General features: G+C 38.6%; 5 protein-coding genes and 1 long non-coding RNA gene across 6 annotated transcripts; all 6 read right to left on the reverse strand.

Annotated features, from left to right (window-relative positions):
* Positions 1–17,291: 17,291 nt before the first annotated feature.
* Positions 17,292–20,645, reverse strand: LOC310723780. Its single transcript, XR_014532761.1, has 2 exons — positions 20,492–20,645; positions 17,292–20,226 (listed from the first exon to the last, which is right to left on the reverse strand). It is a non-coding gene; the product is annotated as an uncharacterized lncRNA (long non-coding RNA).
* Positions 20,646–20,734: 89 nt separating this feature from the next.
* On the reverse strand, positions 20,735–25,805 carry LOC310723582 (MORC family CW-type zinc finger protein 3-like; the record flags this gene model as incomplete). Its single annotated transcript, XM_083536845.1, has 4 exons — positions 25,607–25,805; positions 24,574–24,646; positions 21,114–21,246; positions 20,735–21,002 (listed from the first exon to the last, which is right to left on the reverse strand). Exons 1-4 carry the CDS (start codon positions 25,643–25,645, stop codon positions 20,735–20,737), a joined length of 513 nt encoding a protein of 170 aa, XP_083392971.1. The 5' UTR covers positions 25,646–25,805.
* A 9,765-nt stretch (positions 25,806–35,570) lies between these two features.
* LOC310723734 (endonuclease domain-containing 1 protein-like) lies at positions 35,571–51,512 on the reverse strand. The gene is made up of 2 exons (XM_083537155.1): positions 51,179–51,512; positions 35,571–36,851 (listed from the first exon to the last, which is right to left on the reverse strand). The coding sequence occupies exons 1-2, from the start codon at positions 51,509–51,511 to the stop codon at positions 36,225–36,227; spliced, it is 960 nt and encodes a 319-aa protein (XP_083393281.1). The 5' UTR covers position 51,512; the 3' UTR covers positions 35,571–36,224.
* A 6,940-nt stretch (positions 51,513–58,452) lies between these two features.
* On the reverse strand, positions 58,453–75,743 carry LOC310723583 (MORC family CW-type zinc finger protein 3-like). Its single transcript, XM_083536846.1, has 25 exons — positions 75,626–75,743; positions 74,704–74,776; positions 72,269–72,401; positions 71,809–72,057; positions 71,242–71,406; positions 70,364–70,511; positions 69,861–69,989; positions 69,620–69,745; positions 67,073–67,167; positions 66,507–66,611; positions 66,007–66,135; positions 65,796–65,870; positions 65,583–65,619; positions 64,532–64,611; positions 64,095–64,444; positions 63,726–63,946; positions 62,772–62,950; positions 61,823–61,887; positions 61,603–61,661; positions 61,295–61,512; positions 60,795–61,046; positions 60,578–60,688; positions 60,351–60,495; positions 60,024–60,062; positions 58,453–58,882 (listed from the first exon to the last, which is right to left on the reverse strand). The coding sequence occupies exons 1-16, from the start codon at positions 75,665–75,667 to the stop codon at positions 63,912–63,914; spliced, it is 1,971 nt and encodes a 656-aa protein (XP_083392972.1). The 5' UTR covers positions 75,668–75,743; the 3' UTR covers positions 58,453–58,882; positions 60,024–60,062; positions 60,351–60,495; positions 60,578–60,688; positions 60,795–61,046; positions 61,295–61,512; positions 61,603–61,661; positions 61,823–61,887; positions 62,772–62,950; positions 63,726–63,911.
* Positions 75,744–76,464: 721 nt separating this feature from the next.
* LOC310723634 (uncharacterized protein) lies at positions 76,465–108,369 on the reverse strand. Its single transcript, XM_083536965.1, has 22 exons — positions 107,447–108,369; positions 105,475–105,547; positions 94,314–94,446; positions 93,866–94,089; positions 93,551–93,704; positions 91,368–91,515; positions 90,923–91,051; positions 89,425–89,544; positions 83,813–83,910; positions 83,439–83,543; positions 83,043–83,171; positions 82,885–82,959; positions 82,760–82,799; positions 80,952–81,049; positions 80,552–80,882; positions 79,290–79,390; positions 78,845–79,062; positions 78,370–78,617; positions 78,062–78,172; positions 77,843–77,987; positions 77,591–77,629; positions 76,465–77,240 (listed from the first exon to the last, which is right to left on the reverse strand). The coding sequence occupies exons 1-22, from the start codon at positions 107,486–107,488 to the stop codon at positions 76,978–76,980; spliced, it is 3,024 nt and encodes a 1,007-aa protein (XP_083393091.1). The 5' UTR covers positions 107,489–108,369; the 3' UTR covers positions 76,465–76,977.
* A 1,727-nt stretch (positions 108,370–110,096) lies between these two features.
* Positions 110,097–121,549, reverse strand: LOC310724145 (MORC family CW-type zinc finger protein 3-like). The gene is made up of 17 exons (XM_083537877.1): positions 121,419–121,549; positions 119,652–119,724; positions 119,005–119,137; positions 117,363–117,644; positions 116,952–117,110; positions 116,197–116,350; positions 115,678–115,815; positions 115,481–115,600; positions 114,906–115,003; positions 114,582–114,677; positions 114,174–114,302; positions 113,959–114,033; positions 112,222–112,942; positions 112,071–112,131; positions 111,724–111,889; positions 111,247–111,536; positions 110,097–111,103 (listed from the first exon to the last, which is right to left on the reverse strand). The coding sequence occupies exons 1-13, from the start codon at positions 121,455–121,457 to the stop codon at positions 112,879–112,881; spliced, it is 1,560 nt and encodes a 519-aa protein (XP_083394003.1). The 5' UTR covers positions 121,458–121,549; the 3' UTR covers positions 110,097–111,103; positions 111,247–111,536; positions 111,724–111,889; positions 112,071–112,131; positions 112,222–112,878.
* Positions 121,550–122,385: the final 836 nt, after the last annotated feature.

A 122,385-nucleotide genomic window follows, 5' to 3' on the forward strand; every position in this document is an offset into this window, starting at 1 on the left:
AGAGGGTGCAGCTCCACCTTTCTTCCTCTGAGGAGAGGGGAGGGGATAGATGCCGGCGAGCCGCTGGATACAACCCCTCAGCCAGCTTTTTTCAAGAAGCTATTGGAGGTAGTGACCCGTGCTATTGCCTAGCTAGATATAGATTGGCTGGCTGATCAGCGGAAAGCATTACGACACTCCGCCTGCTGGGGATCCTGTGCGATGCTCAAGCCCGAAGCTCTGTGGGCTGATGGGTCTAAGGACCATTATTCTCAATAGAGGAGCTTTGGCCAAAAAGTCAGGATACAGGACTATCTGGGTACTCCCCCAGGAAGGGGCGCTGTGCATGGTGCCCGCCCCACCCTGGTTCCTTCAGAGAGCTGATTTTTTAACGCTGACGCTTTCAGTGCTCCATCGCATGGCCAGCTCCAATGAATGCCCTCCTTGGTTCTTCCTGGTACCGTAAGTTTACCCGGTAAGTTTCGCAGGCTTGTGAAATCCTGCCAAACTCAGTGCTTCAGGGCACGGCCAGCTCCAGCAAATGCCCTCCCCATTTCCGCCTGGTTCTGCTGCAGAAATCTTTTAGAATTACACCTTTACATCAGTTTACATAAACGCTTCTTGGAAGTCAAGTGGCAGACACATTTCAACATTCCATGATTAAGGGAGATTGTGTGAGTCAGGCATTCATAGATAAATTGTGGCAAATAAACCATTACTTCAGAAGAACATCAAAAAGAGATGTGTTTGGTACAAGCAACACTATGAATGGACATTAAATCAGTTGAAAAATGTTCCATCCCATCTGGCTTGCACTTAGTAGGACCATTGTTTGTTTTTTAACAGGACAAAGGCCCATAACATACCTCCAGGTTATGTAAGAGCTATATGTCCAAGAGAGAGAGTGTGATAGAGTGCTGCATCAGATGACCTGGTCTCCACAATCACCCAATCTAAATCCAATTAAGATTGTTTAGGATGAGTTGGCAACAAGATTGTTGGAAAACCATTTAATGTGCTACCTCATGATGTGCTCTGAGAGAATGCCAAGAGTGTACAAAGCTGTCATCAAAGCAAAAGGTGACCACTTTCAAAACTCTAAAATATAAAACATATTCTGGGTTATTTAACACATTTTTGTTTACTACATAATTACACATTTGTTCTTCAGTATTAATATACACTGTTACCAAAAATACATTTTTAGGAAATAACACTGAATAATAAGGCCTGTCCAAACTTTAGACTGGTAGTGTACTAGCCAGCTATCTACACTGTAAGCACAGATGCGTTGATGTAAGTGCTGCTGAAGTAAACTGCTGGAGGTTAAACATTTAGATAAAAACAAAAGTGGATCAGGATTTCAAAGGTTAGATACACATTTTTTTTTTCAGGCTGTTAGTGACATAAATGTTCAAATAATTTCAGTATAACTCTCAGTTGCATTCGCTGAACTATGGTCAGAGCTAAATAGTGTGATAATATAAAGTATGTGCTTTAGATACTTTGCCCATAACATTTCTTTTTTCAAGGTGCACGTGGACAGAAAAAAAAGTACATATTTGGCATTAAGGCAGAGTTGGACAGAGTTTGTTGAAAAAGTTTACCAAGACAAGGTTACAATCTGTCTCACTGGATATGCATTCCATTTGTGCTTAATTGAATCCGGTCTGTATTTTTTTTGTTTTATATTTGGTGTCTAAAATAATTATGCCATCCTGGCACCAGAAGATGGGATGCCTACTACAGGTCATGAAGTATATTATATTAGTAATATTTCTTCTGCAATTATTTGTTTATTTTACTTGCACATTTATAATGCAAATTCTATTCGGCTTTAATGGAACTACAGCACACACCTCTGCATTACTGAACAGTATTTTACAGCTGACATAAATCATGTAATCATGCTAAAACAATATGATGTCACCTGTTTTCTGGTCTTTTCATCCTGCAGCATCTGCTTGCTCTCACTGTTTTAAAATACAATAAATAAAAAATTTAATTGCAATGTATTGTATTTAACATACATTGTATTTTCCCTGATATTATTTGTAAGCTTAAACGACACCAACAAATGCATATATCAAACCAAGTTCTGAAAAAAGAAGAAAAAATTACTTTTAATGTCATGTAAAAAGTGATAGATGGCATTACCTTGTAGGAATATTAAAAGAGAAGTCTGAAGTGTTATCTGAAAGACTGGGGCCTAAACAGATAAAAACCAAACCAAATATGTAAACAAAACCTAATTTCTAACCAATAAATACATATATATATATATATATATATATATATATATATATATATATATATATATATATATATATATATATATATATATATATATATATATATATATATATATATATATATATATATGACTTTGGAAACTCTATCATTTTCTTCAGCCTGAATCCTATGGAGCTGGTTTTCACAAAAAAAACAAATATTCTCTAATAGTAAACTTTCTTTCAGCTTCTCTCATTAGGGGTCGCTACAGCGGATCCTCCGCATGTTTCATTTGGCACATGTTTTTACATTGGATGCCCTTCCTAACGCAACCCTTCCCATTTATCTGGGCTTGGGACCGGCACTAGGAGTGGCTGGGGTTGGTTCCCTGACCGGGGATCGAACCCGGGCCACAGCGGAGAGAGCGCCGCATCCTAACCACTAGACCACCAGGCGACCTTCTCTAAATATCTAATAGTATGAAAGTTAAAAGAAGTATAGTTTCTCTGGTATCACCTCATTAACCATTTGTGTGAAAACATAGCAAAAGTTCCATTTGGTATCCTAATGTTCTCTTTCAGGAACTCGAGCTGCATCAAAAACGCTTTGGGAATCATGGGTAAAATTCGGCCAATAGGCTGTTGTGGCGTCATTGGTGGGTGACACCACGTAAACCAGGAAGCTACAAAATAGGAGCGCGATAGTAACGACATTAGCTGCTGTTGTTCAGGTAAGCGCTTTTTGTGTGTTAATCTGTGCAGCAATAGCTAAGAGGCAAACAAACTTTCGCATGGGCTTTGTGTTGTTTGCCTGGGAGTAAAGCATGCTCAATCAGCTCTTGAGACGATTGTCTGTGCTGTAGCCGCATGGCTATGCGCACTCTCTGCTCCCGGACTCTCTTCGAGGAGAGTGATTTTCTTCACGGCTCAGGTCCCGCTCTCCCTGAGGGCGAAGCAGTGTTGAAGGTGATGGAGCTCACAGGCCGACCTAGCAGAAGGCGTGGAGACCGACGGGTCCTCTCTGGCCTCTCTTGCCGGGCCAAGCTCCCGTTCCAAGGTGAAAGCACTCCCATCAGCGGTCCCTTCTTATGGCGTGCGTAACGTGGAGCTCTGTATTTCTTCCTCCGAGGAGAGAGAATTTTCGGATGCTAGCAAACCCATGGGCTCCTCACAGCCTGTGCTGTTCGAGTAGCTCCTGGAGGTAGAGATGCGGGCCGTCGCTGCAGTCTAGCTCACGCTGGTGTCTCCTTCCATTTCCGCCCAAAAGTTCCTGGCACTGCTTTCTCCAGTGCAGAGAACCACCTTCTTGGGCGTAGTGTGAGACTCGACAGTGTTGCTGGCACGATAGTCTCCTGCCCGGATCGAAGTCATCCTCACTGCAGTCACGAGAGTAAAAGCAGGCCAGTCACTTACTGTGAAGCAGATCCAGAGGCTGCTTGGTCTCATGGCGGCAGCATCCAGTGTGATCCCACTTGGCCTCCTCCATTTGAGACCCCTCCAGTGTGGCTCAGAGACAGAGGGTTCCCCCGAATGGGCATTCCATTCCATACTATCAAGGTCTCACGGCGAGCCCTTCGAGCCTTAAAAGTATGAAGAGAACCTGCTTTCCTGTCTAAAAGCCCCGTCCTGGGAGCTCTGTCATCGCGTAATGCTAACAATCGACGCATCCCTCACGGGGTGGGGAGCGGTCATGAGTGGGCGGTGGGACAAGTCACATCATTCATGGCACATAAACTACCTGGAGAGAATGGCCATGTTCTTGGCACTGGAACACTTCCACAGAGACCTGAGAGGTCGCCACCATATGGACAACACGTCAGTGTTCTCGTACATCAACCACCAGGGGGGCCTACTTTGGTCCCAGGGAAAACTTCTCTCATTGAGAGCAGTTTACATCCTGGGCCGGTTGAACTGGAAAGCAGACGCCCTTTTGAGGCAAAGGCCAAAGCCTGGGGAATGGAGGCTCCACCCTGAGGTGGTGGAGCAGATATGGCAGAGGTATTAAAGAGCCCAGGTGGATCTGTTTGCGAATCGGTAGACTTTGCACTGTCCCCCCTGGTTCTCTCTCTATCGCCCAGGCTGGACACCATGGTACAGACATGGCTGAAGCTACATCTGTACGCCTTTACCCCTATTGCGCTGCTCCCAGGAGTTCAGGAGAGAATCCGCCAGGAAGGAGCTCGTCTCTGAAGGTCGCTGGGGAAACACCCCTCGTGAGACGTTTCCTACATGGCACCCGGAGGCTGAGGCCCAGGACACGACCCAGAGTTTCTGTGTGGGACTTGGCCATTGTGCTGGCGGCTCTATCTAAACCCCCCTTCGAGCCCTTGGCTGAGGTATCTGGCGGGTAAAACCGCCTTTCTTCTGGCAATTTTCTTCCTTAAAAGGGTGTGGGACCTACAGGCTCTTTCTGTGGCCCCGTCTCTCCTGGAGTTTGCCCCTGGCATGGCCTAGTGCTATCCTTTACCCTAAACCGGGGTATGTGGCTAAAGTGCCTGTCATTTTGCAGGCATTCTGCCCCTTCTCCTTTCCTAACCCCTGACTAGGTAAAGCAAAATGCGAGCACTGGACACATATCTCCACAGGACGAGTCCCTGGAGGATGTCGGAGCAGCTGTTTGTCTGATTTGGCCCTCATAGGAAAGGTTTCCCGGCTAATAAGCAGACGCTCAGTAGATGGATTGTGGATGCCATTTGTCTGTGTTATGAGTCCTCTGGTCGTCCCACTACTTTCGGAGTCAAGGCTCATTCCACCCAGGGTATGGTGGCCTCTATGGCCTGGTCCGCTGGAGTTTTGCTCCAGGACAGGCTGGTCCACCCAGCTGACTTTTGTCAGGTTTTGTGACCTCGACATCAGCACCACTTCCGGCTCCTCTGTCCTGCATGCAGGTTGTGCTCAGACACACTAGACAGGGACTGCTCAGTATGGCGTGATCGTATGTAACCTTAGTTCCTTGAGGGAACGAGAGCTGCATAAACGGGCCATAATACCTGCATCCCTGCAGCACTTACCTTCTCCTTTTTCAGAAGCTAATGTCACTACCATCTCGTTCCCATTTTGTACTTCCTGGTTTACGCAACATCGCCTGGCGATGACGTCATGACTGCAGATTTCACACATGATTCAGATCGTGAACAACACCAGGCGTTCCCAAAGTGTTTTTGACGCAGCTCTCGTTCTCTCTGGGAACTAGGGTTACAAACGTAACCTAGTGACGATTTACATCATTTAAATCACCATCATTACTTGGAAACTTTAACAAGAATATTTTGTGCTCTAAATTGAGTATGGTTTCACTAATAATAAACATACATTTCCATAAAACATCCATATTTGTCTATGGCCCTTTTGATTAGAGTATAATAACTTAAAAAGTATTACTTTAAGGTACATTCAGAACAGATAAAAATGCACAATTAAGTTGTGATTAATCACAAGTTAACACATGACAATCATACGATTCATTTATAATCAAAATTTGAATATCAATTGACAGCCCTAATATATATATATATATATATATATATATATATATATATATATATATATATATATATATATATATATATATATATATATAGCTGTACACACACATACACACAAACAAATTAAGCCTGCACCTGCAGCTGCCGAAAAGGGGGAATTATCAGCAAAGCTGGGTGAGATGCATGGCCTTGGTCTACTAGAGCTCTGCAGCAAGAAGAAAATAATATGGAAGAAAGATACAGATTGATTAATTAACTAGTTAACTAGATATATATATATATATATATATATATATATATATATATATATATATATATATATATATATATATATATATACAGTGAGGAAAATAAGTATTTGAACACCCTGCTATTCAGCAAGTTCTTCCACTTAGAAATCATGGAGGGGTCTGAAATTGTCATCGTAGGTGCATGTCCACTGTGAGAGACATAATCTAAAAAATAAAATACAGAAATCACAATGTATGATTTTTTAACTATTTATTTGTATGATACAGCTGCAAATAAGTATTTGAACACCTGAGAAAGTCAATGTTAATATTTGGTACAGTAGCCTTTGTTTGTAATTACAGAGGTCAAATGTTTCCTGTAGTTTTTCACCAGGTTTGCACACACTGCAGGAGGGATTTTGGCCCACTCCTCCACACAGATCTTCTCTAGATCAGTCAGGTTTCTGGCCTGTCGCTGAGAAACACGGAGTTTGAGCTCCCTCCAAAGATTCTCTACTGGGTTTAGGTCTGGAGACTGGCTAGGCCACGCCAGAACCTTGATATGCTTCTTACAGAGCCACTCCTTGGTTATCCTGGCTGTGTGCTTCGGGTCATTGTCATGTTGGAAGACCCAGCCTCGACACATTTTCAATGCTCTAACTGGGGGGAGGAGGTTGTTCCCCAAAATCTCGCAATACATGGCCCCGGTCATCCTCTCCTTAATACAGTGCAGTTGCCCTGTCCCATGTGCAAAAAAACACCCCCAAAGCATGATGCTACCACCCCCATGCTTCACAGTAGGGATGGTGTTCTTGGGATGGTACTCATCATTCTTCTTCCTCCAAACACGTTTAGTGGAATTATGACCCAAAAGTTCCATTTTGGTCTCATCTGACCACATGACTTTCTCCCATGACTCCTCTGGATCATCCAAATGGTCACTGGCAAACTTAAGACGTGCCTGGACATGTGCTGGTTTAAGCAGGGAAACCTTCCGTGCCATGCATGATTTCAAACCATGACGTCTTAGTGTATTACCAACAGTAACCTTGGAAACGGTGGTCCCAGCTCTTTTCAGGTCATTGACCAGCTCCTCCCGTGTAGTTCTGGGCTGATTTCTCACCTTCCTTAGGATCATTGAGACCCCACGAGTTGAGATCTTGCATGGAGCCCCAGTCCGAGGGAGATTGACAGTCATGTTTAGCTTCTTCCATTTTCTAATGATTGCTCCAACAGTAGACCTTTTTTCACCAAGCTGCTTGGCAATTTCCCAGTAGCCCTTTCCAGCCTTGTGGAGGTTTACAATTTTGTCTCTAGTGTCTTTGGACAGCTCTTTGGTCTTGGCCATGTTAGTAGTTGGATTCTTACTGATTGTATGGGGTGGACAGGTGTCTTTATGCAGCTAACGACCTCAAACAGGTGCATCTAATTTAGGATAATAAATGTAGTGGAGGTGGACATTTTAAAGGCAGACTAACAGGTCTTCGAGGGTCAGAATTCCAGCTGATAGACAGGTGTTCAAATACTTATTTGCAGCTGTATCATACAAATAAATAGTTTAAAAATCATATATTGTGATTTCTGGATTTTTTTTTTAGATTATGTCTCTCACAGTGGACATGCACCTACGATGACAATTTCAGACCCCTCCATGATTTCTAAGTGGGAGAACTTGCAAAATAGCAGGGTGTTCAAATACTTATTTTCCTCACTGTATATATATATATATATATATATATATATATATATATATATATATATATATATATATATATATATATATATATATATGCACATTTCCATTTCCCTTTCTCACTTGCCAAATAAAAACTACACCTTGGCAGCCATTTTACAATAATTAATTGTGCTGTATTTACTTCATAGGACGTAGAAATGAGAAATTATGTAATAGCCGGATATAATTAAACAAATCTGCCTAAAGTCAAATACTCTTCCCTGACATCAAGAAAACTTATTTTAAATTATAAGCACTATCACCCACATAAGAGGCACATCTCTAATTTAAATAGAGTGGGAAATGCATTTTCAGAAGCAATATTAAATCATCTGCATGTTCTTCTTGATGACAATGAATCTTATTCATTCATTTGTTCATTCATTCATTCATTATTCGTTCATGTATAAATTAATAAAATCCAATGCTATTAATTTATACAACGACTTTAGTACTATACTAATAATTTATGCTTTATAACATTATATATAACATTTATCTATTATAAAGGAAATATAAGAAACAGGATTAGTTTGTAATCATGTTTTTCTTGTCTATGACTGATAGATACACTACCAGTCAAAAGTTTCAAAATGTTATATTATTGCCAACATTGTACATTAATACTGAAGACATTCAAAGGATAAAAGAACACAAATTAGTCACCTGGAATGGTTTATAATTCACAGGCATGCCATGTCAAGAGTTAATTTGTGATATTTATTGCCTTCTAATGTGCTTTAGACCATCAGTTGTCTTGTGCAGAGAAAGGTGAGTTCAGAGTAAATAGCCCTAATAGTGCTACTGTACAAATCCATATTACAACAAAAAACACTTAGATAAGTAAAGAGAAAAGACAGTCTATTATTACTTTAAGAATTGAAGGTTAGTCAATCCAAACAAATCAATCCGAACAAATTAAAGAGATTTAAATGTATCCTCAATTGCAGTGACCAAAATCATCCAATGCTATGATAAAACAGGCTCTCATAAGGACTATCACAGGGAAGGCCAAGGGTTACCTCTGCTACAGAATATACATTTATTACAATTACCAGCCTCAAAAACTATTATTTTACATTAATACTTCTTGGAGTTCAAGTGCCATACATATATCTACACCCACTGTTCAGTGGAGACTGCGAGAGTCAGGCCTTCATGGTCAAACTGTGGCAAAGAAAACATTAATTCAGAATAACATCAAGCAGAAGAAAGTTGCTTGATCCAAGCAACACAGAATGGACATTAGATCAGTGACCAAAATTTGACAATCATTTGTTTTTCAACAGGTCAAAGACCCCAAACATACGTCTAGATTATGTAAGAGCTATTTATCCAAAATGGAGAGTGATGAAGTATTGCATTAGATGACCTGGCCTCCACAATCACCTGATCCAGTCCAGTCGAAATGGTTTGGGATAGGTTTGACCAGAGAGTAAAGATGGCTCTAACACCTAGGAACACCTTCAAGATTGTTGAAAAATAATTCCATGTGACTACCTAGGCTGACTGAGACAATGCCAAAACTGTCATCCAAGCAAAAGGTGACTTTTTTAAGATTCTAAAATAGAAAACATATTCTGGGTTACTTAACACATTTTTGTTTACTACATAATTACATGTTCTGTTATCATTTCAGTGTCTTCAGTATTTATATACAGTGTTAAAAACAATAAAAATAAAGAAAAACAAATTAATAGGAAGGTGTGTCTAAACGTTTGACTGGTAGTGTACTAGCAAGATAGATACACTGTATGCATAGATGCACTGACATGAGAGCTGCTGAAGTAGACTGCTGGAGGTTAACTTCATTAAGAAAACAAAAGGGTATCAGGTTTTTAAATGTAAGATACACATTTTTTTCCCCTGTTACTGACAATATCGCTGTACTATGGTCAGAGCAAGATACTGTACTGATATAGAGTATATGCTCTAGATACTTTGCTTTTTTTATTTAATTTTTTCAGTTGCATGTGGCCAAAAGGAAACAAAGCAAAGAGCCATATTCCTGAAGGCAGAGTTTGACATGTGAATGTATTAATACTTTTTTTAAAAAATTTTGTTGAAACATTTTTCATAAATGAATCCAGTCTGTTATTGTTTTTTTTTTTATTTGTTGCCAAATAAGTATGACACTTTTTAAACCAGTAAACGAAATGCCTACTGTGAGTCTTTTTTTTTCTTTTGCTTGTTTATTTTTTTTTATATATTGCAGATTCTACTTGGCTCAGATGCAACAGCCTAACTAAAAAACACACCTCTACATTAATGAGCAGTATTTTACAGTAGCCATGTTAATGTTAATGTTTAATCATGTTAAAAAACAATGGTGTCACCTGTTGCCTGGTGTTCTTCTCCTGCAATGTTTGCTTTCTTTCACTGTTTTAAAATATAGTAATTGAAAAATAGTGATGCAATGGAACATTACCACTAAGCACAGCTTTTGAGCAACAAACCAAAAACAGATCATTTCAAAATATAAAAATAATACAAATACTGCAAGAAACAAAATATATTCAGACACTTAAGATTAATCAAATATTAATTCAAATATACTTGATTTTAAATATATTTAAAATAGTTCCTATGCACCGACTGGTTGGACAAAAAAAATAAAACGCAGATGAAAGTGCTAATTAGAGGTCCATAATGACAGTAAAGTACATGAGAGCAGAATTGTGAGGCAAACAAAATAAGGTGTACGACAGACAAAAAAGAACAAAGTTTAGCAATCCAGACACCAGTAAACAGAGCAAAGCAGGGCAGGCAGAATCAAAAACCAAAACCTAAGTCCAACAGTCCAGGTACCAGCAAACAGGGCAATACAAGGCAGGCAGAAAAATAATCTGAAAACAAAGTCAAATAACCCAATACTGGCAAAACCGAGCAGTACAGGGCAAACAGGAAACAGACACGGTCAGTGACATAATAGCAGTACAAGATGGAAGGCTGGATAAGGCTCTTGAATGTAAGGTTGCACCAAGGAGCAAGCTTGGATGGGCTTGAGACAAGAGACGTGGAAAGGTCAGGTGAATATCAAAGACTCTAGGGTGCTTGAGGCGGACCGCTACGGGATTGAGGGCCTTGAACATAGACCTGACAAAGCATGGGCAAGCTTTCTGCAGTCTACCTTCAGCAGGAGGTCTCTAGTGGACAACCAGACTCTCTGGCCGATGTGATAGGGAGGCATGGGCGTAGCAACCGAAGAGAGGCGATAAGTGCCTATTTGCCTGGTGCTTCTGCAGGGTTCATGGTTGTCCAGATGGTGCTGTCAGGCACCAACTGATTGGACCCAAATGCAGAAGCAGTAGCGGAAGGCAAAACAGAACAAGGTATAGGGCAGACAAAAACAGCACCAGAAAGAACAAAGCAATCCAGACACTAGTAAACAATGTTTTCTAATTAATTTATAAACTTGTAAATGTGGCTTTAATGCCAAACCAAATATGTGAATGGCAATCACACACACACACACACACACACACACACACACACACACACACACACACACACACACACAATTTTGGACAGGTGAGACAATGATCACACTGAATCCAGTTTTGCTCTGTTTGGGAAACCATGTAAATTAAAAAGTAGCAAAAAAACTATTTACAATAGAACATAGAAAACATTTAACTTAGTAAATGTACCATTTCGAGGAACATTAAGATAATTTTGAATTTAATGGCTGCAACATGTCTAATTAGAAAACTATTTAGGTTAATTGACAACAGGTCAGTAAGATGAGTGGGTATATATAGTGTATATTACAGTGACAGAGTGTCTCAGAAGTAAAGATGGGCAGAGCTTCACCAATTTTTAAAAGACTGTCTACAAAATGTGGAACAATCTCATAAAATTGTTCCTCAACATTAAATTGCCAAGAAAACAGTTGAATATCTCATAATTTACAGTGCATAATATCATCAAAAGTGTCAAAGAATTTGAAGAAAAATCTGTGCACGAGGGACAAGGGTTGAAATCAATATTGGTTGCCCTTGATCTTCGGGCCCTCAGGCGGCACTGCATTTAAAACAGTCATGATTCTGTAATGGAACTCACTGCATAAGCTCATTAAGACCTCCAGAAATCATTGTCTGTAAACACAGTTTGTCATGTCATCCACAAATGCAGGTTAAATCTCTATTATGCAAAGAAGAAGACTTGGTGAACATTATCCAGGCATGCTGTCATCTTCTCTGGGCTAAAGCTCTTTTAAAATGTACTGAGGCAAATATTTGAGCAAGACAATGCTAACTGCATACTGCATCTATTACAATAGCATGACTTCATAATAGAAGAGTCTGGGTGCTGATCTGGCTTGCCTGCTCTCTAGACCTTTCACAATTTGAAAACATGATTCAGTGCATCATGAAATAAAAAATATAACAATTCATCCAGAATTGCTAAGCAGCTAGAATCCTGTATCAGACACATATGGGACAACATTTCTCTCCCAAAACTTCCAAAACTTAAAGCATCTGGTGACATCACATCTTCTGCCTGTATTCATCTCAGTTCCCAGATAAATACAGGCAGAAGATGTGATGCTACACAGTGATAAACGTGACCCTGTCCCAACTTTTTTGAGATTTGTTGCAGCCATTAAATAATTTTTTTTTTCTTAAAATGGTACATATTCTCAGTTTAAACATTTAACATGTTTTTTTGTTTGTTTGTTTGTTTTATTGTAAATAAATATTATATTTACTTCTTAATTCACTGGGCCACATGCAAATAATGACTGCAAATAACTCTTGCTCCAACTATTTTGTGTGTGTGTGTGTGTGTGTGTGTGTGTGTGTGTGTGTGTGTGTGTGTGTGTGTGTGTGTGTGTGTGTGTGTGTGTGTGTGTGTGTGTGCCTGTTTATATGTATTGAACTTACAAAATATCTTCAGAAGGATTCCTGCAGGCCAGGTCATTCTTAAGTCTATTGACTTCCTTTGAATATTCCTTAAGCTTCCAGCCTACATTCAGCATTGTTTTCCTACACAAACACAAAAGAGCATTTTTTTTAAATACACTGTGTAAATAGGGGTCCATTTATACTATTAAAAAATATTATTACATTTTTTCTTCAAATTCATCTATAAATGTTACTCAAACACACCTGTAGACTTCAGTATTTTCAAAGTCCTGCTTGTTGAGAGTTGGTGTGAGGTAGTTACACGTAATCACTCCAATAACGCCTTCTGCAGTGCTGTTGACCTGGTAATAAAATATAATAAATAATAGTATTAATAATAAATTATAAAAAGTACTTTACAAAATAACTCTACAAATTGATCTGACTCTATTTACATATACATATTTACATATGTATTTTTGCATGATAAAAATTAAAAATATAAGCAGTCTGTACAAACATGATGCAACGCAGTGCATGATTTGTTAAAAATTGTTAGTGGCTAGTGAAAATGTTGTAGAAGTGATCATTTGAAAATGTAAATACTTGCAGAGATTTATAGAAAGTTTTGCATATTGATATTTATCTGTTTCCTACCTTGTTAAATCATTGTTGACAATTATTGTGAGAAATCATTAACATGATCAATGTCTTCACATAGATGAATATTATTAATTATTAATAATAACATATAATTAAAGGTAAATTGAGCTAATTTGTTATTTCAGAAGTGTGTAACAAACTGGTAGCCCTTCACATTAATCGGTACCCAAGAAGTAGCTCTCAGTTTCTAAAAGGTTGGTGACACCTGGCCTAAACATATACGCAAAGCGAGTGGTAGGATTTACAGTAGATCTATCATGGCAATGAGTAGATCCGACAGTGAGTGAGATGGAATCAGGACCTTATAAAGGGGAAAGGTAATGGGGAACAGGTGTAGGTGATTAGAGCAGGGAGAGGCTAAATGAGATTTAGAGTCTTGGAGAGAGGCGTGGCTGGTGGTTCCCTGACATGTAGTATGTCCAGAACTGGCTGTGAAGCACACAAAACTGCAGCTCAGTGCACAATTATGGTTGTTATGGATGTAGCTGCATTATTTTGTATAACCAGGTAAACCCTCTAGTGCAGGGGTGGCCAACCCGCGGCTCTCGAGCCGCATGTGGCTCTTTGCCTGGTTTCATGCGGCTCTTACGTTCATATCGAAGTTTGTGTTTGTTTGTTTTTTTGATGTGCGTGTTCGCTTCGCTTTAGTTCAATATGGTATTTTTAAGACTTAAATGAACTTGCCCTTACTGGGAAACTTTGCGGTATTTTCATCTCACGCACATGCGCACTTGGCGAAAATGCCGTAGTGAACTCAGGCGAAGCGAACACGCATATTGAGGAAAACACAAACACAAATTGGGATATGCAAATTGTTTACTTAAATTTTATGTGTCAAGTTCGCTCTCAAAATGGCAGGAAAACTGGTTGGTCACTTTGAAAAGTCAGGCAGAAAAGCAGATACAGTTTTAACTGGTTTGGAACATTACACAAGATAAAAAGCCATACAATAAAGGGGACTTCATTAAAAAAATGCCTCAGTGACGTTGTTGAAATCTTGTATGAGAGGAAGTGATAGGTGATGTTCATGTGTGCCCATGTGTATGATGTGGCTCTTTGCGGTAACACAGTAAAAAATGTGCCTCTTGGTCACTTGACTGGTTGGCCACCCCTGCTCTAGTGCATGTGTGCACACTGTGCCAAGACCGACAATCTATTAATTATTTTAGAGATACTGTATGTGTTGTCGTTTACTGTATATATTCTTGCTTGTTTCTATTTATCTACTCCTGTATGCAACAAATGGAAAAAATAAAGCTTATATGAACTGGATGAGCCTTACTTTGCGCTGACAGGCGACACGCTCATAGGCTTTGATGAGACGGTTATTGTGGTACATCATCAGTCCGTAATGCTCTTTGCTCTTTGTGTTGTAGCCAAATGTGATTGGTACTGGGTTCTGATGTCACAAACAACTTAAGGATCACAGAATTTAAAATATTGTACAATAAATGAATAGCTATATTTGTATACACTAATTTGGTCTAATATTTGGCAAAAGGATACAAGTGAAAGAGGAAAGGCAGGTTTGTATGAGTTTTTATTAACATTTGTTAGTTTTACTAATATATTGAGTTGCCACTTTTTGTCCTTGAATGATGATCTGCATTCTTGGTTGAAGGTACAGGATACTGCAGTATGCCTGAATTAAGAGTAAAATAAATGTGACTATATACAGTGAGTACGGAAAGTATTCAGACCCCCTTCAATTTTCAATCTTTGTTATATTGCAGCCATTTGCTAAAATAATTTAAGTTCATTTCTTCTTCTCATTAATGTACACGTAGCACCCCATATTGACAAAAAAACACAGAATTGTTGACATTTTTGCAGATTAATTAAAAAAGAAAAACTAAAATATCGCATGGTCCATATTCAGAACCTTTGCTGTGACACTCATATATTTAACTCAGGTGCTATCCAGTTCTTCTGATCATCCTTGAGATGGTTCTACACCTTCATTTGAGTCCAGCTGTGTTTGATTATACTGATTGGACTTGATTAGGAAAGCCACACACCTGTCTATATAAGACCTTACAGATCACAATGCATGTCAGAGCAAATGAGAATCATTTATGCCTCAAATGGAAGACTTTTGGGACAACCAGAACCCTTCCTAGCGAGCTGACCGTCCGGCTAAACTGAGCTATCGGGGGAGAAGAGCCTTGGTAGGGTTAGGGTTAACCCTGTCCAATACAGTCCCAACAGTGAATCATGGTGGTGGCAGCATCATGCTGTGGGGGTGTTTTTCAGCTGCAGGGACAGGACGACTGGTTGCAATCAAGGGAAAGATGAATGTGGCCAAGTACAGGAATATCCTGGACGAAAACCTTCTCCAGAGTGCTCAGGACCTCAGACTGGGCCAAAGGTTTACCTTCCAACAAGACAATGACCCCAAGCCCTGACTTAAACCCAATTGAGCATCTCAGGAGAGACCTAAAAATGGCTATCCACCAACGTTTACCATCCAACCTGCAGAACTGGAGAAGATCTGCAAGGAGGAATGGCAGAGGATCCCCGAATCCAGGTGTGAAAAACTTTTTGCATCTTCCCAAAAAGACTCATGGCTGTATTAGATCAAAAGGGTGCTTCTATTAAATACTGAGCAAAGGGTCTGAATACTTAGGACCATGTGATATTTCAGTTTTTCTTTGTTTATAAATCTGCAACAATGTCAACAATTCTTTGTTTTTCTTTCAATATGAGGTGCCATGTGTACATTAATGAGGAAGAAAAATTTACTTAAATGATTTTAGCAAATGGCTGCAATATAACAAAGAGTGAAGAATTTAAGGGGGTCTGAATACTTTCCGTACCCACTGTGTATATATATATATATATATATATATATATATATATATATATATATATATATATATATATATATATATATATATATATATATATATATATATATATATATAAACGGGGTATAACAGTAAACAAAATTCAAGGTTTGGTTAGTACCTCGGAAAGAAATGCAAAACATAAAAAATTTTATTTTTATTTTTATTTTTTTTATTAACATTTGTAAACATCAACCATTAACAATTTTAAATAAAATGCTTGCTTGGTTAAATAAAATAAAAAAATTATATTTAATGATATTTTATAAAAAATAAAATATACGAAACTATATTAGAATTAATGCAATACATGTTTTTATTATATTTATTAAATTGAGTAATCAATTAAATGAGCACAAATAAAATTCAAATGAAAGGTAACATTTATTTAAATATATTACTTTGCTAGACCCTATTTGGGTAAGGCAGATTTAATTTTCTAAAGATATGATCTATTTAATGATCTACTTAACTGACATTAACTCACGTTGTGCACACTCTAAATCACGTGTAAAATCTGGCCAATAGGCAGTCGATGTCAACGTCAAGCAAACCAGGAAGCTACAAAATGGGAGGGCGATAGGAGCGACATCAGCTTCTGAAAAAGGAGAAGGTAAGCGCTGCAGGGATGAAGGGAGTATGCCCCGTTGACACAGCTCTTGTTCCCTCAGGGAACTAGGGTTACATACGTAACCTAGTGGCGTTCCCTTTCAGAAACTTGAGCCGCGTCGAAAACGCTTTGGGAACAAGTGTCCAATCATGCCATACTGACCAGTCTCTGCCAAGTGTTTCTGAGCACAACCTGCATGCAGGACAGAGAAGCCAGGAGCATGGGCGTAAATTCTCTTTAATGTAGCTGATGCAGACTCATTCATAAATTAGTTGCGGCAAAAATGCTGATTACCGATGTAATTTTCCATGAATCTGCTTATATTAGCGATTAAAATATGACCTATCTAGCTAACATTAGCTTGTTTACAATAAATTGTAGCATAGTGAACTGCAACTAACACTGCAACTAATGTACTAGTGCACTGACACTAACACGCCAAAGCCGTTTCCCATGCAGTGTTTTATTTGGGACGACTTGGTATAATGTTAATTTAACATTTACGGCCACAATTAGCATATTGTTTATCTGTGCATTTACTAAATGAGCACTGTGCTACGTCCGGACTGACCCCACTGTATTTTTTTGTATAATCAATTTCTATTCTGTTCTTAAGTGTCTTAATTAATTTTAAATAAATTTTTTAACATTTTTTCGATTCCTTGTTTTTATTGTTGTGATTATTTTTTTAAGATAGTTTTACTTTCTCTATGTAAAGAACTTTGAATTACCATTGTGTATGAAATGTGCTACAGTATAAAAAAAACTTGCCTTGCATAGACTAGATAAAATGACAGAGAAAAGGAAAATGGACATAAGATAATTTTTTAGTGCACCTAAACCATATCTTTATAAGTACAATTTGACTGTATTATTTGTGTCCCCTTCAAAAATTGCTCATGAGAAATTTTTACATTTATTGTCCCCCCCTACTGTTAAATGAAATTTACGCCCATGGCCGGGAGTGGCTCTGATGTCAAGGTTGTAGAACCTGACAAAGATCAGTGGGGTGGACCAGTCCGCAGCCTTACAAATGTCCTGAAGTGACAGTCCAGCAGACCAGGCCGTAGATGCCGCCATACCCCGGGTGGAATGAGCCTTACATTTACATTACATTTCCATTTGCGGCATTTAGCAGACGCCCTTATCCAGAGCGACATACAAAAGTGCTTTGAGTCTCTAGTAATGAATAAATCTACACTGGTACACAAGATCACAAACTTAATATAAATATAACTCTTGAGTTCAACAAACTTGGAAAGCTTTACTCCGAAAGAAGTGGGAGGACCAGAAGACTCATAACACAGACAAATGGCATCCACAATCCATTTACTAAGCATCTGCTTATTAGCCAGGTAACTTTTCCTGTGAGGGCCATAGCAGACAAACAGCCGCTCTGACTTCCTCCACTGACTCGTCCTGTGGAGTTATGTGTCCAGTGTTCGCTTTTTTACATTTTAGGGGCTAGGAAAGGAACGGGGCTGAATGCCTGCAAAATGACAGGTCATGAGGGAGCTGCTGCACCTTAGGCACATACCACGGTTTGGGGTAAAGAATAGCACTGGCCATGCCAGGGGCAAACTCAAGAAGAGGCGGGGCCATGGACAAAGCCTGTAGGTCCCCGACCCTATTAAGGGAGGAGATTGCCAGGAGAAAAGAGTTCGTAACCGACAAAGTCCTAAGGGCCACCTCGGCCAAGGGCTCGAAGGGGGGCTCAGATAGAGCCACCAGCACAACAGCCAAGTCCCACACAAGCACTCTGGGCCCGGAATGTAAACTGCTCTTAATGAGAGGAGTTTTCCCTGGGACCATAGGAGGATCTGCCATGCCAACCTGTACAGTGGGCGAGACCGGAGATCGCCCTGGCGGTTGATGTATAAAACCACCGACATGTTGTACGTATGGACCAACACGTCATGACCTTTTTTGATCTCGGTGGATGTGTTCCAGTGCCAAAAACACAGCCATCAATTCCTTTGTGGCTTTAAGGGCTAGGTCGGCAGCGCGACGTACGACCTCCTTGTGGCGGAAGCCCTGGAATGGAGGATGGTCTCCACTACCTCAGTAGAGAGACCAGCTGCTAAAAACTGTGCCACATCCATAGCCTCCATAACTCTTGGCGGGGGTGAACCATGGTCCCCCCACCTGAGAGAGGTGATCCCTCCTGGGAGGAATTTCCCAAGGAGGGCCCTCAAGTAGGGACACCAGGTCTGCGAACCATGGTCTGCCCAGCCAACAAGGTGCTACCAGGAGTCTCCAGAACTCAGGAGAGCAGCGCAATCGGGGGAAAGGCGTACAGATGTAGCCTCGGCCACATCTGCACCATGGCGTCCAGCCACAATGGGGCTGGGTGAAATAGAGAGAACCAGAGGGGACAGTGCGAGGTCTCAAACAGATCGCAAACAGATCCACCTGGGCTCTGTAAAATCTCTGCCATATCTGCTCCACTACCTCGGGGTGGACCCTTCATTCCCCAGGCCTCGGCCTTTGCCTCAAAAGGGCAAGATTGGAGACCCCCCCTGGTGGTTGATATACGAGACCACCACTGTGTTGTCCATATGGACCAACACATGGTGGCCTCTCAGGTCTAGGAAGAAGTGTTTCAGACCCAGAAACACAGCCATCATCTCCAGGCAGTTTATGTGCCATGAGAGGTGCGGCTCACTCCACCGACCTTGGGCGAAGCGGCCACTCATGACCCCAGAAAGTATCTTAAGGCTCTTGAGGCTGGCCTCCTCCCAGAGCGGCTGGAGCATTGCTCTGCAGCTGTTGAAGCTTCCTGAGAGGCGGTGGGTAGGAAGCACCGGGGCCTTGAGAGACGATGCTATGCTAGGGGAGAGATAGCTGGCTAGTGTCTCTTCAACACACGGCATCACCCAGTAGCTGCAATCCTTAGCCCCAACTACATTTGCGTACAGCGAGGTTCGGGAGCGAAGCGCATAGCCATGCATCTACAGTGTAAACAACCGACTCCCTCAAGAGCTGATTAAGCATGCTCCACTCCCAAACAAACAACGCACCGATCATGCGTATCCTTGCTCGTAATGATAGACATACAACCGGTATTTTTGCTTCCTAGTCATGCTTGCACAGAATCTCACACACAAAGCGCTTACCTGAACAAGCAGAAGCTAATGTCGCCACCACCGCGCAGCTATTTTGTAGCTCCTAGTTTTCGTGATGTCGCCCGCCGATTGCATATTGGGCAGATTTCACACGTGGTTCATTATACACTTGGGTCATGTGGAGGCATTCCCAAAGTGTTGCTTGAGTTCCCGAATGTGGAACTATAATTCCTGCTTTTATGAACATTGTTTTCCTTGTTTAATATTTCTGAATTGTAACCGAAATATAATGAATCCGAGGCTCTGGTGAATTCTCAAATTATGCTTTGTAAAAGCCCAAAGGTATGTAAAATAAACAGTGAATGGTACCAAAATTTCAAAAATCAGTTGTAGTTGAATTCTCACCCGTAGTGAATATTCACTCTTGGGAACCAACAGCATCTTTTCTTCCCCGTAGCTCTCGCACACATCAGTAGTGATCTGGAAGTCATAGCGGTCCTTCATGAAGTCAAATTCTAACTTACCTGAAGATGTTCTGCAACAAATAGTTTTATTCAAATCATTAATCATACCTAGGATAAATAAACACCTTTATGCAATTTGTCTTTAAAAAACTTTGTTTATTTTTTTGTGAATTTTAGTTTTATTTTTGCAAAATGCATTAAAGACTATAATGAAATTGAGCACATCACATAAAGCACATGATGCTGTTGCCAAAGGAGAAATGCCAGTAATGTGGGAGGTTCTGAGTATGTTTTTGCAATAAAGTTATATTTGCATACACAAACACACACACATACCTGCGTAGGTTCCAAATGATGATACGCGTTCCACTTAAATTGTCACATGACAATTTAATGACATTGAACTCTGTCAGCAGTTCTTCTTTGGTGTTAAACAGAGAATATTTCAGAATGTCCTGAAGAGACTCTGCATGTTCGGGTGTAGCACTGAGTGATCAACAAGGTTAAAGACCAAATTGCACAGAGAAACCTTTAACACTCTGAGAAGGCTTTTATTTAACTTTCTGTCACTAACAGGCTTTAAAGTTTGAAAACATTGCTCTCTGTTTCTATGTAAAGGATATCAATATCTCCAGTTTTGGTGAACATAACAATAGGCACTTTGACATTCTGTGCTCTTGTTTCTTTGAGGTAAGTCTGTGACAGGAGACCCACACACATCTTGCTGGATTTGTTAGAGAACACAATGGCATCCTTCCCCAAACGCATAGAGCCGGACTTAAATCCATTACCATAAAGACCCACTGGAGCATGACCTCTTATTGTCTTCTTATTACTGAAGCCAAAACTGAGAGAGAGAGAGAGAGAGAGAGAGAGAGAGAGAGAGATAGAGGGAGAGAATTTGGATTATCTGATTCTCATATAAAACATATTGCAGACTTTATGAACACACTCCTACCTGAGCATTTGGTGCATCGTGTCATAGTCCATGCCTTTTCCATTATCCATGAAGATCAGGCAGTCCTGGTCTTTGATCAATGTTTTATCAATCCAAAATTTTTTTGCTTTGACATCTGGGTCATAAGCATTGTCTGAAATAGGAAAATAATCTTGTACTATCAAAAATCCAATGTTACTACATGACAAATCGCATGCTTCTCTTTCACACTGAGAAGCATTTTCATTCTTAGACATATTTAACGCAAGTAAACCTTGACATTCATTAATTTATTGTCAGTACTGCTTTCTTTTCTTCAGAGCAAAACAAGTCAAGGCACCATTTTTTTGCCAGAATGTTTAAACAATTGAAAGCATAAACTTTATTCTTTTAATATGATGAGGTGGATTACAATGGTGGACTAAGAGGATCTATTTTCATCATTTTTTTATTTTGTACAATAGACACATACATCTCAGGTGAAGAAAGCTAGACAAAGAGTGTATTATTTTCATCAGCTAAAGGAAATTCAGGATTTCACCAGTAAGCCCGAAAACCTTCTATACTGAGGCTATAGAAAGCATTCTGACTCAGTTTGGTACAGCAATTGCTCCAACCCTTTAGAGAGTAGTGTGCATAGCAAAGAGAATATCAGGGTCTGCTCTTCCTTCTCTGTAGGATATATAAAGCAGTCAATGCAGAAAAACGGCTGTTATGATCATCAAGGACCTAATCATCCCAGTAACTACCGTATTTTCCGGACTATAAGCCACTATATTTTTCCCACGCTTTAAACAACGCGGCTTAAACAATGAAGCGGCCAATTTATGGATTATTTACGGAGTTTTTCCCGGTTTAACAAGCTTCAAGCCAAAAAACTGAGCCCCATAACATTAGACCAATGGAAGTGCCGAACGGGTTAAGGTGAACCAATGAAACTATTTATATTAAATCATTATATTATATTATTACATTAAATCGGACCACACCACATCATAAATATGGATGAGATTCCTCTGACGTTTGACCTGCCGCTCACTCAGACTGTCAACAGGAAATGCGAATCATTCGTCATGCTGAAAACAACCGGGAATGAAAAAACGCACTTCACACAACTGAAATGAAGCAAGATGGTTCCTTTACTGTATAAATTATAAAAAAAAATTATCAGGATGAATGAATGTACAACAGTCAATTCATTCTGACTAAAACATTTCCAGTGTTAATCCTTTACATTGACTGTATGCTTTAATTCCTTTTGTGTTGATTGTTATGCTGTTTTACTGTTTGAGTTCCTTGATAGTCTTCTTCTTCTTTTTTCGGCTGCTCACATTAGGGGCTGCCACAGAGCATCATCCATCTACATACTACTCTGTCCTCTACAGCTGCCTCTATTTTCAACCTGTCCATTACCACTGCAAACAGCAAACGTCTTAGAGCCGATCCGTGATGTAATCCAACCTCCACCTTAAACAAGTCTGTCGTTCATACTGCACACTTCACTGCTGTCACACTGTCCTCATACATGTCCTGCACCACCCTCACATACTTCTCTGACACACCTGACTTCCTCATAAAGGTCCACAACTCCTCTCTCGGCACCCTACCATACGCAAAATCCACAAACACACGATGCAACTCCTTCTGACTTTCTCTATACTTCTCTATTTAATTCAATTTAATTCAATTCAATTTTATTTGTATAGCACTTTTAAGAATGAACATTGTCTCCATCTCTCCTAAACATCTCCATACTTCTGCTGGCATGTCATTTGGTCCAACCAACTTTCCACTCTTCATCCTCTTAATCGCTGCTCTCACTTCCTCCTTACTAATCCTATCCACTTCCTGCTTCACCATCTCTACATCATCCATCCTTCTCTCTCTAATTTTCCTCATTCATTATCTGCTCAAAATTCTCCCTCCATCTTCTCAACACACTCTCCTCACTAGACAACACATTTCCATCTCCATCCTTTATTGCTTTAACTTGCAGCACATCCTTCTCAGCTCAGTCCCTCTGCCTGGCCAATGAGTATAAATCCTTTTCTCCTTTCTTAGTGTCATATGCCTTTTATGCTTTCGCCACATCTCTCTTCACCTGCTGCCACATCAACATATACTCCTGCCTACTTTTCTCAACTCTCTGCCGATCCCAATTCTATTTTGCCAACATGTTTCTAATTATGATTTCCTGCATTTCCTCATCCTCATTCCGTCTCTTTGTCTTCCTTTCTATTTCCAGATGGACCAGATCACACCAAGTATCTTTCTAGCTGTCTTCCTTATCACGTCTGCATTAGTTGCCCAATCTACCCGCACTTCTTCACCACCACCGAGCCCCTGTCTGACCTCTTCCCTGAATCTCACACTACAGTCCTCCTTCAGTTTCCACCATCTAATTCTTCTTTCAGTCCTCACTCTCCTCCTCTTCTTTACCTCCAAAGCCATTCTACAGACCACCATCAGATGCTGTTTAGCTACACTGCCAACAGTCTCCAATCTCCTTTAGGTTGCATCTCCTACATAGAACATAGTCCACCTGTGTGCACCTTCCTCCACTCTTATACGTCACCCTATAATCCTCCTTCTTCTTAAAATAAGTGTTCACCACTGCCATTTCCATCCTTTTAGCAAAATCTACCACAATACCTACCCATCACCTCCTCATCATCTCTGTTCCCTTCACCTACATTGCCATTGAAATCTGCCCCAATTACCAATCTTTCATTCCTAGCTACACCTTTTACCACTTCATCTAACTTACTCCAGAAGTCCCTTGATAGTGAAGCTTGGTAATCTTTTGCTATGTCATGGCTATGTCATGTCTTTTCATGGGTTTTCCCAAAGCAAAAAACACTACATAAATAATATGGCTGAGTGATAATTTCTCTGTCACCAAAAAGGAGGTAACATGTATTGTTCTTTAATGTATTGGTTCCAGCTTTCAGGATTTTAAAACCTGGCTGGAATAAACTCTGTGTGAATAGACACCTGGAAGTGAGGGAAGACATTTAACAATTTTATTTTTAAAACTATACAAATATAAACACACCTGCACATATCATCATTTTATGTTGTTCTATCTATGTGATTATTCAATTCGTCTACCAAAATATAGTGTCTCATTATACATTTTTATATATAAATAAACTGTGGTCACGATACATTTTAAGAGACACAAACAATAAATAGACATGGATTGTACAAGATGCAACAGGAGAAAGAGAATCAAAACCAAATTTCAAAATTATGAATTACAAAAGCTTGGTAATGACCCACCAAACAGTTCACTGAGGCAAAATTAAACATGCGAATTGTGGCACAGGAAACCTTAGGAGCGTTTTTGTTTAATTTGTGATCATTTTCAAAACAATCATTTGTTAGTAAAACCAATTAGATCTCAATATTTTTCCATTTTGATTTAATTTACAAAAATGTTTAAATGAAAAAACGAAATAAATAAACAGCTTCTGCTCACCAATCAGCTGTGCTACAGCACTGAAAGGCCCAGGATGGCTAGTGGAGATTGTGTGCAGGTACTGTGGACTGATCTTTGAGAGGAAAACATAAAATAATAATGTGACTTAACACATAAGGTAATTAAAACAAACAAACAAACAACAAAAAACCCTGCATTCTTCTTCTGGTTTTTTTTTTTCCCTCATGTTCCCTGTCTTTCTTTGTCTGATATAGATTTCAACTGCTTATAATAATTAGTCACTTTGACCATTTGACATCTCAATTTCTAAAGGCTCATTCATATAAAAACACAAATCACACATGTTCATTGACAGGCTGCACAGTTTACCAGAAAGATTTTTGAAGAAGTTATTGCTAATGTGGGACTAAAAAATATGCCCCAAGCATAAACAATAAACAGTAACACCTGAAATTACTTAGTATGACATTTTAAAAAAATGATATATTTTTGCTTATACATTGAACCTCTATATATGTAAAACATGTAAAGATTATTAAGCGTAATTTATTATATATTGCACATTCATATATGTAAAACTTGTAAAGCTTAATAAGCGTAATTTATAATATATTAAACATTCATAGATGTAAAACATGTAAAGCTTAGTAAGTATAATTTGGTTTGAGTCATTTCACTTTTTAATGACACTCCCACTTCATGGAGATTTCTCCTGAAATGAAACTGAAATCTATCACTCCAGTAGTCAGTCCACTTCCTGAGACATTAAACCACGTCCACATGAAATGATTTAGTTGTTGTGTTCAGTTGCGTAACTCAGTGTTACTTCATATATATTTTTTATTGATTCATATAGTTCTTACCTCTCAAATATAATCATGTGAATTGGGAGCAGAGTAAGCTTATTAATGGTATAGCAGAAGGGTTCAAATCCTTGTGACACGTTAATCACAAAATGTATGCAAGCGCTAGTAGAGGTTATACATAATTTACTTTCATCATTTTTTGTTAAAGTAGACTTAAAGATATATTATAATGGTTTCATGTAGTTACATTGTCTAAAAGTACTTACCGAGCTTAAAGGTATTCCTTTAATTGTTAATGAAGCCATTTCTTTTATTAAAACCTGCTGTCTTTACATCCAAATGTTGGTTTGTATGTTTTCTTTATTTTTGTACATTTACTGCAAGAACTTGGGGGAGGGAACTACTTTTATACTGATTTCAAAAGCACCTCCCTCTGTGGCTTACAACTGAATACTAATAACACATTCAGGGTTTGGTTACTTTTCACATTATCAGTGTGGTTTTCCGCACACTAGATAGCAGCCTTGGCAATCAGATCTCTGCATTTCTGCACCACACTTCTTCAATATGTTCAGCAATATGTTCATTTTAATAAGAAAAAAAGGTTATATTCTTGCAAATGTATACACCAACTGTCACTTGATTTATTTACATATTTAGAATTGTTACACTCAGTTTGTTTTCCTGAAAGTGTCAAACTAAAATGAATGATTGAAAGTAAGTTGGAAATGCTTTGACCTTTGCATGGCACTTCTGTAAGAAGAAAAAAAAAATGTGTAAGTTAACATTAAAATGTATGCAAGAGTGACAATCATCCGGATCATCCAAGATGTGGACACGAATTTCCATTTTTTTTTCGTGTCATTCAGCACGACTTTCCATCTAATGTATTTGAATGTGATGCACCACAGATGCTGTATTGTTTTTTTTCCCTTATTTGTTATTCATATTTTAAATATTCTTCAAGCACTATTACTCAACATTTAATTAGGGCATTTTATTCTTGTTCTAATGTGTTTTATTCTGTAAGCTATTCGGAATTCTAAAGCATCATCAGCGGTTGCTTCGAGTCAAAATATAGCAAATATATTCTCCCTGTTAATTAATGTAAAACTTTTTGGGTGTAATTGGGCTACTGTTGGCCGTAGGAGGAGAAGGAGAGGGGGAAGACGTCTACAGAGACGCCAGGGAAAGGAGCAGTGCAGGAGAGTGGAGGTTCGGGTTGGTACTTTAAATGTTGGTACTATGACGGGTAAAGGGAGAGAGATGGAGAGCTGATATGATGGAGAGGAGAAAGGTAGATATGCTGTGTGTTCAGGAGACCAAGTGGAAAGGGAGTAAGGCCAGGAGCATTGGAGGTGGGTTTAAACTGTTTTATCATGGTGTGGATGGGAAGAGAAATGGTGTAAGGGTGATTCTGAAGGAAGAGTACAGTAAGAGTGTAGTGGAGGTGAAGAGAGTTTCTGATAGGGTGATGATCGTGAAGGTGGAAGTTGAAGAGATGATGATAAATGTCATCAGTGCCTATGCTCCACAAGTTGGCTGTGAGATGGAGGAGAAGGAAAGATTCTGGAGTAAATTAGATGAAGTGGTAGATGGTGTACCTAGGAAAGAACGATTGGTGATTAGGGCAGACTTTAATGGACAATCAGGTGAAGGGAACAGAGGTGATGAGGAGGTGATGGGTAGGTATGGTTTTGAGGAGAGGAATGTGGAAGGGCAGATGGTGGTAGATTTTGCTAAAAGGATGGAAATGGCAGTGGTGAACACGTATTTTAAGAAGAATGAGGATCATAGGGTGATGTATAAGAGTGGAGGAAGGTGCACACAGGTGGACTATGTGCTATGCAGGAGATGCAACCTGAAGGAGATTGGAGACTGTAAGGTGTTGGCAGGGGACAGTGTAGCTAGACAGCATCGGATGGTGGTCTGTAGGATGGTTTTGAAGGTAAAGAAGAAGAGGATGAGAGTGAGGACTGAAAGAAGAAAAGGTTGGTGGAAACTGAAGAAGGAAGAGTGTAGTGTGAGGTTTAGGGAAGAGGTCAGACATGGAAAGGATGTGCTGCAAGTTAGAGCAATAAAGGATGGAGAGGGAAATGTGTTGAATAGTGAGGAGAGTGTTTCGAGAAGGTGGAGGGAGTATTTTGAGCAGCTGATGAATGAGGAAAATCAGAGAGAAAGAAGGTTGGATGATGTGGAGTTGGTGAAGCAGGATGTAGATAGGATTAGTAAGGAGGAAGTGAGAGCAACGATTAAGAGGATGAAGAATGGAAAGTCAGTTGGACCAGATGACATACCGGTAGAAGCGTGGAGATGTTTAGGAGAGATGGCAGTGGAGTCTTTAACCAGATTGTTTAACAGGATTTTGGAAGGTGAGAAGATGCCTGAGGAATGGAGAAGGAGTTTGCTGGTACCGATCTTTAAGCATAATGAAGATGTGCAGTCTTGCAGTAACTACAGGGGAATTAAGTTGATCAGTCACACCATGAAGTTATGGGAAAGAGTAGTGGAAGCCAGGCTGAGAAAAGAGGTGACCATCTGTGAGCAACAGTATGGTTTCATGCCGAGGAAGAGCACCACAGACGCATTATTTGCTTTGAGGATGTTGATGGAGAAGTATAGAGAAGGACAGAAGGAATTGCATTGTGTATTTGTGGATTTAGAGAAAGCATACGACAGAGTGCCAAGAGAGGAGTTGTGGTATTGTATGAGGAAGTCAGGTGTGTCAGAGAAGTATTTGAGGGTGGTGCATGACATGTATGAGGACAGTGTGACAGCAGTGAAGTGTGCAGTAGGAAAGACAGACTGGTTCAGGGTGAAGTTTGGACTGCATCAAGGATCGGCCCTGAGCCCTTTCCTGTTTGCAGTGGTGATGGACAGGTTGACGGACGAGGTCAGACAGGAGTCTCCCTGGACTATGATGTTTGCAGATGATATTGTTATTTGTGGTGAGAGTAGGGAGCAGGTTGAGAAGAGCCTGGAGAGGTGGAGATATGCGCTGGAGAGAAGGGGAATGAAAGTCAGTAGGAGTAAGACAGAGTACATGTGTGTGAATGAGAGGGAGGGCAGTGAAGTGATGCGGTTGCAGGGAGAAGAGCTGGAGAAGGTGGAGGAATTCAGGTACCTAGGGTCAACAGTGCAAAGTAATGGAGAGTGTGTTAGAGAAGTGAAGAAAAGAGTGCAGGCAGGGTGGAGTGGGTGGAGAAGAGTGACAGGAGTGATTTGTGATAGTAGGGTATCTGCAAAAATGAAAGGGAAAGTTTATAGGACTGTGGTGAGACCTGCGATGTTGTATGGATTAGAGACAGTGGCATTGAGTAAAAGACAGGAGGTGGAGCTGGAGGTAGCAGAGCTGAAGATGTTGAGGTTTTCGTTGGGAGTGACGAGGATGGATAAGATTAGAAATGAGTTTATTAGAGGGACAGCGCATGTAGGATGTTTTGGTGACAAGGTGAGGGAGGCGAGATTAAGATGGTTTGGACATGTGCAGAGGAGGGACATGAATTATATTGGTAGGAGAATGCTGAGGATGGAGCCACCAGGTAGGAGGAAAATAGGAAGGCCAAGGAGGAGGTTCATGGATGTGGTGAGGGAAGACATGCAGGTAGTTGGTGTAAAAGAGGCAGATGTAGAGGACAGGGCGGTATGGAGACGGATGATCCGCTGTGGCGACCCCTAATGGGAGCAGCCGAAAGAAGAAGAAGATTATTAATAATTAATAATATGCATCTATGTAAAGACACTGATCATGTTAATGCTTTCTCATAATAATTATCAACAATGATTTATCAAAGTAGGAAACAGCTATTTTTAGAAAAGGCCTGTGGGCTACTCGTGTGGTCCTTGGGGGCTACCTGCTGCCCGTGGGAACCATGTTGGTGACCCCTGCTTAACATCCTGACCAAGGCCGTCAGTTTGAGGCGGATATTGTTCATAGACTTTGTCAAATGCTTAGGATTCGAAAGACACCGACTACTCCCTATCATCCGGAGTCAGATGGGATGGTTGAACGTTTTAACAGGACTTTGACCCATCAATTAGCAAAAACACTGTTGACGTATGGTGTAGAATGGGACAGCTTTGTGAAACATGTAACGTTTGCCTACAACACCTCGCCCCACTCAAGCACTAAATTCTCACCATATTTCTTTACTCATGGACGGGAAGCAAGGGTCCCTGTCGACGTTTTTGGTATCTGTCTGTGCATTTGATTCACAATCATCTTCGTCACATGCTGATTTTGTGTCTCATTGTTGTCTAGACCAGTGGTCCCCATCCTTTTTTGAGCCAGGGACCGGATTAATGCCTCACAATATTTTCACCTACCGGTTTAATGTCAGACAATATTTTCATGGACCGGCTTTTAGAGTGTGGCAGATAAATACAACAAAATAAAATGATATGATCGGCATAAAAACTGGTATTTTCTAAATATAATAATAAACGTGAATCCACTGTGTTGTTTTTTGTTCATTTTGCTAGCTTGGGTGGTTTGAATTTAGCGGTAATGTATTATGTGTTAGTGGCTGGAGCAGCACCTTTAAGAAGGTAGCGGATGGAGGTAAGACATGTGACCGAGGCATCTTTACATGCATCAAGAGTGAGTCATAGACAGATGTGGAGGAGAGAATCCGGTAATTTCATTCAGAATCAGATAAATAAAATGGAAATAATTTAAGTTATGTATTCTTTCTGTGCAGTCCTGTACCAATTGACTCATGGACCGGTGCCGGTATGCGGCCCGGAGGTTGGGGACCACTGCACTAGACTGTGCTCTGCCTTTAATAGAGCACACATGCACAGTGAGGAAGCACATGTACGGCAAAAACTCTACCATGATGAAAGTGTTCGTCATCAGCCCTATAGTGGGTGCTATGGTGTGGCTCGATAATCCTGTTAAGAGTCATATGAAGCTGGCGCCGCATTGGAAGGGACCTTTCAAAGTTGTGGAGGTAATGGACTCTTGCGGCGAACAAGGACTGATATATCAGATTATTAAATTCATGGACAGTGATGACAGAGGGAAGGTGGTCCTACAGTACCTACCATTAACCTTATCGACCGTTGGTGAAGACACCAGCTGAAACTCCTTGCGGACACGCCGCCGAGTCTCTTTTAATGATATCGTCATCTCTTCTCAACACAAACACGAAATTGTTCTTTGTATTTCAACAATACAAAGTTATGATGGTCATAACTTCGTATTTCAGTTTTAATTGTTTCTGTTTTAAGTGTGAGGAAATTTGTATTTTTTTTGTGGGATCAGTTGTGGATTAATAATTGCAAAGATATCAAGATGAAAGAATTTTTAACTATAAAATTAAATTCTTTACTTTTTTTGTAATTATAATAAACAATATCACACAGAGAAAATTATGCGGAGGATAATTTACAGGATTTAACAGGATCTGCAGGTATTGTTAGCCAACAGGGAAGTGTGATAATGAGAAAGATAATGTTGCATTAATAATCGACCTCTTTAGTGAAGTCTCTCCAGATATCGCAGCCCAGCTTCCCTTATCGGTGGATATCGCTCACAGACCTGGTCTGCGGTTGGATAAGGAAAAATGATCATGCCGCATTATCATGCAGTTTATCTCTCAGTCACACTTGGATAAAGTCTCGAGGGATGCCAGAGCATCAGCTGCACTCAAGCAGAGGAAGGTACAGATCTTGGAGGATCTGACTCTTAGCGCTAAAGGATGTGAGAAACAAGCTATGGCCACTGGTTGAGCAAGCAAGAAAAGAAGGAAAGAAAGCTGGCTTTTGAGGAGCATTATTAATAGCAAACAGACATCAGACAGGGATGCCCAATATCTTCCTATTTATTTTTTATTGCAGTCCAGTCTCTTGCCACTTATATCACACAGAGTTTTTTTAATGGTATTGGAATTGCAGGAAAACATATTATTATCAGTCAGCTGGCCGATGACACAACTTTTTTCCTGCGAAATGCCTCTCAGATCTCTGTTGCCATAAAATGAATAAATTCTTTTTCTAAAGCTTCTGGCCTCCATCTTAATTTAAAAAATGTGAACTCATGTTCGTTAAAGAATTTGCCGCTACTGTCATTTGTGGTATCCCAGTTAAAAGTCGAATTCCTTATCTAGGAATGATTATAACTAAATATCCCAAAACTACTGTAAGAGATCCAACAAATTTTTCTACTGTTGCAGATAAAACTTAAATAAAATAAAACTCATGGCTTCAAAGAGATTTATCTTTAAAAGGTAGAATCCTTCTTGCACAGACTGAAGGTATGTCCAGGATAATTGTACCCTAAAGAGTTGATAAAATGCTTTCAGACTTTAAATGGAAAAGAAAGGTTTACAATATTAAAAAAAAAAACATTTGTATTAATTAATTTCGATAAAAGATATTTTAGTTCTTCTACAAAATAGTATTTTCCCAAACATAGTATTTTCTTTTAAGCATGTTGTTTTTGGTTTTTATAAAGAAAATAATAGATATTATGTCATGAATCTGATTTTTATTTTAGCAAAATTTTATATTCATAAATGTCAATATGCTAATAATATACTATTTTTTACCTTTTTCATTAGTGAAATATATATATATAAAAAAAAAAAACTCTGTCTATAAGACATTTAACCTGTTCAAAAATATATATGATTATATTAATGATTGGTGATTTTGTTTATTTATTTATTTATTTATTTGTAATTTTTTTAAGCCCCTATGTTCAGTTCTGTTCTGTATAAAAAGTGGTTCAAGAGTTTCCAGTAAAGCAGGTAAACACAATTCAAATCCAGAGACTTTATTTACAAGAGATGACATCCTCAGCTGCAGGCGTTTCTTACCACACGTTCTGTCCGGCTCCGCCCTCCACTCGCTCACCGCTGGCACATATCCCCAACGCCCAACTCAGGCCAGGGCACCATCCAGCATGTATTGCACACACACGTTTCTTTGTAGTAATTTATGAGTTTAACACACACACACACACACACACACACACACACACACACACCTCAGTGTGGGGAATATGCTCCATGCATTGGTGTAGTACAAATCGAAAGATTGTGACATTGTATGTACTGATTTATGATTCTGGCCTGTGCTGATTACTTCAGAATGTTATCACCCTGGGGGAGGAGGCTGATCCAGACATAAGGATTATAAGGATTTATAAGTCAGTAAGCAATTATAATGATATGGTGAAAATCTTGGGATGGAGCTCTAATGTTCATTTGTTCTACATTAAAAATAGATACACATAACAATAAGTTTAAACCCACCACCAGGTGAAGAGAATAACAGTGATTATATTTTTAAAGTGGCACCTTGAACAGAGGTGGATATATTAAGCAGCATGTGAACAATTAGATCTAAAAGTTGATGGAAAATGGGTGAGCAGAAAAATCTGAGTGACTTTGACATGGAAACGAACTGTGATGTCTAGATGACTGGGTCAGAGCATCTATAAAACAGAATGTCTTGTGTGGTGTTCCTGGTTTGCAGTGGATAGTACCTATCAAAAGTGCTCCAAGGAAGAACAACAATCCTCTGAACTAGTGACAGTGTTCGCTTTCCCATCAATACCACCACTCCCACCCAAAAAAAAGAGCGACAGAGACACACAGAGAGAAAGAGAGGGAGAGAGCTCTTCTACCTGTCTCAATTATTCTCTCTATTTGCAGAGCGCACAGACAGAGAAAGAGGAGAAGCGACCATGGACTGCTATCTACTCTTTCTTACTCTTCCTTCCTTCCTACTCTTCTTCTCCTCCTGAGAAATTTTCACTTTGATGAATTCGGTTTGTTTTGGATTTAAAAATGCGAGATTAGAGATTAGCAGACATACTGTGTATATACTTTTCTTTTCAGAACCTTCTGACAAGTTCCTGAAATCAGAGAACATTTTAAACTGACAGATTTGAGCTATTTCAAAGAGTTCAGTAGGTGCATCTCTTTCTCTCTCTCTCTCTCTCTCTCTCTCTCTCTCTCTCTCTCTCTCTCTCTCTCTCTCTCTCAGGGTTTTTCTGACAAACGCATATGTTGTAGCTCAGTGGTTGAGGCACTGGAGGCATTGACGGCACCTAAGTAAAAGGCTGTAAGGCGAAGGTGGGACTCTGGATGGGAAGGTCATAGATTCAAATCCCAGCACCATCAAGCTGCTACTGCTGGGCCTTTGAGCAAGGCCCTTAATCCTCAACTGCTCAGTTGTAAGTCACTCTGTTTAAGGGCGTCTGCTGAATGCCATAAATGTAAATGTAAATGCAGCTGAATGGGGTAGTTTTTAATTACTTTTCACATCTTTGGGGTGTGTTATAATACGAAATATGAAATATAAAATAAAAAATAAAAAAATTCATAACACATTGATTAGGTAAAAAATTCATTGATAAACACTTAAGTAAGTCAGTCAGTATATTTAATCATTTTTTATCAGTCGTCAAGTAGGTTTTATTGTCATTTCAGATACACAGTGATATGAGACAATGTTCCTCCAGAACCCTAAAGCTAAATTAAAAACATAGAGTGACATCACACAACATAGAGCTTAATACAAAATACAGAGTTAAATTCTAAAGTAAGTTATCCTAGCCACATAAAGGGCATAGTGTGCAACCTGGTGCAAACAGTTCAAACACTGTGCTGTGTTTCCTATCACAGCACAGTGGGCTCCATGCATTGTGATCTTCAGGTGCTGAAAATACCCACAGAGCTGAAGTCCAAAGTCAAAACTCGACATAATTTGGGATTCAAATGGCGTTGGTATGTCTCTAGATGGTTCGGGATGTTAATAACTTTCATGAGGTGAGACACAATGGGGGCTCAACTGGATGCCTCGTGATGGGTAGAGAAAGAGAAGCAGTGAAGAGGAACTAGCATAGCTGCAGATCATTATATTAACAAGCACAAAGTTATGATTTATGATATGTGAAATGTGCTATGTGTAGGCTTATCTAAAAAGATACGACTTTAATCTGCACTTGAACTAGGAGAGTGTGTCTCAACCCCGAACACTGTCAGAAAGGCTATTCTAAGGTTTAGGAGCTAAATGTGAGAATGTTCTATCACCTTTAGTGGAATTTTCAGTTCTAGGAACTACTAGAAGTCCAGGGTTTTCATAAAATTAAATGACTTTAAAATTAAAAGTCTGTAAAAAGGACATTACTCCGAATCGTACCCTCCAGTGCTCATGTTACTTCTCAATCCCCAGTATTCTGTATTGTTTTAAATACTTATAATCACACTCTTGATATCACCCAAATAAGGATGGGTTCCCCTTTTGAGTCTGGTTCCTCTCAAGGTTTCTTCCTCATAACATATAAGGGAGTTTTTCTTTGCCACAGTCGCCATGGCTGCTCATTAGGGATAAATGCACACCATTCACCTTGACTGTTGATTTCTGTAAAGCTGCTTTTAAAAAATGTCTGTTGTTAAAAGCGCTATAGAAATAAATTTGACTTGACTTGACTTAAACTACATAGCCAGTGTAGGGATGATAATATTGGAGTTATATGGTCATATTTTCTTGACCTTGTAAGAACTCTGGCTGCTGCATTCTGGACTAACTGTAGCTTGTTTATTAATAAAGCAGGACAACCAGCAAATAATGCTGAAGGGGGGTTTCCCCTACTTCACCCTATTTATCTATGGAGTTGTGTTCTAACATACAGTTTATTTAGAGGCCACACTGAAAGTCACTTAAAATGTCATCTTAACAGTTATCATGTATTTGTTCTATTGTGCTTTAATAAAAATAATTTCATTCTGTAGAATGAGAAATTTGATAAATAGTGTTTCTCTTTTGATTCCCTTTAAAAAAAATATATATTTTTTTTTTTAAACCAAAATTGTTTGTTTTTTTATGTATGAAATAATCATAAACAAGTCATTTTAATCTGCTTTTATTTTCATAAGGATATGTATGTCTTAATGGTTTTTGGTTAGTATCTCTTACAGGTACAGTCAAAATGAAACTTGAAATAAATCTGCATACACTTCATTCTAGGTTAGTAATAAATAGAAAACGTAAAACATTGTGAACCGACTAATGTACACAGTTTTTGCAACAGTAATTCCAACTGTCATCAGTAGTATAGCACCACAAGTAATTATAGCCATGGTAACCACATGGATGATCAGATTTGCAGATTTTCCCATTCACAGCAGAGAAACAGTCATCAGAAATGCAACAAGGTTTTTCGTCATTGTCATATTCAGTGTAGCAATATGGCTCAGTTTTATCATATTTGGCACAGGCGTGGTTGTTGCGGCAATAATTCCCATCTGTAGCCTTACTTTGCCACAGAGGAGGGCTGCAGTAGTCCCAAGACCCAGAGGCTTTCCAACACCAGTAGTAGTCATAACCGTATGTGGCGCAGGGTTTATTAGCTTCGCACATCTCGCCCTTATATGTGATGAGTGAGTATTGCGGTGAGCACTGTATCAGTCTCGGACCTGAGTAACACAAGTAGCTCTTTTGTTCTTTCCTATACAGGCACGGAGAAGAGCAGCATGATTTGGTGTCACTTTCTGTTGTGCACACACAACCAAAACCAGTGTCTGAGACCTTCTGGCAAAGTGAGCCATCAGCTGCAGTCTGCCATCCAGCAACAGATTTCTCTGGGACAAGCTGGCATTCAACAGATTCAGACTGCTCAAACACATCTCTTTTTCTGAGTTCACTCTTTTCAGAAGTAAAAATACTCTTTTTAGCAGTAGTTATAAGACAAGCACTTCCCATATTCTTCAGTTCTTCTGCCAAAGTGGAATAAATGTATAAACTATTACTTCTAATTATTGTGCTCATCCCAGTCACCATATATTTTGCAGGAGGGCCGTCAATGTTGCTGTCACTTATTCTTTTGACTGCATTATATGTATTCAGCACATCTGAGGTCATCCGGAGTCTTTAATACTCTGGGAGTTTAGATACAAACATCTTTAAAGCTTTCTCAGATTTAACATTACCAGCGAAACAATCGTCAACAAAAATCTGTATTGACACTTGACTTGATGATGAATAAAGTTCACTCAACCTAGTATTTAAGTTTAAAACATTCATTGGGATTATGCTGCTTTCTGGCTGGTTTTTTCCTATATAGCCAAAGGAAAAAGACTCGTCATCATCAGAATTGTGTTTATAACAGACAGCTGTCCAGATGTGCGAGGGCACCGTGACCCTCAGAGAATCCACAGAGTTCTCCCTTTGTGGTATTCTTGAATTTGGATTGGGTACAGTACCTGTGACAAGGTAGACATCTGCTCTATTTTCATCCTTCCGAAGCTGATCAATTAAAAGTCTCCGCAGACTACTCTCACTATTCTTCCATTGTATGCGGTTAAAGCACGCATCCATAGGTGCCGCATTGGTCAGTGTAAATGTTGCCTTACGATCGCATTGAAAACTATTAGGGTTCAGGTGTCCACGATCATATCCTGTTTCACTGTAGTCATTGCTGATGGCTTGCTTTCTCTTTAGAATATTTTTGTCAAATGCACTCTCCAGGGCCATGCAGAGTTGATTGATATCAGAAATCTATAGAAGAAATATTATGTTAAGAGTTTATTTCATTTTTACATAATGTTCTATCTTTGGTTTAATAAATGCATCAGTATGTGCTCAAACTTTAAACTGTAAAGTGACTAATTAGAGACAGCTTAATATTTTATTTAACCTTCTTGCATTATATTATGAGGAGCATGAAAAAGCTAATTAATACTTTATAAAAAAAAAATATTAGTAAAAGATTTTGTTAGGCAGCAAAACACATTACCTGTGGCTCTATGTGCCATGGAAAGGTTGATCTTTGTTGATCCGTAGACGAGCAGTCAGGGTCAAGAGTATATGCACTGTACAACGGAATTTTGTGATGAACCGAGTAAAGTGTAGCATAATAATGACCTTCATTTTCCAACATCTGGCAGATTTTCTTGGCATTCTGATCCATCCCACTTGGTTCTGTGCGTTGGTAAAAATACTCACTACACTTAGAAGAAACATGGTCTGCAGTTGGGTCTCATATTACAGAGCAGAGCTACCAGCAGGATGTCTGCTATAAATACATAAAATATCATGTATTTTGTGGGTGTGATGACAAACAGAGAAATGAGGAACATAATGTGGACAAATCAATTGTCAGATCTAATGAAGGACAGAAAAACTTTTGCGCAATGTGTTTTTTTGTTAAACTCCTCAAAAAAACACATTGCGCAAAGTTTTTCTGTCCTTCATTAGAACCGACAATTGATTTCACAATTGATGAATGTACAAGCAGGATGTGTTGAATTGTATTGTTTAATGTTTATAGTTATATAAACATTAAACAATAAAATTCAACACATCCTGCTTGTACATTCATTAATCCCTGAACATGCTATCATTAAAAAAAATACAGAGATTGCAAAGCTTGTCACAGGTGAGGTTGGTCTATGGTGCAGCAAGTGGTGCAGCAGCAGCTCTTGAGTGTGTGTGATGGCCTTCTATGCCTAATTTTTGATGGGAGATTTGAGAGCCTGGAATGTAGGACGACATCACTTTGCACATGACCTAGACACATTTTATTTTACACATGCAAAGACTCTGAAGACTCAATCCTGAAGACATGGGTGGCTTTATCGAAACATCTCAAAATATAACTCTGTTAAGATGATGGTGCCTCTCTCTCACCTTTTTTACTCACTCTCTCTCTCTCTCTCTCTCTCTCTCTCTCTCTTATACTGTACACATATACACACACATAAAAATACACACGCTCATGCACAAGTGCACAACTTCTTGGTTTTTCGTGTTCAGCGTGAGGTTTTGGCAAGCGTCTAATTTAGGCTCCTACAATCAATATGCTGCCAACTTATTTAACTTATTTAAAGAGCAAAGACTGGAAAGAGCAGGACCTCATGGCTTACAGTGCAAATAAATAAACATCTAATCATCTGCATTAGAGGAACACATTCTAACAGAGCACAGAGGAAGATAATTTTACTGTAGGGTTTCTAGTGATTTGATAACCATTCATGTTTTCTGTTGCCATTGCATTTAACCAGGGGTTACATTTTAGGGAAGATTTCAGGAAATGTTTGGAGCAGATATTTGATTTGTGTCAATTAAATGTGAAATTTCTGTATTTAAATTTGATGCATAGCATGAGAGGTATCTGTCAGGGAGCACCCTGCTATGTCTCCCGTGCGCGCCCGGCCCGAAAAAAGGAGCTCCTTGCCGTCGTACTAACCACACACACCTGACTCTCATCTACACACTCATTACACCGCCTATATGAACACTCACTTTACACACACTCCCGGTCCTTTATTGTATGTACATGTTTGCTCCTGTCGGTGTGTGCAGGTTATGTCGGACGGTGTTGTCATGTGTGCTTTTCCCCGCTACTAACCATTCGTCTCGGACTCTTTGCTTTCCCGATTGTTAGATTTTTATCATGCCCAAACAAAACTTGGAGAGATTTTCCATACGACCTGTGATGCTCCGTAGTGCCTTTCTGATATCAGGGAAGAAGAAATACACAGCACACAGAATGTAGCAATGTTTCCTCTCCTCAGTTTATTGCAGGTGGCAGACACGTATTTATACACAGGATGATACAGTCCACGCACACACACACGAACACGCGCACACACACACGAACACGCACACACATATTGGGGAGAAAGCTGACCTAAAGTCGTTTTCCTGTTTAGACTAGAGGATATACCAGTCCGAGATTTGTGAGCCCAGATAAGACTCTCTGTTTACCTTACAGACTAACATCGTAAAAATCCTATAGACACTGAACGGACAAAGGAATGTGTGTGAGATAGTGTGAAAACAGTTTTAACACTAACAATGGCCACTTTAAATCATTTATGATTTAGCATCACACACCAAAACATAGGCTGTTCATCCTTGGAACAGAAACTGCGAATTGAAAGATAAAGACAAACAAAAACATACAGATTCCATTTCATTCTTTCCCTACATGCAAATAATCCTTCATCATCACCACTCAAATCGAGGCCTTTATGGCCTGTCTTACCATCGTCATCAACATACATAGTACAATTCCAAAAACATACAAGAATAATTCCTAAAACAAAATAGTGTTCAACACTCGTAAACAAATTCTTAATCTTTTCCAAAAACTTTGTTCAGCAGTTGTTTCACGTTCTCCAAGACATCATGAGACCATTGTTTCTCATTGTTTGTATAGTATGTCTATAATCAGTGATATAAGGTATACATAACAGTTTCTTCTCTGAATAATGTATTCAAAGAGAATAAAAAAGTTTGGAGTCTAGTTACATCTATGCACATATAGTTATAGAATTTAGACCTAGAGCGGGTATCAGGGTACGCTAAACTAACCAGTCAAGTGAGTTTGATCTTCACCCCGGAGGTGGCCTCCTTTCTACTAAAAAGAAAAGATCTTTCTGTGGGCTCTCAACTGTTTCAGCCCTGAACACTCACTTAGGCTGGCTTCTTAGGCCAACAAACCAATTAATGCATAGATTAAATAGGTGCTGTTTTGATCCTGCTTGCGTGTATCAACTGTGGCTGATAATCAGTCAGAACTCCAGTTCTGGTTACAGCTAGAACAGTCGCTGGACCCAGATACTTCGGTTCACTGACCTTGATGGGCTTCAGACGTCTTATCAGGACCTGCTGATTAGGCACAAAAGGGTGTGTTGGCTTATCTGTGGGCAGAGGAAGAGTTAGTGAAACGTCAACACTGATAGAATTCAATTTCTCAACCAGGGCAGAAACGTAGTCGTCCACCAACACTTCCAGGTTACCTAAGAAAGAAATGCCAGTGCGTCCCCTGACCCATGGGTTCATGAAAGGTTAGAACATAAAACTTTCAAAGGATTAGTTTTGTTAGAGATAGGGTTAGTTTTGTTAAAGATAGGGTTATTTTCATTTCTGTGAGTACTACCGGGAGAACAACAGTCAATTTTGGCCTGTTTTAATGCAGGCTTTAGTAATACGCTTAATGGTTCTGTTTGTTCTCTCTACCACTCCAGCTGACTGTGGGTGATAGGGAATATTAAAATAACAATCAATTGCTAAACTTATAGCCAAAAGTTGTCTTACCTTCGAAGCAAAAGGTGTGCCATTATCACTTTCAATCACACTAGGAATACCAAACCTAGATATGATCTCTTTTGTTAATATTTTGACAACAGTTTTAGCATTCTCTGTCGTACATGCAAATGCTTCTGGCCACTTACTGAATCTGTCAACTATAACCAACAGGTATCTCAAATTTCCTACAGGTGGCATATGTGTAAAATCTATGGCCACTTTGGCAGGGAGTTGAACAGCTTTTAATAAGTTGCCTATGAGATTAAAATGTGCTATGGGCTTTCCATCAGCTGTTTTAAAATCTCTTTGCTTCCATGTTTCATCAAAATCATGCACAACACCATAAGCATACTTAGAATCAGTGTATAAAGTCACTAAGTGTGACCAATTCTGCAGCTTGTGCCAATGTGTATGGTAACGATTTAGCTTCATCTATTACATCAGGTAATCTTACAACCGCATATCCACATAAATACACACTAGAAGGTTCTGAACATGAACATCTACATATAAGCAATCCCCCTCTTCCAGGGCCGTATCTAAAAGATCGGGCCTACAAGAGGTCTCACGTTCAATTTGTCTAAGGCAATCATGCGCATCATCAAAACCATCTACGTCAATATCGTCTAGCAGATCACGCAGAGCTACTACAGCTGAACGCGTAATAGTTAAGTTTTCCGTTACCAAGAGCGTAGTTTCATAACCAGATCTACGTTGTGCTGTCATATGTTGCTTGTTGAGGTTGTGTAAAATAGCTGTTACCTGATTCGAGGTGTACAGTATCAAAGGATGTGACATCACCGTTTTCTCAGCATCTCGGACCATCAGAGAAGCAGCAGCCACTGCACGCAAGCACGAAGGCAACCCCTGTGCTATGTTGTCTAAAGATTTGAAAAGATACGCAACAGGGCGATATCTGTCACCGTGTTCCTGGGCTAGGATCCCCGCAGCCGTACCACTACGTGTATATCAGCCAAAGTTCAGTGCACTACAGCGGAGAATACGGCTGGCGAGTCAACAAAGCCTTGAGGAAGACGTGTCCAGGTGAATTGACGTCTCCTATAGGTAAAAGCGAAAAGCGTCTGCGTCTCTGAAGCCAAAGGGACACTGAAAAAAGCAGAACAAAGATAAAAAATTCGTGAGTCGCTGGTATAGAGTTAACAATGGTAGCTACATCGGGCACCAAAGGAGCTAACAGAACAACTAATTTATTAATCTCACGTAAATCTTGTGTTGGCCTCCAGCATTTTTTATCTGCCTTCAAGACGGGATTAATCGGTGTGTTATACGGTGAATGTGTCTCGATCAAATTACCTTGTGACAATAATTTGTCAATAACTGGAGCAATGCCAACATTCTTCTCTTTCGACAATAGATATTGTTTAACAAAAATTGGATGGTGTGTTTTCATGAGTGGATGATACGGTTTTACCTGGATTAAACCTGCCTCATCTTTGTGAGAGGCCCATAATTTAGGGTTAACTTCACCTAAACTTGGTTCATCAGGCAGGACCTCTGTGGCTCGGTTGAGAGCATGAGGACAGAAGGAGAAACAGTGAGACATTGGTTTCAAAAAACAGAATTTCCATTCCCATTTTGTGCATCATATCTCTTCCTTAAAGGTTTAAAGGCGACTTTTGAATTATTGTAAGCTATGATATAAATTTGTACCAGTCGGCATCACCACAGGCAAAAGGTGAGTTACAGGACATGAAATTGGAACTCTATCTATTCCCTAATAGATGAACTTCCCCTTTTTCCTAGGACCTCCTCCTTGAGTTTAGTGCTGGAATGCACCACTTCCTGTTGCAGTGCAGAGCATAAAGGGTTAACTTAACCTGAAGCAGAAACCTCTAGCAGCATGTAAATCTCTATGGAAAAGTATCTAGATGTGACACAATTTCACTCCATAATGCCAAATGATCTAAATGAGGATTAGTCCAAAAACCAGCACAATTAAAATCTTTGGGATTTTCTTCCGGCAGTAAGCGAGAAATGTTATGACCCATCATCTTTACACAGAACAAAGAACAGACACACAACACTTAATACACAGACAATACACAAAACACATAACACTCAGACAATACACACAACACATAACACTCAGACAATACACACAACACATAACACTCAGACAATACAGCTGCGCAGGCACCAGGGAGATCACAGTCTTCCAACAAAAAGGTAATCCAGTCTCTTCAATTGGATCACAAATTTTGTAAGTTAGGAGAAAAAAATAGACTTTAAAGCCAAAACAAGATTGAAGTGTTTTGAAAAATGTTAGTCTTTTCAAAATGTCCGTTTTTCTTTAGTTTCTTTTCTCTATTCTCTGACTTTATTTTTTTTATTTATTATTATTTTTTAATTTTTTTCGGGCATATAAAAATTATCGTGGATTCTTTTGGATACTTTAGACAATATCGCCTATATTAGACAGACCGTAAAAAACGTCTTCTAATCTTGCATCTTACATCTAAGGTGAGGAAAACCATGTCGCGACGAAATCATCCCACCAAAGGAAATTATCATTAATTAAACAATTAATGCATAACCAAGACACGAACACACATGCAGCCCTATTAGCTGGCAAACGGGACAATCACCGTAAACAAGGGAATACATAAAATTCTACCTTGATGCGTGATCTCCCTCTGGATATTGTCGGAAAGTATCCCACTTCTGACACCAAAACTGTTAGATTTTTATCATGCCCAAACGAAACTTGGAGAGATTTTCCATACGACCTGTGATGCTCCGTAGTGCCTTTCTGATATCAGGGAAGAAGAAATACACAGCACACAGAATGTAGCAATGTTTTCTCTCTTCAGTTTATTGCAGGTGGCAGACACGTATTTATACACAGGATGATACAGTCCACGCACACACACACACGAACACGCACACACATATTGGGGAGAAAGCTGACCTAAAGTCGTTTTCCTGTTTAGACTAGAGGATATACCAGTCCGAGATTTGTGAGCCCAGATAAGACTCTCTGTTTACCTTACAGACTAACATCGTAAAAATCCTATAGACAATGAACGGACAAAGGAATGTGTGTGAGATAGTGTGAAAACAGTTTTAACACTAACACCGATCCTCCCGGTATCGCTTCTGGTGTTATGGACTTTATTTACGGACTGCCTCTCGTCAGTTCAGGACATTGTGGGCCGCGCTTTTAAAGCGCACCACCAGGTTAATCCTTTTTTTGCAGCAGGTATTTGTGTTGGCCCCGCCTAGTTTCTGTTTGAATAAAACTTTATTTGCTGCTACTTCGGCTTCCGCCTCCATATCCGCATGACAGTATCATATTACAGAGCAGGGGTACCAGTAGCATTTGTACTTTAAATACATAAAATATCATGATGTACACAGCAACGAAATGCTGTTTAGCATCTACCAGAAATGCAAATAGTAGCAATTGTGCAAATTGATAAGTGCAGATAAAAATGTAAGTATAAGTACAGCATGTAATATATACAGTTTTGTTCAAAATAATAGCAGTACAATGTGACAAACCAGATTAATCCAGGTTTTTAGTATATTTTTTATTGCTACGTGACAAACAAGTTACCAGTAGGTGCAGTAGATTCTCAGAAAACAAACAAGACCCATCATTCATGATATGCACGCTCGTAAGGCTGTGCAATTGGGCAATTAGTTGAAAGGGGTGTGTTCAAAAAAATAGCAGTGTATGCCGTTGACTGTACAAACTCAAAACTATTTTGTACAAACATTTTTATTTCTAGGATTTAGCAATCTTGTGAATCACTAAACTAATATTTAGTTGTATGACCACAGTTTTTTAAAACTGCTTCACATCTGTGTGGCATGGAGTCAACCAACTTGTGGCACCTCTCAGCTGTTATTCCACTCCATGATTCTTTAACAACATTCCACAATTCATTTACATTTCTTGGTTTTGCTTCAGAAACAGCATTTTTGATATCACCCTACAAGTTCTCGATTGGATTAAGGTCTGGGGATTGGGCTGGCCACTCCATAACATTAATTTTGTTGGTTTGGAACCAAGACTTTGCTCGTTTACTAGTGTGTTGGGGGTCATTGTCTTGTTGAAACAACCATTTCAAGGGCATGTCCTCTTCAGCATAAGGCAACATGACCTCTTCAAGTATTTTGACATATGCAAACTGATCCATGATCCCTGGTATGCAATAAATAGGCCCAACACCATAGTAGGAGAAACATGCCCATATCATGATGCTTGCACCACCATGCTTCACTGTCTTCACTGTGTAGTGTGGCTTGAAATTTAGAGTTTGGGGGTCGTCTCACAAACTGTCTGTGGCCCTTGGACCCAAAAAGAACAATTTTACTGTCATCAGTCCACAAAATGTTCCTCCATTTCTCTTTAGGCCAGTTGATGTGTTCTTTGGCAAATTGTAACCTCTTCTGCACATGCCTTTTTTTTAACAGAGGGACTTTGCTATTATTTTGAACATAACTGTATATATATATATATATATATATATACTGTATATACACACACACACACACACACACACACACACACACACACACACACACACACACACACACACATATATATATATATATATATATATATATATATATTGTATGTAAAACTGTACAGAAGTTATATACAGTGTTTATACAGCGATCTAATGAGTTCAGTAGGGTGATGTTGATAGAAAAAAGCTGTTGGTTCTGTGTATGTTCTGTATCTCCTTCTTGATGGAAGGTAGTTAAATAGTGTGACTGGGATGTGAGGAGTCCTTGATGATTATGTGAGCTCTGCGCAGACATCTGCTGTGGTAAAGGTGCTCAATGGTAGGCAGTTGCGTACCAGTGTTGTGCTGAGTGGTTTTGACTACCATTCGCAGGGCTTTTCGATCACACACAGTGGAGCCTTCATAACATAGAGTGATGGAGTTGGTCAGGATGCTCTCGATTATGTAGCGGTAAAATCTCAGAAAACCAGGGGTCAGATGAGCTTTCTTAAAACTTCTCAAGAAGTACAGGTGTTGGTGTGCCTTCCTAACCAGAGCTGAAGTTCCATTGATGTAGACTGTGAAGTGTCTCCTGCTGTTAGATTTCCAAAAGTCCACAATGAGTTTTTTAGTCTTCATGGCGTTGAGGGTCAGGTTGTTGGTGGCACACCACGCTGTCACGCTGTAAGGTGATTTGTCATCGTTGCTGATAATGAGGCAAAAGACAAAAGAGGCAAAAGACAAAAGCTTTTGTGAAACTACCCACATAGTATTTTCTGTGGAACTCTAAGAAGCTCTTAAGAAATCTTTCACTTCTGCTTTTTTTTAAAGTTTGACCCAAATGGTGAGGAACTGTTAGCATGAACTCAGCAATAAATTAAATGTCTAAGACTTGTAAAAGAGAGCAGTTGTTATGCAACATACATAAAATATGTGAAAGTTTGGATGTACAATAATATTCATGATATATAAAACAATAAACATTAAACAATACAATTCAACACATCCTGCTTGTACATTTATGAATTCCTGAACCTATGCTGTCATTAAAAAAAGACATCAGAGACTGCAAAACTTGTCACACGTGGGATTTGTCTATGCGGGTGGTGCAGTGGTGGTGCAGTGGGTGATGTAGCAGGTGGTGCGTTTGCAGCTTTCAAGTCTGTGTGAGGGCCAGAATTTAGGTTATTTTGTGAGACAGTCCATGCTTTATGTAAATGTTGTTGCTTTCTATGCCTAATTAATGACAGGAGATGCATCTGAGGGCCTGGAATGTAGGACAACATTATGACATCACGTGACCTAGACACATTTTATTTTACAGACCCAGACACTCAATAAATCCTGAAGACATGGGTGGCTTACATTTCAACCATGTAGTCTATAATTTAAGGCAACCGTTAAAACATTTATTCAATAAACTTATATGATCGGGTAGCTGATTTAAAGAATTCACTGAATTTCGATGCCAAAACTGATAAACTTTTAATTCCAAGATGTTATCATCTGGCACATTATATTAAACTAAACTACTTAATTGCATTAAGTATATTAGTTTGGATTAGTCACATTTCATTAGCTTCAACTGTATAGTGGGTTGGGGATTACAGGGAATATTATACAGTGATATTATAGGAAAGTAAACAGTTTATAATGTGTTTTTTAAAATGCGTTTAATATGTTTAACTATTCAGTGTCATAGATAATACTGATAGGTGACCTGTGTAAAGTAAACGTAGCCAGTGAATTCTACCAGTCCCTGATAACAGCCACATACTGTAAGTCCCCAGCACCTGCTCTCTTACCATTATGTGACTTCTGGCATGTAAGTACCAGTACTTGATGTGTGTTTATTTTATATACTTCTAATGATATACCTATCCAGCTCTCATAGCAGCTGCTGGTTATACAAGTTCTGTTTGCTTCAGCCAACGTTCCTCACTAATCACTAATTTCCAACAATCAGTCTGATCTTGATTTTTTCCTTATCACTGAGCACCACTGTTTGTCCAAGCACACATGCACACTTTTAATGTGTGCAATTAATTTAAACTCTTTTAATGACTAAATTTCAAGTACAAGTTATAAAAGCTACAGTAATGTAACCCTTTCCGTTTTTTGGTTTTTTTTGAAAAATGAGTTTATGAATATGTGAATTGATTGGACTTTTTAATACATAAGCATGTTTCTTATTCTGGTTCATATTTCCTGTTTCATAGTATTTCAGCTTCCTCATGAATTAGTTTACAATTCTTTAATCTTTAAGAACTTTAGATTAATTTAACATTAATCTGAATCTGCATTAATTCCAAAGCATTCTGTTGTGTTTGTAACTAACCATAGCATACATGCTCTGCATAGCAAGAACAAACTGTCAATAAATATTTTTGTATAATAGCTATATGTATTTATAAAACACATTATTCTATATATTATGTGCTTATATAAAGAGTAAGGATCTATATAGGATTCAACCAGATACCCATCTGACACTGATAGTTTAAGTTTGTTTGAGTTTGTTCTCATCTTGCTACCACTTAATTTTTTCGATTCAGTTTTTAGTTTTCAGATCTCAAAGGGCGTTACGGATAGTAGTGTGTTAGAAGACTGAATAGATACATGGGAGCTAAAACATTTAGGGCTTTGTAAGTAAGTAGCAATAGTTTGTAGTTGATTCAAACTTTGAATTCCATACCATACCATACCATACCATCTTCTCCCGCTTATCCGAGGCCGGGTCGCGGGGGCAGCAGTCTAAGCAGAGATGCCCAGACTTCTCTCTCCCTAGACACTTCTTCCAGCTCTTCCGGTGGGACACCGAGGCGTTTCCAGGCCAGCCGGGAGACATAGTCTCTCCAGCGTGTCCTAGGTCTTCCCCGGGGTCTCCTCCCAGTGGGACGCGCCCGGAACACCTTCCCAGGAATGCATCCAGGAGGCATCCGGAACAGATGCCCGAGCCACCTCAGCTGACCCCTCTCGATGTGAAGGAGCAGCGGCTCTACTCTGAGCTCCTCCCGAGTGACCGAGCTTCTCACCCTATCTTTAAGGGATCGCCCAGCCACCCTGCGGAGAAAACAAATTTCGGCCGCCTGTATCCGGGATCTTGTCCTTTCGATCATGACCCAGAGCTTATGACCATAGTAGGAACGTAGATTGACCGGTAAATCGAGAGTTTTGCCTTGCGGCTCAGCTCTTTCTTCACCACGACAGACCGGTACATCGACCGCATTACTGCAGAAGCTGCACCGATCCGTCTGTCAATCTCCCGTTCCACCCTTCCCTCACTCGTGAACAAAACCCCAAGATACTTAAACTCCTCCACTTGCGGCAGGAGCTATCCACCAACCTGAAGTGGGAAAGCCACCCTTTTCCGACTGAGGACCATGGCCTCGGATTTGGAGGTGCTGATTCTCATCCCAGCCGCTTTACACTCGGCTGCAAACCGTCCCAGTGCATGCTAAAGGTCCTGGTCTGATGAAGCCAACACGACAACATCATCTGCAAAGAGCAGAGATGAAATCGTGCCGTCACCAAACCGGACACCCTCCGGCCCCTGGCTGCGCCCAGAAATTCTGTCCATAAAAACTATGAACAGAACCGGTGACAAAGGGCAGCCCTGCCGGAGTCCAACATGCACCGGAAACAAGTCTGACTTACTGCCGGCAATGCGAACCAAGCTCCTGCTTCGGTCGTACAGGGATCGGACAGCCCTTAGCAAAGGGCCCCGGACCCCTTACTCCCGGAGCACCCTCCAAAGGCCGCCACGAGGGACACAGTCGAATGCCTTTTCCAAATCCACAAAACACATGTGGACTGGTTGGGCAAACTCCCATGAACCCTCCAGCACCCTGTAGAGGGTATATAGCTGGTCCAGTGTTCCACGGCCTGGACGAAAACCACACTGTTCCTCCTGAATCCGAGGTTCTACTATCGGCCGCACAGAAGTCCAATAACTGAACACCGCTCGGGTTCAGATCAGGGGGGCCGTTCCTCCCAATCACGCCCCTCCAGGTGTCACTGTCGCTGCCCACGTGGGCATTGAACTCTCCCAGTAGAACGACGGAGTCCCCAGTCGGAGCACTGTCCAGCACCCCTCCCAGAGACCCCAAGAAGGCCGGGTACTCTACACTGCCGTTTGGCCCGTAGGCACACACGAAAGTGAGAGACCTATCCCCGACCTGTAGGCGCAGGGAAACGACCCTTTCATTCACCGGACATCACGGTCCTTGATGTGTTTTTTTCTCATAAGGGTTTTTGAACCGCTCTTAGTCTGACCCGTCGCCTAGGACCTGTTTGCCTTGGGAGACCCTACCAGGGCATATAGCCCCGGACAACATAGCTCCTAGGGTCATTCGGGTACTCAAACCCCTCCACCACGTTAAGGTGGCAGTTCAAGGAGGGGACTTTGAATTCCACTTTATGTAAAGTTTGGACATTGGACTTCCTTAAGTGCTCTACTCTCTATTTTTTCTATTGTGCTTTAATAAAATCATTTCATTCTGTAGAATGAGAGATTTAATAAATAGTTTTTCACTTTTGATCACTTTTTTTTTAAGATTAAAATGTATTATTTTTATTTTTTTAAACCAAAAGGGTTTGGTTTTTATGTATGAAATAATCTGAAAAAGTCATTTTAATCTGCTTTTATTTTCATAAGGATATGTATGTCATAATGGTTTTTGGTCAGTATCTGTTACAGGTACAGTCAAGATAAAACTTGAAATAAAACTACATACACTTCATTCTAGTTTAGTAATAAATGTAAAACGTTAAAATACAAATTAAAAAAACATTGTAAACCAAATAATGTCAACAGTTTTCGCAACAGTATTCCCATTTGTCATCAGTAGTATAGCACCACATGTATTTATAGCCATGGTAACCACATGGATAATCAGATTTGCAGATTTTCCCATTCACAGCAGAGAAACAGTCATCAGAAATGCAACATGGTTTTTCGTCATTGTCATAATCAGTGTAGCAATACGGCTTGCTTTTATCATATTTGGCACAGGCGTGGTTGTTGCAGCAGTAATTCCCATCTTTAGCCTTACTTTGCCACAGAGGAGGGCTGCAGTAGTCCCAAGACCCAGAGGCTTTCCAACACCAGTAGTAGTCATAACCGTATGTGGCGCAGGGTTTATTAGCTTCGCACATCTCGCCCTTATATGTGATGAGTGAGTATTGGGGTGAGCACTGTATCAGTCTCGGACCTGAGTAACACAAGTAGCTCTTTTGTTCTTTCCTATACTGTCATGGAGAAGAGCAGCATTGCTTTTTGTGGTGCATTTACAACTAAAACAACTCAAAACTATTGTCTGAGACCTCCTGGCAAAGTGAGCCATCAGCTGCAGTCTGCCATCCAGCAACAGATTTCTCTGGGACAAGCTGGCATTCAACAGATTCAGACTGCTCAAACACATCTCTTTTTCTGAGTTCAGTCTTTTCAGCATTAAACATCCCCTTTTTAGCAGTAGTTATAAGACAAGCACTTTCCAAATACTTCAGTTCTTCTGCCATAGTGGAATAACTGTATAAACTTTTACTTCTAATTATTGTGCTCATCCCAGTCACCTCATATTGAGGGCTGTCATTGTCACTGCCACTCATTCTTTTGACTGCATTAAATGTATTTAGCACATATGAGGTCATCTTGAGTCTTTGTTTCTCTGGCAGTTTAGATAAAAACAACTTTACAGCTTTCTCAGATTTAACATTATCAGCATAACAATCCTTAACAAAAATTTTTATTTACCTTTGACCTAATGATTAATAGAGTTCACTCAACTTAATATTTAAGTTTGAAACTCTCATTGGGATTATGCTGGTTTCTGGCTGTTTTTTTCCTATATAGCCAAAGGAAAAAGTTAAAGCACGCATTCATAGGTGCCGCATTGGTCAGTGTAAATGTTGCCTGATGATCGCATTGAAAACTATTAGGGTTCAGGTGTCCACGATCATATCCTGTTTCACTGTAGTCATTGCTGATGGCTTACTTTCTCTTTATAATATTTTTGTCAAATGCACTCTCCAGGGCCATGCAGGGTTGATTGATATGAGATAACTGAAATCTGAAATCTGAAATAAGAAATATTATGTTAGAATTTATTTCATTTTTACATAATGTTCTATCTTTGGTTTAATAAATGCATTAGTATGTGCTCAAACTGTAAACTGTAAGGTGACCGAATAGAGGCATCTTAATACTTAATTTAACCTCATTGCATTATATTATGCGGAGCATAAAAAGCTAATTAATACTTTATAATAAAATAATATTAGTAGGCGATTTTGTTATGCAGCAAAACACATTACCTGTGGCTCTATGTGCCATGAAGGGGTTGATCCTTCTTTAGCTGAGCATCCATCATCAAGCGTATATGCACTGTACAAGGGAATTTTGTGATGAACCGAGTAAAGTGTAGCATACGAGGGATATTGAAATTCTAACATCTGGCAGAATTTTTTGACATTCTGATTCATCCCACTTGGTTCTGTACCTTTGTAAAAATATTGACTACACTCACTAAAGTCATTAACAACTTTTGCCTCACTTGTAAGTGCTCGTAGCACAATAGACGTAAGCAAACAGAAGAAACATGGTCTGCAGTTAGGTCTCGTTTTACAGAGCAGGGGTACCAGCAGCATGTCTGCTTTAAATACATAAAATATCATGATTTTCCTTTGTGGGTGTGACTACAAATGGAGAAATGAGGAACATAATGTGGACCAATGAATTGTCAGTTCTAATGAAGTCCAGAAAAACTTTGTGCATGTGATGAGGTGCATGTACAGAACATGCAAAAGACAAAAGCTTTTTTGAAACTTCCCTCGTAGTGTTTTTTGTGGAACTCTAGGAACCTCTTATGAAATCTTAGAGGAGTCTTATGAAATCTTAGAGTTTCACTTCTGCTACTTTTTAAAGTTTGATCCGAATGGTGAGGAACTGTGTCTTCTTTCTTGCTTATGTTTGGCTTTCACTTTAGGGTAACAGGTTGAATTAGCATGAATTCAGCAATAAATAAAATATCTAAGAGTTGTAAAAGTGAGCAGTTGTTATGCAACATACATAACAAAATATGTAAAAGTCTGAATGTACAATACTATGCATAATATATATAAAAAAATAAACATTAAACAATACAGTTCAATACATCCTGCTTGTACATTCATTAATCACTGAACATATGCTATCATTAACAAAAAAAAAATCCCACCAGAGACTGCATAGCTAGTCACACGTGGGGTTTGTCTATGCGTGTGGTGCAGCAGGTGGTGCGGCTACAGCTGTTGAGTGTGAGTGATGGCCAGAATGTGAGTTATTTTGAGAGACAGTCCCTGCTTTATGTAAATGTTACTTCTTTCTATGCTTAATTTATGACGGGAGATCTGAGTTCCTGCACATCACTTTGCCCAAACATCACTGCACATGACCTAGACACACTATATTTTACACATGCAAAGACTTGATCAGACATGTGTGGCTAATAAGGTCCAGTAAAACTTTGTGCATGTGATGAGGTGCATGTACAGAAGATGCAAAAGACAAAAGCTTTTGTGAACCTATTCACATAGTGTTTTTGTGGAACTCTAAAAAGCACTCAAGAAATCTTCTTAGAAGTGTTTTTCAGAAGTTCTACTTCTGCTACTTTTCAATGTTTGACCCAAATTGTGAGGAATTGTGTCTTCTTTCTTGCTTATGTTTGGTTTTCACTTTAGGGTTAGGGTTAGAATTGAATTCTGCATGCATTAAGCATGAATTCAGCAATAAATTACATATCTAAGAGTTGTAAAAGGGAGCAGATGTTATGCAACATACATGAGAAAATATGTGAAAGTCTGAATGTACTATACTAGTCATGATATATAAAACAATAAACATTAAACTATCGACAAGTCAACACATCCTGCTTGTACATTCATTAATCCCTGAGCATATGCTATCATTAAAAAAAAAAAAAAAACACCTGACTGCATTGCTTGTCACACGTGTGGTTTGTCTATGTGGTGAAGTGCGGCTGCAGCTCAAGTGTGTGTGTGTGTGTGTGTGATGTATTGTGATTTATTTTAAAGGACAGTCCCTGCTTTATGTAAATGTTGCTGCTTTCCATGCCTAATTTATGACATTAGAAGCATCTGTGAGCCTGGAATATATGCCGATATTGCTTTGCACATGACCTAGACACATTTTATTTTACTCATGCAAAGACTTGATCAATCCTAAAGACATAGGTGGCTTACATTTTAAACATGTAGCCCATAATTTAAGGCAACCATTGATACATTTATTCAATTAAGTAATATGATCGTGTAGCTGATTTAAAGACTTTTCTATTTCGATGCCAAAACTGCTAAACTTTTATTACCAAGATGTTATCATCTGGCACATCATATTAAGCTAAACTACTCAATTGTATTAAGTATATTAGTTTGCATTAGTCACTTTCCATTCACTTCTACTGTATAGTTTATAGGTTTTTTATATACTCTACCTAATGATACACCTATCTAGCTCTCATGACATATGCTGGGTATTGTCAGGGGTCCTGCTGCCACGCCTCCCTCCAAGGCTCTCTCTCAGCCTCTCCTGTCGCTGATCGCCGACACCTGTTCCACATTACCTGTCCCCTTTATAAGTTCTTGTTCCGACCTCATTCACTGTGGGATCTAATTTGTCATGTCTAGTGATCCACCAGATTCCAGACCACCAGCATTCCCCGCTGGTTCATGCTCCTTGTTCCCAGAAAGCACATATTTACCTTTCAATCTGCTTTGAAAATTTGTCCCATCACACTGGCAGGCCAGACTTTCCCTCACAATCTTCAACCTCATATCTTATCTTTAGCTTATTTTTTTTTATCACCCAATTCATTTTAGTTTTGCTGTTTAATATTTAGCTGCATAATAACATTGCAGTTTGTTTTGTATCTCTTTCTAAGCTTTGTGCATTGTGTTTATATACTCTTTCCTTTTTTTACTACTCCTATATCACACATGTCCAATGCTTTTGTCCAATATTTATGTGAAATCTATTGTGTTTCTAGGTAAAGGAAATTAGTCTGTCCAGTGTTTGTGAACATGATAATAGGCTACTATGTGCTCCTATGTTCTAAATATAAACACAAAGTTAACATTTTGTTTTCATTCCTTCCTCGATGTTCAACCTAAGCTGTGATCTATTGTCTAAACATATAGTTGCTCTTCTTCAATTTAATACAATTGTTATATTTCGATTGTTGTTTCACATGCTCCTGATTTACCAGAATGTCAGATAATTGCAGCATCCTGACAAGTGTGCCACACACCTAAAGTACCACACTTTCCAACAAAGTAGGTCACATAAAGATAACTTCCTATACTGCAAACACTGAGCTTGCCCACTACATCATATTGTAAACAATATGCAATTACATAGGCACTCTCACCTAGAAAATAATTTAATGTGTTTTCTGGGTGAGAGTGCCTATGTAATTGCATATTGTTTACAATATGATGTAGTGGGCAAGCTCAGTGTGAGTGTGGGTGAATGAGGGGTTTATGTAGGGACTGGTGATTAGCGGGTGAATGAGCTTCAGGTGTGCCCAATGAAGCCGAGAAATCAGAAGCACGCTGAGGCAATGACAGCCGCCGAAGGGGTCGTGGCAGGTGGATTTCTGTCAGTAAGATGAGTACAGGTGATCAAGATTTAGATAACAGATTACAATTGCATGATCAGTATGATACAAATACACATGATTTCCAGCTCCCAGGGCAAACACTTTTCTGTTCGGGTACTTGAGAGTCAGGCTTAGGGCCATTTTTAACCAAGATCTAAAATGTGTAATGCAAATAACCAATGCATTTGTTAAAGGCAGCTTTAACTCAGAACAATCAAAACATTTATTTCCTTACAAGCTAGAAAGAAAGATACTGAGATCAGCCAATCATCTACGAATAGCACAATATTCTGTGTCTCAGGTGTGTTTTTGTATAAAACAAGAAATCATATTAGCCCAGTTTTAGTCACCGTTTATTAACTCTGTTAAATCAAAGCATTGAGTAGACAATTCTGTTTGCTAGTTTTTAATGCTTTAAATTGACTAGAGCATGTTCACGTTGATGATGTAGTTTATATATCTACTGATTCTGATATATGATTTGTATACATAGTGCTTCTAGTTTTTAAAAGCCACCACACTGCTTATGCTTATTTTATCTGTCTGAAGAACAATCTGCACAGACACACACGAGCATACACACACGTACATGCAATAACGGACAGCATGAGTATGTGAGTGTGGGGTTTATATAGGTGGTGTGATGGGCGACTCAGATGAGCCTCAGGTGCGGAATTAGTCCCAGGTGATCGGGATGAGCCCGATTGCAATGAGCCTTGAGCCACGCACGAGAGCAGGAGCGAGGTGCGTCGGGGAATCCCGGGGTATGACAGGGGCGTGGCAGGGGGAATTCTGACACCACCAATCCCCCCCCACCCCCGAAGGGGCGGCACCGGACGCCCCCAACCCACAGAACTCCCGGAGGGCCCTCCTGATCGTCCAGGGCCTGAAGGGACCCGGCTGGAACCGCCCTGGAGCCGGGGAAAGTTGGAAAGGACCCGAGGCGGAGGGACCAACCCTGTGGAGAGCCGGAAGGGGACCACAGCACAGACCAACGCGGCGGCCAGGAACGGAGTGCAGCCCTTGGCGTCGACCGGAAGCGGGGAGACGTCACCCACGGAGGCCAGGAACCCAACAGAGCCCACTACGGAGGTCAGGAGCAGGACGACGCCCTCAGTGGAGACCGGAGGCGGAGAGACCTCCTCAACGGAGGCCGGAGGCGGAGCGACACTCTCAGCAGAGGCCTTCAGCAGAGTGATGCCTTCCCGAGCTGCCTGGCGGGCCTCCAAGGCGGAGCAACCTCCACGGCGGGGAACCGGAACTGGACGGTGCCTGGCGGTCCCCGGCAAAGTCAGGAGGCCGAGCGACGCCCTGGGAGGACTCCTGGAGTGCCTTGTCTTCCTCGGAGGAGTCAGGAGGCCTGACGTCGCCATCAGAGGTACCTGGAGGACCGTTGTCGCCTTCTGTGAATCTGTGGGGCGAGACGCCACCGTGGGACGAGCTCGGGAGCGAGACGTCGCCGTGGGAGGAGTTTGGGAGCGAGACGTCGCCGTGGGAGGAGCTCGGGAGCGGGACGCCGTACAACATTACATAACATTTTCATATTCAGCAAAATGTTGAACACCTAAATGCTATATTATGAATATAAAAAAATATTTAAATAGCAGGGACAGAAACACATTCAAATGAAAATGTATATATTAATCTTAGAATTAAACAAATTAAATGATTTACAAAGGACACAGAAAACAACAGTTTGACACAGAAATGATCAGTGGCTGTTTATACACCGACCAGGCATAACATTATAACCGGTGAGTAAATAACACTGATTATCTCTTTATCATTACTCTGTTATTGGGTGGAACATTTGTTCACAAGTCAATTCAAAGTTGTCCAAGGGAGGGACAGTGGTAAACCAGGGGCGTGGTCATGGGCGGCCAAGGCTCATTGATAAATGTGGGGAGTAAAGGCTGGCCCTGTGTGGTCCGATCCAACAGATGAGGTTCTGTAGCTCAAATTGCTGAAGAAGTTAATGCTGATAATGCTCGACAGGTCAGGACTGTTGTGAGATCAAAAGGGGGACAACACAATATTAGGCAGAAAGTCAAAATGTTATATCTGATCGGTGTATTATGACAGGCATAATTTTATACAAACTAACAGTTGGCAAATGATGCAAATGGCAAGGCACATATTAAATTATACATAGTGCCATCTTCACATTCATCCTGATAGACAAGACAAAACATGCTGAGGTTGAGAAAAACAGAACATGCAGTGATGATCTGTGTTCACCCCTCCAGGCCAAAGCAAGGAAACTGTTCCAAACAATGAAACTTACACTTACACGGTTACACTGGTCTTTTTTTATTGAGAAAGCAGTATAATCATGTATCAAACACCAAAGAATGTAACAAAAAAAGCTTTTTTTTTTTTGTTGTCATTGAATATTAAATTTGAAACTAGTATTTGGAAAATAATTCTTTTATTCTTTCTAATTAATTTTGAACATTTCAAAATGTATGTAAAAAACCCTCAAAGCTTATTTATTTTAGTTTTCACTAATACAGTAATTCATATTCAAAGACTAAGCAAATTGACTTGTATTGTAAAATAATAAATTTTTTACAATTAAGCAAATTGTACAATGCAAATTGCAAAATTAAAACATTACAATATTTTAGTTAAATGACACACTAATGGCAAATGTCAGAAATGAGAACTGCGTTTGAAAAAAAAAAAAGAAAAGAAATTCTGCAATCTGTTTTAATTTTCTATATTCAATATTCCATATTCTATATGAGTGTATATTCAATTATACATACAGTATTAACACCTTCATATTCACCCTAATAGACAAGAAAAAACATGCTGAGAGCAAGGAAACAGAAAATGCAGGAATGGAGGTGTGTACAAGGATCTATGCAAGGAAACTGTTCCATCCAGGAAACTTTCACGGGTCTTTTTTACTGTGAAAAACATCAGTGAATACACCTTTTGCCACACCTTCTCTTTCAGTGATTGTTCTTTATTTTTCATTATTTTCAACATTGAACATTAATACTAAAGACATCCAAACTATGAAAGATCATGTACAGAATTTTATAGTTAAGAAAAACATGTTAAATAACCAAGAATATGTTTAATATTTTTGATTTTTCAAAGTTGCCACCTTTTGTTTTGATGATGGCTAATGCAGCACACTTTCACTCTCCTTCTTGGACAAATAGCATAACCTACAGGTGTATTTGCTGTCATTGTCCTGTTGGCAAACAAATAAGGGTCCCGCTAAGTGCAAAACAAATGGTTTCACATTAACAACCTAAAGATCCATAAAGTTACTGAGCAACTCAAGAACTTGATTCAAAATGTAACGTCACAGTCTACTAAAGTGGCTCAGGACCACAGGTTGCATGAACAGTTCTGAATTTAAATGCATAAACACTGAAGAGCACACCTCAACAATGATGGAACTGTAATGAATTGACATTCAGTGCCACCCAGATAAGGATGGGTTACATTTTGAATCTGGTTTCTTTCTTCCTCATGCTGTTTTTCCTTGCCACAGTCTCTACTGGCTTGCTCATTAGGGATAAACTTACAATTATAAGAAACAAACCTATATGCAGTAAACATATACATTATTTTATACAACTTTATACAAATCTAATGGATTGAATTGGATTGAACTTTTAAACTCTGAGAAGCATTTACATAAATGAGCACGTTCCAGGGCTGCAATTTGAACAAACTTAGCCTCTGTGGCAGAGGTAGCTCATGGTCTGGGACAGTCTTCATGAGAGCTTATTTCTCAAAAAACATTCCAGGTGACTCCCTCATGAATCTGATTAAAAAATGTCATGAGTGTGTCAACCTGTCAAACTAAATCAAAACTAAATGTAGCTACTTTGTACAATCTAAAATACAAAACATATTCTGGTTTTTTTTTTACTTTTTGTTTTCTAAATAATTCCATGTGTTCGTTCGTTCGTTCATAGTTTTGATGTCTTTAGTATTGATGTACAATGTTGAAAATAATAAGGAAAACCACTGTAGTAGGTGTTTGAAGGGAAGGTGTGTCCAAACTTTTGACATGTACTTAAAAGTTTAGATATTTATATATAAATTTCATAGTGTATAAAAATCATCTATGCATTATTTGATCCAGACTTCAGGTCTTTCACCAAGAAAGGTTCCTTCTCCTTAAGGACTTTATAGAATTCAGCTTTCAAAGCTCTTCCTCCTGAGTTGAGAGATTTGTACAATGTTCTCATTTTCTCCTGCGAGGTTGCTGCATTTCTGATTTCACTGTAATTTTCATTGCTGATCATTCCCTTGGTTAGCAAATGGTCTGCTATTTCATTTACTGACAAAACTCTCTGTATGAGCATGTCTCTGTGAATATCTACAAATTTCGCATCTAAAAAAGAGATAAACATTAAACAATTTACACTAGACTTTATTCAACAAAACAATTTGCTTGACTGTTTCAACAGTATTCATCATAAGCACATTAATTTCAATAAATCAAAAGAATTTAAACATTAAGTTTCTTACAAATGCCAGCATTATAAATTAGATTTTATTAAAAAAAAAAAAAAAAAAAAATATATATATATATATATATATATATATATATATATATATATATATATATATATATATATATATATATATATATTTTTTTTTTTTTTTTTTTTTTTTTTTATATATGCAATATTTAAGAAGTTCAGAAAAATATTTGTACACTTCAAAAATATCTGATAGATAATGTAATTCCAAGTTGATGGAAGGTGCTGTTGTGCATGTTCATTAGAAAGTTATGAACAGAACTTCCAGTGAAGAACAAGGGCAGTAATGGAACTGTTAGCACAAAGGATTGTATTTTTTTTTTTAAGTGAATTACGGTATGATACTGGGTACACTGTTTGCAGAATACATACACAAAGACATATATTTGTAGTATTTATTAAATCATTTCCCTTATATTAGGAGGTGTATGGCCACATTTTATTTAGAAGTGGCCTGCACAGCAAGCTACAATCTATACAAGTATTTTATTTAAAAAAATGTTTGTAAAGATGGCTTTCTAACAAACTAGCATTCTCCTTATAATGCTATTTTCAAAAATTATAAATACATTAATGGAGATGCTTTATTTTCTTTTAACTTTTCATTATTAAGAAAAAATTAAGAGGTGCTGGGATGTGACTGCTAAAACTTTTGTGTCCATGCTCTGCATTGGTGGTTTGTAGTTGTATTAGTTGTAGTGTTACAACTAATATTAGTTGTATTAGTTGTATATTTGGCTTTGTGGTGTGCTAACTTTGTGATCTTATTACTATTTTGGTTTGGGTTTTTTTGGTTGTTGGGGTTTTTTTTGGGTGCGTTGATACTCCACCCTTCCCCCAAATGCTCTCATTTAACTCCCATCTAGCTGTGAATGATGGCTAAAAATAAAAGAAATATTCTACCTATGGCATGCCTCAGTAGTATTCATTTATTAGAACACTATGCATGATGCAATCGTGTACAGGAAATAAAAAATAAAAAATTCTTACCATTAGCTATTCGATCTTGGGCTCCTCCTCTCATCTCATCTAAGGTAATAAGGCAGAAATACAGATTCAGTACTACAATTCAAGTCAAGTCAAGTCAAGTTTATTTCTATAGCGCTTTTTACAACAGACATAGTATGATCTTACATATTAGTATAGTAAAGTCAGCTATGTGTATATGAGCATCCCAGACCTTATAAATTAGTAGTGTAGGTGAGTGTGAACTAGAAAGACTTGGATCAAGGTAATATTCTGGGTTTGATACAAGAGGATGAAATTAACACCATTTATTTCTGTCTTAAAAGAATACAACAATTATCCTTTGGCTACCTGTAAGTAAGACCTGACGAGGCTCCCACACTTCTAGGCCAATTTCATCCAAAAGACCTAATGTAAGGTTTTCAACCTCTGTATTAAAGATCACCTCGAATGTTGGATGATAGTTGGGACCATAGTCAGAGCCAAATATCTTAGCCTAAGAAAAAGATAGCTTGATGCACTATTCAATATCTCACGAAATCTTATTTCACCACAAATTAAGATTTATTTTACAGTACCTTCGGCTGGGATGCATGAGGCTCACAGAGTGGTCTGTATTTTTTACCAGGTATTAGTTGACATGTGGAGCTGCATGGAATGTATGTGCTGCTCTCATGCCGTTTCTGCACCTTCATAGTCGAGTGAATAATATTTAAGAACAATATTTCGTGAATTCTAAAATTTTACCTTAATAAAACAACGTATAATTTAATTAAGTTGATTTTATAAAATTACCTCTTCGACTGCCACATTTCCTGGCAGGAGGTAAATGTGCAATTTTTTCCTTCTTTGTATTCCAATCATTTATTTGTAGAAAAGTAGAACTTGGCCACTGATGGGTGTATCCCAGAAGATCTTTTTTAACAGGCCAAAGATGGAGAGACCATGGACTTCAAAGATCACGTGTGTTGGTTATTTTCAGGGGCTGAATGATCTCCACATTCCCCTCACTGAAATGTGCCACTGCCAGATCAATCTGATTTGTACCTAAATATGTAATGCCACAAGGAGGTGAGAACAAACAGTTGAAATCCAGCAGACATCAGCAGCAGCTCCTTACAGGATTTAAAATCTAAAATCTTGTTTCTTGTTGCAGATTCCACAGGTCTCCTGGAGCGGTCTTATAAAGTGTGGTTTTTGACCAATAGTATTTTAGGGATATTAATGGTTATGTTTTGGTTTATTGGCAATAACATAACATTTAATCATAACATGTCAACCCAAAATGATCTTACCATCATATATCTCGCAGTGTGGGAAATGCATATAATGAACTGAATCTTCAGAGCAGTTTATGTTGTACAGGGGTCCGGCAGGCTGGAGTTGGCCTATGCCATGCAGCTGACTGTTATCCCAGGACTCTACTGTGTACAACACTTCCCCTTTCTCTTTCATCTCAAAGACAATTTTGGTCAATTTACAGTGAAACTGGCCAGCATTAGAACATAGAAACCTGCAGAGCAAAAGACACAGAGGACAATGTAAACATAAAACTGGCTTGGAAAACGAATTTTTTGTGAAGGGAAAAACGTTTAATAAGCACCTGTATTCACCACTGTTGGCAGTGTGGTTAATTAATTCAGGAACAAATATATCTGAGGGCTGGTGAGCAGAAGAATACAAAGCAGCTTTTATATTATACATATTTACAAGAATATTGTTGATATGTATTTCAGCTTTTATTTTATATTATAGTCAATTCTGATACTACTGAGTCTAAACACAGAGTCTGTCTTCTTAGTGTCATCACTAACAAGTCTTACATATCTGGTTAGAAGGTACTCTGGTGGTATTGACTGACTGTCTACTTCTTCATATTCCTTAAATTCTATATGGACAGAAAAGCAAAACACAAACGAAAACACAAATATACAACAAGTAATTGTAAGTTTGGGTCTCACTCTGTATTATAATTTTCAAAACATGCCACTAGATGCATTAGCTTCTCTATGTTTTATGTTTTTTCATATTTCAAGGACATGTGGCATCTATGCTATTGTTAGGAGTCAACTGACACTTCAATAGCAGTAGCTCTAGAAGGTCGAAATTGCCAGATCCCCTATGAAAAGAAATAGTCAGGATACAAAGCAGCAACACTGACCATGTTTTATGGGTGGGAATGATAGCTAAATTACTCCCACTGTCAGGCAAAGCAACACTAGCCAATCATGTTATCTTAGCTTTTAGAAGAGGTCATATAGAGTTTTACTTCAAGTCTGTTACATGGTTTTACAATGACATATGAGCAGATTTTTTTTCATAAAGGTAAAAAAAAAATTGAAGTTCATAAAGGTGCTAGACACCCTCTTTTGTCAATAGCTTTCATGCAATAAGGGAGAGCTGAAAAAAATATATAAATAAATAAATAAATAAAATTGTTCAAAGCCCTCACAAACATTTTGCACATCTTTTACAAAGTGTGCCTTTAGGCAGCCAATTTGGACTTAAATGAAATCTTTATAAAAAAAACCAAAAGTTAATAATTTTACATTCTATTATAATTTCCTACTATGTAAATGGGTTTTTGCTATAAATAAAAGAGAGAGAAATGTTTATAAATATCACATTTCTCAAAATTTGCAAGATCATTGTCTTATGAAACATTAATAGTATAAAGAGACATTTTGCACTTAAATGCACCTGAACCAATGAAATGTTTAAAAAAAAATTTCAAAGTATAATAGAATAAATTAAGAACTTTAATTTACCAACCTAAGCATAAAGCTGCATCTGAAATTTTAGTTCCCTTGGTCAACAATGATGCCACTTTAGGGGTAATGGCATCAAAAACCTGAGCAAAAACCTTATTGATGACCTGCTCAAGCTCAAGTGTAGGGACATGGGAACGGAGGAGCCGTGTCAGGTTTTGTCTAAGTTCTCTTAACTCGGGGCTGAAAAGAAAAGAAATCCTTTTTGCACATACAGTATACTGCTTGGGATCTTTGTCATCCTGAAAAATAAAACAATTGCCAATCAGGCACTTTCCAGAAAGAATAGAATGATGTATTAAAACCTGTCTGTATTGTTCAGCATTTATGATTCCACCAATGTGTCAAATATTGCAAAAACCACTGGCAGCCCCTCCACCATGTTTCACTCATTCTTCCATCTTTCTCCAAATCTTCTTCTTATATATTATTGACCCAAATTTTTCAAACTTGGATTTGTCATTCCATAATACACTTTCTCTCTATTCAATCTGATCTTTGTGATCTTTAGCATTTCTTAACCTTTTCACCCTGTCTATATATATATATATATATATATATATATATATATATATATATATATATATATATATATATATATATATATATATATATATATATATATATATATATACACACAGTATATATGTGTATACAGTGTACACACTGTATATATATATATATATATATATATATATATATATATATATATATATATATATATATATATATATATATATATATATATGTGTATACAGTGTACACAATATATATACAGTGTATAACACACAAGTGTATATGTATATATACATATACACTGTGTGTATACACAGTATATATATTGTGTATATACCCACACACATGTCAAGTCAATTCAAGAAGCTTTTATTGTCATTTTAACCATATATAGCTATAGTGTAAAATGTTAAAAAATAGATTCTATAAACAGAGCTCTTACAGTGACTGGATTTTATCAGTCTGTCCTTTCTCGTCCTGTGACTCGTCCTTCCATGTCTGCGGGACTTCTCCTTTGACTGAAGCTTCTGTTGAAAGTGCTGCACAATCTTGGATACTTACCTCCAGATTTTCAGTCCTAATTTCCTCTAAATCTTTCTGCAGGCTATCACAGCAGTTTTTCCACTGTTCATATTCTAAATTGTCCATCTTTGTGTCCACTCCCTTAGAAAAAAGGACAAAATAAGATTTAGAGTAAAATAACATTAAACATAAATGCTGCATTGATGTATTTAAGTTAGAATTACTTGATTCTCTAATATTTCTAAATCATTACTTCAACCTTGACACAACACAAAATCTATACACCCACCTCTTGCTTTATCATTTTTTTTTAGCTCTATCAGCTTATCCTGGAGGTGCCTCATTGCCTCCATGATCTGCAGGTGCAGACCTTTGTAGTTCTGCTGGTAATCAGAACTGCTTTGTGTGGTTTGACTGATCTTCGCCTTCTTCAACAAGTCCTTGTCAATCACATCATCATCATCATCATCATATTTCAGTGATGCTTTAATGTCTTTACGGTCTACTTTATTAGCATCAGTATCATGGCTAAACATAGCAGGTAAACAAGTTGATAAATCTGGCATATCATCGAAATCTCTTATTCTAACTTTCTTCTCCTTTGAGTTCTCTGGACCCAGGTCCTGGGCTTTCTTCTTCCTGGAATAAAGGTGAAATTAAGGCATTCATGCCCTTAATGCCATGTTATTGCAAAGGAAATTGAGACCAAATTTCTGATTACAGTACCTTTTAGGAGTTCTAGAAGGATGAATATCAAATGAACGATTTGGCACTGTTTGGACAGGACTGAATGTAGAAGAGCTCAGCTGTGAGAGAAAAAACAATTTTGTGAACATAAAGACAGATCATAAACTATTGTAGCCGAATGTGGTAATGGAAAAATATTAATTTACTTGCTTCTATTCGATTATGCCGCAAGCAAAAAGAAAAATATTTCTTTTTTTAGGAATTAATGTGGATTTGCTCCAAAGAGGTTGTGTACAAGGTACTTTTTCCCCTTCGTCATTGGTTGCTGTGCTAGTCATATTTGAGTGCAGGTTGATTTATTCTTTGTAGTGCATGGGTATGAAGAGTAGTACTAATGTGGAGTGTATCCTAAGGTGGTGTAGCTTTTACTTTAAGCTAATTATTTTGATCCATTAGTTTTTTACAGCATATAATTTTGTGTCACAATTTTCTCACATGCCACTTTCTAGAAATACTACTTGTCCTCTTAAATGTTTAACTGTATTTGCAAATTTTCCCACAGTCCAGCGAATTTAGGAATCTTCAAAATGCATATATATATATATATATATTTATATATATATATATATTTATATATATATATATATATATATATATATATATATATATATATATATATATATATATATATATATAGCAACATCATACTTGTTCAAATCTGCAGTCCTAGGTACATTACCACCAAGTTCATTACAAAGTCAAAAACTGAATAACAAGAAATGATTTAATGATAGAAGGAAATCCCTAGGCTTGTCTTATAAAAGAAATACACAGCAATACACACAATTACTTCTATATAAAGTAGGCTGAAATTGTCAATGTTTTAGTTTCAGATAGTTTTGAAATGATGGAATCCCATAGAAAATAAAAAATGCCAAAAGACACTGTTTTTCTTCTACAGATGATTTATGACACAAACCCTGGTGGAATATCTACAAAAAGAATGTTCACAGTAGTGAACAGTGTCTTTATCTCAATCTGGACAGAGGGCATAAAAATACACTGCCCCAATAAAACAGCATGACTTCACCTGCTGTCTGTTCTGCTGCAACTTCTGCTTTTGCTCTCTGTTTCAAAACACATACAAAATATTATACTATTAGATCCAGAAACATTTATGCTTTTGGAAACGTATATGAATTGCTTAAACACACCTTCAACATGCTGTAGAAAACAGGATTCTATAAAACCTGATGTGTGCTAGAAAATATGTTCATTGCAAAAAACTAAATGTATTCCTCACTCCTGTTTGTATGTTTTCTGGAATCTGGCTAGTACTTCATCAGAATCATCAGGCTCTTCTTCAACTTCACAACTCCTGAAAATCAAGGACTTACATGAGTAGAGACACACACACACTCACACACACACACACACACACACACACACACACACACACACACACACACACACACACACACACACTAAAAGAAAAAAGTACAGTACACACATACCTAAATTGAGGATCAGAGTTCATGTGACAGAACCAGTTTTTAGGAAGCATTTCAGGTACAATACCATCTGGAAGTTTTCGCCACTTCATACAATCATCACACTGAACCCAGTTTTGATCTGGTCGTTTCCTTCAAGTTCACGCAATCAAGTGTTAATGTTTATGTAAATATTCCTTTGTGTTAATTATTGTTGCCTTTTACACAGAATATGTGTCAGTGTGCACGCAGTGTTGCTGTTTCTGTAGTAAATGCAAACTAGAAACTTTAGACATTAACAAAATTATATTGAACATTAATATTAATGTATTTAAAATCTGACTGCCATTCTTGCTGGTTTTCAGAATATGTCTAGGATTGCTATTAATATTTGTATTAATAATATTTCTGTATTTGTCTACAAATATGTAAGAAAAAGAGAGAAAGAGAGAGAGAGAGAGAGAGAGAGAGAGAGAGAGAGAGAGAGAGAGAGAGAGAGAGAGAGAGAGAGACATTAAACTTACACAGCATCCTCAAAAGAGTCAGTGCAGTTTGCGTTAACCTTATGTCTGTAATTAACTTCTTTGAAATAGTCCTGAAGCTTGTTACCTACATTAATTATGGTTCTCCTGCACAGATAAACAAAAATCATTAAGTCATTAAAAATGTCAATGTTGTGGGGGGGGTATGTAAGTAAACAATTTTAGCTTAAATAAATGAATACAATATTGACAGATGATGCTTCATAAAAAAAATAGAGTGCAACAGGCAATCCAAAAAGAAAGAAAGAAACTAGTGAAATGCACTAATTGTCAGTGTATGTGTAAGTGTGTAAAGTGACAGTGAATAATGGGATATGTACAGTATATTAGTTGCAATTCTATTAGAGGTGAGAGAGGTGAGTCATTGTACTGGGCAATTGCATAGGGTAGGAATGATTTCCTCAATCGTTCTTTGGGAAGCTGAATCAATCGAAACTTCAGTAAAAGAGATAATAGTCTCTTACTGTATACTGTAGGTGCGCAGTGATGTAGATAAATATTAACTCGTAAAAGTCATGGATGCATCTGGAGTTGATACTCAAACATACCGGTACTCCACAGATTGATCAAAGTCCTGCTTATTGTGAATTGGCGTGAGGTGGTTACACTCCAAAACCCCAATAACTCCCACTCCCATGTTGCCCTGTAACAAAACATAATAAAGGAGGTAAAGGAGGACAAATGCTAGGATTTGAACTTGTGGCCAATGTCTTAACCACTCCTGAACATCACAAATAAAATATCTTTTTTTTAATTATTTATAAAATTGATCCTGAACTAAATCTGATTACACGACCGTGGTGGGTTTTATCAGCAAGAACAATGAGTCAGCAAACAGAGAGGAGGTGCAACAGCTAACAGCCTGGTGTGGAGCCAACAACCTGTCTCTAAACATTGACAAAACTAAAGAGATGGTTGTTGACTTCAGGAGAACACAGAGTGACCACTCTCCACTGATCATCGATGGATCCTCAGTGAAGATCGTCAAGAGCAACACATTTCTTGGTGTTCACTTGGCGGATAACCTCACTTGGTCATTTAACACCAGCTCCATCACTAAAAAAGCCCAGCAGCGTCTCTAATTTCTGAGAAGGCTGAGGAAAGTCCACCCCCCTCCCCCTTCCTGACCATGTTCTACAGCTGCATCACTGCCTGGTTTGGGAACTGCACCGTCTTGGATCGCAAGACCCTACAGAGGATAGTGAGGACAGCTGAGAAGATCATCAGAGTCTCTTTCCCCTCTATCATGGACATTTACACTACACGCTGCATCCGCAAAGCCAACAGCATTGTGGACAACCCCACACACCCCTCACACACAGTCTTCACTCTCCTACCATCAGGGAAGCTGTTCCAAAGCACTCGGGCCGTCATACCAGACTGTGTAACAGTTTCTTTCCTTAAGCCTCAGGCTTCTCAACAAAGAACTGAACTGAACTCTCTCTCACACACACACACACACACACACACACACACACACACACACACACACACACACACACACTGTGTGTGACTGATCTTTACAACCCGGACTCAACACACACTCGTACTCACTTCGCACACCCTTGATTCAGTACCACTCACATAACATCACTTCATTACCATAAACTGTTTACATGCCGTTTTTGCACATCTTCCTGGACTGCTGCTATTTGCTCTTTTGCACAATATTTTGTTTACATTTTTGCTACTGTTCACTTTTCTCGTTATGACAGGTTTACTGGTAGATCTTATGTTGTCTTTTTCACTGTTTGCACCAGGTTTTACACATGCATGGCTAGGACACTCACAGTCCTTAGCCCTGTGTTTTTCTGTTTCTGTGATTGTTGTTTTATGTTGTTTTATGTAGTATAAGGGTTCTGGAGGGACGTTGTTTTATTTCACTGTGTACTGCGTCAGCTATACATGGTTGAAATGACAATAAAAGCATCTTGACTTGACTTGCACATTAGTGTAATTATCTGCTAGCTGCATTTACCTACAAATGGTTTTTATCTTGTGGTATTTGCAAATAATTGGTCAACCAAATCACAGTCCTCAAAATAATCAAGTTGATAATAAGTATACCCAAGGAAGGAGTTGCCAAGGAACCCCCAACACTGGGAACTATTTTAGGCCCATGAATCAGAAATGTTTTATAAGGAAAGGGGCATCTTGTGTCTGGAGAGTTTCTCTAAATCTGCTGCACCACATCTTTTCCATTCTTCTGAAAGTGTATGCATTGTCTCTATAGCATGAAGCAGAGGCTATTACCATTTAGGCTAGTCATCAACCTGTATAATAATCTTTCACATAATATAAAGAGAATTGTACCAAAATATACTGCATCACTACCTGAGTGTCTCATATCTGGTAGAAAGAATGAGCCAGGTTGCCTTAAACTCCATACACCATACTGATGGGGAACTCATCCTGGGTATAGTATGCCCCTTTCATGAGAAAGGATTGGCATCTTCTTTTGATTTCTTGCCAAACATAGCCAGTGTCACTAAAGCCAATAAATCATCATATAGTACCTCTATTTCAGCTGTTCAGATCGCTTTGCTTGCAGCTTCCAGAACATGCATGTTGGCATGTTGTTAACAACAAAAGAACTGTGGGATGTGGGTCATAAAGAGTAACCTATTTTTACTACAGTCATCAAAACTGTGGGTGTTCCTAGTCTCACACTGACTCCGAGATTATAATATGGATTCTTTATAAACTGGGAAGTAATTAAAAGGAAGGAGTTAAGTAGGGTTTTTATTCTTATTCAGGTAATGAACATGTTGCAGTTTGAGAATGTTGCCTTGGATATTACTTGCCTTGGGCATTCTTTGAAACTGTACAAACGAATTTTAAATATGGTCAAGAGATGAGTGGAAGTATCAAAGAAAGTGTTTTGTTTGTTTTAAGGATAGTAAACATTTATTTTTTGTGTTACTTTCTAGTTCTTTGTTTATCCTCTACCTACATTACTACCTACCTACCTACCTACCTACCTACACTGCACTTACAAATACAAAATTTGTTTGCCTTAGTATACTTTACCCCTGAGCAGATCAACGAAGAAATATAAAACAGATTAAATACCAAAAACACTGTATGATGCTCAACTTGCGCTGACAGGCAACACGCTCATAGGCTTTGATTAGGCGGTTTTTGTTGTACATCATCAGTCCATAATGCTCTTTGCTTTTTGTGTTGTAACCAAATGTAATTGATATTGCCTTTGCTCCCTTCTATAACAACAGCTTAAGGATCATGGCATTTTTTGAATCATATAAAAAACATATAACTCTTTCATATGCTTAATTGGCCATTTTTCTGGTGCTCCAATATTTGGCACAAGGATACAAGAGAAGCAGGTTTGTATAAGTCATGGTTAACCTTTGCTAGAGTTTTTGTGATATACAGAGTTTCCACCTTCTGACCTTGGAGAATAATGTGCATTCTTGGCTTCAAGTACAGGATACTACAGTAAGCCTGAAACAGGAGAAAAATTAATGAACAGGCTTGACTGTACATTGTTATTCTTGAATCCTTAAGTTAAGAGTTAATAAACATGTGCTGATTTAAGGATGAGCTGCTGTAAATCTTTAGTTAAATTTTGTTTAGACAACTGTACATTCACATTTATGCTTCACATGTTTTGCAATTTCTTATTGTTCACTACTAATTATATCTGCTATTGATTTCTGATTTATCATTGAACTGTGATGTTGTTTGATCTGCATTGTACTGATGTTAGCAGATGTTTCAGCTCTCTAGTTCTATCTGATCACAGTATGCCCAAAGTTTCCCACTTTGTTTAATTTAGACAGTTGTACCTGCTAGCAATTTTCTTGGTAAATTCTCACCCGCAGTGAATATTCATTCTTAGGCACTGACATGCCACTTCTTTCCTGCCAATTGTTTGGCTCTGTGGTGCTTTTCCACATATCAGTAGGGATCCGGATGTCATAACGATCTTTCATAAAGTCAAGTTCTAATTCTCCTGAAGGAGTGCTGCAGCAGAACAATTTTAGGTGAAAACCAAAGAAGACATAGAATAAATGTTAATAGCTCTCAATAATGATCTGAGCAGTCTAAAAAGAGTTCCGCATTACATTTCAAGTGACGTGACAATCATAACATTGTTGATATTATTGCATAGTACTACATTAACTATATTAAATGTCTTTTCTAGAGCAAAATGTAATTCCAGTATTCTATCACATCTTTAATCTAAACCGAGCTCTCAACTATAGCTACAGAAGGGGAAATAATTATTTGATCCCCTGCTGATTTTGAAAGTTTACCCTCTTATGAAGAAATGAACAGTCAATTTTTATGGTAGGTTTATTTTAACAAAGAGAGAAACAAAATAATATAAAATAATAAATGAAGACTGAAGTCTTTTTTTTTTTTTTTTTTTTTTTTTTTCTTAAACATAACCAGTTATATTAGGAGTTGTTTCTTAAACGGACGGGACTAATTCGGGTGTGTGGGAGTCAGAATTCTTGCTGGTTGGTAGCGGATCAAATACTTATTTCACTCAATAAAATACAAATTATTACCAGAAAAATTCTAAACTCTCCGGACACATTTGTATAGTTTTCTACTTGAATCCCTTTAAGCTCAGATCCCACTGACAGGCCCTGTATATTCAGTACATTCTTCACATTAAATACTACATAATTACTACTCATGGTTTATTTTTGTATATTACAACAAATCAAACTTTCTGCATGTTCACCTGCGAAGGTTCCAGATGATGATTCGGGTTCCACTTGAGCCGGCACACAACCTATCAATGACACTGAACTCAGAAAGCAATTCTTCCTTGGTGTTAAACAAAGAATATTTCAGGATATCATGAAGACTGTCTGCATGCTCTGGTGCAGCACTGAGTAAACAGTAAAATTAAGGAGCAAACGATACAGAGGTACATTTATACTCTCTGGACACATTTAAATAGTTTTCTATTTCTTATTGTTCACTACTAATTATATCTGCTATTGATTTCTGATTTATCATTGAACTGACAGGCCCTGTATATTCAGTACATTCTTCACATTAAATACTACATAATTACTACTCATTGTTTTCTATATAAACTAAATAATCCAAAATAGTTACTGCATATTTTATAATATAAAAAAATGAATAATCTTTAAAAATGTTGCAGTGTAAGTGGTTATGTTGTTTATTATTCCGTATACATTATTTTATTTTATTGTGTGTACTTATATAATGCACCTGTAATAAAAAAATATAGATATATATTATTCATTCATATCCGCCATTAATGTAAAATCAGTACATCCATCTTTCCACATAAAGAATATCAGTTTCTTTGGTTTTGGTGAACATGACCATAGGCACTATGACATTCTGTACTCCTGTTTTCTTGAGGTAAGTTTGTGACAGGAGACACACACACATGGTGTTGGCTTTCCTTGAGAACACAATGGCATCCTTCCCCAAACGCATGGAGCCCGACTTAAATCCATTACCATAACGACCCACTGGAACATGACCTCTTACTGCCTTCTTATCACTGAAGCCAAAACTGAGAGAGAGAGAGAAAGAGAGAGAGAGAGAGAGAGAGAGAGAGAGAGAGAGAGAGAGAGAGAGAGAGAGAGAGAGAGAGCACCTTTTCTGTAAAAAGTAAACCTGTATACTGTTTACACAGTTAGCATCCACTTTGCATTGTTAAAATTAACTGCTGGATGATTTAAAGATTTCTTAAGTATAACACACACTTTATAAATCACTCCAACCTTAACATTTTTAACATCTTGTCATAGTCCATGCCTTTTCCATTATCCATGTAGATGAGGCAGTCCTGGTCTTTGATCACTGTATTATCAATCCAGAAATTTTTTGCACTGACATCTGGGTCATAAGCATTGTCTAAAAAAAAAGAGAAAATAACAGAATAAATCCGAAACAGTATATATCAGTACTCTTGCTGGAGTAGCAACTTACATCCTGATCGCAATGTACAGTGTCTTTAAATTATATGTAAAGATACAGATTCTTAATAATCCTTGTTTTTCTTTCTCTGTCCTTTCTCCTCTCTCTTTCTCTCTCTCTCTCTCTCTCTCTCTCTCTCTCTCTCTCTCCCTCTCGCTCTGTCGAATTAAACATGCTCTTGTGGATGGAGTTTGCTTGAATTGGAGCTGAGAATGGTTCCACATGAACAGCCCAAAGATCCTTGAAGTTGCTGAGCAAATCAAGAACTTGGACTGTAATTAATACAACATTCTGCTACAATGGCTTATAACTGCAGTTTGCATTAATAATTCTGCATTTAAGGACCCATCACTAAATGATGAACTGCAATGAATAGACATTCGTTGCCACCCAGATGAGAATGGGCTGCCTTTTAAGTCTGGTTTCTCTCAAGGTTTCTTCCTATTCTTCATGCCATCTTAGGGAGTTTTAAATGTATACAATATTTTATTCAGAACACAACATAGATGACATATCAAATGTTTAAACTAAGAAAATGTATAATTTTAAGGGGAAAAATAAGTTAATTTTAAATTAGATGGCATCAACAGGTCTCAAAAAAGTTGGGACAAGGCCATGTTTACCACTGTGTGGCATCCCTTCTTCTTTTTATAACAGTCTGCAATCGTCTTGGGACTGAGGAGACACGTCTGGTCTGGCATTGTCATGTTGGAAAATGCAAGGTCTTCCCTGAAAGAGAGGACATCAGGATCGGAGCATATGTTGTTCTAGAACTTGGATATACCTTTCAGCATAAATGGTGCCTTTCCAGATGTGTAAGCTGCCCATGCCACATGCACTCATGCAACCCCATACCTTCAGAGATGCAGGCTTCTGAACTGAGCGCTGATAACAACTTGGGTTGTCCTTAACCTCTTTAGTCCGGATGACATGGTGTCACAGTTTTCCCAAAAGAACTTCAAATTTTGATTTGTCTGACCACAGAACAGTTTTCCACTTTGCCACAGTCCATTTAAAATGAGCCTTGGCCCAGAGAAAATGCCTGCGCTTCTGGATCATGTTTATATATGGCTTCTTTTTGTGGCACGATGGATTGTGTTCACCGACAATGTTTTCTGGAAGTATTCCTGAGCCCATTTTGTGATTTCAATTACAGTAGCATTCCTGTATATGATGCAGTGCCGTCTAAGGGCCCGAAGATCACGGGCATCCAGTATGGTTTTCCGGCCTTAACCCTTACACGTAGAGCTTGTTTCAGATTCTCTGAATCTTTGGATGATATTATGCACTGTAGATGATGATAACTTCAATCTCTTGCAACTTGGTTGCAACTTGGTCCTCCAGCTGTTCCTTATATGTACATTTAACTTTTCCGGCCTCTTATTGCTGCCTGTCCCAACGTTTTTGGAATATGTAGCTCTCATGAAATCCAAAATGAGCCAATATTTGGCATGACATTTCAAAATGTCTCACTTTTCAACATTTGATATGTTATCTATATTCTATCGTGAATGAAATATAAGTTTATGAGATTTGTAAATTATTGCATTTCTTTTTTATTCACAATTTGTACAGTGTCCCAACTTTTTTGGAATCGGAGTTGTAGATAAAGCTAAATTAAATTAAATACTACCAAATTAGGCTAGTTGCCCTAAATTGTGCAGATTTCCTTAGCACCTTAGAATGCAGTTAAAAGTCTCTCAAGAGCCCTAGCTGACCAGGGTGCTTCATGCTAAAGTCCACTATCATCTTTGTTTTGTCTTTTTGACGTTCAGGAGGAGGTTGTTCTCTTGGCAACAGTTCTCCAGGTTTTTAAACTATTCATCTCATTATTATCAGTGATCAGACCCACCCGATTATCTTAACATCATAACTGTGTATTTAGCAAACTTGACAATGATGGTAGAGATGGAAGTCATAAAGCCACACAGTCATAAAGGGGACTAAGGACACAACCTTGGAGTTCTGAGGGTAAAGGATGGTCTGCCTGCCTACAACTTGTGGTGTTCCTGTCAGAAAGGTTGGTGTTGATTTTGAAAGGAATTCTAGTACTTTAATCAACAAACAGCATTTTTCACATAATCTCACTTCCTGGTGTGCTATGTGTAGATGTGTGACTTATATGAAAATACTGCCTATAGTTCAGAATGTAAAAGATTTAAACTGTTAAAAAAATATGGTCCAATAATCATTTGGAAGAAGGAAAGAAGAAAAGAATAATTAGGTGAATTTAACTCACCAATCAATTCTGCTATAGCACTGAAGGGCCAGGTGTGGCTAGTGGAGTTTGTGTGTAGATATTTTGGACAAACCTTCAGGATGAAGTCAATATGATAGCCAAAAATAAGTCTTTTATAAAAGATGAATAAATGTTACATTAGCTGCTGACAACATCTCACGCACCCCCATTTTGTGGTAGAGCTGATAAAAGGGGGTAGGATGCAAGTGCTATTTATGATCATAAAAATCTGACTTTTCTAGGATTCTGAATAATTTCTAAACATTATTCTAAAACAATCATCATAGGAACAGTTGGTAAAAACAGCCCTAGCTCAGAACAATTAAACCATTTCTTTCCTTGCATGAACTAGAAAGATCATTCGATCATCTGCAACTAGACCAATAGTCTGTTTCTCAGCTTTGTTCAGGTACATAGAAGAGGAATTATCATTATTATTTATAATAATAATTATTATTATTATTATTATTATTATTGTAATAATTCATGATTTTATTATTATCCCAGTTTTAGCTTTCTTTCATTACCTCACATAACTACTTTCCAAATATGTTTATAGAAACTTTAAACCCTAACCCTTCTGCTTCTAGATCACCGCACCACACAGCTACTGTTCATACAGTTAATAAAAGTGAAAGTTTTTCTTACAAATGCAAGAAAAATGTTATGAGAACTTTAACATCACAATGCAGTTGTTCAATACAATTGTAAAAAAAATGTACTTCATAAGATGAACTCATTTCTAGTAAAGACTAATATGATTTCCTTAAATAAATTTTGAAGGCAGTGAATTTGCAATCCTTAGCCATAAAAAGTACATGTGACTATACTTTTATATAAATTATTATCTACATTTAATGCTACAGTATACACAGAGAAAGCTGGTTATAGTCTATCTTAGTTATTCCACATCGGTACTTACTAAGCTTAAAGGTATTGCTCTATTTGTTTCTGTTGCTGCCATCGTTGTTTAATTCTTTCAGAAAGTGTTACTGTTCCAAGGAGATGTAATGAAGAACAGAGGAGTTTTCTGCTGCTTTGAAATACAGAAAAACACATCGACTTTTATACTGATTTTGAGGAAACTCCACCCCTTGTTCTACCCCACAGCGAGTGGATATACGTATCTTAAATATAAATTCAGTGATTGGTTAGTTTTTTTTTTTTGCTGTTTTAACAATTTGCATACAGAGTTAGTTGCCAGTTTGTGTAGATTTCTGTACAGTAGATGGCAGCCTTCAAACAGATGTATGCCTACCTTGTATTTCATTTCTTATTGTGCTCCTCAATCCATTCCTGAACCATTTTTGTTTTGTGACAGAGTGCATTATCCTCATGCTTACGTGCCCATTGTTTGTGCTTTCAGTAGTGGACAGGGGTCAGCATGGGCACCCGGAGTGGTCTGTGGCTCTGCAGCCCCTTACACAACAAACTGCGATGCACTGTGTATTCTGACACTTTTCTATCACCAGTATTATCTTCTTCAATGCAACTACAGTAGCTCCTCTGTTTGATCGGACCACATGGGCCAGACTTCGCTCCCCATGTGCATCAATGAGCCTTGGCTACTTCTACATCAACTTTGTGGACAAAATGTTCACTTGATGCTTACTATATCCCGCGGGTGCCATGATGAAGAGATAGTGTTATTCACTTCACTTGTCAGTGTTTATAATGTTATGCCTGAGTGTTGTTCAATGTTTTGAATATCTGGACTGGGTATGTTAGATTATAGCAATAAGATCTTAAAAAAGAGGTCTCTTTGAACAGACCACAAAAAAGGTTTATTTGTTTTGAATTTGAAAAGAAGCAAATCACATCCTTTCATGCAAAAGAGAGCGAGCATATTCACTTTCACTTTCATTTTCTAAACAAACTCTAATTCACAAATTAAACAATTGATAAAAGGCACAAATAACAATTTCTATCATGAGTTTCAGACAATTCTATATATTTAATCCAGATTTAAACTTGCATACAAACACACATTTGTTAATGGTAGTAACATTTGTAATTGGGAAGAGAAAAAGAAAAAATCCAAGCAATGAATTACAAGCTTGGGTCACTGTTTGTACAACTTTTAGATGCATTACATTTAGCACCACATTCATAGGAAATATTTGTAGATTATAGATGAAGTTATAGATTGTAAATTATAAAAAAGTATCATTGGTAAAATGGCAGTATTAGTAGTAGTAGTATTAGTATTAACCAATACTGAGGTTTTGGCTTTTTTTACATTTGAGAATATGTAAAAGTTTTATTTGAGGATCTTCAATACATAGACTCCAGGTCATTCACTATGAATGGCTGCTTCTCCTTAAGGACTTTATAGAATCGGGCTTTCATGGCTCTTCCTCCTGAGTCGAGAGATTCGTACAATACCCTCATTTTATCCTGTGAGGTTGATTTCTCTTTGATATAATTGTACATTTCATTGCTGATCATTCCCTTGGTTAGCAGAGTGTCTGCTATTTCCATTACCAACAAAACTCTCTGTATGAGTATGTCTCTGTGATTATCTACAAATTCAGCCTCTAAAACAGAGATAATCTTTAAATTAAATCAAATGACATTGCTGAACTGTTCTTTTCAACAGAATTCATCATAAGCACAATAATTGCAACAAATAAAAATAATTGTAAAAGTTTCAATAACAATTCTAACAATATCTTACACAATATATAAAATGTTATAATATATATATATATATATATATATATATATATATATATATATATATATATATATATATATATATATATATATATATATATATATATATAAATTATATATAATGCATAAGAATGTTGCTCACTTTACTCAGTTTGAAAGCAGCATAGGGAATTTATAAGTAAATAATGAAAATTTTAGTCATAAGTCTTACCATCACGTAGTTCATTTGGAACATTTGCTTTCCTACCAGCTGAGGTGATAAGGCAGAAAACAAGATTCAATGTCACAATACTATAATGTGATCATAAATTATATTCTAGTAAATTTAACCCCAATCTATACAGTATGTATATGAGCATCCCAGTGCTTATAAATCAGTGGTGTTTGTAAGTGTGAACTTAAAAGGCTTGGAATTTGGTAATGTTCTGGGTTAATTATAACAGGCTAAAAGCCTTTTGGCTACCTGTAAGTAAAACCTGGTGAGGCTCCCACACTTCTTGGCCAATTTCATCCAAAAGAACCAAGGTGAGATCTTGAATGTCAGTATCAAGGATCACCTCAAATGTGGGGTGATAATTTGGGCCGTAGTCATGGAGAAATGTTGCAACCTAAGCAAACCATAAACACTATTACAATCTGTCAAGAAATTATATTGTTTTCCAAAAAATAAAGTGTAGTTTACCTTTGGTTGGGATACATAAGGGAGACAGGATGGTTTGTATTTCTTTCCAGGGGTAAGTTGACATATGGAGCTGCACTGAATGTATGTGTTGTCCTTATGCTGCTTCTGCACCTTGATAAAATAAAGAAATGTTTCAATTAATTTTATGTTTGAATTAAAATTTAAAACAAATATTGGAAATATATTGAAATCAAAATCATAAAGATTACATTGTCTAAAGATTCAAAAATGTCAAACCTTAACATTTGCTAAAAAAAATAAAAAATCTGCAAAAAAACTAAAATGATAAATACATGAAGGCAGATTACCTCTTTAACTGGCACATTTCCTGGTAACAGATGGATGTAAATTTTTTCCCTTTGTTGCAGTGTTTGGTGGAAAAGAAGGACTTGGGCATTGATAGAAGTTTCTGGGGTGATCCATTTTTTTAACAGGCCAAAGAGGGACATATGTTGGACTTCTATGATCACATGTGTATTCGTCACTTTCAGGGGCTGAATAATTTCCATATTACCCTCACTGAAATGTGCCACAGTCAGTTCAGTATGATTTTTATCTGGAATACAAATTTGAACAATGCATTGCTTAAGAAGCTGTGATGGAAAAACCCAAATAGAGTAGTCATAATTAAAAATCTTTGAGTGCTCAATACTTAAATAATGAAATACTATTATAGAAATAATTAATTCAGCGATTAATCTGTATTATGTCATTACACAATGCTGCAGTTCTCTTCTATTAGGATGATTACAATCTTAACATGTAAAACTAAAAGAATCTTACCAGCATGTATTTCGCAGTGTGGGAGATATAGATAAAGGATTGAACCTTCAGAGCAGGTGATGTTGTACAGGGGTCCTGCAGGCTGGTATTTTCTGATGCCCTGCAATAGACGTCTATCCCAGGATTCTGTGGTGCAAAACACTTCCCCTTTCCCTTTCATCTCAAATATAAGGTTGGTCAATTTACAGTGAAACTGACCAGCATGAGCGCATACAAAGCTGCAGAGTAAAAGACATTCAATAAAATAAAAAACATTTTAAAATGTGTGTCTATATGTGTAAGTTTGTTTATTTTCTAAATGCTACAAAAATTCAATGAACCTCATTTTTCTAAATAACAGAATAAAACAAGTTGACAAATTGTGCAAACTTAATCTTCTTAAAAAATATTCAATGGATTTTTTCTGATATTTGCAAATTTTAAACTTCAGTAACCGAGTTCTTACTGTGGCTGTTTGTTATTTTCTCTGATGCCTCTCCCATCCCCTGATCGACTCGACTTGCATAAGGTTGACAAATGGCGGTTGTCATCTTCTATAATGACCACCTGTTTTTGAGGATTTTGTTTTTGACTAATTTAGTTTACATATGTTGTACATATATATATATATATATATATATATATATATATATATATATATATATATATATATATGAAAAAAAAATATTTAATAACCTTACCTCTTCCTTGACTTTGTAGCTCTGGTCCATAAAGCTGGGTGTTGTGATTTGACTGAACTGCCCTTTCTGCACCGTTCCTTTGTAAATCACATTGTCACCATCATCCTTTAGTGGCGTTTTCATTTTTTTACATTCTGCTTTATTAGCATTACTAGTTTGGCTCAACATAGCAGATAAATATGTTGACAAATCAGAATCCTTTCTTCTAGCTTTCCTCTCCTCTGAGATCTCTTCACTGAGGTCCTGGATTCTCTTCCTACTGTAACTAAAAATGAAAGTAAGTCAGACAGGTGCTCTTAATGCCATGGAATTGTAAAATAGTGATAAAAATACCTTGTAGGTGTAGTGATAAAAGAAGTTTCAGGTTTATTTCTAGTAGCATCAGGAGGACTGGCTGTTATTTGGATGCATGAAGAGTGACCCTTTTGCGACTAAAACACATGAATAAAAAATAAAAACAAGATGAAAAAGAAGTGTGTGGATATATTATATATGTGTATACAGTATATGATTGTGTGAATATTAATTTATACAGGTAATTCCCGATCTGTAACAGAGTCTGCAAATTATCCATAATGATGAATCCGTAAATTACAAATTAAAGCTATTAATGCTAATGAATCACGTTTTGCTTTTAGATAATATTATAAATAATATAAATAATAATATAAATTATATTTTTTCTTTACTTTCTCTCACACCATGCCTCATTTTATATATATATATATATATAAATATATCTATATATATATATATATATATATATATATATATATATATATATATATATATAAAATACAGAAAATATAGAAAATACATTATATATATATATATATATATATATATATATATATATATATATATATATATATATATATATATATATATATATAAAAAATATTTTGCATTTTATATATATATATATATATATATATATATATATATATATATATATATATATATATATATTTAAGAAGTATGAATTATGACTATGATCTTGATGAAAAATAGTAATTTAAAACCTTACCTCTTCCTTGATTTCTTTTTTGATTAACTGATTTATCTCCTTCTTTACCTGAGGATACAGCACTTTGTAGCTCTGGTCCATAAAGCTGGGTGTTGTGATTTGACTGAACTGCCCTTTCTGCACTGTTCCTTTGTAAATCACATTGTCACCATCATCCTTTAGTGGCGTTTTCATTTCTTTACAATCTGCTTTATTAGCATTACTAGTTTGGCTCAACATAGCAGATGAATATGTTGACAAATCTGGTATGTTATTATCAGAATCCTTTCTTCTAGCTTTCCACTCCTCTGAGATCTCTTCACTGAGGTCCTGGATTCTCTTCCTACTGTAACTAAAAAATGAAAGGAAGTCAGACAGGTGCTCTTAATGCCATGGAATTATAAAATAGTGATAAAAATACCTTGTAGGTGTAGTGATAAAAGAAGTTTCAGGTTTATTTCTAGTAGCATCAGGAGGACTGGCTGTTATTTGGATGCATGAAGAGTGACCCTTTTGAGACTAAAACACATGAATAAAAGATAAAAACAAGATGAAAAAGAAATGTGTGGATATATTATATATGTGTATACAGTATATGATTGTGTGAATATTAATTTATACAGGTAATTCCCGATCTGTAACAGAGTCTGCAAATTATCCATAATGATGAATCCGTAAATTACAAATTAAAGCTATTAATGCTAATGAATCACGTTTTGCTTTTAGATAATATTATAAATAATATAAATAATAATATAAATTATATTTTTTCTTTACTTTCTCTCACACCATGCCTCATTTTATATATATATATATATATATATATATATATATATATATATATATATATATATATATATATATATATATATATATATATATATAATACAGAAAATATAGAAAATACATTATATATATATATATATATATATATATATATATATATATATATATATATATATATATATATATATATATATATATATATATATATTTAAGAAGTATGAATTATGACTATGATCTTGATGCAAAATAGTAATTTAGAACCTTACCTCTTCCTTGATTTCTTTTTTGATTAACTGATTTATCTCCTTCTTTACCTGAGGATACAGCACTTTGTAGCTCTGGTCCATAAAGCTGGGTGTTGTGATTTGACTGAACTGCCCTTTCTGCACTGTTCCTTTGTAAATCACATTGTCATCATCATCCTTTAGTGGCGTTTTCATTTCTTTACAATCTGCTTCATTAGCATTACTAGTTTGGCTCAACATAGCAGATGAATATGTTGACAAATCTGGTATGTTATTATCAGAATCCTTTCTTCTAGCTTTCCTCTCCTCTGAGATCTCTTCACTGAGGTCCTGGATTCTCTTCCTACTGTAACTAAAAAATGAAAGGAAGTCAGACAGGTGCTCTTAATGCCATGGAATTATAAAATAGTGATAAAAATACCTTGTAGGTGTAGTGATAAAAGAAGTTTCAGGTTTATTTCTAGTAGCATCAGGAGGACTGGCTGTTATTTGGATGCATGAAGAGTGACCCTTTTGAGACTAAAACACATGAATAAAAGATAAAAACAAGATGAAAAAGAAATGTGTGGATATATTATATATGTGTATACAGTATATGATTGTGTGAATATTAATTTATACAGGTAATTCCCGATCTGTAACAGAGTCTGCAAATTATCCATAATGATGAATCCGTAAATTACAAATTAAAGCTATTAATGCTAATGAATCATGTTTTGCTTTTAGATAATATTATAAATAATATAAATAATAATATAAATTATATTTTTTCTTTACTTTCTCTCACACCGGGCCTCATTTTAGATCTAAACACTGACTAAATGGTTTAATATCTAAATGTATTTGTGTACACATATTTCACAGTCTAGCTTAAACGGGCATAATGCTCAAGTCAATGTTTGTGTGTCATGTTCTTTTTTTATCACAGCAACATCCTGCTGGGTAAACCGTCAGACCTGTCAGATGAACAATAAAAGCCGACTTGATAATAAAACCAAACCCTGAAACCAAACCAAACCCTTCTCTGACTAGATATAAATTAGTGTATTAATCTTGGTTTTTTTGCTACAGGTTTTTAATAGCATAAACACAGTTTGCCACAAAACTCAAAACTACAAAGCATGATTTATTCTTTAATTGGATGGATGGAATGGAAAAATACTATATATACACCAATAACCATTGTTAAAAACATCACCTGCAGTCTTTCTTCCTCCTGCAACTTCTGTTGTTTTGCACTGTTTTCAAAAAAGATACATCAGATCATATATAATTAAAAGGCATTTATTTTAGAAAAACTACTGGTTCTTATTTATTCCTCACTCTTTCTTGTATGTTTTCTTAAATGTGTGTTGTTCATCATCAGGATCCTCAGGCTCTTCTTCAACTGTACAACTCCTGAGTGAAGCAGATACTCACAGGTTTTAGAAGAAACACACACACACACACACACACACACAGAAAGACAAACACAAATATACCTGAATTTTGGGTCAGAATTCATGCGGCAGAACCAATGTTTAGGAAGCTTGTCAGCTACAATACCATCCGGAAGTTTGCGCCACTTCAGACACTCATCACACTGAACCCAGATTTGATCTGGACGCTTCCTGTAAGTTCACATAATCAAATAAATATATCTTTAAACAGTCATCAACTCAATACATGACAAGATTTTTTTTTGTTTGGTCAGAGCATGAGCATGTGAATATGGCTCACATGTGAAAAAGGCTAGTAAAAAAAATGCAACCAAATAAATCACATATGAATGTATATTTCTCATCATGCCTGTGTGTGTGTGTGTGTGTGTGTGTGTGTGTGTGTGTGTGTGTGTGTGTGTGTGTGTGTGTGTGTGTGTGTGTACGTTTTTAACTTACAGAAGATCCTCAATAGGTTCAGTGCAATGCAGGATTTTCTTATGTCTATGCCCAACTTCCTTCCAATAATGTTCAAGCTTAATACCTACACTCAGCATGGTTTTTCTGCACAGACACACAGTATTATTCTTAACCAACTGTATACATATATCTATTCACAATAACTACACTGTCTACTGATAAGCAGAATGATTAAAATATCTATTTAACTATCTGTTCTTAAAACACAGTACTCTCTGCTGTACTGCATACAATGCTATGTATGCTAAATGCTATGTATGCTATGTAATGCTATGCTAACTTGTACAAAATATAAATTTCTGCACATTTTTCATGAAAGTCATCAGTCACCTCTAAATGTTATTCAAACACACCTGTACTCTTCTGTATTATCAAAGTCCTGCTTGTTGTGAGTTGGTTTGAGATAGTTACACTCAATCACTCCAATAACACCCACTCCTGAGCTGTTGGCCTGGTAACAGAATACAATGTTTGAACACTGTAAACATCGTAAATAAAAGAAGACTGTTAGTACAGTGCCTTGCGAAAGTATTCGGGCCCCCTTGAACTTTGCGACCTTTTGCCACATTTCGGGTTTCAAACATAAAGATATAAAACTGTAACTTTTTGTGAAGAATCAACAACAAGTGGGACACAATCATGAAGTGGAACGAAATTTATTGGATATCTCAAACTTTTTTAACAAATAAAAAACTGAAAAATTGGGCGTGCAAAATTATTCAGCCCCTTTACTTTCAGTGCAGCAAACTCTCTCCAGAAGTTCAGTGAGGATCTCTGAATGATCCAATGTTGACCTAATTGACTAATGATGATAAATAGAATCCACCTGTGTGTAAACAAGTCTCCGTATAAATGTAACTGTGATAGTCTCAGAGGTCCGTTCAAAGCACAGAGAGCATCATGAAGAACAAGGAACACACCAGGCAGGTCCGAGATACTGTTGGGGAGAAGTTTAAAGCCGGATTTGGATACAAAAAGATTTCCCAAGATTTAAACATCCCAAGGAGCACTGTGCAAGCGATAATATTGAAATGGAAGAAGTATCAGACCACTGCAAATCTACCAAGACCTGGCCGTCCCTCTAAACTTTCAGCTCATACAAGGAGAAGACTGATTAGAGATGCAGCCAAGAGGCCCATGATCACTCTGGATGAACTGCAGAGATCTACAGCTGAGGTTGGAGACACTGTCCATAGGACAACAATCAGTCGTATACTGCACAAATCTGGCCTTTATGGAAGAGTGGCAAGAAGAAAGCCATTACTTAAAGATATCCATAAAAAGTGTCGTTTAAAGTTTGCCACAAGCCACCTGGGAGACACACCAAACATGTGGAAGAAGGTGCTCTGGTCAGATGAAACCAAAATCCAACTTTTTGGCAACAATGCAAAACGTTATGTTTGGCGTAAAAGCAACACAGCTTATCACCCTGAACACACAATCCCCACTGTCAAACATGGTGGTGGCAGCATCATGGTTTGGGCCTGCTTTTCTTCAGCAGGGACAGGGAAGATGGTTAAAATTGATGGAAAGATGGATGGAGCCAAATACAGGAACAATCTGGAAGAAAACCTGATGGAGTCTGCAAAAGACCTGAGACTGGGATGGATATTTGTCTTCCAACAAGACAATGATCCAAAACATAAAGCAAAATCTACAATGGAATGGTTCACAAATAAACATATCCAGGTGTTAGAATGGCCAAGTCAAAGTCCAGACCTGAATCCAATCGAGAATCTGTGGAAAGAACTGAAAACTGCTGTTCACAAATGCTCTCCATCCAACCTCACTGAGCTCGAGCTGTTTTGCAAGGAGGAATGGGAAAAGATTTCAGTCTCTCGATGTGCAAAACTGATAGAGACATACCCCAAGCGACTTACAGCTGTAATCGCAGCAAAAGGTGGCGCTACAAAGTATTAACTTTGGCTGGGGGCTGAGGGGGGCTGAATAATTTTGCACGCCCAATTTTTCAGTTTTTTATTTGTTAAAAAAGTTTGAAATATCTAATAAATTTCGTTCCACTTCATGATTGTGTCCCACTTGTTGTTGATTCTTCACAAAAAATTACAGTTTTATATCTTTATGTTTGAAGCCTGAAATGTGGCAAAAGGTCGCAAAGTTCAAGGGGGCCGAATACTTTCGCAAGGCACTGTATATACCAAAGGCATATCAAATTAATAAATGTATGATTTATAGGGATGACCTCAGATAGTCAAAGATTCAATGCTTTGATAGGAGGAGCAACCTCACCATCAAATCTTCGCAGAGGTGTTATGAAATGAGGATCATGTCCTTTTGGATATATTGCGGTGCTCAATGTCTGATTTCACAGTGAACTACCATTTTTTACTGGACATAGGAGCATCTTGGTGTCAGGGATTTAAATATTTAACAATGTCTTGTTTACTCTGTAAAGTTAAATTATGTTCAAATTTAATTTTGTGGATACATTTTATATAGTTTTTTTGGTCATTAATGTTGCTGTACTTACAGTGTGTTCGCACAGGCAATCTAGCCATTTTAATTTGATTTGCTGATATGTGAACTTCAAATTATTTTTTATTTGTTTGTTTTTTTGCTCATGCTGAGTAATTGGCAAAAGTTCAAATTATAGCAACTGCAACAGTTATATAGCACTATTTAGTAATATTTTCTTTATATCACCACTAAAAGCTGATGAAATGAAGCAGACTATTGTGTGGATAAAAGGATAAACATTCACTTGCTAACACACGGACACAGCTGTATAAAAGAATATGTGCAAAAGTTGGGGAACCCCTGAAAAAAATGACATATTCTCTTGATTATTTAAGTAAAGCTTCTTCTTTTTCTTTCGGCTGCTCCCATTAGGGGTCGCCACAGCGGATCATCCGTCTCCATACCACCCTGTCCTCTACATCTGCCTCTTTTACACCAACTACCTGCATGTCTTCCCTCACCACATCCATGAACCTCCCCCTTGGTCTTCCTCTTTTCCTCCTTCCTGGTGGCTCCATCCTCAGCATTCTCCTACCAATATAATTCATGTCCCTCCTCTGCACATGTCCAAACCATCTCAATCTCGCCTCCCTCACCTTGTCACCAAAACATCCAACATGCGCTGTCCCTCTAATAAACTCATTTCTAATCTTGTCCATCCTCGTCACTCCCAACGAAAACCTTAACATCTTCAGCTCTGCTACCTCCAGCTCCGCCTCCTGCCTTTTAATCAATGCCACTGTCTCTAATCCATACAACTTCGCAGGTCTCACCACAGTCCTATAAACTTTCCCTTTCATTCTTGCAGCTACTCTACTATCACAAATCACTCCTGTCACTCTTCTCCACCCACTCCACCCTGCCTGCACTCTTTTCTTCACTTCCCTAACACACTCTCCATTACTTTGCACTGTTGACCCCAGGTACCTGAACTCCTCCACCTTCTTCACCTTTTCTCCCTGTAACTGCACCACTCCACTGCCCTCCCTCTCATTTACGCATATATACTCAGGCTCTTCTCAACCTGCTCACTACTCTCACCACAAATCACAATATCATCCGCAAACATCATAGTCCAGGGAGACTCCTGTCTGACCTCGTCCGTCAACCTGTCCATCACCACTGCAAACAAGAAAGGGCTCAGGGCCGATCCTTGATGCAGTCCAACCTTCACCTTGAACCAGTCTGTCGTTCCTACTGCACACTTCACTGCTGTCACACTGTCCTCATACATGTCCTGCACCACCCTCACATACTTCTCTGACACACCTGACTTCCTCATACAATACCACAACTCCTCTCTTGGCACCCTGTCGTACGCTTTCTCTAAATCCACAAATACACAATGCAGCTCCTTCTGTCCTTCTCTATACTTCTCCATCAACGTTCTCAAAGCAAATAAGGCATCTGTGGTGCTCTTCCTCGGCATGAAACCATACTGTTGCTCACAGATGGTCACCTCTTCTCTCAGCCTGGCTTCCACTACTCTTTCCCATAACTTCATGGTGTGGCTGATCAACTTTATTCCCCTGTAGTTACTGCAGGTCTGCACATCTCCCTTATGCTTAAAGATCGGTACCAGCACACTCCTTCTCCATTCCTCAGGCATCCTCTAACCTTCCAAAATCTTGTTAAACAATCTGGTTAAAAACTCCACTGCCATCTCTCCTAAACATCTCCACGCTTCTACCGGTATGTCATCTGGTCCAACCGACTTTCCACTCTTCATCCTCTTAATCGCTGCTCTCACTTCCTCCTTACTAATCTTATCCACTTCCTGCTTTACTAACTCCACATCATCCAACCTTCTCTCTCTCTCATTTTCCTCGTTCATCAGCTGCTCAAAATACTCCCTCCATCTTCTCAACACACTCTCCTCACTAGTCAACACATTTCCATCTCCATCCTTTATTGCTCTAACTTGCAACACATCCTTCCCAGCTCGATCTCTCTGCCTGGCCAATCGGTACAAATCCTTTTCTCCTTCCTTAGTGTTCAACCTCTCATACAGCTCCTCGTATGCCTTTTCCTTGGCTTTCGCCACATCCCTCTTTACCTGCTGCCGCATCTCCTTGTACTCCTGCCTACTTTTCTCATCACCCTGTCGATCCCACTTCTGTTTTGTTAACCTCTTTCCCCTTATGCTCCCCTGCACTTCCTCATTCCACCACCACGTCTCCTTGTCTTCCTTTCTATTTCCAGATGTCACACCAAGTACCTTTCTAGCTGCCTCCCTCATCACTAGTTTCCCAATCATTCAGCACCTCTTCACCACCACCGAGCCTCTGTCTGACCTCTTCCCTGAACCTCACACTACAGTCTTCCTCCTTCAGTTTCCACCATCTTATTCTTCTTTCAGTCCTTACTCTCCTCCTCTTCTTCTTCGCCTCCAAAACCATCCTACAGACCACCATCCGATGCTGTCTAGCTACACTGTCCCCTGACAGCACCTTACAGTCTCCAATCTCCTTCAGGTTGCATCTCCTACATAGAACATAGTCCACCTGTGTGCACCTTCCTCCACTCTTATACGTCACCCTATGATCCTCCTTCTTCTTAAAATAAGTGTTCACCACTGCCATTTTCATCCTTTTAGCAAAATCTACCACCATCTGCCCTTCCACATTTCTCTCCTTTAGGCCATACCTACCCATAACCTTCTCATCACCTCTGTTCCCCTCACCTACATGTCCATTAAAGTCTGCCCCAATCACCAATCGTTCATTTCTAGGGACACCATCTACCACTTCATCTAACTCACTCCAGAATCTTTCCTTCTCCTCCATCTCACAGCCGACTTGTGGAGCATAGGCACTGATGACATTTATCATCATCCCTTCAACTTCCACCTTCACGATCATCACCCTATCAGAAACTCTCTTCACCTCCACTACACTCTTACTGTACTCTTCCTTCAGAATCACCCTTACACCATTTCTCTTTCCATCCACACCATGATAGAACAGTTTAAACCCACCTCCAATGTTTCTGGCCTTACTCCCTTTCCACTTGGTCTCCTGAACACACAACATATCTACCTTTCTCCTCTCCATCATATCAGCTATCTCTCTCCCTTTACCAGTCATAGTGCCAACATTTAAAGTACCAACCCGAACCTCCACTCTCCTACACTTTTCCTTTCCCTGTCGCCTCTGTAGGCGTCTTCCTCCTCTCCTCCTCCTCCTTCGGCCAACAGTAGCCCAATTTCCACCGGTACCCTGTTGGCTAACGATACCTGTGGCGGTCGTTGTTAACCCGGGCCTCGACCGATCCGGTATGAAATTCTTATTCGTGACCCGCATATTTGATTTGGCACATGTTTTACGCTGGATGCCCTTCCTAACGCAACCCTCCCCATTTATCCGGGCTTGGGACCGGCACTAAGACTGCACTGTCTTGTGCCTCCCTAATGGCTGGGTTGATTATTTAAGTAAAGCAAATGAACAAAATGTCTTCAGAAAAAAATATTAAACTGTATGATTCTTACCTTGCGTTGACAAGGAACACGTTCATAAGCTTTGATGAGCCGATTTTTGTGATACATCATTAATCCGTAGTGCTCTTTGCACTTTGTGTTGTAGCCAAATGTGATCTTTATTGTTTTTCCCTAAGATAAAGACTTAAGGATCACAGCATTTAAAATATTTGCAAACTCAGTAGGTAGGTTGTTCCAAACATTTTGGAGAAGTGTGATGTAGGCTGCCTCAAATCCTTCTGTCTCTTCATGTAATCTCCGGCAAACTTGATGATGTTGAGATCAAGACTTTATGGTTGCTATTACTATATATACTTCTAGTTTTCTATATATTTGGGGCCAATCAGACACCTCCCTGATGGTACTGCTTTGAAGATTTGGTCAGGATGAATGGTGTCCCCAATGCTAAGAAATAAATTCAAATACTTATCCATCATGCAGTACATCAGACACCTCCGGGGGGGCTAAAACTTTAGCTTCACTGTTGTCTGCAGACATTAATTATTGTACAGTTTTTCAGGGATTCGGCAAACAAACGTAGCCCCCTTCTACAGCCAAAGATTTTCACTTATAAGTCTAGAGCACCTGTTGCTATTCTTCTGCACCCTAGCTCCTTATTTCCGTGCATAGGAAAAATAGATCTGAATCATTTAGCCTTGTTTCCATGTTGGAGGAACGGCCTTTTGGGCACAATTCTTCCATGAAGACCAGACTTCTATGGACATATGAATGTATTGTACCTGGGTCCCACCTGTTCTTTGCTGATGGCACCACTGGATATATTCTAATATCTAAGGGATGACGCATGATGTGTCTTTCAATTGCTGCATTAAGTTTCCTAGGTTGACCACTGCATCTACAGACCCAAACATTGCCTGTTTTTTTGGGGGGTTTTCTAATAGCCAATATCCAATAGCTTAAACAGCACATCTTGAACCCCCAGTCTGTTTTGAAATCTTTCTCTGGTGGAGACCTTTTTAATGGACTATAACTACCTTGTGTCTTGTTGTTGTTCTTCTTCTTTCAGCTTCTCCTATTAGGGGTTTCCTTCCTCTCTTCCTCCTTTCTGGCAGCTCCATCCTTAACATTTACCCAATGTCCCTCCTCAGCACATTTCCAAACCATCTCAATCGTGCCTCTCTCACTTTGTCTGCAATCTCAACATCTTCAGCTCTGCTACCTCCAACTCCACCTCCTGTCTTTTACTCAGTGCTACTGTTTCTAAACCATACAACATCGCAGGTCTCACCACAGTCCTATAAACTTTCCCTTTCACTCTTGCAGATACTCTTCTATCACATACCTTGTGTCTTTTTGCTGTGCTCAATCTTGCAATGGTGTATGACATGATATGTGACATGTGACTGTCTTACACAACCTCACCTTGGTAGAAGAGTTTGGCTGTGTCTCCCCAGTTTGAGGCTTCTACACAGTTTCTCTTTCAACTTTAAATCTGTGTATTATTAAATATATATTTTTGTTCTGCCTTCTAATATTTGCAAAAGGATACAAGACCGAGAGGTTTGTATGAGTCCTTGGAGACATGTGCCAGGCTTTTAGTGATAAACTGAGTTTCTACCTTCTGCCTTCGAATGATAATCTGCATTCTTGGCTTTAGGTACAGGATACTGCAGTATGCCTAGATAAAGAGAATTTTATAAATAACTTATGCATAGGCCTATCTATCAATCCAGATATATTTCATAACATTTTTGTAAAAAAAATTCAAAATGTGCAGAGAATTTTATCTAGAGTGTATTGCCTTTTTTGGACTAGTTGCTTTGAATCTGAATTTCACCAAAATAAAAAAGTCATGAATTTAAGCCTAAAGTCAGGTTTCTGAAGCCCTATTATGTCACTGAACTAAGCCATTTAATTTTTTAAGAAATTGAAAATTCTAAATAAAAACTCATAATAAATAAAAAAGATTTTATAATATAATAAAAAATTCTTACCCGCAATGAATATTCACTCTCTGGCATCCATTTTTCAGCTTCTAGTTGCTGCTTTTTCGTATTCCTAGTTCTCTGGTACACATCAAAAGGGATCTGGATGTCATAGTCGTCCCGAGTGAAGTCAAACTCTAATTCACCTGAATGAGTTCTGCAGCCAAATAATTTAACATAAAACCAAAGGAATAAATTACTGTAAAATTGTTCCAAAGTGTGAACCAAAGTTATTGCTTTCTGCTCTTAGTAATTTACCTCGTCTAAAATAATTGCAGCATTCACTGTCACACTAACATTTATATTATTATCTATGTAATAAGTGCATTATTTTTGTATAATAGCACATATTATATGAATCTGACGAATTATGTCATGAATCTAATTAAATCACAGTGATTTGAAAAACCTTGAACGGTTATACTAAATGTTGTGGAAGGTCTGAAAGACAAGTTACTTTCTGTTACTACAGGAAACCATAAACTATTCTGTCCTGAAAACATTCCTGTGCTAATATTCTCCTAAACGCACCATGAAACAGTGGTTACAACAAAGACTTTTTTCATAAAACTTAAGTGAATGTCTTCCAATCAAGAATATATATTTTTTGTAATTGCATGTACAGTCCAGTGCAAAGGTTTTAGCCAGGTGTGAAAAGATTCTGAGAGAAAAAATTAAGAATGCTTATAAAATAAAATAATAACCACAGATTTTCTGTTGATGAAGGCTGCCTCAAATCCTTCACATTCTGGTTGAGGTCTATACCTAAAGTATACATTTCAATAGATTTAATTTTAATACATATTGCCTTAAATTTGCCTTTTATTTAATTCTTTCTATATCACCCTTCAGTTCAGTACATCCCCATGTCTCACATTTTGTTTGCCTTTCTATTAGATGATGTTACAGCTACATAATATAATAATACAGCAACATAATAAATAGATGCTTGTCTTAATTTACCTTAATCTTAATTCTGTCACAACAGGTCGATATTCTTGGCCCTAGTCATACATTTACAGTGTAACAATACAGTGTAAACACTGACATATCAATATGACATATTCTATTATCTCAATCAAAGTTTGTTAAAATTACAGAACTGTCCAAATAAACAATCATTATATACAATTAAATCCTGGATTAATTGCAGCCTTCAACAAACTGAATGTGAAATTAAGGCAATTTTAACATTAGTCAAGACAATAACCTACATGAACAAGGACAATGTCTGGAACAAGTGTATACAAATAGGTCAACCACCTTGTATTGGGGCAGCTAGAAAGATTAATAATGAAAAAGTTAATATACTCAGTTCAAAAGATGTTTAGAAAAAAAGTAGGCATATATACATATTTTACAACAGATGTTTTGTCTTGTCAAGTACACAACTTTTGAAATCCTAGAAAAAATATTTCCAACTTGAACAAATCAGTAAACAATCCAACATGCAATCCAACATGCCTGTAAACACTTTGCCACCTTTGCTAAAGTGTCCAAATTCTGCCAACAATGCCACATAGTATTTCTTTTAATCTACAAGACTCTTAATGAAAAAGCTATTTATAAATTCTTGGATGTCAACCATTATTGTGGTATTAAAAGTACCAGACTTAAGCAAGTTTTGTCTTGCTTAGGTGTCCAGATTGCCAGCAATTATGTAGATCACAATGCTGTTTTGTTGGGCATACAGTAAAGCTTCAGATAAGCAAAGGCAGATATCTAATGTGGGAGTCATGTTTCTGATGGAATAAATGCAGTTGAGTGATACCACAGAATGCTTTGAACAATAAAAAAAACATCTGTGCTCTACAAGGAAGAGAAAACTGTTGGGTGAAAAAACTAATGCAAACATTGCATTGTTGTATTATGAACTCGTGTTTCCACATCATTGTGAGCAATTTTGTCTAACAATTTTTGACACACCTGCCCAAAGCTCATTTTAGATGAGCTTAGAGGATGTGGGGTCACTGAGGGGAAACACACAGTCTCAATAATAACATGCACAAAAATGAAATGCATTTTGGGTCTGACCAACTTTATTGTTAAGTTATAGTAACTATAAGTTGTTCTATTTCTCAAAGATTTTAAGCTAAGATTTTTACTTAGAAAATTCTTTAGGCTTATATCAATCATATCTTTTTTCTAACACTATATTACAACACTATATTAAGAAATTTCTGCATGTTCACCTGCGTAGGTTCCAGATGATGATGCGGGTTCCACTTGAGTTTCTGTGCAACCCATCAATGACATTAAACTCAGACAGCAATTCTTCCATGGTGTTAAACAAAGAATAGGTCAGGATATCCTGAAGACTTTTTGCATGCTCCGGTGCAGCACTGAGTAATCAATGAGGTTAAGAACCAAAAGAGAAGCAAAATTTGATCTATTTTAGTTATTAAATATATGCTTTAAAATTAAGAAATTAAGAATATGGCTGTTTAAGCTGGTAGGATATAAACGTTCCTGTCATACAATTTTCTCTGTTTCTAGGTAAAGGATATCAGTCTGTCCATTGTTGGTAAACATTACAATAGGCACTAAGACATGCTGTGCTCCTGTTTTCTCGAGGTAAGTCTGTGACAGGAGACCCACACACATGGTGTTGGCTTTCTTTGAGAACACGATGGCATCCTTCCCCAAACGCATGGAGCCCGACTTAAATCCATTACCATAAAAACCGACTGGAACATGACCTCTTACTGTCTTCTTATCGCTGAAGCCAAAACTGAGAGTGAGAGAGAGAGAGAGAGAGAGAGAGAGAGAGAGAGAGAGAGAGAGAGAGAGAGAGAGAGAGAGAGAGAGAGAAAGAGAGAGAATGTTTGAACAAGACTGCAACTATTGTCAGCAAAACAACGGACCATTCAGTGTTTGTTTAATGTGTGCTTTATTGTTTTGTTATGTCCAGTTACCTTCTAAATAATAACACAAACTTCATGAACACACTCCTACCTAAGCAATTTGTACATCGTATCATAGTCCATGCCTTTTCCATTATCCATGAAGATGAGGCAGTCCTTGCCGTCGAAATCAGTTTTATCAATCCAGAATTGTTTTGCACTGACATCTGGGTCATAAGCATTGTCTAAAATGGGGGGAAAAACAAAACTTGAAATAACTCATACTATCCATGCTAAATATCTCCAGCCACCTCTTTATTCTGCTCATAGTAGTGGCATATCTATATTTATATGTGGCCGTTGCAATGATATGCAGAAGACCAACAAATTTCACTGTGGTTGTTTTATTCCAATTAACTATATATATATATATATATATATATATATATATATATATATATATATATATATATATATATATATATATATATATATATATATATATATATATATATGTAAGAAGATAAGTGAGGAGTTAAATAAACCAAAATTACAGAACAAATATTATTTAACACAAATATATATATTTGGGGGGTTGGGTGTTTGTGGTTTTTTTGTCTTTAAAGTTACAGAATCAGAATCAGAAATAGCTTTATTATCAAGTATGTTTACACGCACAAGGAATTTGACTTGGTGACAGGAGCTTCCAGTGCAGAAGAAAGCAGCATAGTGCAGCATAGTGCAGACACACATAGGAATACACAGTGAAGATGGAATACAGTGGTCTCCCCGGAACTCACGGGGGTTACGTTCTAAGACCTAAAACCTAAGCTTATTGGTAACTCTTGGATATGTGCATATTCATAAAGAGTTGGTAATGATACAAAACAATATAAAACAATTTAAATAACAATGTAAATTCAAATGAAAGAGAAAGCTCAGTTAAACAAGAAACACTCTAAAAAAATATAGCAGACGTCAGATAACTCTGCCCATCAAGCTACAAAAGAACAGACCCGAGATGATAGTGAACAGCTCTCTCTTCTACACAGCATAGTCAACGATGAAGAAGTTTTCTTCTAGACTTGGTGTAGCTAAGGCTGCATTTACACTTGGCATTAAAATGCAATCACCATGATCCTATTAAGAAGATCGGTTCCCCTTCAGGAACTCGAGCTGCGTCGAAACGCTATGGGAACGCCCCTGCGTGACCGCGTTTTGAACCACGTGTGTAATCTGACCAATAGGCGTTTGGAACGTGACGTCATCAGCGGGCGACGTCACGTAAACAGGAAGCTACAAATGGCTGCGAGATGGACAAGACGCTAGCTTCTGCTCGTTCAGGTAAGCGCTGTTTCGTTGTGTTTTTCTGATCAAGTGATGGCTGGCAGACAGAATTACCATACGTGCGTTCATCCGAGTCCGCGTATTATTACCGGTAAGGATTCCCATGATCGGTGTGTTGTTTGACTGGGAGTGGAGCATGCACAACCGGCTCTCGAAGGAGTCGATTGCTCGCATTGTAGCCGCATGGCTATGCGCACCATTCACTCCCGGAGAGCGCTCTTTGAGAAGAGCTCTCTCCCTCGCGGCTCTGGTCCTGCTTTCGCCGAGGCACGCCGGCGCCGGCGCTCATGGGGTTCGCAGGCCGATTTAGCAGCGGAGCTGGAGTCAGATGAGTCCGCTTCGCTTCGGCTGCTGAATCGAGCTCCTGCTCTCTCAGACTTCTCGGGGTCGTGACGCAAGCCGTAGCTAAGCTGGATCTAGCTTCGCCGGTGGAGCAGCAGATACAGCGCGCACCCAGTAAGCTGGATGAGCATTTTCTGCGTCCTGTGTCACTTCCTCAGCGCCGGGCCTGCCGTTTTTTTCCCGATCTGCACACCGAGGTGTCCAGATCCTGGGAAACCCCATACTCAGTGCGTACTTCTTCCCGCCACTCCTCACTCTACGCGAACGTGGTCGGGGCTAAGGCATGCGGCTACGGGGCGATGTCAGGTGTGGAAGAGACGCTAGCCAGCTATCGCTCTCCTAGCGTAGCATCGTCACTGAAGGCTCCGGTGTTCCCTACGAAGCCGCTACGTGCTACATTGGCTTTGGCAGGGAAGGCTTACACAGCAGCAGGTCAGGCTGCGGGTTGTCTCCACACCATGGATGTGTTGCAGGCATACCAGGCTGACCTGCTACGTGATTTGGATGAGGGACTTAGCTCTGGGGCCGCTGATATTAAGGAGTTGCCTTGCGCTGCCGACTTAACCCTTCGGGCCACAAAACACACGGCGCTGGCCGTTGGTCGGTCCATGGCGGCCCAGGTGGCCACAGAGAGGCATCTGTGGCTCACCTTGTCTGACCTCCCAGACAAGGATCGAGCTGTGCTCTTAAACGCACCGATGGCTCCTCCTGGCCTGTTTGGCGACACTGTGACGGCGGTCGTGAACAGATTTCAGGAGTCTAAAAAGCAGTCGGCTGCGTTTCAGCAGTACCTCCCTCACCGGTCTCGTGGGGCTGGTCGGTGGCAGCCCCAGCCTGGTCCTTCCGGGCACCGCGAAGCCCAGAAACAGAGGCCCAAAAAGGAGCAGGATGACCTGAGGGCCATGGGCTGTGGTGCGGAGACGGTGTACCATAGGGGGGCAGTGTACACCTCATGCTACGGTGCCCGTCCCTCCCCTGCACCACCAGGAGGGTGGGCCGTTGGCTCTGCCACAGTATGTGCTTCAGAGCACGGCCCCCCTTCAGCGGGCGTCTCCCTCCACTTCCACCCAAAGTCTCTGTACGGATGGGGGAGACCCGCCGCCTCTCACGAGGTGTCATCAGCTGCAGGGCCCCGCCCCAGCTGCTCTGAGTGGGTCAGAGGCCAGCCCTGAGGGGCTGGTTCCCCTGAGGAACTTTCTGGTGGCTTGGGAGGGGCTGCCAGAAGTCTCCCGGTGGGTCCTGCGGACTACAGAGGGCGGTTACGTGATTCAGTTTCCTTCCTCTCCTCCCCGTTTCAACGGGATGTGTCCCACCCTGGTGGGACCTGAGCAGGCTCTGGTCCTGGAACAAGAAGTACGCACACTCCTGGGGAAAGGGGCCATCGAGGTAGTTCCCCCCTCGGTTCAAGAGTCAGGCTTCTACAGCCCGTACTTCGTTGTTCCGAAGAAGGATGGCGGGTTGCATCCCATTCTAGATCTTCGCTCCTTGAACCGCTCTCTCAGGAGGCTCAGGTTCAGGATGCTCACCCTCAAGGGGGTCGTTAATCAGATCAGGTCCGGGGACTGGATCGTCACTATAGATCTGAAGGACGCATACTTTCACATCTCTATCCTTCCTGCACACAGCAGGTTCCTGAGGTTCGCTTTCGGGGCCGTGGCATACCAATATCGGGTCCTCCCGTTCGGCCTGGCACTCTCACCCCGCACCTTCACGAAATGCGTCGATGCAGCACTGACCCCGTTGCGGCTCCAGGGCATCCGCGTTTTGAATTACAGCGACGATTGGTTGATCCTGGCTCATACAGAGCATCAGGTGATTCGGCATCGAGATGTCGTCCTCGCCTGCATGAAGGTGCTCGGGTTTTGGCTAAACGCCAGCAAAAGCATGCTTTCTGAGTGGCCACTCCGCCCAGGGTCTAAAGGAGCGGCCCATGTCTCTAATGGCACATAAATTGCCTGGAGATGATGGCAGTGTTTTTGGGGTTAAAGCACTTCCTCCCGGACCTGAGAGATCACCATGTATGTATCAACCACCAGAGGGGTCTACGATCTTGCCCCTTGTACAAGCTAGCGTGAACGGTCCTCTTGTGGTCTCGGGACAGGCTCCTATCTTTGAGGGCCATTTACATCCTGGGACGGTTGAATGTCAGAGCAGACGCCCCTTTAGAGGCAGGGGCCGCGGCCTGGGAAATGGCGTCTTCACCCCAAGGTGGTGGAGCTCATATGGCGGAGGTTCTACAGAGCCCAGGTGGGTTTTTTTGCGACCCAGTAAACCTTGCACTGTTTCCTCTGGTTCTCTCTCTCTCACCCAGCCCCGTTAGGGCTGGATGCCATGGTACAGTCGTGGCCGAGGCTACGCCTGGACGCCTTTCCCCTGATCGCTCTGCTCCCTGGAGTTCTGAGGAGAGTTCGCTGGGATGAAGTCCGTCTCCTCCTGGTAGCGCCTCGATGGCCTGGCAAGCCATTGTTTGCGGATCTGGTGTCCCTGCTCGAGGGCCCTCCGTGAGAAATTCCTAACAGGAGGGATCTCCTCTCACAGGCGGGCGGAACCCTGGTTCACCCCCGCCCAGAGTTGAGGAGTCTGGGGCTGGGGCCCCTGAGGGGGCGCAGTTCGTAGCGGCTGGTCTCTCTACCGAGGTAGTTGACACCCTTCTCCACTCCAGAGCTCCCTCCACGAGGAGGTCGTATGCCGCACGATGGCAACTGTTCACGTCTTGGTGCGAGCACCATGGCCTGGAACCTGTTAACTGCCTGATCGGTTCGGTTCTGGAGTTCCTACAGGAACAGTTTTCCGCAGGGTTAACCCCCTCGACCCTGAAGGTTTACGTGTCCGCCATCGCGGCATATGGCACCTGCCTGCGGGGCAGCCACTGGGTAGGCACCCGCTGGTGACATGTTTCCGGAGTATCCGGAGGCTGAGGCCCGGGACGTGACTCAGAGTGCCTGTCTGGGATCTGGCAGTTGTGCTGGCGGCTCTGTCTGAGCCCCCCTTCGACCCATTAGCTTAGGTTTCTGTCTATTAAGACCACCTTCCTATTGGCGATTTCCTCCCTGAAGAGGATCGGGGATCTGCAGGCTCTGTCCGTGGCCCGTCTCGCCTGGAGTTTGCCCCTGGCCAGGGCATTTCTATATCTGAAACCTGAGTACGTACCTAAGGTGCCTTCGGCTCCCTCACGTCCTGTCGTGTTGCAGGCATTCTGCCCTCCCCTGTTTACAGCCCCCGAACAGGAGCGACAGCACCGGCTTTCCTCCGCAGGACGACTTGTCTGCTATGGCCCTAACAGGAAAGGTTTCCCGGCCAATAAGCAGACTTTGAGCAGATGGGTAGTGGATGCGATTGTGTCGGCTCACGAGTCCTCTGGCCTCCCCGCCCCACTCGGGGTCTGAGCTCACTCCACCCGGAGTGTGGCGGCCTCTACGGCCTGGTCCGCTGGAGTGTCACTCCAGGACATCTGTGACGCTGCGGGTTTGACCACCCCGCTGACCTTTGTCAGGTTCTATGACCTTGACCTTAGAGCCACCCCGTGCTCCTCTGTCCTACGTGCTAGTGCCGAGGCCCTCACTCTCTAGGCAGGGTCTGGTTAGTGTGGCGTGATTGGACACTCGTTCCCATAGCGTTTCGACGCAGCTCTAGTTCCTGAAGGGGAACGTCTCTAGGTTACGACTGTAACCATAGTTACCCGAGGGAACGAGATGCTGCATCTCCGTGCCACACTCCCTGCATGCCTGCGGCGCTTACCTTATCTTGCAGGAGCTAGCGTCTTGTTCATCTCGCAGCCATTTGTAGCTTCCTGTTTACGCGACGTCGCCCGATGATGAAGTCACGTTCCAAACGCCTATTGGTCAGAGTACACACGTGGTTCAGAGCGTGGTCACACAGGGGTGTTTCCATAGCGTTTCGACGCAGCGTCTCGTTCCCTCGTGGAACTAGGGTTACGGTCATAACCTAGAGACGATCATTAGTCTTTTAGGACACGGCGCGTTTACACTTGGCAGCATCAACTGACTTCTGGATCTGGATAACCGAGCGGATCTGTCTATATTGCAATAAATTAATGTCTGCAGAAGATGGCCCTGGTGCAAAGTTCACCTGAGGTGATAGGTCTGAAGAAACATGTGTTGAAGAAACGATGGCTAGGTTGCGTTTACATTAGAGATCTCTGGAGCAGGACACCTAAAATTTATAACTTTCCTATCAGAATCGCGTTTAAAATTGTCTTTTCAATGTGCATATGGACAACATCCGGATACAGCTCACATGTTAATGCCAAGTGTAAACGCAGCCTAAGACAGGTGGTACTTGGTGCAGCAAAGCTAAAATGAGCAAACTGAAAAGGAACCGGAAATAATTAGTGATGGTAAAAGAAAGCAATTAAGGAACTAAAAAATACGAGCGAGAAATGAAAGCACTCAGAGAGAAAAAAGATTTCCTGAGAAAACAAATATTGGCTGTTACAGTAAATAGCAGCAGTCTGTGTCAGAGGATGAAGGCACACTTTACTCTTGAAAGACTTTAATAGCAAAGTTATGAAATAAATTTTTTTAAGAAAAATGTTAACCAAAGAACCAACCCAGCCATTAGGGATGCACAAGCCAGTGCACTCTTAGTGCCGGTCCCAAGCCCGGGTAAATAGGGAGGGTTGCGTTAGGAAGGGCATCCAGCGTAAAACATGTGCCAAATCAAAAATGCAGATCAAAATTGAGAATTTCATAACGGATCGGTCGAGGCCCGGGTTAACAACGACCGCCACAGGTATCGTTAGCCGACAGGGTTTCGGTGGAAATTGGTCTACTGTTGGCCGAAGGAGGAAAAGGAGCGGAGGAAGACGTCTACGGAGACGGTAGGAAAAGGAACAGTGTAGAAGAGTGGAGGTTCAGGTTGGTACTTTAAATGTTGGTACTATGACGGGTAAAGGGAGAGAGATAGCTGATATGATGGAGAGGAGAAAGGTAGATATGTTGTGTGTTCAGGAGACCAAGTGGAAAGGGAGTAAGGCCAGAACATTGGAGGTGGGTTCAAACTGTTCTATCATGGTGTGGATGGAAAGAGAAATGGTGTAGGGGTGATTCTGAAGGAAGAGTACAGTAAGAGTGTAGTGGAGGTGAAGAGAGATTCTGAACGTGAAGTTGGAAGTTGAAGGGATGATGATAAATGTCATCAGTGCCTATGCTCCACAAGTTGGCTGTAAAATGGAGGAGAAGGAAAGATTCTGGAGTGAATTAGATATAGTGGTAGATGGGGTACCTAGGAAAGAGCGATTGGTGATTGGGGCAGACTTTAATGGGCATGTTGGTGAAGGGAACAGAGGTGATGAGGAGGTGATGGGTAGGTATGAGAGGAATGTGGAAGGGCAGATGGTGGTAGATTTTGCTAAAAGGATGAAAATGGCAGTGGTGAATACTTATTTTAAGAAGAAGGGGGACCATAGGGTGACATATAAGAGTGGAGGAAGGTGCACACAGGTGGACTATGTTCTATGCAGGAGATGCAACCTGAAGGAGATTGGAGACTGTAAGGTGTTGGCAGGGGACAGTGTAGCTAGACAGCATCGGATGGTGGTCTGTAGGATGGTTTTGGAGGCGAAGAAGAAGAGAAGGAGAGTGAGGACTGAAAGAAGAATAAGATGGCGGAAACTGAAGAAGGTAGAGTGTAGTGTGAGGTTCAGGGAAGAGGTCAGACAGGGGCTCGGTGGTGGTGAAGAAGTGTTGGGTGATTGGGAAACTACTGCAGGAGTGATGAGGTAGGCAGCTAGAAACGTACTTGGTGTGACATCTGGAAATAGAAAGGAAGACAAGGAGACGTGGTGGTGGAATGAGGAACTGCAGGAGAGCATAAGGAGAAAGAGGTTGGCAAAAGAGAAGTGGGATAGACAGAGTGATGAGAAAAGTAGGCAGGAGTACAAGGAGATGTGGCAACAGGTAAAGAGGGATGTGGCGAAAGCCAAGGAAAGTGCATATGAGGAGCTGTATGAGAGGTTGGACACTAAGGAAGGAGAAAAGGATTTATACCGATTGGCCAGGCAGAGGGACCGAGCTGGGAAGGATGTGTTGCAAGTTAGAGCAATAAAGGATGGAGAGGGAAATGTGTTGACTAGTGAGGAGAGTGTGTTGAGAAGATGGAGGGAGTATTTTGAGCAGCTGATGAATGAGGAAAATCAGAGAGAGAGAGAAGGTTGGATGATGTGGAGTTGGTAAAGCAGGATGTAGATATGATTAGTAAGGAGGAAGTGAGAGCAGCGATTAAGAGGATGAAGAGTGGCAAGTCGGTTGGACCAGATGACATACCTGTAGAAGCATTGAGATGTTTAGGAGAGATGGCAGTAGAGTTTTTAACCAGATTGTTTAACAAGATTCTGGAAGGTGGGAGGATGCCTGAGGAATAGAGAAGGAGTGTGCTGGTACCGATCATTAAGCATAAAGAGTAGTGGAAGCCAGGCTGCAAGAAGAGGTGACCATCTGTGAGCAACAGTATGGTTTCATCCCGAGGAAGAGCACTACAGATGCCTTATTTGCTTTGAGGATGTTGATGGAGAAGTATAGAGAAGGACAGAAGGAATTGCATTGTGTATTTGTGGATTTAGAGAACGCATACAACAGAGTGCCGAGAGAGGAACTGTGGTACTGTATGAGGAAGTCAGGTGTGTCAGAGAAGTATGTGAGGGACATGTATGAGGACAGTGTGACAGCAGTGAAGTGTGCAGTAGGAATGACAGACTGGTTCAGGGTGAGGGTTGGACTACATCAAGAATCGGCCCTGAGCCCTTTCCTGTTTGCAGTGGTGATGGACAGGTTGACAGATGAGGTCAGACAGGACTTTGATGTTTGTGGATGATATTGTGATTTGTGGTGAGAGTAGTGAGCAGGTTGAGAAGAGCCTGGAGAGGTGGAGATATGCGCTGGAGAGAAGGGGAATGAAAGTCAGTAGGAGTAAGACAGAGTACATGTGTGTGAATGAGAGGGAGGGCAGTGGAGTGGTGCGGTTGCAGGGAGAAGAGGTGGGGAAGGTGTAGGAGTTCAGGTACCTGGGGTCAGAAGTGATTTGTGATAGTAGGGTATCTGCAAGAATGAAAGGGAAAGTTTATAGGACCGTGGTGAGACCTGCGATGTTGTATGGATTTTAGAAAGTGGCATTGAGTAGAAGACAGGAGGTGGAGCTGGAGGTAGCAGAGCTGAAGATGTTAAGGTTTTCGTTGGGAGTGACGAGGATGGACAAGATTAGAATTGAGTTTATTAGAGGGACAGCGCATGTAGGATGTTTTCGTGACAAGGTGAGGGAGGCGAGATTGAGATGGTTTGGACATGTGCAGAGGAGGGACATGAATTATATTGGTAGAAGAATGCTGAAGATGGATCCACCAGGTAGGAGGAAAAGAGGAAGGCCAAGGAGGAGGTTTATGGATGTGGTGAGGGAAGACATGCAGGTAGTTGGTGTGAAAGAGGCAGATGTAGAGGACAGGGTGGTATGGAGACGGATGATCCGCTGTGGCGACCCCTAATGGGAGCAGCCGAAAGAAGAAGAAGAAGAAGAAGAAGAGTTAACCAAAGAACTACACATATATTTGATGTATAAACACAGAAGGCTTTGGAGCTGTTGAGCAGAGGTGGGAAGTAACAAAGTACAACTACTTCGTTACTGCACTTTTTATTTTTCTGGTATCAGTATTTTACTTCAGAATTAATTTTTCTGACAACTTTTCACTTTTACGCATTACATTTTTTACACATAAAAATATCTGTACTTTCTGTATTTTCTTACTTTCTTTTTTTCTTGTGTTTTCAAAACCGGGTCATTACTTTAGTTTTAATCTATTTGGTGAAATATCAATATTTTTTCTTCTCTGTGCATGCCATTTTCAGTCCATCAACCAATTTCCTGTTGTTGCAGCTTTTTCAATCTAAAACTGGTGTACAGACGTAGCACAGATGTAGGCTAGTTTATGAAGCAAACAACAAGCAAGGCAACAAGACAGGTGGAGTCAGCGATGTAATGACTGAGAACAGAGACATTCCTGATTACCTGATCATCATCATCTTTTCTTTGCTTGTGTTCTATATGGTGGTTGTTTAGACTGGATACATTCATTATGAAACATTCATAAAATGGGCAGTCAAAGTGCGTTAATGCAAAATTCTAACAAAATGAATTTTATTAATGTTCATTTCTGCTTGACCAAAATGTTAAGGCAAGTTTCTTCCTTGAAGTCCCCTATTCAAGTCTAACATTCACTATACACCGAAGAAAAAAAAAGGAAAAGAAGAAGAGAGGTATCAGCTAAACACCAGAGAGTAAGGATAAAGATTATCCTCACCCATGTGCTTGTGGCACATGGATCTCTGCCAGAGATTCCCACAGCTTCAGAATTTCTTGCCTGGGTACTAAACATGACAAGTTCTGCCACAAGCCCCAACATGCCACAAGTCACCCTTTCTGACCCAGGCAGCTGCCCACTCTGTGCTTTTCTCTTTACTACTGTACATCAAGTAAAAAGAAAGGCTGTCACAGTCATGGAAAGAAAGGACCCATACCTCTCAACCAAACTGAGGTCACACACGGGGTGAAATTATAGATAGCATGTTAATTAGAAGCTGATAAGAATGCCAAGGGATTATCAGACATCCTTGGAGATGAGGAGGACAATGATGTGGATGTCATATTCCTGCAGCTCAGTCCTGATTGTGAGTGCTCATGATAGTGGACCAAATGCACATAAATTGATATGCTCATGTTATTTTTTATTGTCATGGTAAAATTATTCATTGACCGGCCGTCCCAGCCAGAGGGATAACAAGCCAAAAGGAATTTGCATGATGTGAAAAGACTCCCATTTTACATCCCACCAGCAAAACAGTTTATCTAAGCCATCTTGGCCAGTGTTGATGTTGAAAATTAGAGAGATTTGGGGATATCTCACTGTTTTGAGAAACTGAACAAATGTAAGAAAGAGAAATTCAAATGACTGCATCTTAAACTTAGTTCTTTGATAATATGAAATGATGTTGCAGGTAAGTTGTAGAAAGTGTTTATTTTCAGGGAGGCCGTATTTCTTGTTTTCTGCAGCAATCGGTCATGCATGAGCCATTCAGTGAGACACCTCACTTCATGTTTAGAGAACCAGGGTTACAAAAGAAACATAAAATTCTATGAGAGATCCTTAAGCTAGACATTTACCAAATACAGACAGATTTAGTTACCACACTCAGGACAGAGCTAGATGGATGCAGTGAGAGTAGAAACAGTGCTATCTGTGCATGCAGTGAGCATTTCCTGCACCTGTGTAACCTTTACCAAAGTATTTTATTAGTCTTTCATCTACTGAGATTTGACTAATGATTTGTCAGGTTTGTCAGGTTTGTCAGGAACTTGGTGTTGAGTTTTGAGGACATTATAGCATTGAACATAGAACTGCAATCAACAAAGACATTTTTACATAATTCATATGTAAAACTTAAATGTATCAAGGTCACTCAGTCATTGCCAAGCAGCTAGAACAATGGCAATAGAATGTGAAAATGTATGAAAAATGACCCAGTAACCAATTGGATAAAAGAAAGAAGAAAATAATAAAAAAGGCAACTTTGACTCACCGATCAGTTCTGCTATCGCACTGAAAGGCCAGGTGTGGCTAGTGGAGTTTGTATGTAGATACCATGGATTAATCTATGCAAGGAAGACAATGTCATATCAAGAATAAGGATGATATAAAAGATGAATACATATTCCATCTTAAAATTATCAAACAGTTTCTTTCCTATCATAAGGTAGAAAGAAAATGTTCTGAGATCAGCCAATCATCTGTTGCACATCTGTGTTGGAGTACAAAGAAGATTATTCATAGTAATCCAGCTTTAGCTTTTCATAAACTGAGTTTGAGTAGAAGTGGGATTTTTAAACGAAAAAAGAAAATAGAAAAAAAAAAATCTATGGACAGGAGCAAGGATACATTTCTAATAAATTAATAGTACTAATTGTACTATCCAGTTATTTGGTTCAAACTATTTAAAATTATATTATATAAATATACATACATTTATTTTATATATATATATATATAATATTTTTTATACTCATTACCCCTTTTTTCAGGGTAATGAGTGCTAAACCACATTTATACTTGTTTTTTGCTCTTCTGCATGCTTTAGCCCCAAAGACAAGGCTGGAACTGCAAAAATGAATTTAAGACACTACATACACTATCTTTCCAAAAGTATTGGGTCACCTGGTCATACAGTAAGTATGGTATGTGATTTTTGAGCATTGCATTCAACATTTAGTCCCAATTTGCTCTTGTAGTTCCCTCCACTGTTTCACCAGATTTTGGAGTGTGCTTATGTATATTTGTGTTCATCAGACAAAAGGGTATTACAAAAGGCAGGTACTGATGTAGGTGAGGAGACCTGGGATGCAGTCAGCGTTTCAATTCATCCCAAAGGTGTTCAGTAGGGATCAGATCAGAGTTCTATAGCAGGCCACTCAAGATCTTCCTTTCCAAAGCATGTAAACCAGATCTTCAAGGAGCTCACTTTGTGCACAGGGGCATTGCTATGCTGGAACAGGTTTGGGTTTCTAAGTTCAAGTGAATGCAAAATTTTATTATAGCGCATCTAAAGACATCCTGTAATTGAGTGCCTGCAGCTTTGAGGTAACAGTTTGAAACATATTGCAGGAAAGGTCAGGTGACCCAGTACATTTGTAAATATATTGTATGTCCCTTCTATATGCAGATTTAAAAAATATAATGATGAAAAGGGGGAAAGATAGTAAAGTAGGTAGTTAAAGACATTGGATTTGTAAGTGAAAGGTTGTACATTCAAATTCCAGCACCACCGCTGTCAGTACTTAACCATCAAAGTTATACATTCAAGTTGCTCTGGATAAGGGCATGCCACATGCTTGATATGTAACAAAGGAGAATATATATTGGCTGGCCAGATGTTTTTTAGACTTTTAACACACATAATCATCAATTAAATAATAATAAAAAAATTATCTCTTGGTGTAAATGAGCTGAAATATGTTACAAAAAGTTTACAAAATCTAGACTTGCACTGACATTTGAATAATAACAGGAAGCATCCTGCACTGATGTGTAACAACATATATTTCTTTGATGATGCACAAACGTGTTATAGAAACCTTTTCATTGTTGCATGTGTGGTCACAGTCACAAGCTGCCACTGGCACTTAGGCAAAAAAAAAAGGTAAACAGGAAAACACCAAATGGTCTAAGAAAAGTAGAATCTTAAGAGATATAGTTTCATAGGACAAAGTAGTAGAACTGGTATAAAAAATACTGTTTGTTTCTACTTATTGAAACCCTCATTTACAAACATACAGAGTTACAAAAACAGAGCATGCTGTGAAGTAACAATGCCTTCAAAAATATGTATTTTTATTTATTTTTATCTGTTTACAAAATGCAAAATAAACAGAATAGTTGGTGTAAATATCTTTCAATACTTTATGAAAAATAAACTATTAACAATTGTATTTTTTTTTATAATTCTTACTTGTAGTAATATAAATATAACTACTAAAAAAAAAGGTTTACATACTTACCGAGCTTAAGGGTATCCCTTTATTTGTCATTGTTTCTGCCATCTTTAATTTAGCAGTGTGCAGTTACAATGTGAGCTTCTTATAAACGGGCAAGTTTATAAGAGTTTATTTTTCTGCTGTTTCGAAATACAGTACAGGAAAGATGCATCGATTTTTAAGCTTTGGTGTAACTCCACCCCTTGTGAATCACTTCATATTTTAGATGCTGATCGTATATTTAGTGATTGATTAGATTTTGTGCCAGCTTATATAAATCTCACAATTTAATCAGATCTATTACTACTGTTCAGTATATTTCATTTCTGGTAGACAACTTTTACTCTATGGCTAGTGGACTTTGTGTGCAGCTACAATGGATTAGCATTTAGAATGAAAACATAAAGTAGCTTCAATTATAAATCTGTTATAAAGATAAATAACATCAGCATGAGCTTGATAACACTGCATCATAGAAAACACCAAATAACAGAAAACAAGAAACGTTTTAAAATTACCATCTAAAAAACACCAGTTGTAATTTTTCACAAAGCTTTAAATTGCACACATCAGAATGACTGAAAATGTGAATAATTACTTTGATCATTTACTGCTACAGTAAAACTTTCTTTCGGCTTCTCCCATTAGGGGTCGACACAGCGGATCATCCGCATGTTTGATTTGGCACATGTTTTTACGCTGGATGCCCTTCCTAACGCAACCCTCCCCAATTTATCCGGGCTTGGGACCGGCACTAAGATTGGCTGGGGTTGGTTCCCTGACCGGGGATCAAACCCGGGCCGCAGCGGTAAGAGCGCCGCATCCTAACCACTAGACCACCAGGGGACCTTTTTTACTACAGTATACCTACAAATTGCTGATTAAAATGTAGCCTAGTTATAGCCTTTACAATCACTGAGCCTGAAGTTGTTCCTTTATTTGTTGTTGCCATTGAAAGACATGCATATATATATATATATATATATATATAAAAATACAGTGAGAAAAATAAGTATTTGAACACCCTGCTTTTTTGCAAGTTCTCCCACTTAGAAATCATGGAGGGGTCTGAAATTGTCATTGTAGGTGCATGTCCACTGTGAGAGACATAATCTAAAAGAAAAAATCCAGAAATCACAATATATGATTTTTAAACTATTAATTTGTATGATACAGCTGCAAATAAGTATTTGAACACCTGTCTATCAGCTAGAATTCTGACCCTCAAAGACCTGTTAGTCTGCCTTTAAAATGTCCACCTCCACTACATTTATTATCCTAAATTAGATGCACCTGTTTGAGGTCGTTAGCTGCATAAAGACACCCGTCCACCCCATACAATCAGTAAGAATCCAACTACTAACATGGCCAAGACCAAAGAGCTGTCCAAAGACACTAGAGACAAAATTGTACACCTCCACAAGGCTGGAAAGAGCTACGGGGAAATTGCCAAGCAGCTTGGTGAAAAAAGTTCCACTGTTGGAGCAATCATTAGAAAATGGAAGAAGCTAAACATGACTGTCAATCTCCCTCGGACTGGGGCTCCATGCAAGATCTCACCTCGTGGGGTCTCAATGATCCTAAGGAAAGTGAGAAATCAGCCCAGAACTACACGGGAGGAGCTGGTCAATGACCTGAAAAGAGCTGGGACCACTGTTTCCAAGGTTACTGTTGGTAATACACTAAGACATCATGGTTTGAAATCATGCATGGCACGGAAGGTTCCCCTGTTAAAACCAGCACATGTCCAGGCACGTCTTAAGTTTGCCAATGACCATTTGGATGATCCAGAGAAGTCATGGGAGAAAGTCATGTGGTCAGATGAGACCAAAATAGAACTTTTGGGTCATAATTCCACTAAACGTGTTTGAAGGAAGAAGACTGATGAGTACCATCCCAAGAACACCATCCCTACTGTGAAGCATGGGGGTGGTAGCATCATGCTTTGGGGGTGTTTTTCTGCACATGGGACAGGGCGACTGCACTGTATTAAGGAGAGGATGACCGGGGCCATGTATTGCGAGATTTTGGGGAACAACCTCCTTCCCTCAGTTAGAGCATTGAAGATGGGTCGAGGCTGGGTCTTCCAACGTGACAATGACCTGAAGCACACAGCCAGGATAACCAAGGAGTGGCTCTGTAAGAAGCATATCAAGGTTCTGGTGTGGCCTAGCCAGTCTCCAGACCTAAACTCAATAGAGAATATTTGGAGGGAGCTCAAACTCCGTGTTTCTCAGCGACAGGCCAGAAACCTGACTGATCTAGAGAAGATCTGTGTGGAGGAGTGGACCAAAATCCCTCCTGCAGTGAGTGCAAACCTGGTGAAAAACTACAGGAAACGTTTGACCTCTGTAATTGCAAACAAACAAATATTAACATTGACTTTCTCAGGTGTTCAAATACTTATTTGCAGCTGTATCAAACAAATAAAAAGTAAAAAAATCATACATTGTGATTTCTGGATTTATTTTTTTTAGATTATGTCTCTCACAGTGGACATGCACCTACGATGACAATTTCAGACCCCTGCATGATTTTTAAGTGGGAGAACTTGCAAAATAGCAGGGTGTTCAAATACTTATTTTCCTCACTGTATATATATATATATATATATATATATATATATATATATATATATATATATATATATATATGTAATGAAAGAGAATATACATTGATCCAGATGTTTTTTTTTTTACTTTTTCAAACAAGAACAACATGAAGAAAAAGTCTACATTCAAATGTAAATGGTATCATTTTTGGTGTAAAAGAGATTATATTATCTTGCAAATAGATCACAAACAGGAAATACCCTATACTGATGTGCGTGACAACATACAATTCTTTGATCGTACAAAAGCTTGATGTAGAAAACTTTTTGTGGTCACAGTTACAATGTGCTTTTGGAAACAGGAAACCTGTAACAACATAGTTTTCTGAAAGATTTACAAAAATTAAAAAATAAAATATAAAAAACACGTATTTAAAAAGTATACAGAATTACAAAAACAGAACATAATAATATGAGTAAAAAAAATCATAATTTAAAATCTTTTGGTAAACATCTAGATATTGATAGTATAATATGATATAATTTCAATGTTTACTGTCCATTCATTCAGGTGATTTGTGATTAAAAAAAGGTACATGTTTTAGGGAAAGGGTGAGGGAGGCGTGATGGAGATGGTTTGGACATGTGCAGAGGAGTGACATGGGGTATATTGGTAGGAGAATGCTGACGATGGAGCCACAAGGATGGAGGAAAATAGGAAGACTAAGGAGGAGGTTTATGGATGTGTTGAGGGAAGACATGCAGGTAGATGTTTTGAAAGAGGCAGATATATAAGGAGACAGGTGATCCGCTGTGGCGACCCCTAATGGGAGCAGCCGAAAGAAAAAGAAGAAGAAGAAAAAGAAGAAGAAGAAGAAGAAGAAGAAGAAGAAGAAGAAGAAGAAGAAGAAGATTGTCTATTCATTCAGGCTTTTCATGCAAATCTATGTCTTTTGAAATTAAAAGACAGAAAAAAAAATCAGTACTTCATGCATTATTTACCACATTGTTTAATTAATCATTTTGTACTTTAAAAGGATTGTGCTATTCTGGTGACCACTGATTCTGTAGATTCTTCCCCTGCAGGAGTGAGAATCTTCATTTCCTCTAGCAGTTCTCTCAATCTGAGCCTATAAATGAAGAGAAGCTCTGAGTTATTTTATGACAATAGTCTACATTTTCATATTATTCTAAACCACGCAAACTGTATCATCATGCAGAAATATAATAAAGATTGTAGTGAAATTGTGCTCTTATAGATTAAAGATCATACTTGTTTATTTGTAGGTTATTGGTGGCTTGACTGATCTCTGATCTACTCTCTGGTCTCTCCTGTGTCTCAGGCTGCTGTGAGTGTGAGTCTGTTCCTTGTCCTGAGTTGGAGGCATCTTCTGAAGTTGTTGCACTTACTTCATCGGAGGAAACAGGGAGATCTGTCTGGACTTCTTGATCTTTTACCTGGACCTTTTCTTTTACACTTTCTCTTCTTATCTCTGCTAATTCGTTCTCCAGGCTCTGACAGTGGCTCACCAACCTGAGATTCTCTTTTTCTAGATTGGCCACCTTTGTATGTGAGGGAAAGACAAGAAAATTACAGTAATAGATTTGAAATCAATGTACCCTGCATCACTGGCAATGCATTTTACTTTGATTTGTTTGAGTTGCATTTTTCTTTCTAACATTTCTAACATTCCAATATCACATTTCAGTATTGCCATTCATATTCAGTAACTCTAGTTTTTTCTCTTACCTTTTCTTGGAGCTGCCTCATTGTCTCCATGGACTGCAGGTAGTCTTCACCATAAACCATAGCTGGGTTTGTGGATGTTGATGGATTATCTGTTGTGGTAGAATCACCGTTGCCTCTATGTTTCTTTTTTGGTGGGTTCTCTTGTTTCAGGTTCAGTCTTCTCTTGCTAAAATGAAAGCATAATTAAAATCACTCAGGTGCCCTTAATGCCTCTTTATTGTGAGAAAATGATCAAGTTAAGTAAAATGAAATGGCTTGAGTTTCATCTCAACCACATTCAGCTGGGACTATACACAGTCAAATGAAACGTATTTAAAGGAACAATATCACACAAAATGTTGAAGTACCTTGTAGGAGTAGAATGAACATTGATGTCCTGGGTGTTCACTGAAGTTTTATCAAAAGGGCCTAAAGTATTAAAACACAGGTTACAAGAAAACTATAAAAAAAAATTTTTTAAACTGTATAGGGATACACATATACTGATTTGGTCTTTACCTCCATGAGAAGAGGAAATGAAGGGCAACGTGGGTGATGTCTGGCCTAATGGCATGTGGCTAGAAGGGCTTTGCTGAAAGGATGAACATGAATGATATGAAAGGACTTATAACTATGAAAATTTGAGTATTACATTCTCAGACTGTAATGCATAGATTATGTAATTAATAGAGATTTAACAGGTTTCTCTTCCCTAAAATCATGTCGCGTTGTTGGTCTACCCACTATGACAGTCTGATATAATGTTTAAGTGCAGTAGATCATAATTAAATTATTGATATAAATAATAACACAAAGCAAAGTGCCACTCACCTAATAAGTGTTACATCTAGCAAATATATGATGGCTAGTGGATGTTTCATTGAATTGTTTTAGAAAAGGAAACCAACCTCACACATTTAAAACAGCTGCACCACAATTAATACACAGATAAGTAAAATCAAGATGCTCAAAATTACCAATATTACCTAATTACCAAGATTATGTAATTATTTTATAGCTCTATCTTTATATTGCTCAAAAATAATTTAACACATTTAGCACCCATGGAAATACTTTGTATTTGATTCAAGGCTAGATTTCTATAAAACACATCTGTACACTACTAAGAGGTATTTCTTTTACCCCTGACAAGAATAGAATGGAAAATCTTCCATATTAATAACCAATATAAAAAACAACACTACCTACCTTCTCCTCTAGGTTCCTCTGATATGACTCACTGTTTTAAAAAACACACAAGAACATCGATCTATCTATCTATCTAAATATATAAATATATACACACCGGTCAGGTATAAAAGTATGACCTTATAACATATATATAAAACGTATAACCGGTGATTAAATAACACTGATTATCTTTTTATCATGGCACCTGTTACATTTATATGGTATGTACCTCGGTTTTTAAGCCACAGTTCGGTTTAATTTACAGTTAGGGGAAAGAAATTTAAAACATAAAATTGCTTGTCATTTTTAACACAGTTTATCTACATATGTACACATATTATAAATACATATTTCATCATACTGTAATAAATGTCCTAATTCTTTCCATACTTTCACTCACTCCCTGGATATGCGGAATTGTCAGGTTTTTTTCCTTTTAAAAGAAATTGTTGAAGCTGTACTTAAAACGCTAAAGAATTCTTAGTGCTAGCGTTAGCCGCTAGCCATTTCTTGGGTTCCGGTACAAAGTGAGTAGCCACAGTGACACTGTGCTTACTCTAGTTTCTTTGGGGTTTTTTTTTTATTTTTTTTTTTTATATATATACCCCTGGCATTGTTGTGTATATTTTCAAGTTTAATAAGAATTATTTTTAAAAATGCACTTAAACTGCATGGTGGAGACCAAACAAACTTGCAGTCCACCGGAGGGAACTAAGATTTTAACTATGTTCCACACGTAAGAAGGATTGCATTCGGTACACAGGTTGCATTGCTACAGCACTATAGTCAAATGTACGTTTTCAATAGTGGACAAGGTTTAGCAGCAGTAGTTATGCAGCAACATATGCAGCAAGCTGTGCTGCACTTTGTGTTCTGACACCTTTCAATATATATATATATATATATATATATATATATAGTCAAACAGAAACACGTGCTGCATAAATTGTAAATTAATAAAATGTGTGCCATAAAATTCATTTGCGTTAACATGTTATTAACATATTTGTGACAGTCATAATTTATTTATTTTTTTAATGCATAATTCACCCACTCCATACTTACTCCTGTTTGTAGGTTTTTTCGTATTTTTTATGTTCATCATTAGAATCCTCAGGCTCTTCTTCAGTTTTACAACTCCTGAGAAGATAATCACATTAGTTATCATGCACACACAGAAACACACAAGCACACACACACAAGCACACACACACACACACACACACACACAAGCACACACACACACACACACACACACACACACACACACAGATACAAACCTAAATTTGGGGTCAGAATTCATGTGGCAGAACCACTTTTTAGGGAGCTTTTTACTTTCAATGCCATCAGCAAGTTTTCGCCACTTCAGACAATCATCACATTGAACCCAGGTTTGATCTGGCTTCATCCTGTATGTCCACATAAAGACACAAATCCCTTTAAACAGTCAACAACTAAACAAAACAAGCAAATAACAATGTTTTTAGGTCAAAATCGAGTTTAATATGTATCACTATGTCCCCGAAGTGTGTTATAATAATTGATGTGTCTACAGTAAGACTTTATTATAATTTTTATCAGTCATAATGCACATTTTTGGAGATAACACTGAATACTTAATTTACTCTTGCTTCAAGTTTGTGTTTGTGTGTGTGGGTGTCTGTGGGTGTGTGTAGTTTTGTACTTACACAATGTCCTCAACAGGTTTATCACAGTGCTTAAATCTATACCGGACTTCCTTACAATATTCCTCAAGCTTACTGCCTAGACTCAGCATGGTTTTCCTACACAAACATAAAATAGCATGCTGAAGTACACTGTATACATATGTGCAAAACGCTGCAAATCAGAGTTTTAAAAAAAATCTTTGTTGCAAAGTACTTTTCTCATAGTTGTCTTATTCATTCTGTCTCTCTGGTCCCTTTTAACTGCTATACACAAACTGTATTTATAGACTATTAATACCTGCACATTGTCCATGAAATGCATTTGTAAATTTTACTCAAACACACCTGTAGATTTCTGTATTGTCAAAGTCCTGCTTGTTGTGAGTTGGTGTGAGGTAGTTACACTCAATCACCCCGATAACACCTACTCCCATTCTGTCGACCTGGTTGCAGAACACACAACACAGTAAACAAAAGTGAATAAAACATGTTTTGTGTTCTGTCTGAAGGTAATGGGACAACAGAATCATGGATACATTTTTAAGAGCTTTAAAAAATTAAAAGTGTGAAATAAAGAAAACCCCCAAAAATTCAGTCACATCAACAAAATTGCATATAGTTGCATATTGTTGCAACAATATGCAACAATATTATTTATTTATTGTTTATTTATTATTAATCAGAAAATTAAATATTAGAGAATATAAAATTTATTTAATATCCTTTCTAAGTCAAGTCAAGTAAGTCAAATGTCAACCTTAAAAAAAGAAATCAAGACTTGGCCATGCTGTTTCTATAATTTCAGAGGGGACCGTAACTGTGGTCATCTATATATTCTTGCTTGGTTTTCCTGTTAAATTCTGCTCCTGTATGCAGATTATTAAACATAATGACACTTATATGAACTGTATGATCCTCACCCTGCGCTGGCAGGAGACACGCTCATAGGCTTTGATGAGACGGTTCTTGTGGTACATCATCAGTCCGTAATGCTCTTTGGTCTTTGTGTTGTATCCAAATGTTATTGGTACTGGGTTTTTCTGCGACAAAAGACTTAAGGATCATAATAGTTATACTTTTACAAATTAAATTGGTCTAATATTTGGCAAAAGGATACAAGTTGAGGAGAAAATACAGGTTTATATGAGTCCTTGAAGACGTTTGCTAGAGTTTTAGTGATAAACTGAGTTTCCACTTTTTGTCCTTGAAGGATGATCTGCATTTTTGGCTTAAGGTACAGGATACTGCAGTATGCCTGAATTAAGAGTAAAATAAAGACAAATGAGACTATATGTTAACTAACATATAAATATAAACATATAAATATATTAATCCTTAACATTTTTTAATAATTATGATCTATGATAATGAAACTAGTTGTGGATAGTGCATAAAAACACACTTTTTTGTAATCAGAATTTATTTTTTCTCTGTTTGTTAGTCACACTTCACACAGATTTCCATTTATTTACACGTGACCTTGTGTGTTACCTCCTTGTAAGGTTTCTTCGTGCATTTATGAATTTTTTTTTTTTTTTAGTTTAATATATCGGGTAAAGTGTCAGATCTTGCATTTTAATAGTAATCTACACAGTGAACAATTGATCATTTCAATATTCCGTTGTTTAATTCTCACCCGCAGTGAATATTCACTCTCAGGCGACAACAAACGAACTGCACTTTCACTTTGCTGGCTCGTTGTCCGCCTGGAGCGCTCGCACACATCAACGGGGATCTGGAAGTCACAGTGATCCTTTGTGAAGTCAAATTCTAACTCACCTGAAGATGTTCTGCAACAAAATCATTTTAAGTGAAACAATTAATCATAGAGTAAATTAGCACTTTAATATAATATAATATAATATAATATAATATAATATAATATAATATAATATAATATAATATAATATAATATAATATAAAAAGTGTCCCCATTTAGTGTCCTGATGATTTAAACATCATAATTAATGTAATATATTTACAATATATCTTCATGCTCTATGTTGAGTTTGGTTTCACTAATAAACATACATTTGCATAAAGCATCCATATTTGTCCATGCTCATGTTGATTAGAGTATTAAAAACTTGAAAAGAGTTATTTTAAGGTACATTTAGAACAGATAAAATGTGATTAAGTTGCAATCAATCACAAGTTAACTCATGACCTGTTCAGTACTTATGAGTATACTTACACGTATATATATATATATATAGTAAGTTTACACATAAGTATTGAACAAATGGTCTCAATACTTATGTGATTTTTAAGTTTTTTTTCATTTAAAAACAAATGTACAGACATTTCTAAGGTGTAGATTATTAAGAAAATAATCAGTTTGAACAATTTAAGTATCCAGCTGCATACTTTCTGAATGCACTGTATATATACCTGCGTAGGTTCCAGATAATGATACGGGTTCCACTTGAGCCGGCACACAACCCTTCAATGACACTAAACTCAGACAGCAGTTCTTCCTTGGTGTTAAACAGAGAATATTTCAGGATATCATGAAGAGACTCTGCGTGTTCTGGTGTATCACTAAGTGATCAACAATGTTAAGGACCAAACTGCACAGAGGAACCTTTAACATTCAACAACAACCACAAGCATTCATTTAAATTTCTGTGCCCCCTCTCACAGCTACATACAGCATCATATTCATACATAAATTAAGAGTGATATGGTAGTTTAAGTGAATAGATGTATCTGTGTACTATGTACCTTGCTATAGTTTTACTTTTTATTTTTCTCCTGCAGTTATTAAGATTGTTGTAGTAGATATGTCTTGTTCAGTGCTACAGTACACCATTCCTATTAAATCTAGCTATCTCTCTTTCTGTTTTTAGGTAAAGGATATCAGTTTCTATGGTTTTGGTGAACATGACCATAGGCACTGTGACATTCTGTGCTCCTGTTTTCTCGAGGTAAGTCTGTGACAGAAGACCCACACACATGGTGTTGGCTTTCTTTGAGAACACGATGGCATCCTTCCCCAAACGCATGGAGCCCGACTTAAATCCATTACCATAAAGACCCACTGGGGCATGACCTCTTACTGCCTTCTTATCACTGAAGCCAAAGCTGAGAGAGAGAGAGAGAGAGAGAGAAAGAGAGAGAGAGAGAGAGAGAGAGAGAGAGAGAGAGAGAGAGAGAGAGAGAGAGAGAGACAGCGAGAAGAGAGAGAGAGAGAGAGAGAGAGAGAGAGAGAGAGAGAGAGAGAGAGAGAGAGAGAGAGAGAGTTAAGTTCTGTCTTACTGAGGGAGACTGTATACAAGACTAGTAAATAGTCTTCTTCTTCTTCTTTCGGCTGCTCCCATTAGGGGTCGCCACAGCGGATCATCCGTCTCCATCCCCCCCTGTCCTCTATATCTGCCTCTTTTACACCAACTACCTGCATGTCTTCCCTCACCACATCCATGAACCTCCTCCTTGGCCTTCCTCTTTTCCTCCTACCTGGTGGCTCCATCTTCAGCATTTTTCTACCAATATAATTCATGTCCCTTCTCTGCACATGTCCAAACCATCTCAATCTCGCCTCCCTCACCTTGTCACCAAAACATCCTACATGTGCTGTCCCTCTAATAAACTCATTTCTAATCTTGTCCATCCTCGTCACTCCCAACGAAAACCTCAACATCTTCAGCTCTGCTACCTCCAGCTCCACCTCCTGTCTTTTACTCAATGCCACTGTCTCTAATCCATACAACATCGCAGGTCTCACCACAGTCCTATAAACTTTCCCTTTCATTCTTGCAGATACTCTTCTATCACAAATCACTCCTGTCACACTTCTCCACCCACTCCACCCTGCCTGCACTCTTTTCTTTACTTCCCTAACACACTCTCCATTACTTTGCACTGTTGACCCCAGGTACCTGAACTCCTCCACCTTCTCCACCTCTTCTCCCTGCAACCGCATCACTCCACTGCCCTCCCTCTTATTTACACACATGTACTCTGTTTTACTCCTACTGACTTTCATTCCCCTTCTCTCCAGCGCATATCTCCACCTCTCCAGGCTCTTCTCAACCTGCTCTCTACTCTCACCACAAATCACAATATCATCTGCAAACATCATAGTCCAGGGAGACTCCTGTCTGACCTCGTCCGTCAACCTGTCCATCACCACTGCAAACAGGAAAGGGCTCAGGGCCGATCCTTGATGCAGTCCAACCTTCACCCTGAACCAGTCTGTCGTACCTACTGCACACTTTACTGCCGTCACACTGTCCTCATACATGTCCTGCACCACCCTCACATACTTCTCTGACACACCAGACTTCCTCATACAATACCACAACTCCTCTCTCGGCACCCTGTCGTACGCTTTCTCTAAATCCACAAATACACAATGCATAGACTAGTAAATAGTAATAGTTATTTATTGGATTTCACATTTGATCCCTTAAGGATAACACTGGCTTCATGAACACATTCCTACCTGAGCATATTGTGCATTGTGTTATAGTCCATGCCTTTTCCATTATCCATGAAGATGAGACAGTGCTGGTCTTTCATTTCTGTTTTATTAATCCATAATTGTTTTGCACTGACATCTGGGTCATACGCATTGTCTAAAATTGGAGGAAAAAACATGAAAATCAGATACTATCCAATGTTACTTCAGGACAATTCGCCTGTTTCATGTGTTCTTGTGAGTGTTTACATATTTACCAAGCTCTAAAATGCATAAAGCAAAGTTAACATTGAGAAAAACATGAAGTTCTTTCATTTGAAAAACATCTTTATTATGTTTAGAATAATGGCATGGCAGATCAGGAGACAGTCCTGGGACAGTGGGACCAGAATGCAGCTTGGAACAAATGCCACACTACTGCATGGCCACATTTTCAGATTTTCATTGGTGGGAATAAGTAACTGATGTTAAACCCAGCACACACACATACCCTCATACACACACACGTTTTGGGCAAAGAAATGCACACAAATGAGGGCTTCCTCTTGCATTTTTGCATTTAATTGCAGCTGTAATTTTTATTTCCTGAATGTCTGCATAGTGTGCATTCTCAATGCAGGTTGGTCTCTAAAGCAGCCCTTGTCAAAAAAAGATTAAAAAAGCTGTCTCACCGATCAATTCTGCTGTAGCACTGAAGGGCCAGGTGTGGCTGGTGGAGTTTGTGTGCAGGTATCGTGGACTAACCTTTAGGAGGAAACAATTTAATAATTAAGTACCTTGACACAAGATTATGTAGATACCCAATTCATACCTTCATGTAAAGACGCTTCCCTTGATTAATCATGCATTTATTCTTAGAATGTTTTATGCAAATATTTCTTTTCTCAGGTAATATATTGTCTTTCTTCAGACGTCTACTATTCTCCACTTCATAATGATCGTTCCCAGTGATAAATTATTATTTTTTTTTTAATGTATTTGGCAATTGACCAACAAAATATTTGAATATGAAGTTGTGAAAATGTCTGTTCTTTCTTGTTTTTAAATAATTAAGGTTGCCAGTTTAAAACTACAGTACAGTACTTAAGTACTACCGTATTAAACCTGACCAATGACCTGATACTTGTTGTGCCATTTTGGTTTTGCTCTATTTAAAATACACATTTGACAATGTAGATCACTTTTCAGTGAGTGCCTGAAGTACTGCCAGTTTTGAGGCCTCTGTTACCAGTATAATGTTTATCTAACAACCAATTTTTTTTTTATCTTAATAAATGAATCAGTATTTTTAAAACAGTAAACAAAAATTATCGATTTCGACCAGAAATAATAAATATATAAAAATAAATAAATGAATAATAATAAAATAATATCACTTCAAAAACCAGCTATAGAACTGTATAGGATACAATAATAATAATAATAATAATAATAATAATAATAATAATAATAATAATATAATAATATTATTATATTATTATATTATATAATAATATATAATGTTATTATTATTATTATTATTTCTGTATCTTCTATTATTATTATTTCTGTAGCTGGTTTTTCATTATAAACAAAGGATGTTGTACAGGAGAATCAGTAAATAAATCTGAATAAATCATGGAATTAAGTCATTTGGATGAATTAAAATGACCACTGCTATTACACATAAGCATGATATCATTACATTAAACATAACCATACAGCTGTACTTTCCTACCTACAAATGTGGTGGCAACTACTCCTTAATGATGCTCAGTGAGTGTATAGTTAATGTAAAACCTGGATAACAAGTAATTATCTTATAAATATACAAATCATATGTTACACATTGTGGTATTTTTTTTTTCTTTTTTTCTCCATGTTCTTTACAATTTGTTTACATCATAAATCCTACCCACCAACACTCACTGAAGTTGTTAGAAAGCAGTTTCAGAACATCATCGAAATCCAACTATTTCCTTTTTTTACATGATGTAAACTAACATGCAAATATCAGCCAACCACCCATTGCACATCTACATTAAGGTACAAAGAAGAAAATTTTATCTTTATTTTATTCAATTTATTTAGATAAAGAATTGAGTAGATGGTTTTGTTTGAATCGAGCTCACACCACAACATCTGCTCTTGATTTTATCTGGCTTGAAGAACAATCACATCCCACACAATAACGTGGAAATGAAAGTGGAAGCTATGGCTTGAGGATGGGGTTTCTGAGAAATGAAACTGTAACCCCAGAGGTATGCTTTAGATATTCAGTATTTTTTTATTTTTTTTTTATCTATGATTCAGTGTTTATTATTTATTTGATGCCATTTGTTTTAAAGTTCTCAAACTGAATGTAGCCATAAAAAGTACATCGGTGACTATTACTTTATATGTATTTTTCTTTTAACATTTATTGCTACAGAATACAAATAAACTGAATTATTACTTACTGAGCTTATTGGTATTCCTCTACTTGTTAGTGCTGCCATTTGTATTTAGTTTTGCTGCTTACAGTTCCAAAGTGAGCAGAAGCAGGAGATTTTTAAGTGCTTTGATAATACTGGGAGGATGCATCGACTTTTATACCGACTTTGAGGACTCCACCCTTATCTTTTTTTCAATCCATGCAGCATTTAGTACTAAATCTATGATTACTGTATTTTTACTTTCTGGGAGTAGTTTCCAACTGTTTCTGTATAAAGGTATTGCAGATGTTACAATCTGTACTGTTATCTCCATGCAAAACTTTATTATTTCATTTAACACTTATTTTAATGCCATATTCTTGAAATCTAAACCACAGGTGAGGTGGAGTTGCATGCATCACAATTAGGGTGTGAAAACCCTAAAGTTTGTTTGAGCCCTCCAAACGCTCTCGGAGCAGTTCGGTGTGTATATGTGAACAAACCAAGTAATCTCAGACCCCTTAAAAGGAGATGGTCTGAGTACGGTTCGTTTGTGGGTCCGTTTGTGGTTCGATTTGTTGGTGACATGTGAAAGCAATGAGGTCCCGGTCCGCTTTGCGTTTCGTTTCGCCAAATGTCCCACGAGGCTTGCCATACCTGCAGCCGTGTTCCGTCACTGCTGAAACACAAAACTTTTCGACATGGCAGGTCGCGGAGTCGTGTGGTTTTATGAAGAAAGCTGTGCACTTATTTATATTTGGAAAGAGGATAGCATTAAACGCCAACTATTCTCAACACATAAAAACATAAAAGTATTTCTTCTGTTTTCTCAAAAACTGAGGGAAAGGGGCTACAATGTAGAGCAAAAAGTGAAAAAACTACGACAGAAGTACATGAGCACACGTGATAAAATTTCACAGAATTCTGGGTTTTGAGTTCTTATGAGGTTGAGGTGTGAACACGAAAGGGTCTGAGATCAATTCAACACTAAAGAGTACCAAAAAGAGAACTG

The sequence above is a fragment of the Silurus aristotelis genome, assembly GCF_946808225.1.
Source record: "Silurus aristotelis genome assembly, chromosome: 3".
Classification (NCBI taxonomy): Eukaryota; Metazoa; Chordata; class Actinopteri; order Siluriformes; family Siluridae; genus Silurus; species Silurus aristotelis.

Coding starts and splice junctions, on each gene's coding strand:
- LOC310723734 (XM_083537155.1), bottom strand. CDS start 51,511: ATGCTGCTGGTACCCCTGCTCTGTAAAACGAGACCTAACTGCAGACCA. Junction 36,852..51,178: donor CATGGCACATAGAGCCACAG/GTAATGTGTTTT, acceptor TTTCTTCTATAG/ATTTCTGATATCAATCAACT.
- LOC310724145 (XM_083537877.1), bottom strand. CDS start 121,457: ATGGCAGCACTAACAAGTAGAGGAATACCAATAAGCTCA. Junction 119,725..121,418: donor GAGGAATACCAATAAGCTCA/GTAAGTAATAAT, acceptor TTCCTCCTAAAG/GTTAGTCCACGATACCTGCA. Junction 115,004..115,480: donor GTGTCTCCTGCCAGCGCAGG/GTGAGGATCATA, acceptor TTCTGCAACCAG/GTCGACAGAATGGGAGTAGG.
- LOC310723634 (XM_083536965.1), bottom strand. CDS start 107,488: ATGGCAGAAACAATGACAAATAAAGGGATACCCTTAAGCTCG. Junction 81,050..82,759: donor AGGAGGAAGAAAGACTGCAG/GTGATGTTTTTA, acceptor CATGTGTTTTAG/TCTCAAAAGGGTCACTCTTC. Junction 79,063..79,289: donor GAAAATAACAAACAGCCACA/GTAAGAACTCGG, acceptor TTTACTCTGCAG/CTTTGTATGCGCTCATGCTG.
- LOC310723583 (XM_083536846.1), bottom strand. CDS start 75,667: ATGGCAGCAACAGAAACAAATAGAGCAATACCTTTAAGCTTA. Junction 64,445..64,531: donor CCTTCTAGAACTCCTAAAAG/GTACTGTAATCA, acceptor CCTTTATTCCAG/GAAGAAGAAAGCCCAGGACC. Junction 63,947..64,094: donor AAAAAATGATAAAGCAAGAG/GTGGGTGTATAG, acceptor CTTTTTTCTAAG/GGAGTGGACACAAAGATGGA.